The sequence below is a fragment of the Citrus clementina genome, unplaced genomic scaffold (assembly GCF_000493195.1).
Source record: "Citrus clementina cultivar Clemenules unplaced genomic scaffold, Citrus_clementina_v1.0 scaffold_2, whole genome shotgun sequence".
In the NCBI taxonomy this organism is placed as follows: Eukaryota; Viridiplantae; Streptophyta; class Magnoliopsida; order Sapindales; family Rutaceae; genus Citrus; species Citrus x clementina.
Window position 1 is genome coordinate 34,278,426 of NW_006262688.1, and position 122,168 is coordinate 34,400,593.

The window sequence follows — 122,168 nt, forward strand, 5'->3', positions numbered from 1 at the left end:
AACTGCTGAAAGTATTTTCTTGCGAGATCCTCCTTCAACCGCCCCTTAGCAACTTTGTTAAAAAGCTCACCACCTCGTACATACTCCATAACAAAGTAAATCTTCGACTTCGTTGCCATCACTTCAAATAATTGAACGATATTCGGGTGACGAACTCTACGAAGAATAGAGATCTCGCGCTTTATATGAGCGACCAGTCCGCTTTTCAATATCTTTTCTTTATCGATCACTTTAATCGCCACACTTTCACCAGACTTGACGTTACGGGCATGATACACTTTTGCGAAAGTGCCATGGCCGAGAAGCTTCCCGATCTCGTAACGCCCGAGGAGGGGACTCTGGTTTTGGTCTTTGCTGCTGCTGCTGGTGGAGGTGCTGGTGGGGGCGGTGGCGTGCGCCATGGGGCGGAAGTGCCCTCCTGGGCTAAGCCGGGTCTTTTTGTATTATTTTTGGAGTTTTGCTGCTTCTCTTTTCTTCTTTTTCTGGCGTTGCAGGTGGTTAACGATTTGCCATTCGTTAGCTCAAGTTTGTTTTCTTGGGGTTGGGTGTGAGTTTGGTCTCAAGTATAGTATAGACCAATCAAATAATTTTGTTAGGGTTGGAAACAGTAAGACAGGTCCTGCTTTATTAAGGCTTGACGGTATATGCTATATTTATACCCCCAATTAGCTCCTTTTTGGTTTTTTTTTTTTTATAGTTTTTTTGTTGCAATTCAATTAGAATACATAATAGCAACCAGATCCCTAACAATAATAAAATCACAAATTTGAATATCATTTCAACATATTTTCACAAAGATCCTTACTGTCAGACTACGCAACAAAAACTTCTCAATTTTTACGCCTCAAAGCATCTTATTCCGAGGTCCAAGGGAGAAAGACTTTATTCATTTGAAAATGTGTAATAATATAGCCACAAACTTTTGAATAAATTTATTTTATACAAACTGAAAATTTTTGTACAAATTCATTTTATACAAACTGATGTAGCATGATAAAATTGGTTGAATTAAATATCTCTTAGCCCACATGTTCTATTTATATTATTTTGTATTTTTATTCAACTAATAAATTAATGTCAAATCAATTTGTAGAAGAGTTTGTTACTTTATCATCACTCTTTGAAAATTTGTCCAATCCCAAGCTTCTCCCATGCTTAGTAGTTGCCTAGTTGGTAAGGTAATTGGGGTCTCTCATGCCTCATGGGATAATAAGTTTCATAATGTTAATTAATTAATAACTTAAAATTATTATGTAATAATCAGTTAAATTAAATAATTCATTACTAAGTGAAAATATTATAAATTAATGTATTATATAATATAAAATATTTATAAAAATAACAATTCATATTTAATGAGTTTTTTGTGCCAATTGAATTAAATCAATTTTTAAATAACATTCCCATTATTAAATGACGTAAATAATGAAAATAAATATTATAACTCAATCGAAACATGAATTACACCAAATATGAGATAGTACTAAATATTAATTCAATCCAATCTTATTGAATCCAATTTAATCTTATATAGTTCATCCAATGTAAGTACATGTATGAAAAGAAGAAACATATCTGTTCTTTTAGTCGTAAATTTTTTGATACAAGGATGCAAATGTTATTATACCTTATTAAACATAAAGTTGGGAGTAGATAGAACAATTTGAAGAGAACTAATTCTTCTCATTATTTGACTAATTAAGGTTATTGGAAGGATTAGTGCGCATTTTAAATACAGGGAATAATTGGCATTGATGAGGATCCAGGTGGAGAACGGCTGTGGTGAAGACTTCTCCTTTATGACGGAATGACACCGTACTAACGTTTTGGAATTTGGAGACTGATGAAAACGCAACGTAATCGCTCTTATGACGTGGAAGCAAAAGGTCAAAACCTCAAACCCATTTTTGCCGCCACCACGTCCACGTGTAATCGTGCACTACACGTAGGCAATCTCGTGTTTCAGTTACAATCCCCATGTCGCCCGCAACGTCGGATGGTCTTTCTGCTTAATGATGATTAATCAAGCGGCTACGAAATGCGAGTCGATAGATTACGTACAGTTGTAACGTGGGGTTTCTAGATCAGACCTTTTGCTGTAGCCGGTGATGATTTGAAGACGCGTGTGCGTTTCCAAAACTTGCCCACAAATTGCGAAAATTTAAATATTTTGGCCATCCACTTTCCTGCGATTGCACTCCACGTGTCGTGGGGCGGTGTCAATATTTGAAGAATTTTTAAATAAACAAGGGGAAGCGCATAATGCACTGCACGCGACTTGCAATGAAGTTAATAATTGCCGTCGAAATTTAAATAAAGTTTTGTTTATTAGTAATAGTGTTAAGTTATTGCTATTGGTGAATTTATTAGAATAATTATCGAGTAATAAGACAAATTATCCCGGGTTATTTATTGATTTGGCTGTCTTGAATATGTCGTCTCCCAAAGAGCTTGGAATCAAATTTATAATTTTTGAGAAAAAAAAAATCTAAATTTTCACCCGAGGCCAAGAGAATCTTTTGCTCGTTTTGAATATATATATATATATATATTTTTTTTTTTCCTTCTCGTTTTTTAATATTCTCTGAACTTTAAAGATTTTGTACGGTATCCCTTAGCTTTGTCGAGTGGAAATTGGAAAATGGAAGCATGTGATAGGCAACTAACTACAGTTCAAAGGAAAAACCATGATTCAGAAATAGAAAAGAAACGGCCTCCAAGTTCAATGGAGATTTACCGGTCAAATTTGCTTTTGCTGAGTGCATTTGCCAGAACAGAATAAGAGATAGATTCCGTTTGGTATGTTCGTGATTTAAATTAAATCTGAACAAAATCAATTAATCAGTCGGATTCTGATGGTGGGCTGTTTTTGTTATAACCCTCCACATGTGTGAAGCCGGATAACATAAACCAGAAGTGGATTTGGGCTGCTTCAAAAAAAAAAATTCCAACTGTGGCCTAGAATTTGATTGAACACAAAATGGGCTCAGTTTATTCAGAATTTTGACTTGGTTCTGGGTATATCACTATACTATTGCCATAAGCACCGATTTCAACGTTTTACCGCACCCCAACCAAATGTGCCCATTTGCAACCCTTATGAAACAATAACCTCAAGCCGAATTGAAGGGAGGCAACATAAAAGCCATCATAAATGAAAGGAGGCAAAATATTGTATGCATTTGTCATTAACCAAGCAATGATATGTATAAAAACTATCACTCAAATTCTCACATTTTTGATACGTAGTTACCACAACATATCTCACATTTTTGAACTCATGCATTAGTGATACGTAGTTACCACAACATATCTCACATTTTTTAAGCAATAAAATAAAATGAATAAGAAGAGACATGTGTCGACCATGTAGCACTACAACACGAGTTGGATGAATAAAATTCAACACCGACTCTTTAGAAATGTGTGACTGCAAGTTATTAGATACGAAAATACATGTATTTAAATCTTAGTAGTATATCATTGTAAATGCAAGCACAGCATAAATTTATTAAATGACAACCATAAAAAAATCACAAGATAAATTTGATTTTATAAACATATTCTTGTTTTATTATGTAACAAGCAAAGCAAAGGACAAACACTAAAAAGAGTTACGGAGTTAATTAGTCGTTGGTTATAGCCTTGAAATTTCTCAATCAATGACGCCACATCAAAGCGCAAGTCTCTTTAGTTAAACATGCTGAGTGTGTTTTTTTTTTTTTTTTCCTTTTCAAGTCAATCGTATTGAAATTATTATTTTTTCTGAAAATGAAAAAAAAAAATACAGAAGCTGTCTCCAAAATACTACTAATATTATAGGGATTGAAAAAAAAAATTCATCTCATCTTTTATTTGTATTTTTGTATTGCCCTTTTTTTTAAGGTGTTTGTTAAACTAAAAAGAATAAAATTCATAACTATTAAAATTAACAAGGAATACATCACAGTAAATCCACGATAAGATCAAAATAAAAAATAAAAAATAAAAGGGAGGAAGAAGAGTAGAAGATCTTAATTCAATTATTACTACTTTATTATGTGCACTTGTTGATGGTAAAATTTGGGTCATGTGATTAGAGTGCAATACATAGAAGATAGCCACCATGACTTATATGCCTCTACAAAATGTGAGAAAGAAAAATTAAATAACAAGGGTAAAATGGAAAGGTTTCAAAAAAAAAACATAAGCCACCCTATTAACTTAAGAAGCGTAGAAAATATCTCTAAAAATACCTTAAGGTTGCCACATATTGATGGATGACCATTATAATAATGATACGACTTTCATTTAAATTATTATACATCAACATAATAAGGACCCCAAAAGGATCAACAAAATGTTTCCACCGAAAATTAAGTGCACCAGGAGTGAAAGAGGGAATCAAATTAGTTAAATATGAGCCACCAATTAAGGCATTAGCGGCTCTAAAAGCCCAATCAACACATTTGAAATGAGCCAAACAAATATTAATATTAGTTGTCATCAAGGACATTCTTTTAACTAACATGTGTCAAGCCCTAGAGAGGATAAAAAACCTAAGTTGAACAGTCAAATAACCCAAGATCCCCTAGTTGAGGAGAGGAATAACTTCTTACAGTCGGACACGTGTCCAAAAAGATATAAATATGTATTGAGAGCATTCCGTATTTAATGTCAGTCAGTTTCAACAAAAAAAAGTAGAGATTGTTCATAACTCTTAATTTTTCATTGATTTTAGGATTTTCATAAACTTATCACCTTCTACACTACTTACTTGACTTGAATGTCCGGGTGTGTCACCAACAACCGCTAGCATTGCCTCTAACATCAATTTCTCTCTTACTTGTAAGTTCATCCCATAACTAGAGAGATAATCCAACAACAGACAACTTCAAAATTAAGCATCTGATATCTTCTTTCTCAATTCAACTGAACACAATTCATTCCATCGACAAACGCAAACGGGAAAGCTTATAAAAATTAACTAGCTAGCTAGTTCAAATTGATTACCTTTTGATGCTATGAATTACAAGCTGTTTAATTTCGTTATGAAGATGTACCTATTCACCTAACTTCTACGAGGCCGCCTGCCGCCCACTCCCAGCAAAACAAATTAATAGTTTGTTAAGATTTAATAGGTAGATTACTTAAATAATATTATCAAGCACGAGAAGACGTGTATTCAGTAGTACAAAGATAATGAGACCCACATTCTTTTGATCAACTTTTAGGTGGGAATGCAAGGTTTAGACTTGTTTATAATAACAAATCTTGGTTGTCATTCCATTGGAATTTTTGGTTTGGGATTTATGTAGATTAGGCGTTTCTCTCCCATTCAGTTTGAAATATTTATATATGAATTAAGAATTAAATGCAAAAGAAATAGGGCCATAAATCACGTGAGGGAGCAGGTGAACCCTGAAATCGACGTGCATATGGAAGAAATTACCAGAATGTCTGCCAATAGATTTCATCTTCATTATTTATTCTAATCAGAGTAACTTTATGTGACTTGATACTCAATGAGAACGAATTAATTATACAAAGTTGTATAAAAAATATTTTAAAATTTTGGATTATACCACAGAAAGGCCTACTTCGGTGGATGACTTGGGTGTGAGTCAATTCATTGCACAAATGCGTAGATTAAGAGAATTGCATATCAATTTGTTCTTTCACACTTTCTTTTCTTCCCAGACACTGATTTATTATTATTAGAATCTTAGCTAACTCTTATCTCCACGAGGCATCATTTTAAAATGTTCCAAACCAAAGTGACATATGGAACAAAATTAAATCATGTGTTGAAAAATTAAGCTAATCAACTGCTTCATGATTGTTTGCTTGTTATTTCTAGATGCATATATATAAATCTTAATATTGATCATAATTATGGATTGTGCGATAGATATTGAATCACGTCTTCTGAAAGGGAATTGAAGTAATTAACTATTCTCTACAAAGGTTATTATTTTGTTCATACTACTACTCAGCTCTTAATAAGTTATATGACATGATTCTTAGAAAATATTGGAGCACTATCAAAGATTTTTCTAATTTTATTATTTAAATATTTATTTGTTCACCTATACAGTAGAAAGAATAATGAAAAAATAAGCCCTCCTAAAAGACTCTTCAAATAAAAATAATTTTATATTATTTTAATTAATTTTTTCTTCCACAAAGTAATAACAATTATAATACTTTTCTCTCTTCAACAAAAATAAGATAAAAATAATATAATGCTAAATTAAAGATTTCAAAAAACTCTTCAAATAAGATTATTTAAATGAGGCGGTACTTCTCAATCTTTAATATTGAAGAGAGAGAAAGAAAATCTCATTTAAAAAGTCTTTAAGAACCTTTGGTGGTATTATGACTCTTGAAATAAGTAATAAAATCATATTTAAAGAGCTTTTTTATATTGTTCTTACAATAATGTTTTAAAGTTGACAAAAACTAATTGTCACATATAATTCATGGTTTTACTCTCTTAAATCAATTATAATTTCAATATAAAGATAGCTAATAATACAATTGCATGAGAAGAAAAGAATTAAATTTAATCTAACATGTTTCGTTAACCATCATCTAGTAATGAGATAGTAGAACCACATTTGTTTCGCAATGTGGTGGTACTCCAAGAGCATTGAGAGTTTTTTGGACTATTTTCTAGATAGTAAATTTTGGATTATTCTCTTTGTGAATTAACTATCTTCAAATCACCCTCTTACTTTTATTAAACATCAAGTTACCCCTATTTTTATTTAAAAGATAAGGAAAAAAAATAGGATTAGGTTGGTGAATATATGTGTGTATATTACATTAATTCTTAACAAAAATATGGGTAAATTGAGATTTTAAAAAATAAAATTCATTTAAAGATGATCAAATTACGAGGCGGGTAATCCAAAATAAAATCCTTTTCAAGATAATATTAAGAAGTTCATGTCATAAAGTTTGGCCGGTTTTATTATGCTGGGAAAATGAAGTTTGAGTTAGAAAATTTATTTTTATTATTCTATACTATCATTCAACCATTATGTTATGTTGCACAAAGTTTATATAAGAGTTTATTGCAATGGATAAGGATTTAATACTGAATTAAGTTTATGCTGAGTACTAAGTTAATGATTGTTAGACAAGATAAATAAAAAAATAAAAAATTAAAATAATTCTAACCATTGATTTAATACTCACTAAAAACTTAGCTCAGTACTAAATTCTAATCCTATTGCAATAATATTTCTCAAATAGATAAATTTTAATTTATTCTCCACATATAATGGAAGTCTTCAAATTACCATAAAAATTCTAAAAACATCAATATGTTACTATTTCCTTTTCAAGAGCTTTGTGTAAATGGGTGTTGATAAATCCCTTTTTTTAAACAAAAAAATGGTCAATTTATAAGCATATTATTGTTTGTTATGTAAATGATAAACAATAAATAGACTTACGAAGGGAGTTAGTCGTTGATTCCACATAAAACACAAGTCTCTTTAGCTAAACATACTAAGTGTTTTATTTTTTTTTTCTTTCTAGTCAAATGTATTGAAATTATTTTTTTTTCAAAATGAAAAAAAAATGATATTGAAGCTGCCTCCAAAACACTAATAATAATATAGGGATTGAAATTCTTTACTTATCTCATCTTTTGTTTGTTTGTTTGTACTACCATATTTTTTTTTTTTTTAAGGTGTGTGTAAAACTAAAAGAATAAAATTCATTACCATTGAAATTGACAAGGAATACATCACAGTAAATCCACAATAAGACTGGAGAAAAAGGAAGAAAAAGATGAATAGAAGATATTAATCCTATTATTATTACTTTATTATGTGTACATGTGGTGGTAAATTTTAGGTCATGTAATTAGAGTGTGATTGTCACAAGGGGTTGGTGGGAAAAAGGTTTTGGAGAGCTTTGGATGTTTATAGTGGGAACCACGGAAAGGTGGATAAGGGGAATCTTTTCGGCATCCTGGTTTGGATGGTGATGACTTAGGACTTGGCATTTGAGTGGCTTTATCAACTTCGGAGGGTTGGGAGGATGAGCCTGGTTCATTCATGGCAAAATCTTCCAGCTTGCCAAAACCTGTCTTGACAAACTTTGTGAGCAGAAACAATTTTTCAAAGAACTGTTGAAAGATAAAGAACCATTCCGGAGTGCCTGCAAAAAGCCTTACTTGCTCTACAATCTGTCTGAAACCCCCCAGTCCTATCAGAATATTTCCACCAAACTTTTGAGTTTCTGTCCAGAGTCTCATTCTGAGTTCACTCATCCAAACCTATTGTGGAAAAATAAGTCTTTCTTCATTAAGTTATCTTTCAAACTCAATGAAGATATTAACCCAACCAAAGCTATTCACCCAGGAATGAGTCCTTCTAACTTACTCATAGCCTAACAGGAATGTTCCCAATTGTTAGCCCAAGGTCTAATTGAGCCAACGAATTCTCAGTGGGCTTGCCACTGTGCTGACTTGAAGAGCACATTGATCCAAGCGAGAAGAATGGATATATTCTTTGGGGTGAGGCCGTCTAGTAGATATGAGAGTACGGATACTACGAGTAAAGGAACTGGGGCGTTTGTACAACTGATAAGGGCTAATGAGAGGGTAGGATGACTCACTGATTTGGGCGGATTCAGGGATGTAGGAATATTCGACAAGGTTTTCGATCTTATTGGTAGTATGAGAAGTGCAAGATTTGGGCAAAGAAAGAGTAGAAGATAGCCACAATGACTTATATATCCTCATAAAATGTGAAAAATGAATATTAAAGGATAGAGATAAAATGGAAAGATCCGAAAAAATAAAAAATAAAAGAAACCACCTTATTAACTTGAAGTGCGAAAATATGTCTAAAAGCGCCTTAACGATATCATATATTGACGGATGACCACTATAATAATGACATGACTTTCATTTAAATTATTATACATCAACATGATATGGACCACACAAGGATCCCTAAAATGCTCTCACCAACAATCACTGCACCAAGTGCACCAAGAGTGAAAGAGGGAACCGAGTTGGTTAAATTTGACCACCAATAGAGACATTAACTGCTCTAAAAGCTCAATTAACTTATTTGAAATGAGCCGAACAAAGATTAAAACATGGTTTCATCAAAGACATTCTCTTAGCTAACATGTGTCCAACCCTAAAGAAATTAAAGGACTTAAGTTGAACAATTAAATTGCCTAAGAACCCTACTTGAAGAGAGAAACTGCTAATTATAACCTGCCAAGCGTTCAAAAAGATAAAAAGATATCTTAGGTGCACTTTATATATAATGTCAGCCAGATTTTAGTATTAAAATTTATATATTTTTTTATTTTTTTAGTTTTTTAGTGACATTCTCACCGGACAACGATTACCTACTGAAGAAGGAAACATTAGATCATTGACCCCACTGATGATCTTATTTCCCACACAAGAAGGATCTAAAATTTAAAGCAAAAGGTTTCGTTACACCAGTCCAACCGAAACAACAAAATAATTGGCGTTGCTGCTTGGATTGGTTATTTCACAATTCATCACGGGTGAAAACGGTCATTTTGCACGGAATATCTGCAGCAATCACCGCATCCCCAACCCCAACAGCTTAAATTTTATAATTCCTGTAACAAATCAAAGACTCTATGGAATGGAGTCGACGGTCACTGTTTAAAAATCAACCGTCAACGCACCACTCCACTTCCGTTGTTCCCCTTCTTTCGTCAAACTTAAAGCCGTCAACTCCTACTTCACTAAATCCCCTTTCCATAAAAACAAGAACAAGCAAGCTCTCCTTCGTGTCAAATCAAATCCTGTCCTCATTTCTTTCAGGCTCGGCATGGAATAAAGAAAGAAAATGATGAAAATCTTTTTCAGATTGCCGTTTCTGTTCTCGTTGTCGTTGGTTGTTCTTGCACAATCTACATGCAACAGTAAGGATCAAGAACTAGTTTCAAAAGCTTTTAGCTCAGTCTCAACCTTCAACATCTCCTGGCTTAAACCCACAAACCTCAACTGTTCTAATCCTTCAACTCCAATAAGGGAGTTAAATTTATCCTCTAGAAATCTCAGCGGCATCATATCATGGAAGTTTTTGAGGAACATGTCAGAGTTGCATTCAATTGATCTCTCCAACAACTCTCTCAAAGGCTCGGTTCCAGGTTGGTTTTGGTCTACTCAAAGTTTAACGCAAGTCAATCTATCCAAGAATAGATTTGGAGGGACCATTGGTTTCGAACCCACCTCCAGAAATGGTCCTTTTCCATCGGTTCAGGTTCTTAATCTCTCAAGTAATAGGTTCACAAACTTGGTTAAACTTTCTCAATTTTCCAAGCTTATGGTTCTTGATGTTTCTAATAATGATTTGAGAATTTTGCCATCTGGGTTTGCTAATCTCAGCAAGCTACGGCATCTTGACATTTCAAGTTGCAAAATTTCAGGCAATATAAAGCCCGTATCATTTCTTCACTCGTTGAAATATCTAGATGTGTCAAACAACTCGATGAGTGGCACCTTCCCTTCTGATTTCCCCCCACTTAGTGGTGTCAAATTCTTGAATATTTCATTGAACAAGTTCACGGGTTTTGTCGGTCATGATAAGTACCAAAAATTTGGCAAGTCTGCTTTCATTCAGGGGGGAAGCTTCGTTTTCGATACTAAAAAAACCCCCAGGCCGAGCAATAATCACATTTTGCCTCATGGTGATTCTTCAAGAACCCCACCTTACAAAATAGTCCACAAACACAATCCAGCTGTCCAAAAACACAGATCAAAAGCCAAAGCTTTGGTTATTGGTTTGTCATGTGCATCGGCTTTTGTTTTTGTTTTCGGGATTGCTATTATCTTTTGCATGTGTGGAAGGAGGAAAATATTGGCCAGAAGAAACAAATGGGCAATCTCCAAACCGGTTAATCAACAGCTGCCGTTCAAGGTGGAGAAATCAGGGCCGTTCTCTTTCGAGACCGAGTCAGGCACGTCATGGATGGCGGACATCAAAGAGCCAACTTCAGCTGCAGTGATAATGTGCTCTAAGCCGTTGGTGAATTATCTGACCTTCAAGGACCTGATTGCTGCCACGTCGCACTTCGGGAAAGAGTCATTGCTTGCGGAGGGAAGATGTGGGCCCGTCTACAGAGCAGTCCTCCCGGGTGAACTCCACGTGGCAATCAAAGTGTTGGACAATGCCAAAGACATTGATCATGATGACGCTGTGGCTATGTTCGATGAGCTTTCTAGGCTTAAACACCCCAACCTGCTGCCTCTCGCCGGTTACTGCATCGCAGGTACTGTACCCAAACCCAATTGTCCATCTTCTTAACTTGTTCTGTATTTTTTGCAGTGCTTCAACCACCATCATTAATGCATTCACGGGTCGGCTAAAATTCAAAGCTTTAATTTCCGTAGACTCATGCGTCGAAATTGAAATCATTTTACCGATAGAGATATTTCTCGTATTCTGGACTATTGTATGTTTCATTCGTGCATGGTGCATAAATTTGAAATTTTCCGTATTTTCAAAATTAGAAACCCTATATTCGCAAAATTAAAATTAAAATATTTGCATATTTAAGTATTTCGTTCAATTAAAAAATCTTTTTCATAATTTTTTTTTTGAAGAAAAACATATTACTGCCCTTAGCAATTTTTTTAAACGGATTTTATTATTTATTTATTACGTTGTACTCCCTTAGTAAGTATGTTGTTGTTCATGATGATTGGTAATTTCAATCTCAATTAAATTTCGGAATATTAGTTTTATCTTTTAATAAAAAATGCGTATTTAATATTGCTCGGCACTAAAACCTTACTATGTCAATTTGGCCATATTTCCTATTACCGATTAAAAAGAAATTTGTTTTACTTAATGAGTCTAGGGAAGGAGAAGTTAGTACTACTCGAGTTCATGGCGAACGGAGACTTGCACAGGTGGCTACACGAGCTGCCGACGGGGGAGCCCAACGTGGAGGACTGGAGCACTGACACGTGGGATCATCATCTTGGCGCTGGTTCCCACATATCCTCCCCGGAAAAAACAAACTGGGTCACGCGCCACCGCATTGCCATAGGCGTAGCGCGGGGACTGGCCTATCTCCACCATGTGGGTTCCACGCACGGCCACCTTGTCACCTCCAACATTCTTCTCACCGAAAGCTTGGAGCCCAAAATCGCCGGTTTCGGGCTCCGAAATATCGGGGTCAAGAATGCAGGAGAACGAAGTGAAAATGAGACGTGTAGCCCCGAGTCTGACGTGTACTGCTTCGGTGTCATTTTGATGGAGCTGTTGACTGGAAAGCGGGGGACAGATGATTGTGTTATGTGGATTAGAAAGTTGGTTAAGGAGGGAGCTGGAGGTGACGCCCTTGATTTTAGATTGAAGCTCGGTGGTGGTGACTCAGTGGCTGAGATGGTGGAGAGTCTCCGAGTTGGATACTTATGCACGGCTGACTCACCGGGGAAACGACCCACCATGCAGCAGGTTCTGGGTTTATTGAAAGACATACGTCCGTCCGCTGACTTGAGTTAATCTTCGCGTTTAGCTGAGTTAACTCGTTCGTTAACTTAGTTGGTGATTTTGACGGAGTCAAACTTATTGTGGGACCATGTTCTGTTGTATCTCGACTCTCGAGTTTAGAATTTTTAATTAATTATGAATTTTTTTTAACAGCTTTTGTGATGTATAGACAAAAATAAAATAAAATAAAAAAGTGGACAAAAAGAAGTGGGATAATGTAAGCAAAGGTGATGCGCGTGGGAGGGAAATTGTTGTCTTTTATAGGTGGCCAGAGAATCCCACTTATTTTGATCTGTCTCTTCTAGCTAAGAAGCTTCACGGCTTCACCTATCATCACTTACTTTCTCTTTTTTTTTGGCCTTTTCTTTTAAATCTTTATTTGTTTTGTCTTTTTCTTTTATTTTTGTTTCTTTCATTTGCTTTTTTACTGCTTTACTTGTCATCTTTAGTTATGGATAATAAAACTTTGCAAAAGAAAGAGGGAGGGGGATACCCATGCATGTAAATATATATGCTATTAATTAGGGTTTTTGGTAATTAGAGACCACTTTACATATGTGGAAAAAAAATGCGATCTCGTCTAGATTTGGATAGTGTAACATAATATAAACAAGATGAAATGAATTAAGGCTAAGTTCCAACACTTTATAGGCAGTAACGTCACTTATCGTTTTAAGGGCCTTCTTATTGTCAATTGTGTTCAGGATGTTTTGCTTCTCGTACTTTGAAGTTGATATGAAGCTAAAAAGTGGGGTTGGAATTACGTGCGGAAGCAAAGGAAAGCACGTCCAAGTTGATGTGGATATGTGTATAATCAGATTAGATTGTTCCATGCCTATCTAAATAACAGTGAAACATGATATATAGCGATAGAGAGGGACGGACGCATGTATATGGACTGTGTTAGTGGCGCATCACTCGTAGCATTCAGTAACGCTCTTTGCGAAATGATCATGATAAACTTTGTCAAAAGCAAGATACACTATATTTCGTGCATTGATTTTATTTTATTTTATAGTAACGCTAACAAATATATGTAACATAATTAAAAAGAGGCCAAAAAGAATTTTCATCTGCAACGTTTATGCTCCCTTTAAAAAAGAAAAAAAAAATCGAGACAACAACGTTTATGTCCATGGCTTCATGTGTTCTGTTCGAATTCAACATTGTCAAGTACTCTGAAAAGCTTCCTCGGATACTCTAATACTTTAGACACCCCGCCTTGTTTTGGTCTCCCATAAGGTGTTGTGGGAAAAAAGAACGGCTGTTTATAGTAAGAGTTTGATTGGTAATTCCAAAGTGAGAAACACTTTGGAATGAAATACTCATCTGTTTACAAAGAACTGAAGAGAAAACTTTTTAGATTTGTTTTCTCTTCAACCCCAGATTTCTCACACCTAGAACAAAATGAAATTCCTTCAACAGTCTCGTTTATCTATATATCCTCCACGCAAACAAAATTTTTAGGTTATAAATCCCATAATGCTAATCAGTAATTTAAAATAAACATATTTTTGTTTTAGTTTAAAAATAGATTTTAAGTTTAAGAATACCTAATTTTTTTAAAAAAATAATATGAGAATAATGAATCCGTAAAAAGAGGAAATAAATTATTTCAATAAAATAATTGGATAGATGAAGATTGAAGAATCACAAACAAAAGAGACAAATAAAAGACTTTTTGAAATATTCAAAGAGAGATAGTTGAAGAGAAAACAAATAATATATGCATGAGTTTTGAAGAGAAAAAAAATAGTAGATGCGTTTAATTAGAATTATATAATTATCGTTGCATGCAATTAACATATAGGAAGGGTGTTTCGAGTAAAATTGATGGGGGTGTTAATAGCAACACCCAAAACTGATATATATCTAGGGCCCAGCCCGAGTCTTTACTACAAAAACATAAGCCCACTCTTTCAACATTAACCCGATTCATTCCCAAACAGAAACAATAGCGCTGCTTCTCTGCTCTTGATCCTCTGCATACTGAATCAGCTGAAGTGCAGACCCTTCCACTCTAAATCAAACAAAATTTGAATTCAAACGTCAGATATTTCCCCAAAAGAAAAACCATAGATTCGATGTCGTCGAAGAAGAAACAAGCGGAAGGAATTGCACTGCTGTCCATGTACAACGATGACGAAGACGACGAGGAGATGGAAGACCTGGAAGAAGAAGAAGAAGAAGAAGAGCAACGGCGTGAGAATCAAGAAGACGAAGGAAATAGAGAGGCGAAAAATTTGGAAGAAGATTTGAGAATGAACGGCGGTGATGATGCGGTCGCTGGTGACGAGACTTCCACGCCGCTGCAGCCTCATGTTGACGCACCGGCGGCTTCAGGTTCGAGGAGGAGAGGCAGGGGAAGGTTTACTATCGTCGACTACGGTCACGATGAGGTTGCCATGTCACCTGAACCTGAGGTACTATTAATGAATTTTATATTTTTAATTTATTGCGGGAGCAAATATTGAATTTTTCAGATAAGTTTGTTGACGAGGAAATTCGATGGTGCTGTTTAATGGCAGGAAGGGGAAATTGACCTTCGCCGCGCTCATGGTATGTATGGCTTTAATTTGAGCATTATATATATACTTTGTACTCCGTCTATTTGCTTGCAATTCATTCACCGTGCGTAGTTTAGCTTTTGTTGTACATTTTTCTCTAAATTGGATTTGAATTATGATTGTGTTAGTGTTGTGCTTGCATATTTTAATTAATTTTTAGCAGATGATGTTCAAGAAAGGACAGTTTTGGGATATGACCAAGCAAGTGAGCAATTAGAAAAATCAGAACCTGATGCCACGGCTTGGTCGATGATGGAATCGGAAACTGTGATAGTTGAGGAGTCTATTGAGGTTAAAGAGGAAGAAGTTGATCCATTGGATAAGTTTCTTCCTCCACCACCAAAAGTCAAGTGCTCAGAAGAGCTGCAAGTAAGTAGTTTTTAGTATCTCTTATGAACTACTGTATGATGCATATGCTACTCTTTGCATTAAATTCTTGGCACTCTTATGGTGTCTTATAAAACTTGATACTACAGTAAAACCTTTCTACAGTCATATTGTTGGGACCAACTAATTTTATTACTATAAGGAGGTTTCATTTAAACATTATTATTTTAACTTAGTTATCCTTAGTGTAAATAATATAGAGGTGAAGACATTAATAATTAATTAATGACACATGTTAATTCAATGAAGCTGTAAACATGCTTGAAAAGATAGAAATATTTTGGCTTAAAAAAAAGGTGTTTATACTAGCGAGTTATTATGTATCTGCAAGTTCAAAAATGCAGTAACAACTCTAAAGAATAAATCATTGTCTCAAATAACTTTAGAAAAAATTTTCTTCCATGTTAAATGTTTAATGTAATCTACATATTTTTGCAATATACAAATAATAATTATCATGTAGAGGCAAGTTACTTGAGACGGGATCTAGAAAACTTATAATTTATTGCTTTGTGGAGTTTATTTTTATTCATAACTGGCTCAAATTGGGTCATATTTTTTTAATGACAATATGGAGGTTATTTCTATATAGAGTATCACTGTAGAAAGGTTTTTCTGTAGCATAGATTCCTAGTAAATATATTACTAGTTGACAGAAAAGTCAGCATTTGTTAATATTTTTGAGACAAGAATAGGACACATGGCTGCCAGATTCATTCATTTGTCCTTCCTGATTGGGATTCGGGCTTCTTTCTGGTTTTTAGTTGTTATGTTGTCTCTTTGAAGAAGTTTGAGGCAGTCATGGAAAGGAATATGTGAAACGAAGAGTATAAATCTTTTGGCTTAGCAAGGTATCTTTACTGTGGAATTCTTTTGAGGCTTTGTTGATAAATCATAATTTCACTAAAAAAGAATGTTTGAAAGCTTTTTCTTTTGCTAGTTTTTAGATCACAATGATACTTCAAAGCTGAATTCGGGTTTCATGGGGCATGAGTCACTTTTGATGGCACTTTGATTTGTTATTGTCTTTTCATGGTGAGGCTGAAAAGTGAGATAGTTCGTAAGAGGTGTTTGTGCTCCAGTTCTTAAAGCTGGTTACAAGTGTGAGCTGTTGGAATTCTCTTAAGTTGGTCTGTGACATAGGCTATTTGGTCAGTTAAAAGACGCTCAGCAGAGGTGTGTGATCATTTTGACTCGAAATAAGAAATGGTTGGTTTGAAGATTCGCTAATGTGGACAACCAGGGGATACATCCAAAGTATCTTTTCTCTTAAAAATTAACAATTCAGTTTTGATGTATCTATTCTGCTATCAACCTTCCTTTGGTTTTATTTGGGTGAAATTGGTAGTTTGAAAGAAAAAATATTCCTTTACACTGCAGTACTGCAGTGTTGCTTTTGATAATGAATTATGTTTTTGTGCTTGCATGCATTACTTTCTTGGCTTTCTTTCTAGTATCATTGGCAATGGCTGCTTGTTGTATTTTGTGAAAGAATAAATTAATTTGCTACGGAACAGGTTATAAACAATTAAATGAACTATATGTTGATGTTCCATTCTATTCTGTTGCTGCAGAGAAAAATAGACAAATTTCTAGGATTAAAAAGAATTGGAAAGAGCTTCAATGCTGAAGTCCGCAATCGAAAGGATTATAGGAACCCTGACTTTTTGCTGCACGCTGTGAGGTATCAAGATATTGATCAGATAGGGTCTTGCTTCCGTAAAGATGTATTTGACCCACATGGATATGACAAAAGCGACTACTATGATGAAATAGGTTAATAACAGTTCCTTCTACAAAATTTCTCCTTTAATTCTCTCCCTCTCTCTTTTTCCCCATCATCAGCACAAACACACACACTTCTTTGTGGCAATGAAAGATCTGCTCATATCTGAGTCTTATGTTGTACAGTTCATAAGAGTAGTCCTTGTAGTCACATTATTAGCCTTGTCTGTTGAAATTTTTTCATAAACCTAAAATGGTAGTCTTTAACGTGTTTATGCGCTGGGTAAATATTAATTCCTGCCACATACATTATTATGTTTTCTACTGCAGAAGCTGACATGAGGCGTGAAAGGGAAAGAAAAGATCAAGAAAATAAAAAGAATCAGAAGGTTGAATTTATCGCAGGAGGAGTCCAAGCTGGAATAATTGCTGGTGCACAAAAACCTAACATACCTATGCCAGGTGAGTGTAGATTCTTTCGAAGCGAACTGTTTTCAGGGTATGAATAACTTTGTAGTGCTGTTCTTAAATTGAGTTGTCATTTTACATGTGGCTCAGCTGCAGTGGCTAGTGGTTTGCAGTCCGTGCCAATGGCAACGGATGCTGTTGCTAGGGATGGTAGACAAAACAAGAAATCAAAGTGGGATAAGGTTATCGTCTGCACATACAGCTTATATCTGTTCCCGGTAAAATATTAGAGGTGTCAATAAATATCATTTTCATTGGCCAACTTGTTTTCAGGTGGACGGAGATCGTAGAAATCCCCTACCATCTGTGGGGCAAGATTCTTTATCTGCAGTTGGGGCTCATGCAGCAATCTTATCTGCGGCTAATGCTGGCGCCGGATACACTGCTTTTGCGTAAGTCTTAATTAAGACTATTCCTACACATCTTTCTGTATTAATTAGTAGATTTTTTAATAGTGGCCCATGTTTGAATGTTTCATAGTTGTGATGACATTAGGAAGCTCTTTGAGGTGTGTGCATGAGATAAGCACATGTACTGATCATGGAAACTGCCGCTTTCATAATGCAGTGAACTTGATTAAAGTAAACCTTTGGATGGGTGTTATACAATTTGTAGATATTTGTTGTTACACTTTCTACTTCTGTGTTTGAAAATTGACTTAACTTCTTGGAATATTTTGTGTCATGAGCAATGAAATCCTTGCAGCTAAGCTCTTAAAGGATGCTAATTCCTGTTGTTCACTTTTTGTTTTTCTTAAATTGCAGGCAGCAAAGGCGGCGAGAGGCAGAAGAAAGAAGATCTAGTGAAAGGAAGTTGGAGAGAAAATCTTGACTGGTATTTATTATCCTTCCTGGAGAGAATAGATGATCACGATTTTGGAGACATGCAATGGCTTTGCGGCACCAAAGTTCAGATTCATCCCAGTTTCCTGAATCCTACATCACAAAAATTGTACTAAATTGAATTCTTAGCCCATGCTCGATTTTCAGTTTCATGGTCATTGTGATTATAGTAGCCTGCTTTTCTGTCTCTCTGCTCAGACATGGTGTTGACATATATCGTTGTATGTATTTTTAACAGCTGTTTCCCAACTTAATTACCAGCATCGATCCGCAGCATAGAAGAAAATATTAGATCTATGGCTTTTCGATGGAGTTATTGGAGAATAGCTTTGTTGAAAAAGTTTCAAGTTCTTGCTGTCCAGCTTGTACAATGTTGACCTTAAGTCTTCTTGATAAAGTGAAAACTGCCACACAACAAGCATACTTAGCGAGAAAGATTTGGACATCACAAAGTGATATTTTTAGCATTGTTTTATAAAGAATGCATTGATACTTGTTTGTTGTTTCCTCTCTCCCCGCGTCCAAGTCAAGATCCTTTGTAGGGAGTAGGGACATTCCAATTCCTGGCCGAAAGGAATGCAGTTATTCAAGGGAAGGCGAGGGACCCACGTTCTCCCTCTTCTTATCTTGCTGCTTGTAAAATTAATTTCCCTCCTTGGATTAGGTATCTAATCATTGGTCTTTTCCTCATTCCAATTCAGCCTTTGGCCTACCGTCACTCGACGACAAATCAAGGATATTAAAAATCAAGAATTTTTTTAAAAAAAAAAAAATTAATTCACCCGCAATCACTGTTGAGAGTGGGATTTGAACCCACGCCCTTTCGGACCAGAACCTTAATCTGGCGCCTTAGACCAACTCGGCCATCTCAACGCTGGTACCATCAATAGAGACAGAGTAACTTATTTTTTATCTTCTGAAGCCACGCAACTTACCGCTTTAGTTCTGAATGATGATTTTTTTTTTTTTAATATGATTTGAACAAGAAAGGCGCGGGATTCGCTGAATTTATTCCTTCTGTTCATCTCTTTTTAAGCCAACAAAGTGGGCAAAATGTTACAAAAATATTTTAATCTCGGGACAAAATTATCTTGCCCCGTTGTACCTAACTATCACGTCTTCATGTGTTTTTAGCCTTTAGTAGTGGATGATTGATAATTTCTTTTTCTCTGATACGCCAGAACTACTCAACTATATTATATATACTGGCAAATCTACAATACCGTTGCTCAAATCAGGGACGGAGCCAGCATGGGACCAACCGGGGCAGAGGCCCCGGTTGGCTTTTAAATTTTTTTTTATGATTATATTAAAAAATTGTATTTTATTTGTTATTTATGAAAAATTCCCTAGCTGAATTGTAAAATTTAAAAGTGATTCTAGTAATTTTAAAATATTTCATATTATCCCTAATTTAAATGTCTAATTCTAAATAATTTAATTAACTATTAACATTTCATGAAATTCAAGTAAAGACACGAGAACAAATATTAAAACAAAAAACAATCATAACTAAATGTTAGTATAATGGTTAATGGACTAGTCTTTAATTTTTTGTTTTCTATTCGAGCAAAATCATTTGTTTGGTCTTTCAATAGTGACCCATAAGTCGTAAGTCTGCCTAATTCTAATTTTTAATTTTTTTATTAATCTTTTGTCTAGTTTTAAAATCTATAATTTTATCATGCATTCATGTTTGCTCTGTGTCTTGCAATATATGAATATTTTTGTTATTATTAAAAGATTTTAAAATTAAATTAAGTAATAACCTAGTCTTGTATATTAAAAAATATTTTTTTTCTCATATTGATAATTAAACTATCATACATTATATTCAACTCATAAAATTTCATTGAGGGGTTTTTAACTTTAACAATCATAATAAGTAAATTTATTATTAATAAATATTATAATTGTAAAGTTTTATATTGCTATCTAAATTTTTAGAAGTGTATTATACTTCAATTAGATATATGCGGACACACTCTATAAGCACGATTATGCACGTGGCAACCTCTCATTTGGAGTTTGTGGGGTCCACAACACAATTTTCCAAATGAAAACTTACCACACACGTAGTCTCGCATTCAAGTCATGTTTGATTTTAAATGTGCCCCAGCTCGATCAAAATCCTGACTACGTCCCTCACTCAAATGCTTCAGGAAAAGTTAATAACTTCCATCTTTTTATTTAGCTTGACCAAAACTAACATAAAAGCAAAAACATGACCTTGAGCTGAAATAAACTACATTTTTTTTTCTCCCCGGAATCTAACGTGCGGTGACATTGTTTTATGCACTTTTAATCGAAATATAATTTTTTTTTTTTTTTGAAAGTTGGTTTGGAAAATCTATCTGGGCACTGGGCAGTGAGCAGGTGCACAGAGGCGCAGAACCGTCAATAGCGTAAAAATTGCTGCAACTGCACCGAAAAATCACAACTGAGTGGTCACTATAAATATACCTGTAAAATGCAGATAAACCCAAAAAAAAAAAAAAAAAAAAACTAAAATCTTAAAACAAATAAATAAAATCATAAAATTAAAAAGCTCAGATTTCTAAGCTGCTTGTCTTTGCATCAAATTGGAGACGTTAAAAGATCGTACATCGTGTCACTGCTCTTTCACACGTTGTCAGACCTCATGAAAACTACAAATCTTTATTTGAACCACTTGATTTTCGGTTCCCAAATGTTCATTTTGATACCGTACGATAGAGAGGCCTCCGAAGCACTCTTCATAAACTGAGATGGACGGTGGTGATCATAACTTTTAATTTATCGATCCCACGATAATCATAAACCTAAACAAAAAGAAAAGTAAAGGAATAAAGAAATTCATAAAAAATTAAAAATAAAAAAAAAGTCGAGAAAAAGTTTGGTTTGAACCCCCCCCCCCCCCCATCTTGAGATCCCGGGCCATTTGTTCTCAATTAGATGGTCGCGATGATACCCCAAATGTTTGTTAAAAGCATTACTTTAGTGGTCTCCCTGAATCATCCATCATTCACTGACTGTCTTCTCGTTTTGACTGAAAGAAAATGTTTGTTTCATGAATCCGAATAGTTGGTTAAATCAAACATAGCGAATCCAAGATAATTTATACATTTAAATATTTTTCATTGCACTCATTCGTAATCAGACCGAAATCCAGCCCTTTTTTTTCCCATTCTTTTTTTTTTTTTAAAAAAAAGAATTATTTACTTCACTTTTTATTTTTATGTAAGTTTGGTAAGTGAATCTGAGAAGTATCAAATAAAGTCGAGTTGTAAAATTTACTAGCAACGGTAACATAGGGTTTGGAAGTTCCTTGGGGGGCAAATTCGGAAGATCAAAAAAGTTAACGGCAACTTTAGTATAAAATCAAAAGTAGATAGGGATGAAAACTCTACAAAGTGAAGCTTAGTGGGCGGGGCGGCAAGTGCCTAATTTCGCGATTCACATTGCTTTGCTTTGTTGTGCTTTCTCTTCATCGGCGTCAGCAGCAACAGCACTGTCAAATCTTTCCTCCCTTCTTTTCGCTATCTTTGCTTCTTCTTTTTTTTCTCAGTCTTCTTTCGTTTTTTAGCTTTTCATTGTTTACGTAAACGCTTTGAGAGTCTCTCTCTCTCTGCTTCCATTTTTTTTTTCTCTCTCTCTGTTTGGATCTTCATTTGAATCATCTGGTAGATACCGATTTGAATTTAGAAGCTTAAGAGAAGTTGTGAAGCCATGGCAGCTCCAAAACTAGAAGAGATAAGTCATCCTCCAATGGACCAGCTTCAAGGCTTAGAGTACTGTATTGATTCCAACCCGTCATGGGGTATGTCCATTTTTAGCCTTTTACCAAATCTTTAACTGGTCGTTGTCATTCAGTTTGGTTTTGTATGCTTGTAAGCTCTTTTCACTTCTATTAACTGTTTATCCATTTGAATGCAGGGGAGGCTATCGCTTTGGGATTCCAGCATTACATTTTGGCGTTGGGAACTGCAGTGATGATCCCTTCATTTCTTGTTCCTTTGATGGGGGGCTCCGACGTGAGTCAAGTTTCAGATTATGTGATTATTCAGTATAATGCCTGATGCATGATCTAGGAAACAAAATGGATATCTTGAAGAAATTAAAAAATTTGAAGTACATTAACTGTGAGCTTTTTTTACAATTTGTATTGTTGATTTTCGTTTTCTTTTTCTTTTTCTTTTTGTTGATTGTGATGGTTCAGGGAGATAAAGTGAGAGTGGTGCAGACACTACTTTTTGTTGAAGGGATTAATACACTTCTGCAAACGTTGTTTGGAACTAGGCTACCAACAGTGGTTGGAGGTTCTTATGCATTCATGGTTCCAATCATATCAATAATTCACGATCCATCATTGGCGAGTATTGAGGATAATCATGTGGTTAGTCTATACTCAGCTCTGCACTTGCTTTATTATTGAAGCTGGATTCCATTGTGATGCGAAAAAGAGTCCTTCAGTCAATTTTTGTGTGACCCACCTAGTGGCCTTTGCTATTAACTATTGTAAGCGTACCTAGAATACATATTACAGGATTGAGTAGAAATTTAAAAATGCCAGCCAAACCAGTGGTGGAATAAGAGTATTTGACTCGAGTTCAATAATTGTACTGGGGTATGTTTGAATGACTTTTGTTTTGTTTTTGTTTTTCTTCGGTTAAATAGTAACATAAGGATCTTACAACAGATAAGCACAAAGCCACTCACTTATAAGTCAGCTGCCACTATTTACTAAAAGCTAATTTTGGCTCACCCCCATTCACACATACTCTAATCTTGTGGGGGAGTATTAATTTTATTATGCCTTAAAGCAATCGCTAATTGTCTTGTTTGTGTTTATAGAGATTTCTTAACACAATGAGGGCAGTGCAAGGTGCTCTAATAGTGGCATCCAGCATACAGATAATTTTAGGATATAGTCAGCTGTGGGCCATCTGTTCCAGGTGCAACTTTCATCTTAACCGAAGTTTATTTCAATATTATATACTGTTTATTGATGAAATGACTGTTAAACTGAGCATTACAGGTTTTTCAGCCCACTTGGAATGGTCCCAGTTATTTCCTTGGTGGGTTTTGGCCTGTTTGATAGAGGCTTCCCAGTGGTATTGTAACAACTATCAAATGCCATTGACATTTTTGAGTCTTTTGATTTTGACTAGTAATTTCAAAAATTGAGATGAAATATTAGAATTTTTTATGTAGTTCACATTTTTTTTTTCAGGTTGGACGGTGTGTAGAAATTGGCATTCCTATGCTTATTCTATTTATAGCCTTCTCACAGGTGTTTTTATCTTCTTTTTTTTAATTATTAATAAAAATTACTCAAAATTTCAGACTTTTTCATACTGAAGAATTGATATACCAGATTAATAGGAAAATAGAGGTTTTCGAGATTGATTTTAGCTTGCACATTGCATGCTACAATGTAATCTATCATTTCACTTTGTTTCAAGTCAGTGGCTAGATACCTTGAACTTTGCGTGAAGGAAATTCAGAATAATTATTTATTGCAACATTTGATGCACTTAAACCGAAAAAAAAAGGTCTTCTAATTCTGTTTTGTTCTTCTGTTATAGTATCTGAAGAATTTTAAGACAAGACATTTGCCAATAATGGAGAGGTTCGCTCTCCTCATAACCATTACAGTGATTTGGGCATATGCACACCTCTTGACAGCCAGTGGCGCCTATAAACATCGTCCAGATCTTACCCAAATGAATTGCCGAACTGACAAGGCCAACCTCATTTCTTCTGCTCCATGGTTAGTACACTTCCCATGCATAGATAAAGATCAAACTATTCTCCCATTTCTAATTTTCCTTGCAGGAACTTGTATAGTATCTAAATCACAGAGTTCAAGTTATAAACATCTTTTGGGGAAAAGGTGTACTGCTGACGATAAAGAGAACAAGACCCAGAACTGTTCCTAACTTAGAAAACTAGTCTAATGCCATTTCTGAACTGCATGACTATTTTGATACTTATGATGTGCTTCATGTACTTTCGCATCCATTGCAATCTGCGGAAGTCTCCTTGACACTAGTAATGAAATACAAAATATTTCCTATTGAGTCATTGACCTTGAAATTTGCGGCAAACAGGATAAAAATCCCATATCCTCTTCAGTGGGGAGCTCCTACCTTTGATGCTGGTCATGCTTTTGGGATGATGGCTGCTGTTCTGGTCTCATTGATTGAGGTACTACTTGTTGAAATTTAATCAGATTTCAAGTTTTTCTCCGATAATAAGAGTGAAGTTTGCTGCCTTGACAGTCAACTGGAGCATACAAGGCTGCATCACGTCTAGCAAGTGCCACACCACCTCCTGCCCACGTTCTTAGCCGTGGTATTGGCTGGCAGGGAATTGGGATCCTACTGAGTGGACTCTTTGGAACATTGAGCGGTTCTTCTGTCTCGGTGTAAGTTTCTGTTTGGTTTTACTTTCAAATTACTCGCTTTCTTATGCAACTTGATTAAATTTGGAGAAAAAAAAAACAGAGAAAATGTGGGGCTTCTTGGAAGCACTCGTGTTGGGAGCCGGAGGGTCATTCAAATCTCGGCTGGATTTATGATATTCTTCTCAATGCTAGGTTAGTGGCAAAGGCATTGCAAATACTTTTATGTGCAATTTCTTCTAGAAACGGTTTTCCATGTTAACCCATTTCCTTTTGTCCATGTTAACTGAATTTCTTAATTGCCGCAGGAAAATTTGGAGCTTTTTTTGCATCAATCCCCTTCACCATTTTTGCTGCTGTATACTGTGTCCTGTTTGGTCTCGTTGGTAGGTTCCAAGATCTCCATATTGATACTTTTGGTATTAGCCTTATCCTGTCTTCTCTTTTTATCTGACAGTTAAATTCCTTCTTGTTTAAAGCTTCTGTGGGGCTATCATTTTTGCAATTCACAAACATGAACTCAATGAGGAACCTCTTCATCACCGGCGTAGCCCTCTTCTTAGGTTTGTCGGTTCCTGAATACTTCAGAGAATACACTGCCAAGGCTCTTCATGGTCCTGCTCACACCAGGGCTGGATGGGTGAGAGTTTGTCTTCTTGACTTCTTCAATTTTCATGCTTTAATAAATTTTTCTACGTGTGAACAAATTAAAGATAATAAATATATAGACCTTTCTACGTCGCAAAGAATTCTTTCAGCTGATCAAAAATTTGTATGAAGAAAGAAAATTCGGACTCTTTAAAGTTTCTGAGAAACTTTCTGCTACTGCTAAGCTTGTATGTCAAGATTGCCAATTCCAATCATCGCTGCCTTAACTTGGGCTTTTTTATTGGCCAGTTCAATGACTTCCTGAACACCATATTCTTCTCATCTCCAACTGTTGCGTTGATTGTCTCTGTTTTCTTGGACAACACACTCGATTACAAGGACAGTGCCAAAGACAGAGGCATGCCATGGTGGGTTAAATTCCGCACATTTAAAGGAGACACCCGGAATGAGGAATTCTACACCCTCCCTTTCAACCTCAACCGTTTCTTCCCTCCATCATGAAGTAGCGTCATATTAAAAGAGGCTGTCATTTCTAGAAAAGAAATGATAACTCCGAGCTACTGCAGAGAAGACTGAGACAGAGATGGATATGTTTTGCATGGCAGAGAAATGATGACTCTGGTTTCTCTCCCTATTTTCATCTCATATGTAAATTTAACTCGAATTATTTGGGTTTAATGCAATAATTTATTCTTTTGTCCCTTGCAACCAGTTTGATTTACTTAACGACAGCGTTACCATAATGAAGAGGATCTAACTTGTTTTTGTGATGACACTAGAACCATTAACCGACCATCTAAAATTCCTATCGTATCATTGGTTATCATTGTTTCTGATGACTAAATGAACAAAATAAGAGAATCTTATCTTTAATGTCGATCAAAAATGATTTACATTGATCAAAACTTATTGAATCATCGACTAAAAACTGGGAAGTATCAGAGAAAAAAAGGGGACACGTTAGTGGTGGGCATTTCTTGTTCAACATTTGAATTTCATTTTCAATGGAATGCTTCATGGGAGTAGTGGTCGAGTGAAAACAATTTCAGAAGGGTAAAAGAGCCTCAAAATTCACTCAGCTGCAGAATGTCCTAAGTTCTGCACATACATTCTGGGGACCTTGGTTGTCGATAAATGCTTCGTCCAAAACCCCTTACTCGTACCCTTTGACCTTCCTCAATCATCTTTCTTACTCTATCTTCAAAATCATTCCATCTTATGGTGCTATTTTCTGACAAAATTGTTGCAAGCCTCTTCTTGTTAGGCCGCAATGTAGGAGCCTGCCCATTCCCATAGTAAGTTCGAAAACCAGATACAAGGGATGACAATTGGCTCCCAGAGTCGGTCATGGCAAACACATCAGCAGTTGCACAGGCAATAAAATCCAGTGCTGCCAGCTGCATGCAGAGCAATTTAAACAATGTTACTTAACACCAAAGTCAAATGCGGCACACAGAGTGCTTGTTTAAGCATCTTCAAGTCAATTGCCCAAAGAAATGCAGGAAACTTACGGACTATTAGATGATTACAAAAGAATAAGCTAATACTAATTTACCTGAGACGAGAAATTCCTGAAAGGTTCAAGCTCACTTGGTGTGAGGAGCGTTTCCTTTGTTACCAAATTTGGATAGAGGCTGGTAAAAGCCTGCATCCTGGAATTTGCTCCATATATTTGAGAGCCTGCCAGATATATGTAAGTTCCATGTTTAAAACCAAGAGCAGAAAGAAGAAGTGCTGCCTCTTCTGGTGTCAGCGGGCACCTTCCCAATTTTCTCAACTCCTCTGGAGAAATAGGCCTGCAAACATCAATTGAGACAGATTAACAAACTATAATATGTACACTGAATAACAAATGAAAATTAAAACTTGAAAAACCAATCAAATACTTTGAGCTCTTCAAGCGTTCAATCAGCAGAGGGAAATGGATTTCTCTGTATGATTGAAGTTCTTTTCTCTCGCTTTCTCCTCCTCCAAAATCACATTGGGAGTAGGCCACCATGTCCTCTTCAAATCTCAAGTGTAAAGCAAGATATCTATATGAACCTCTTGCAACCTCATGGTGTCTGGAGGGAATGTTAGGCATGTAGTTCCCTAGCAGTTGTTTGTCTAGCATACTGCGAGCAGAATCATGCTTCCTAATCCTTCTGACCAGTAATGAAGCAGCTTCTTGAATTTTTGGCGCAAACTTCAATGCATGGAAGTTACATTTGCACCTTAGTCTCTGTAAGAAGTTCAAGAAGATATATATGAATATGACACCAAGATTAGAATTTCTCAAAATGAACAAAGCACAGATAATAGCTATCTTGCCAAAATTAAACCTAAATGAATGTCCTTAACCTGAAGCTTAGAAGGCAATGGATCAAAGCCTAGTCGATTTCCATATCCAAGGAAATGAACAACTCCGTTCCGCAATAGAATCGGAAGTACTTTTCTAACATAATCAATGGGTTTTGCCTCCTTTGCAATATCTGCATCAGTAATCTGAGAAAAGCTAGGCAAATGATTTAAACAATATTCTTAGAAAGGAGTGTGCATTGTTAATTCGAACTGAGCACAGAAGCTCAGAAGATAACTTACTAGGCTACCAATCGCTTCAATATCTATGGATTTTAGACGAGGAGGAAGCTCTTTGACAATATTTACTTCATGCTTCAACACACTGATAAAATACTCTTCTTGGTAGATGTCACCAAACTGGCTGCAGTTCCGTTAAAAAACAACATGGTGTGAGCATTTTGCTGCTGAAACATTAACTGCTTGAACATTTCCCAATTGGCTGCAACTACAAGTATATTTTGGAAAATACTACAGGCATTTGATCTATTATTCTGAATTCAGCAATTTTTCCCATATTATTTGTCACCCTATGATAGAAATACTAGAAAAATGGAATGGATATTCTCCTACTCAGATAATGACATTAATGAAATGACAAACAACCAAAACTTTTCATTACAATAACAGATATAATAGCAGACCTAGGATCCTTCCATACATTGCTGTAAAGAAATCTTGGAAGAAGGAGAGTCGCGTTAAGCAGAGATGCCACTGCAACGGCGTTGCAGATCTGCAGGAAATGACAATGTGTTACTAAAGTGTGTAACTGCAATTAAGAAAGCAAGAGAGTGCGTGTAGATAAATCTACACTGAGAGTGAGTGTAGATTTTATCTACACTCAAAACACTTACTGCAGGTAATCAATCACAAAATGAGGATTAGATCAAAATCTGCTGGGTATACTTGAATAACTACTAAAAGAAAATAACTCAACAAATGGTGTCTATGATGTAGAAATCAAAATCACTGGTGACATTAGCCACAAAAAGATTGCATAAATGGGTTTCTTTAAATATGGAAGAAATCTTTCTTTTCTCTTGGGTGGTCAAAAGAATATAAAACAAAGCAGCTTAGATACTTACAGCGACACGCTGTTGATTGAGACCACCGTTTGCACTCACCATTATGTAACCATTACTTTTGTCATGTTTCCCTATCTCAATGATACAAAATGAAGGAATTAATCAAATTGTCAGTTACTGTAAATGAAGCAACAATTTGAATACTTACATGAATTAATCTGGAGCCAAGAACTGTTAGTTACCTGGATTTGGAGGTCTTCTGTCAGCACATGGTTTCCATGAAGACGCCTGCTTGTATGGTTCCTTCCACAAATCTGATTTCTTTGGCTTGAACTCTTTCTAAGGCATATTAAAAGCTTCAGATTTTGAGGGGAAAGAAGAGTACCATTCATGCACTGTGAATGTAAATGTACTGCTAACATGGAATCTATGAAGCAAACCTCTGTAAGAGCACTGGAAGCCAAACTTAGAAGTCGACCATACATCTTTACAGGTGGTTTCTCTTTGTTAGTGTGGGCGACCTTGCCATCATCCTTCAAAGACATGCAGTGGAACGTCATAACAATTAATCACTAATGGTAAATCAATTATCAATGGCTGCTTGTCATTTATCTGCAGAACAAAATTTTGGGCTAGATAATTACAAGTCCTACCTTAAGCCCTTTCGAATTTTTTGAGGTTGAACTATGCTGAAGATTTATGGAATCAAAAATTGACACCATAAGAGAATCAAGCAGGAAAAAGAAACCCACCAATACGAAAATATAAGCAATAGATCTAACATTCTTATGAAACCACATGTGCCTTTTCCCCACATGGACTCCCTTACAAGAAGAGCTAAACTTGCCAGAATCACTTTTCAACCCATTAAGCAGAACGAATTTTGAATTCCAATTATGATCTCCTCGTGACATTCTCCTCCCAATAGAAGGATCACTCGCCGGTACATTTTCTGAACGTCTGATCTGACATTCCTTCATCCCAGAATCACCGTAACAAATTTCTTCAGAAAATTCAAGTAACAAGAATTCAACACTACACAACCGCCGTAACAATGTCATACACGATGAGAGATATGTTGAACAAAATAATAAGGAGTTATAACAGCATGAATTCAAACTGAAGCTAAGAAGTAGGTAACAGCGATTTGTATAAGCAGATGAGTGAAACCCAAGAAAGATATGAAAACACAATACAAACTAACCTTGGAAAACAAGATTCCATGTCATTAACAACAACTCACCACCAAACACAACAAACCATCGTTTTCCAGCTATCTGCCCAATTCGGAACCCCAAGTCTTTGAACTAGAATTCTAGAAAAGAAAGAACAAGACATTTGTGAAAAAACTGAAACTGTCATTGAAAAATGAAACTGACGTGGCTTTGTCAATTTGGCGGTAAGACGAGAACACGTCTTAAATTTTGATCATCCTCTTGTTACGTGACATTGACGAAATTTACATTTTCATTGAACAGGAATAATGAAAATTATTAATATAATGAATAAACTCCATTCCTCTTAAATCTCGTTGTGGATTGCATAGGCATGTGAGCGACTTGATTGAGTATTAACCACGGCCGCAGGGCTTCAATAAATCAGGTCGTTATCCATTTTCTTTTTCAGTAAATAATAACAAAAAAATTATTGTTGTTGTGCGGAAACATATGATTGCGGACATTAATTACTTCCATTAATTGCAATTGACTTTTGTATTTTTATTCAATCAGTTTGTACGGATATGGAATAATAATAATTCTCCCAGACTCTACAGTGAAAGCGTTTTCTGTTACATGAATTAACATTTATCATCAACAATAAGAGAAGAAAATTGTTCTAAATCTTTCAGCTTTTATACTATCTTCGGCCGTTTTGGAATTGGCAAGCAATTTGGCTCTTAAATTAACATGTCTGCAGTTTAGTTTTACCAAATTACTTAGTTAACCATTTATAACTCAGCCATAAACTAGTTAAATAATAGTGCCTGAATGAAATAATATCTAAAATTAAGGGAAAGCACAGTAACATAAGGCCATTTGAAAATAAACAAAACGGATTAAAAGTATCATTGTTGAAAATAAAAAAATAATAATAATTTTTGAACTGATAGCATTCAACCTTTGTTTCCCAAAAAGTTTGCCAACTTATCATTACTTCTTCATAAGAAAGCTAATTAGAATAAGGTCAAAGCAGAGATTATATTGTGATTGATATTTTAGTTTATGATTAAAATTATATTATATTTCACTATGGTATGATCGATATTTTGTTTGCACTAGCTGTCTTAAAATAAGAGTAAAAACAAGGCAAGAGCGAGCTAGCACCTAGGTTTGAAGAAGAACCATCTCCCATGAAAGCAGATGCTGCATAGAAATTAGAAAGAAAAGGAATCAAATTGACATTTGACCGCCTTCTGCCGTACCATTACTTATTTGACTCTGATTTTTATCAGTTTCATTCAAGATAAGCAAATAATCATCATTTGACAATCAAAAGAGATCTAACTTGTAACAAAACGTAATTATTTGGAATTAATTAGTTGGTGACGTACAATCAATGGTGGCAAAGGTCTCTGTTTATGTCACAATGGCTTCTTCGGCTAATAACTTTGCAATGCGAAAATCACTCAAACGAGTGACCATGTTCCCGTCCGGTAAAATACTATTGGGCTTCAAGTCATAGTGAACTAAGAAGTTGAATAACCAAAGCGGCAATATTGTAAAGAAGATGTAACATCTATCATGATGTTCAACCTTTGTAATATATCTGAAAAAAAAAAATTATAACCATTTCTCTAAAGCCCCCTTTGGAAAAGTACTCTTGCACCAAGTTTAAATGTTCATTTAAACAACTACTGATGATTTTGACGATGTTTTGATTGATGAATACTTTTTATTACTTCACATTCAACAGCAAAGCTCTTAAATGCTCTTTCAAGGTACAGTGAAACACCTTTACTTCAAGCTCATCCCATTCTAAAATAGAACCAGCACCCTTTCCCGAGTTGTTTATGAGCACTGAACCCATATGTTGCTCTATAGGGTTCTTAAAATTAAGAGATTAAAACAAATGGATCATCTCAACCGTATTATTTAATCTCCTTTTGTTAAGATAGTCAAATTGAGATTAGTCACATGCTGGTTTAAATAGTTAGTTAAACGGAATCTGTTATACATGTTGACGTGGCTGCTTATGTGGCAAATTAGTTCAGTTACTAGCTCAGCTGTTTTGCATGTAAACAGAATGTAGAATATTCCAGATCGTAGTATATAAACATGTGTAACTAATCAAATGACAGTATGAATAATATACAAGTTCTTTCATCTCTGCTTCTCTGATTTTCTTTTTCATTTTCTTAGTAAACAAACAAATCTATCATTCTTAATTTGGTATCAGAGCCAGATCTAATGGCTGCTTTTAACTCAAATCAAAATACAACATCCTCATTTACATTTACCTCGCCAGTTAAACTTGATAGAACAAATTACACAATCTGGAAGTCTCAAATTCTCACTTCAGTTCGTGCTAATGGCCTTGAAGATTTTCTCGACAACTCAAACCTTGTCCAGAACAATTCTCATCTGATGGAGTTATAAATTCTGATTCTGATGCAACTGAGATCACTGCTGCTGAAGGAGTACGAGAGAATCCAGCCTTTGCTATCTGGAAACGAAAAGATCAGATGCTGCTGAGCTGGCTAATGTCTGCTATTAGTCTAGAGATTCTCAGTCTGGTGGTAAATTCTAAAACCTCACTTGAAATTTGGATTAGTCTTGAACAACAGTTTGGATCTAAAACTTTTGCTAAAAAGGTGCATCTGAAAATTATGCTTAACAATCTTAGAAAAGGAGCTATGTCCATGACTGAATTTTTTGGAAAACTAAAGACAGTTACTGATGAACTTGCTGTGGCTGGTAGTCCTGTTAGTTCACTAGATTTTCTTACTCATTTGATCAGTGGATTAGGCCAGCCTTATTATCCAGTGGTAGTATACATTGAGGCAAATCTTGCTAAGATGTCTATAAATGAAGCCTATTCTATGCTCCTGACTCATGAGGCTAGATTAGAGGCTAATAAGTTGAACTCTAGTAAAGAAGCTAAAATGAATTTTGCAGCTAATGTTGCTCAAACTGGACAGAACACTAAATCTGGACAGTATAATGCTAATTGGAACAAAAATCAAAATGGTAATGGTAATGGAGGCAGAGGAGGTTTTGGTAGAGGTTTTTCACAGGGTCAAGTAAGAGGAAATTGGAATGGTAATTGGAATAATGGCTGGAATGGAGCATCACCTGGTAACTATCAAGGCAGAGGTGGTTTTGGTTCTGGAAATGGAAATTTTGCAAAACCTGGTGGTTTTCCTAATAGTAATGGGAGAGGTAGTTCTGATCCTAACTCTGCTGGAGTAATCTGTCAAATCTGTTTCAAACCTAAGCACACTGCAGCTGAGTGTAGAAATAGGTTTAATAGAGAGTTCATACCTTTCAACTCTTCATTTGGATATAACTCATATCAGTATCAAGTACCAAGACCTGCATATGCTAACTCAGCACCTAGAGCTGCTTTTGTGGCTGCCTCTGAAAGTGATTTTGCTGATCAAGGGTGGTACATAGACAGTGGTGCAACTCATCACCTCACCAACAATCTACAGAATCTGAGTCTTGCAAAGGAATACTCAGGTAATCACTTGTTGCATGTTGGCAATGGTCAAGGGCTGCATATATCACATGTTGGTTACACTGATCTTCATACATCATTAGACTCCATCTTACATTTAAAAGATATTTTGTTTGTTCCTCACCTTACCAAAAATCTTATAAGCATCTCAAAGCTACTTGAAAACAACAACTTAACTATTGAATTTGTTGCCAATATGTGTTTCATTAAGGACCAGAAGAAGGGAGTGCATCTTGCTCAAGGGATTGCTAGAGGAGGGCTATATCAGTTACTGTCAAAAAAGGATTTCATTTCCAGTTCTCACAGTCCTTCTCAGATTCCTAGTTCCATGCTTTCTGTTTTGAATAATTCAGCTTGTAATCTCTTAGATGAAACTACAAATAAAACCTGTACAAACAATATTTTGTCTGCAAATTTGTTGCACCAAAGGTTTGGTCATCCAAGCAAACATGTGTTAAAATGTATTCTATCTTCTCTTTCCCTTCCTTGTCCAACATCAATACCTGATTTTTGTGATGCTTGTCAATATGGTAAAATCCATCAGTTCCTTTTTTACTCAACAGGAATAAAAACAAAAGCTCCTTTAGAGCTAGTCCATACTGATCTCTGGGGTCCAGCACCCATGCTTTCACTACAGGGTTATAGATACTACATAAGCTTTGTAGATGATTATAGTAGGTATTGTTGGATTTTTCATTTAACCCTCAAATCTGAAGCCTTAGCTACTTTCAAACACTTCAAAACCCTTGTTGAGAAACAATTTGATCATCCTTTAAAGTCACTACAATCTGATTGGGGAGGTGAATACAGAAATTTTGTACATTTCCTTCAAGAAGAAGGCATAGAGTTTAGACATAGTTGCCTCATACACATCACCAAAATGGTGTGGTAGAGAGGAAGCATCGCCATATTGTAGAAACATGGCTGACTTTACTTGCTCAGGCAAAAATGCCCTTATCTTTTTGGTGGGAATCATTTCATACAGCTTCTTTTCTTATCAATAGGTTGCCAACACCTGTTTTGAATAATACTTCTCCTTATACCAAGCTCTATGGCAGAAAGCCTGATTACCATTTCCTCAAAACCTTTGGCTGTTCATGCTTTCCTTTTCTCAGACCTTACAGTCAGCACAAGTTTAACTTTCATACACGAAAATGTCTCATGATTGGTTATAGCCCTCTTCACAAAGGCTATAAGTGTCTTGATTCTACTGGCAAAACTTATATTGCCAGACATGTTAAGTTTAATGAATCTGAATTTCCATACTCCAATCTTTTTCCTTCATCAGATTCAAATGTGTCCTCAGTTCAGCAAAGTCATTTTTCTAGTCCATTCATTTCTTCCAACATCCTACTCAATGACAGTAACTGTGCACAGCCTTCTCTACATCCTCCAGCTCAGGATGCAGGCCCTGATTCAGGTATCTTACAGACACTCTCTTCATCTCATTCTTCAGACACCTCTTCATGCAATACACCACATCAACCATCTCTTTCTATTCAGTTACCATCAGTATCTACTCTTGCACCTCAACCAACTCAAAATATCCATCCCATGCTCACCAGATCCAAAGCTGGTGTTTTTAAGCCCAAAACTTACTTGGCTGTTACTCAACACCTTGAACCACATTCAGTTAAAGCAGCATTGGCTAATTTCAAGTGGAAACAAGCTATGCAGGCTGAGTTTGATGCCTTGCAGAAAAATAGCACCTGGATTTTAGTTCCTAGAGAAAAAGCTGGAAAAATTGTTGGCAACAAATGGGTTTTCAGGGTGAAGTATAACCCTGATGGTAGTATATCCAAGTATAAAGCAAGGTTGGTGGCCAAAGGCTTCCATCAAACACAAGGAGTAGACTTCTTTGAAACATTTAGTCCAGTTGTAAAGCCTTGCACAATAAGAATCATTCTGAGTCTTGCTGTCATGAATCACTGGCCAATTCGACAGCTGGACATTAATAATGCTTTCCTTAATGGCATTCTTACTGAAGAGGTCTTTATGCATCAGCCTGAAGGTTTCATTCATCCTCAATTTCCATCTCATGTCTGTAAGCTTACCAAAGCTCTCTATGGTCTTAAGCAAGCTCCAAGAGCTTGGTATGACCGATTGAAACTCTCTCTGTTGAATTGGGGTTTCATTGCTTCAAAATCTGACACTTCATTGTTCATTTTTCACAAAGCAGGGGATATAGTTGTTATTTTAGTTTATGTGGATGACATCTTGGTGACTGGTTCTAATGTTCAGCTTGTTGAAAAAGTTATTCAGCATTTAAGCTCAGAGTTTGCTTTGAAGGATCTGGGGGAATTCAACTACTTTCTTGGTCTTGAGGTTACACCTTCAGTTGAAGGTTTACATCTTTGTCAAACAAAATATGTAGGTGATATTCTTAAGAAAGCACAGATGATTGAGAGCAAAGGATGTTCCACTCCAATGAGTTCTACAGAGAAGCTAGTCAAAGACAAGGGTGCTTCTTTTGAAAATCCTTCTCTCTATAGAAGTATAGTTGGCTCATTACAGTATCTTACTCTTACTAGACCTGAGATTGCCTTCACTGTAAATAAGCTAAGTCAGTTTCTTGCCAACCCATCAGTGCTTCATTGGCAAGCATGTAAAAGAGTTCTGAGATATTTGCAATGTACAGCTGATCTTGGTTTACAGTTTTATGCCTCTGGTTCACTCACACTTTCAGCCTTCTCAGATGCTGATTGGGGCTCAGATTTAGATGATAGAAAGTCAGTTGGGGGATATTGCATTTATCTGGGGAATAATCTGATCTCATGGTCATCTAAGAAACAACCTATAGTCTCAAGAAGCACAGCTGAGTCAGAATACAGAGCATTAGCATTGGCTGTCTCTGAAACTTTGTGGATCACTTACTTGCTGCAAGAGTTGAAAGTACCTTTATTACAAACTCCAGTTATCTACTGTGATAACAAGAGTGCAGAAGCTTTAGCAAGTAACCCCAAGTATCACTCCAGAACCAAACATATTGAGTTAGATTTACACTTCATTCGGGATCATATAGCTCAGAAAGAACTGCAGATTAGTCATGTTCCCAGCTATGATCAAGTGGCAGACATTTTTACAAAACCTTTAGCTTTTGATCAATTTAACTATCTCAGGTCCAAGCTCAATGTGCTTACACGACCTTGAGCTTGAGGGAGGCTGTTAAGATAGTCAAATTGAGATTAGTCACATGCTGGTTTAAATAGTTAGTTAAACGGAATCTGTTATACATGTTGACGTGGCTGCTTATGTGGCAAATTAGTTCAGTTACTAGCTCAGCTGTTTTGCATGTAAACAGAATGTAGAATATTCCAGATCGTAGTATATAAACATGTGTAACTAATCAAATGACAGTATGAATAATATACAAGTTCTTTCATCTCTGCTTATCTGATTTTCTTTTTCATTTTCTTAGTAAACAAACAAATCTATCATTCTTAATTCCTTTCGACAAGGCTAATTAAAGCGATGATAATGGATGGAGTTCAATTCAATTATAAGAGGTATAGCTTATGCTTTGTTTGGTATTGAAATAAAAATTGATAATATGTGGTAAATATGGCTTCTAAATAAGAATTTTAACAAAAATATTAAAGATATTATAAATTTTTTAAAAAATATATATGAAATAAATTTGATTAAGCTTCAAAACTACATCAAGCAAATTATAATTTAAAAGTTACAAATGTCCAACCATAATACCAACATGAGCTTATTTAATTGGACTTTTTGTAGTGAAAGTAAGAGGTCTAGCACTACTCTTCTTTCTTCTCTTAAAAATAAAAAATAAAATGAGATCCATGACTGAGGAAAACAGAGATAGCAGCTAGATGTGAAGAATCGTCTCCAATAGAAGCAAGATAAATATATCACGCCCATACTTGTTTGCACGACATTACCGTTGCTTCATTCCTCATTCATGCATGTCCACTGTCGACAGTTTAGTCAGATTAAACAGATAGTTGCTGAAAGCAGATATTAGAATCTAGCGCCATCTGAAAACATGTAATAGAACTGTTGACGATAAGAGTTAAGGTGAAAACAGAGGAAAGAAGAGCTGGAATTGAGATATGCATAAACAAGAACCAGCTCTTATGAAAACAAGATATCTGCTTTACCTCAATACTCTGATGGATCTTCTTCACATGAGATTTTAGTTCACGAGCAATGGAAATACATGAAAATTAACTTTTAATTACAATACCTTTTATCGCTTGAATTCTCAATATTTGTAAGCAACATGTTTCTGATTTTCAGAAGTTTGGTTAAAGCTTCTTTTATGTTGATCCTCTCCTCAGCAGACTAGCTCTCTTGTACATTGCAGAGCCAAACTCAAGACTGATGATACACACTGTTCCTTTGCTGTGAAATACGCATCCTCTTTTTGCAGTAAATTGATGTCCACGACATTGATAATTTTACCATGCAAGGAATCATTAACCCAACTCTTCAAGCTTATTTCCCCGACAAACAATTCATCTGTCGGCTTCTTCTTCGTAAAAGTTTCCATCAGTATGATGCCATAGCTGTAAACATCTCCCTTTCTTGATATTTTTCCTTCTCCTCCGTACTCTGTGTATAATGTGAATTACATCGTTAGATAAATCAATAATCTTTTGAAAGGAAAAGAAAAAAGTCAATAACATGGGAATCTCAAAAGCAAGCAAAAGTTTTGAATTTGAAAAACCTGGTGCCATATAACCAATTGTAGCGAGAGTCTGCGTTTGAGTCATAGATGTTTCGTCACCTAAGAGCTTCGAAATGCCAAAATCACTCAAACAGGCAACCATGCTTTCATTTAGCAATATGTTACTAGGCTTTAAATCACAATGGATAATAGGAGTGGGGTGATCATAATGAAGATATTCCAACGCTGAAGCAACATCAATCACCATGTTCAGTCTTTGTAGAATGTCGAAACTGCGGTTCTTATTGTACATCCATTTCTCCAGGCTGCCATTAGGCATGTATTCTAATACCAATGCTTTCAAATGATCACTTGAACAAGTGCTGATGATTTTGACAAGATTACGATGGCGAATACTTCCTAGAATTTCACATTCAGCATCAAAACTTCTAAGAGTCCCTTCAAGCTCAAGGTTAAATACCTTTACTGCGATCTGCATCCCATCTGCGAGTGTTCCCTTGTAAACCGAACCAAAACTCCCTTTACCAAGTAGATTGTTTTCACTGAACCCATCTGTTGCTCGAAAAAGTGCCTGGTATAAAATTCTTCTCCATGTTACTTCAGGCGACATTTCTTCATCAATTTGCAATCCAGTGTTTCTTTTTCGTCTTCTGATAAGCACAACTGAAAGAGACAGAACGAGTAATATTGATGCAGCAATTGGAAAAACATAAATAAATATATTCTTATCGGTTTTCCTTGCTATCTTATTATTTTTAGCTTTGCAAGCAGGGAATTTCAGCTTGGGGGCACCACATAATCCCTTATTTCCCACGAACGATTGAGATGAGAAATTTGTAAATGGCCCTCCGTGAGGAACTTGTCCTTGCAGTACATTGAAAGACAAATTTAAACTTGAGAAGCGAGAGTGCTTTCAACGAATTCGGGATTTCTCCAGATAGATTATTACTAGACATATCCAAGAAGTTCAGGCTAATCAAGCCGCCTAATGAATCAGGAATTGAGCCTTGAAATTTGTTTTCCGCCAAGGAGAGATGCTGCATATTCTTTAGGTCTCCAATTGAGCTTGGGATTTCACCTGACAAGTCATTTCTTGATAAATCTATTTTTGTCACAACCTTCAAATTCCCAATCTCCACTGGCAGAGTTCCATTAAGAGAATTTGATGACAAGTTGACATTCAGGATATCTCTAAGGCTCCACAAAGATGAGGGAATTACAGAAGTCAGTCTGTTGAATCCCAGTGAAAGGGTTCTCAGAGAAATGAGACTATCTAAGCATTGCGGTAGCGACCCATTTAGCTCATTGCCATCCGAGTAGAATTCACTTAAACTCCGCAAACCACAAAGATCAGTAGTAATTGATCCTTGTAATTTGTTATGCTGAAGATACAAACCTTGGAGCTTTTGCAATCTTCCAATTGCTTTGGGAATGGATCCTGTGAGTTCATTTGTCTCCAGGTGCAATGTTGTCAAGTTGTTTAAGTTGCCAATTTCTGATGGAATGCTTCCCTTAATGTTGCAAGCAGATAAATACAGCACGTCCATAGCATTCGAGAGATTTCTAATAGAAATTGGCAGGACACCGCTGAGGGGATTCTCTGACAGAATTAATTTTCTCAAGTCTTTGCAATTTGTCAAAGAAGTGAGAAAGCCAAGTTCATCAGAGCCAGAAGATACAGCTGTCAAATTATTTGCCCCAAAATTGAGCCATTGGAGGTATCTAACACAGGAGTGTTTGAAATATTTGGTAATCAAGTTATACCAAGTGCAGCTCAAGTTCTTACATTAATCAAGTGAGCAGAATTTCTGTGCAGAAGGGGCATCTTTGGGAATTAAACTATACTGCATGAGATCGAATTAATTTTCGAGCCATACATCATTGGAAAGATATTTCTGTTAGCTTTCCAATGAATTTTACTAATCTAAATTTGGAGTTTTCTACAGTATGTTATGATCAGTTAAGTGCAGACTGTTCAGTTTTGAGTCAAAAAGAATATTTCGGGACTTAGATTTTTTTTTTTTTAATGTTCTTTGTTGTGTTTTAAGCATACCAATGTTTTATTAATGTCTAGCTTTAATGTTGGTCTTTAAAGTCAAGTTATTTGAAGGGTTTCTTCATAGTAAATCTATGCTTGGAGGATTGTTCCAAGAAAGTTATTTAAGCTTATGTAGTTGTAACAAAAAGATAGAGATTAATTTTGGAAATTGAATGAACTTCGAGCTATTATCAAACTCTGTATCTCTTTGGTGGATTCCATTGAGTGGTGAGTGTTTTAAGCTCTGTATCTGTAGCTTAACAACTTTAGGTGGTGAATATTTTTCCGTATCCTTTTGTTGTTTGCTGTGGTGGTTAGCTTGTGATTTCTTGAGTGTGTGACGTTGTGCTTTCTTATCTATTGTGTTCGATGTCAAATTTGGTATCAGAGCATTGGGTTATGAAAATTTATGGCTCAACGACGTCGGCGTAATGCAAGAGTTGCAGAGCCTCCTGTTCGTGAGATGGACTTGGGTGATATAGAAAGGGATGATCTTAGAAGACAAGTAGAACATCTTCAGCAACGATTACAACACCTTGAAGGAACTCGAGAAGCTGCTCCTAATGGTAGTTTGGAAGAAGAAGGCTCAATCAATGACGGGGTAGATTATAATCCCTTCCATCAGGAACAAAGCTCCAATAGTGAATTTTCTTCTCGTTCTCGAATTCATAGGCGTCGCGATTCTTATCAGCCTTTCGACTTCAAGGTCGAAATTCCTGAATTTGAAGGAAGAATGCAACCAGACGAGTTTGTTGATTGGCTTAATACTGTTGAACGCATTTTTTAATACAGAGATGTGCCTGAAGATCGCAAAGTGAAACTCATTGCCATTAAACTTAAAAAGTATGCTTCTTTATGGTGGGAAAATCTTAAGAGGCAAAGGGAACGAGAGGGACGAAGGAAAATTGTTACTTGGGAGAAAATGAAAAAAGAGCTTAAGAGAAAGTTTTTGCCCGATAACTACAGGCAAGATATCTACCTTAAGTTCCACAACTTCAGGCAAAAGGAATTGTCAGTGGAAGACTATACAGCAGAGTTTGACAACCTAATGATGAAGTGTGATTTGGTAGAGGCCGAAGAGCATACGATCGCATGCTATCTGGGTGGTTTGAAACCTGAGATTGGTAATGTGGTCCAGCTCCAACCATATTGGACTTATAGTGATGTATGCAAACTTGCTCTTAAGGTGGAAAAGCAACAAAAAGATGCTCGTGGTGGGGGTATTCAGTTCACAGTTCGTGATGTCAATCGAGGGAGTGGCTCCGTTTCTAAGCATAATTCTGGTTCGAATTCTACTGCAAAGAAAATTACGAGGATTAATGTCGGGGAAAGATCTAAACAGCGAGCAAGTGATTCGAATGTTAGTTCTCGTCAATATTTTAAATGCCATGGTTATGGGCACATTGCTTCTGAGTGTCCTAATCGTAGGGTGGTTGCCCTTGTTGAAGAGGAAAGCGATGACGAGGGTGCGGAAGATCATGAGAATCTTAGTGTCGAAAAGGATGTTGAAGATGGAGAAGTTACACATGCTGATGATGGAAGATCTCTAGTTATTCAAAAGAGTTTGAGTATTGTTTGTGAAGATGGGGAAGATTGGCTGAGAAATAATATCTTTCACACCAGATGCACTTGTCATGGAAAGATATGTAATGTCATTATTGATAGTGGCAGTTTTGAGAATGTAGTAGCAACTGAAATGGTAAAGAAGTTGAAGCTCAAAACGGAGCAGCATCCTCAGCCTTATAAACTTTCTTGGCTTAAAAAGGGAAATGAGATTGAGGTAAACACACGTTGCCTTATTTCATTTTCTATTGGGAATAAATATAAAGATGAAGTTTGGTGCGATGTTGTGCTTATGGATGCATGTCACTTGCTTTTGGGTCGTCCTTGGCAGTACGATAGAAGGGTTGTTCATGATGGTTATAAGAATACTTATACTTTCATTAAAGATGGAAGTAAAGCCATTCTGGGTCCTTTAAAGATAGAGAAAAGTCGCAAACCTATTAAAGGAGTGGAAAATAATTTGCTGAATGTTTCAGATTGTAAAAAAGAATTTGAAATGGGTAGTGAAGTTTACGTGCTGGTGGTGTTTGAGGAAAATGAAGATAGCAATGAGCCGCCTCTGATTATGAAGTATTTGCTTGAAGAATTCTCAGATGTTGTTCCAGAAGAATTACCACATGGCCTTCCTCCCATGAGGGACATTCAACATTACATTGATCTTATTCCGGGTTCTGTACTACCAAATAAAGCGGCTTATCGAATGAATCCAAAGGAGCACGAAGAATTACAGAGGCAAGTTGAAGAGCTTATAGGGAAATAGTTGGTGAGAGATAGCAAAAGTCCTTGTGTTGTTCCTGCCTTATTGGTACCAAAGAAATATGGGTCTTGGCGTATGTGTGTTGACAGGAGAGCAGTGAATAAGATAACGATTGATTATCGTTTCCCTATTCCACGCCTTAACGATCTTCTAGACTAGCTCTATGGTGCTACAATCTTTTCTAAGATCGATCTTCGAAGTGGCTATCATCAAATCAGAATGAGACCTGGTGACGAATGGAAAACGGCCTCCAAAACGAGGGATGAACTTTATGAATGGATGGTTATGCCATTTGGTCTATCTAATGCCCCAAGTACTTTCATGTGGCTGATGAATCACGTTTTTAAGCCTCTGATTAGTAGATTTGTTATTGTGTATTTTGATGACATCATTGTGTACAGCCAAAATGAAAAACAACACTTAGAGCATCTTCGCCAAGTCTTCGAGATTTTGAGAAATCAAAAGCTTTATGTCAACTTGAAAAAGTGCAGGTTCTTCACTGATAGCCTTGTCTTTTTGGGTTATGTTGTATCGAAAGATGGAATTAAAATGGATCTAAGCAAGGTGGAGGCCATTTTGAGCTGGCCAATTCCTAAGTCGCTACATGACATCCGAAGTTTTCATCGTCTTGCTTCTTTTTATCGACGATTTATTAGAGGGTTCAGTACAATTGTTGCTCCAGTAACTGAATGCTTGAAAGGAGAAGGTTTCAAATGGACCAAGGAGGCACAAGAGAGTTTTGACATCATCAAGAGAAAGGTGACTGAAGCGCCTGTTCTTTCACTTCCAGATTTCAGCAAGGTGTTTGAAGTTGAGTGTGATGCCTCTAATACTGAAATTGGTGCTGTACTCAGCCAAGAAAGGAAACCAGTCGCTTTCTTTAGTGAAAAATTGAATGACTCCCGCAGAAAGTACTCAATTTATGACAAAGAATTATATGCTATTTACCGAGCTTTGAACCATTGGAGTCAATATTTGCTTTCAAGGCCATTTATTCTCTTCTCTGACCATGAGGTACTAAAGTTTATCAATAGTCAGCAGAAGCTTAGTAGAAAACATGCCGGATGGGTGGAATTTCTTCAAGCTTACAATTTTACCATCAAACATAAATCGGGTGCTCAGAATGTTTGTGGCTGATGCTTTAAGTCGAAAACATTCATTGTTTTCTTCTATGCAAGTGAAGGTTGTAGGCTTTGAAATTTTGAAAGAGCTATACAAGGATGATTCTTTCTTTGGCAGGATCTGGAGAGAATGTGAGAATGAATCATATGATCAGTACCAATTACATGATGGCTTTCTTTTCAAGGGGAATCGTTTATGTATTCCTCAGTGTTCTTTGCGGGAATCTATTATCATGGAGGCACATGGCAGTGCTGTTGGAGGTCACTTTGGAAGGGATAAGACGTTAGCTTGCTTGCAAGGTAATTTCTATTGGCCAAAGATGGATAAAGATGTTGTGCATCATGTGCAGAGGTGTAAAATCTGTCATATTGCCAAAGCTCATGGTCAAAACACAGGCCTATACAATCCTTTACCAGTCCCTGAAGCTCCTTGGGAAGATGTTAGTCTAGACTTTGTTGTCGGGTTGCCAAGAACTCAAAGAAACAAAGACTCTGTCATGGTGGTGGTTGACCGATTCTCAAAAATGGCTCATTTTGTTCCGTGTAACAAGACATTGGATGCCTCTCATGTGGCTAATTTGTACTTCAAGGAGATTGTGAAGCTACATGGAATTCTGAAAACCATTGTCTCTGATTGAGATTCAAAGTTTTTGAGTCACTTTTGGCGTACTCTTTGGAAGAAGTTGGGAACCACTCTTAAATTCAGCTCTTCTCATCATCCTCAAACTGACGTTCAGATTGAAGTGACGAATCGAAGCTTGGGAAATCTCTTGAGAAGTTATGTGGGCAAGAACATTCGTCAATGGGATCTTATTTTGCCTCAGATTGAATTTGCTTACAATCACTCCATACATCAAACTACTGGTTCAAGTCCCTTTGAAGTAGTTTATGGCAAGAATCCAATCAGTCCTTTGGATTTGGCTCCACTTTTGACTGATCATCAATTTAGTGGAGAGGCTGAAGAACGCTCTAAAAGTATCAAGAAGATGCATGAACAGGTTCGAGATAGAATATTGAAGCAAAATGAGAAGTACAAAAAATATGCAGACAAGCATCGAAGACATGCTAAGTTTTAGGAAGGAGATTTAGTTTGGGTTCATCTTACGAAAGATCGTTTTCCACCTGGGAAATTTGCTAAACTTAGACCAAGGGCTGATGGACCATTTAAAGTGTTGCAACGCTTTGGTGATAATGCTTACAAGATTGAGCTACCAGATGGCTATGGTGTTTCGTCAACGTTCAACATATCAGACTTGTCTCCTTATCATGAAAAAATGATCAAAACTTGAGGTCGAATTTTTTTCAACTAGGGGAGATTAACACAGGAGTGTTTGAAATATTTGGTAATCAAGTTATACCAAGTGCAGCTCAAGTTCTTACATTAATCAAGTGAGCAGAATTTCTGTGCAGAAGGGGCATCTTTGGGAATTAAACTGTACTGTATGAGATTGAATTAATTTTCGAGCCATACATCATTGGAAAGATATTTCTGTTAGCTTTCCAATGAATTTTACTAATCTAAATTTGGAGTTTTCTACAGTATGTTATGAGCAGTTAAGTGCAGACTGTTCAGTTTTGAGTCAAGAAGAATATTTCGGGACTTAGATTTTTTTTTTAATGTTCTTTGTTGTGTTTTAAGCATACCAATGTTTTATTAATGTCTAGCTTTAATGTTGGTCTTTAAAGTCAAGTTATTTGAAGGGTTTCTTCGTAGTAAATCTATGCTTGGAGGATTGTTTCAAGAAAGTTATTTAAGCTTATGTAGTTGTAACAAAAAGACAGAGATTAATTTTGGAAATTGAATGAACTTTGAGCTATTATCAAACTCTGTATTTCTTTGGTGGATTCCATTGAGTGGTGAGTGTTTTAAGCTCTGTATCCGTAGCTTAACAACTTTAGGTGGTGAATATTTTTCTGTATCCTTTTATTGTTTGCTGTGGTGGTGAGCTAGTGATTTCTTGAGTGTGTGACGTTGTGCTTTCTCATCTATTGTGTCCGGTGTCAGTATCTCAAATTACCAAGTGAGTTGGGAATGAAGCCAGAGAATAAGTTATAGGGCATGTCAATGAGAGTAAGCATAGAAGCATTGGAGATAGAGCTAGGGATAGGTCCAGTGAGTCTGTTTCCTCCAAGGATAAGTTGTTGCAGATTTGGAAGCGAATGGCCAATGTTTGACGGGAGATTGCCTAAGAGTTTATTAGCAGTTAGTGAAAGGACAGTTAACGAGGAAATATTGAAGATTTCGGGCGGGATAACACCAGTAAGTCTATTACTTGATAAAGCTAATACTTGCAGACCCTGTAGATTACCAATCTCGCCTGGTATTTCACCTGCCACGTCATGAATAATGATGCATTAATGTAAATGCTCCAAGTCCCTTCTCACAGAAGTGACCAAACAGGGCAGCAGAAAGAACAAAAGCATCCACCAATAAAATCAAACCCAATAAAAGTAAACATATGAATAAGCGGGTATGTATTTGTATAAATATTGCGATTTTTGTAACCATGCATGATTGGCAATTTTTATAACAAAAGTATACATGTATATTAGGATTCTATTAAATTGTCACACGGCTGATGTGATACGCACAATGAACAAATTTAGACTTTCTCATAAAGAGATCAAATTATTAGTCTGTTAATTCAAGTTGATAAGACTGCCCCCCAAATTTTGACTTAAAAAAAAATTATTATATCCATTTCACACACTCATCAGTAATTGAACGATCAATTCTGACAAAATTTGAAAAGGACAATCCTAGGTATAATTTGATCTCATAAAGAGATCAAATTATTGTTTGATATTTTTAAAACACAATCCTAGGTAGAATCTTCCATATACCTCTCTAAAGCATCTAATTGTTGTTTAACTCGATCAGGGCAAAGCTATAAAGAAGGCTAACCCTGGTTGTAGGCGGGGTTAGTTTCTTGAAAAAAAAAATATAATTAATTATAAATTTATTCTTTTTAAGAACTTATAGTAAAATATAAAAACTTACTTAATTTTTGACTAATTGATCTAATTATCCAAAGTTTAAATTCCTTAAAAGTCAGCTGTTCAAGTCATCAAGTTACCACCTCATGAGTGACGGTCAGCTTCTGCTGCACTCGCATGCTCATACTGTTTTTGAATTAGTTATTAGCTTATACTTTTGTCAAATATTTTTGATAAAATAATTAATAATTCTCTAATGTATTATTATTGCACACAATATAATTCAGATACAATAATATATGAGTTTTCTTTTTTGAAGAATTGGATAAAATTTCATTGATAGTGTTTTTTTTTTTTATGTATTGTACTTTTATAATTTTATTATTAGTTTTTTACTTGTCTAGTATATTTTAATAATTTCATTTGTATATAAATTTTTTTTTGAGAAGTAATTGAATTAAAAAAAAATATAGCCCACCTAAAAAAATAGTGATAGCTTCGCCATTGAACTTGATCTAGCGCAGTGGAGACTCATAATTACACCCATAGAAAAACCTAAAACGTACCTGTCAGGTTGGTATAGACGAGATATAGTCCCTTGAGCATGGTTATGTTCCCAATTTCTCTAGGAATGCTTCCTATGAAATTATTGACGGACAACGATAGAATATTTAGCTGTTTGCATTCAAATAAAGTTGATGGGATTTGTCCTGAAAGCTGGTTATACGCGAAATGAAGCTCTTCCAAGTGGGGAAGAAACCTGAACATATTCTCAGGGAGGGCACCGGACAGGCTGTTGTACTGCATATCAATGTTTTGCAATGAAGATGTGTTGTAGATGGAGGGCATGGGACCTGAAAACTGGTTGTTACTGAGATCAATAGCCAACAGTGAAGGTATGTTCAAGATCGAGGATGGCACGTGACCCTGATGCTGGTTAAAGCTGAGATCAAGAGTGAGCAATGAAGATATGTTGCAAATGGAAGGTGGGATTGTTCCTATGAAACTGTTACCATCTAGATACAGGTGTTCAAGTTTAGGGAAAGAATCCAGCCATGGCGGAATTTCTATACTGCTGAAGTTGTTGGATCTAAAGCTGAGATATTTTAACCTGCGCAGATTAGATAACTGAATTGGAAGAGTACCAGAGAAACTATTGTTTGTGACATTTAGCAAACTAAGGAATGACAGGTTTCCAAGCTCCGGAGGGATGGTGCCTAGTAGACCCATATAAGCAAGATTTAAAGCTGTGACTCTGCGGTGACGGGGGCTGCAAGTGACACCAAACCAGTTGCAAACAGAAGTGTTTGTGGACCAGTTGGAGGCCAATACATTGAGAGGATCATTAGTGACGTGAGCTTTCAGGGCAAGAAGAGCTGATTGGTCTCTGCCGACGTTGGTGACTGCATGAGCGATTCCAAAAGTGAAATAGTACACTAAAAATGCTTCAGCAAGAATGGAAAGACAAGCTTTTGCCATCTGGTATTTAGGTAGATGAAACTGGAAACTTGTGGCAAAGAAGGCGGATTGATGTGGATGCATGAAAAATGAAATTTATTGAGATTATTATATACAACGAAGAGGAGAATTCAACGTTTGTATAAAAAATTTGTGAGCGTTATCGGACAATTACAGGATTTGACAAGTGCAACGAAGAGATTAATATAATACGTGAACTTCAACTCTGCCTTTTCCGGAGCAAACGGTTTGGTCAAGCATTAGAGAACTACTGTTGAAATTATTTATACACAGAGACGCCAAATTAGTCAATTATACCAACTCTAGAATAGTTAGATTATCGTTAGCTCCTTAATTAATTAATTTGTTACCATATTGTTTACTGTCTTGCTTCTTTCCAAAAATTAATTCAGTATGCTTGCACATTTGTTTTCCTTTATCTTGTTTCAACTCATTTAATCAAACAACAACAGCTGTTCTTTCTTCCAATCCTCTTTACAGATACTTTCCTTTATTGACTAATTTACGTAATAATGATTTTTTCTGCTGGTGACAAAAAGACATTAATCAGGACGTACGTTTACTTATTGAACTTTGAACAGGATGTATAAATTAATAAATTGGGGGGGTTAGAACGGAACGGATGGACAAACTGATGTGTTATTTTACATTTCCGAATTTTATTCCAATTCTTTTAAAGATACTGTATAGATCATCCACTAAGTGCATGTTTGATACATAAGATTGCGTCGTGGTTTTTGAACTTTCTTTGTGAAATTAAATATAGTTTATGGGTATTTGATAAGGATCATGACTTTCTATTAGAGTTACAAATCAAGTGGAAAAAAAAAATGACTTAATTATAAACAAAGTGAAACAACTATGCAAGAAGTAATATATGAGTTTTTATTTAAAAATGGACGGAATTAAATATAACAAATAAAAAATAAAATACAGCTGTCACAACCCAGCTGTAGCAGCTGGACACTGTCCCAAATGTTACTTTAAAATGTTGAAACTCAAGAACAGATATATTGCCGGCAGCGGGGGTGAGAAATTGACAGCTGATTATTTGAAATATATGTATTTTGATGACCTCTGATATGTCATGGACGATGGACTCATATCTAATATCTTCATATTAGTCATTTTTGCGGTGATGCATCACCAGTCGCCACTAGAAAGTGTTAGACGTAGGTTGGCTTCATTTTACGTCATTAATATAATATTAAGGGGTGACTTTAGGTATAGGCGAACAAGACAGTTCCTTAAGGCCTTATATATTGTGAAGGCATCATTTTTTTTTATTTTTTTTTCTAATAATTCTCATTTTTTTAAATTACATATTTTAGGAAATCAAAAAGCTTATTAACATCTCTCTAATTTATTAATTATCCTACAATTAAGAATTATTTTTTATGAAAAATCTATATTTGATAACATTAAGTTAAAGAGATATAACTAATAATATTATTTAATTATTAATCTTTCCAAAAAAATTAAATTATTAGTCTTTTCAATTTCCTCAAAAAAATAATTATTTAATGTTAGAATCTTTGACTTTTAGTATTTCTTTTACTTTCTATTAAAAACTTTGTAATCTCAAAAATTAGTAAATCAAAAAATTTCTTCATCTCTTCTCTACAAAGAAAATTATTATATTCATTGGCTCATTTAAAAAAAATCAGTTTATAGAAATACAAAGTCAATTTCTATTATTTGATCATTAATTCATCATGTTAACTTTTTATATTCTATCATTCTAAATATCCTATTTGAAAATAATATTATTCTTATTTTTTTTAATTTTGTAATAGTTTTAATGGAATAAAAAAGATATCTTCTTAACTTTTTTTTAGATTTTATTTTTAAAATTCAAGAATGAAAAAATGGAATAAATTTTGAGTTTTTTTTTAATTTCTTTGAGTATTGAAATTGTAAAATAAATAGAGGCCTCATAAAATTTTTTTTACCTAAGGTCCCAAACACTCTAAAGCCGGCCCTGATAATATTCATCCACGGTGACTTTACTCGAGTTATCAAATGATGATTAAAATTTTCCATTATATAACCCGGGCACAAGTTGTGAATCGCAAATGCGTTTATGTAAGCATTAGTTATATGTTACGTATGATTCTCCCGCAGGAGGTTTTCGTTTGTTTTGTCAACTTACATTACAATGAGTCGTGTGTATTCAAAGCAGGAAAAGGTTGATGTCTGCGTTGGCATGGGTTTCAGTTTCACGTTCTCAACTGAGCCCAAACAGAACTTCTAAAATCTGGGCCCGTTAGTAGAACATTGGGTCGGATCAAAACGACCTATTGGTTGACGTTATTGCTTGACAATTGAGCTCCAATTAAATGCTTTGTTGTGCGTACAGTCAGTCAATCATTTCGGATTGCTCCTGATCCTATGAGATTGTTGCAGCAGCTACGGACCCTCGATTGGCGAGCCTTTACTGCAAAAATCTTTGGGTGTTGCTGCAGCTCAACATCAAATCAACTCCCTGTTTGAACACGTATCCTCATCTAATTCTTGGCGGTAATTGTCAAAGTTGCTTTACAATCCAGCAGCGCAAGACCTGGCTACAGAAGCCTATCAGAGGCTCAGAGGCCAGAGCTGCCTCTGTATGAAGACTAGGACCTGCGCAGCTCCTCTAGCGAAAAAAAAAAGAAAAAAGAAAAAAGAAAAAAGGAAAATACAACCCAATTTTGACTCTGACCAAGACACACCGACTCACTCCGCCACCTCGGTCAAACTTACAATAGTGATTTATGAAGAAATAATAGGGTGTAGAAGATTCAAATCATTCAACTCCAAGTGGGCAGAACTCTTTTCACTATGCTTCAGATTTCTTCTCCATAATCAAAAAGGCTTCAGGCTAAAGGTTAATAAAGTGACCGAAAGTTAATTTGAAACCCCAAAAATAGTTTTTAATATTGGCTCAGTTTTAGCTTTTTGAACGGCAAGTTTCTTTTGTCCTTTTTGGAAGAATGAACCTACATGCATCTCTCTATTTAAGAAGTATAATGTATATATATTAATCAATTGTAGGTTGACAAATCAATTGTGGATTGACAAATAATTTCTCTCAAGAATATGAATAGAGTAAATATATTTAATTATAAAAATAAAAATTTAGATTGTGTTATAATGAAATTCATTTAATTTAATAATAATATTAAGAATTTCAACATTTGAGTCTCTACTTAATTTCAATGTCATATGTTTTTTTTTTTAATGATGGATTTGATAGGTTATAAAATTATTAAGAAGCCACTATACAATAAATGAATACTATATTAATTAGAAATCGGATTGAGATTTAAATATTGAGGTGTCTAACATTTGCTTTAAATTTAATCTATTAAATTACAAAATATAAGGATTCAATTTGTTTGTAGAAACATAAAAATAATAATAACTTAAAGGAAACCTAACAATTGGACCCATGAACAAAATATGGGTTGTGAAACAGAATAAATATGAGATTGGATTGAGGTATTTGCACAATGCGAGGATGACGTGCGTGGGAGCTTTCTTCACTAAACAAAATCAAAGAATGGGGAATGCGAATGCGTCCAGGTGCATGAGAAGCTTTCAAGTCGTTAGGCGTTTCCAAATAAGCCATGATGACTGAAACAAAGCATGCCAGACTCAATTTCGCTAATGTTTTTCTCATGCTTCTCGCTCTCATCATATCGGTATCTTAATTAGGTTGCTAATCAGACCACTGTAAAGCAAAAATTTGCCCTTCCGACTCCAGCTACTCATTTTATACCCCGACCCAGTAGATTTTGTTTTCTTTTATTATAGTCCTCCCCTGCCTAGAAGAATGAGAAACCAAAAATTTAGTTTATAACAGGTAATTTAACAATAAATTCAATATAAGTGATCGTAACTTTAACTCATAAGGCGCAGGAGCTTAAATTTTTCAATCTTATTAAATATTTTAAATAATAAATGTAATTTAGAGGATTGGATTTTTTTTTTTAAAAAAAATCAAGTATGGGCAGTTGACCACAGTTATACAATGCCAGCTCCCCATCCTCGCCGACCCGTCCTTTGCTATCGTTTTGGGAAGCCATTGTTCATTAAACTTTCCCAATTCCCAGCGTACGCTTGCCCTTCTAGAACTCAAGTTGAAAAACCAAATTTTTATTCCCCAAGTTATAAAAAATATTATATTAATTAGAAAAGGCCTATAAAATACTATAACTTGCTCCCTAATATAACTAAACGACTCGTTTGCAAATGCAACCATCTACTGCATGGGGTATCATAATGGTAAATAAAGTCGTCTCCAGTTCCAAGCTGGTACTGGACCACACAACGTTTAGTTTGCAGATTGGAATTAGATCATCCCATGCCGTTTCAATTTTGCGATATTGATGAAATTATTCGGCGTTGCTGGATTGATTATCTGGTCTCACGAAACTCGTCATACACAGAATAGGCAAGTTACCATATAAAGTACTTGTACTTAACAATTTGCTGATCTTTTATCTGATTACCAATTTTAATTTGTGTAAAATTCTTAACTATGGTCGATCATCTTAGTATGCTGTAAATGCATGAGTTAAGATTACATATAAGTAAAATAAAAATTTTAAAAAAAAATTATCTTAATAGGATAGAAATCGTCAAATCCAAAACTCTGATCGTTATTTTATCTCAATACTATTACGCCATATAATATAATAATTTTCTCAACCTTTAATTTAATCTAAAATTCTGAAGAAAGTAAGCAGCCTTAGTTGGATATGGTATTATTGGGGTTCGACCGGTCAAAACACTTCAACAAACTTGCCGTTTATTTAATTATTGTTTAACGTATATTATAATATATATATATATTTTTTTTTTTTTATGGTCCAAATTCAAATCCTGTCCTCGTAATTCCATCACCAGAAGAGGGGCACTGTAGGAATTCTAGGAAAAGAGGAAAAAGAAAAAAGCGAATAGAACGGAAAGTAGACAGAGGGGAAGGGGGAAAAAAAAAAGGGTAAAAAGGAAAAGGAAAACAAAAAACAAAAACAAGAGAGGAAAAAGAAGAGCTGGAATCACATGGGCTTGTTGTGTGTCCTTGGGTCCTCCTTTCTCTCATTCTCCATCGCCACACCATGATCATCATCTTCTCCCTCATCCACCGTTGAAATTTCTCCATTTCTCTTCCATCTCTCTCTCTCTCTCTCTCCCTCCCTCTCTTTCTTCACCCCAATTTCTCTCCAAATCTGCCCATGGCCGACGATAAGGTATACTTTTTTTTTTTACTTTTTTTTCCGCTGAAAGAACAACCGATGGAAACAATTTTTTTTTTTTTTATTATCTGAAGCTTGGTTTTTTGTGGAAAAGAAAGTGATTGTGTAGAGTTTAGGTTTTCTTTTTCTTTTTCTTTTATTTTTTAGTGAAGCAAATGTAAATGTAGCACAAACTGTTGTTATTTTTGTATATTTTGAGTTGAGACGGGTGGAATTTTGGAAGATTTACGTTTTTCTTCAGTTTATTATACACTCGTGAAAATTTGGTTTTTTGGGTGAAATTTGTAGCTTCTGCGTTGGCGATCTGGCTTTGTTAGCTTACCGGACAACTTCCTTATTAATTTTTTCTTTTTCTTTTTTCTTTAGTTTGTCTAGATCTCAGATCTTCTTTGTTGTATGGATTTGCAGATAATGTTTTTTTCCCCTTTTCTTGAGTTTAATTATGGTAATTAGTTAATCACTCTGTTTACCCGATCCGTGCTTTGAGCTCCGTTCAACTTGTTTTTCAAATGATTTTTTTTTTGTTTCTGGTGCTTGTATGGATCAAACTTGCCTTACTTGCTTCTATTAAATTACTCTTGGATTTAATATGTTCGATATACCTGTTACTTGTGAATGATCGTCGACTTTCATTTCATCTGCCTTCTAATTTTGGTACTGTAAACTAATATGAGACATCAAAGTAAATGATTTTTATTTCCGACTAGTTGTCTTCTCGTTGAGTACATGATATGAAATTGCCCTTGTAAAATGTTTTGCAGGAGATGTCTGCTGCTGTTGTTGATGGGAGTGACCATGTCACTGGTCACATCATTTCCACCACCATTGGAGGCAAAAATGGAGAGCCAAAGCAGGTATGAGTTTCCTCTTTTAACCTTCTTTGTGATTTTTGTTCCCGTTTAATCTTTTTTTTTTCTTTCTAGTGTGTATATTATTTGAAAAGTAAATATGATTGTTAACCAACTTTGGATTCCTACCGTAACCCTAAAGTAAAATTTTTATTTTCACATTTGAATTTTAATGTATTTGGTGTGTTGCATCTTGCAGACTATTAGCTACATGGCGGAGCGTGTTGTGGGAACTGGGTCATTTGGTATTGTCTTCCAGGTAAGGAAATATTTTGTTTCGAAAATTTTATTGTGTTACCCGCTACTATGCTAACGTTATTGTCTTATCTTAGGCTAAATGCTTGGAAACTGGAGAGACTGTGGCTATCAAGAAGGTTTTGCAGGACAGAAGATATAAGAATCGTGAACTGCAGTTAATGCGGGTGATGGATCATCCAAATGTGATTTCTTTGAAGCATTGTTTCTTTTCAACTACCAGTAAAAACGAACTTTTCCTCAACTTGGTTATGGAATACGTACCGGAGAGCATGTATAGGGTTTTGAAGCATTACAGCAGTGCAAATCAGAGAATGCCCCTCATATATGTGAAACTTTATACGTACCAGGTATGTTGATGCTCTCTGATGAGGTTAATTTGATCCTGCATGTGCTTTCTTTTTATAATTAGGGGATCTGTTGCAGATTTTCAGGGGCCTGGCTTACATCCACACTGTTCCTCGAGTTTGCCATAGGGATTTGAAGCCTCAAAACCTTTTGGTACGCATTTCCCCCTTCTAAGCTGCGACTAGAAGTTGTGGTGGTTTTCTGATCTCATACTTGTCTCTCTGTAGGTTGATCCTCTTACTCACCAGGTTAAGATTTGTGATTTTGGAAGTGCAAAACAGCTGGTATGTTGTCTTGTTTTAGTTGAAATATCCTACTTACCCAAAAAAACAATTCTTGTGTTGCTGTCTGTTGAATGCTTTATGTGTAACTGATAAACTACCTGGACTCAGATTGCTGGAGAAGTAAACATATCATACATATGTTCACGTTTCTATCGGGCTCCAGAACTTATATTCGGAGCTACAGAATATACAACCTCAATTGACATATGGTCAGCTGGTTGTGTGCTTGCCGAGCTTCTTTTGGGCCAGGTTTCAATTTTAATTCCATTTTCTGGTATTTATTTTATGAATTCTAAAAAATAATTAATTCTCAGGCGTAATTATGTTTTGCTGACTGCTGCTAATTTTGAATATTTTTAGCCATTATTTCCTGGAGAAAATGCAGTGGACCAGCTTGTAGAGATTATCAAGGTACAGTTTGCCCACAAATTTTTGAAATGATGCAATTTTCATGATCACTCATCACATGCTGCTTTTGCTTCTGTAGGTTCTCGGTACACCCACTCGTGAAGAAATTCGCTGTATGAATCCAAATTATACCGATTTTAGGTTTCCACAGATTAAAGCACATCCTTGGCACAAGGTATGTATTCTTCATTTTCCTAAACATTGGTTGTTGGAAATATGGAAGCCATATCAATGTTGTTTCTCCTAGGCATTGTGATTAAATTACCCTTACTTTCACTGATACCATGTATCTTGGATGTTTGAGGCTCTTCTAAGGCCAGAAAATGAATCCAATCATTTGAATACAACAATTTTGTTGTTGTTTCCATACATGCTTAAAATAATGTTTCCATTCATGTTTTTCTGTGTTTAGGTTTTCCACAAACGGATGCCTCCTGAGGCTATTGATCTCGCTTCACGCCTGTTGCAGTATTCACCAAGTCTCCGATGTACAGCGGTGAGTTTGATCATTATTCAAATGTATGGGCATGTGGTTTCTGTGTGGTAAATTTATGTTTAGTACACGAGGAATTCATACCTTTAATGCTTAATTAAAAAAAAAAGAATGTATTATGCAACTGTTTTTCTCTTGTTAAGCTTTTTTTACCCAAATATATTGTGCACTCCATTGTTTTATTTCTGATTTAGATTTTACCTTTTCTATTACAGCTAGAAGCATGTGCACATCCTTTCTTTGATGAACTGCGTGAGCCAAATGCTCGCCTACCAAATGGTCGCCCACTGCCACCTCTCTTCAACTTTAAACAGGAAGTATGTCTTCAAAATTTGTGAAGTAGCCTCTATTGATAGAATGATGTTGATTTGGTTATCGAACTAGATACTTGCAATATTTGTTCCTATGCTTTCAAATCTCCAAGAAATTGTGTCCTTTCAGATGCTTTTTCATTTTTTATCTGAACAGTAAATTTTTTAGAACAATGAACTCAGTACTGTATGACATTTCATTACCAACTTCTTGTCAACATTTTATATTGAAGTTTAGGCTAAATTTTTTTTATCTATTTTGTTGTTTTTGTTACAGTTATCGGGGGCTTCACCAGAGCTTGTTAATAAGTTGATACCAGACCATGTGAAACGGCAATTAGGTCTGAATTTCTTGCATCCAGCCGGGACATAGGCCTAGACAAGTAATATAGAAGTGAAATCTACTTGGTGATGTGTAGCACAAAGGGAATTATATCCTTGTTCGTAACTGCCATGCATTGAGGCTTAATCAGCATCAGTTGTTGCTCGATCAGCAAGCCTACATTCTCAGGCTGCTATGCTTTCTTGGTGCCTTCTTTTTCTGCTTTTCCATCCTCCTGTGTCTCCTCCCCACTTCGTCCCACCCCCCCTCCTCTGTTAAAGTTCCCATTTGTTTATGTACATGTTTGATAGTAAAGATAGGTTAAGTTGATAAGGTGGACTGATCAGACCGCTGCTAGTAGAGGAAAAACTGAGGAAAAATGTATTTGTACCTAGGAAGAAAGCCCCAAAGAGAATGGCCCAGAAGATGGGGTGGGCATGATGTTGTCAGGTTTGGTCCTGTTTTTCTTTTCCCTCTTTGCAAGTCTTTCAATTTCTCTATTTTGATGGTCTGTGGTGACTGACTTCAAATTGCAGACAATTGTTGTCACTTGCTGTTTGTGCAAAGTAATGTTATTGCAATTCTCCTCCTCTTGGAAATGCTTGCTTGCCCCCTATTTGTTTCATTCCAAGTTCTTTGCGTATTTCACTTGTTGGATGTGATAAGGTTGGTGAATCTTCGACATTTGTACGTCTCTAGATCTGATGTTGAAATATTACGGTAGTTGACGATCCTACCAGATCGTTCCATCTTGAATTCTGAAAATACAATGGTACAAAGAAAATTGTAGCCGATTTTTGGCGGGGTGCCCTTGACACGCTCAACTGCCAACATGTCTCCGCATAAATTACGCTGAAGAAATGTTTTCGATGTGGGGGATAACCAAAGAAAAAATTTCATGTGGTTGCCAGGTCACAACTTAATATTTCGTTTCGTGCTTTCTTCCTAGTTTCTTATTTAATACTAAAATATGAGCTGAGTGCCATTATTCCGCATTTGTCAAAAGAAGCCACCCAAAAACATAGCCAATTCTCGATGCTTTTTAATCTTTTCCTCTTTCCCTCGAACTTTTACTTTTTGAATAATTGAATGTCGGCATGACATTGATTGAACTTGTCCTAGTTGCCGAGTGCCAGAGTCAAAACAATCATCCAATGTAACTGTACTACGGTCATATTTAGAATCAAAGTTGCACAACGGAAGTTTTTTAAATTGTACTACTGAAGTATTTAGTAATGGTAAATAATTATCGGTTCAGCTACCTTGGCTGCAAGGGAGGGTAGCCTGTAGAGCCATTGGATGTATCCTATCATAATTATTTCATATTTAAGTACAGACATTCAATGATTTCGGTGGCTGTTCGATCTTAGAGTTGGTCTAAGGTAACAGCTGTCATAATTATTATAATTTAAAAATTATATTAATATAATTTTTATTTACATAATAAAAAAATTATTATTATTTTAATAATTTTATTAAATTTATATTTTAAAATTATATATTTTTATCATAATTATATCTTTTAAGCTACATTACGGGAATCCAAAACAGGACACATATTTAACAGCAAAAGGATAAGTGCATGAAATTAAAAGTTGCTGCCAAATTTTTTCTTGTACGTATTTTAATGTTTTGATCATTCGTTGTGTCCAGGCAGCCAAAACTGGCCCATCTATTTGCGGCGGTATACCGCGGGCAGACTTCTGAGAAACCCGAACCGTTGTTTTAAAAAACCAAAAAACCACGTAACCCGAATACGATGTCGTTTGTTTCACACCCTGTAAAATATGCAATCAGGGGTATCTGAACAGTGGGATCGAGGTCAATGGTCAAAGTGGTAAGAAATATCAACGGCGCTTGCACTACCCTCTTTATTATCAAAGTGAGAAAAAAGAACATGTCAGACAAGTCGACAATCGCTGTCACTTTACGAATCTTAAGAACGCTTCCCGCTCATGTAGCCTTTTTTTCCTGGTCTTGCCCTCGAAAAATCATTTTTAAATAAATTTGGTTTTATGACAGATTGCGACTTCCATATTCAATTTTCTGCACTGTCTCTCACTAAAAAAAAGAAAAAAAGCAACCACATCCTTTTGCTTTACTGTTTGTTCACTTTCGGGTTTCCAGTCCAAGTCAATGGGAAATAATCGAATGGCGGTGTCTTTTTTGTTGTTGCTTTTAATTTTAATTTTCGCTTTGTTTTGGGAAGACACCAAAGTGAAAGTATTAGCCTCTGACAGTCTCCTATCTCCCAAGGGCGTTAATTATGAAGGTGAGGTAACGGTGTATATGTCACTGCTGCTTTTTGGGTTCTGTCTTTTTGGGTTGCCTTAATTTATGGGTTCTGTCTTCTGTTGAGGAGCAGTTGCTGCTTTGATGGCTCTGAAGATCAAAATGAGAGATGATTTGCATGTGATGGACGGCTGGGATATTAACTCTGTGGATCCTTGTACTTGGAATATGGTCGCTTGCTCTGCTGAAGGTTTCGTTGTTTCTCTGTAAGCCTAACAACAATGACAATGTACCATTTGTTTCTTTATTCGCTCACTATTAGTAGTGCGGCGAATGTATGTTCCGTTTCTTTAGGTCGTCTGTAATATTTATTCTTTTTTTCCCGTTTAATTTGCTGTTTTAAAGTGAAATGGCAAGCATGGGCTTATCAGGAACGCTGTCCCCAAGTATTGGGAACTTGACCCACCTAAGAACAATGTGAGTTACCTACCCTTCAGAATGCTGTAGGCTTACTTGTTTTGGTTTTTATTAATTTGTTTAAATTTCAGTTATGATTTTAGTTTCCGAATAGTTGCCCTCTGTACATTGACGTTTTGAAATAATCTGTAATGTATTACATATTGGAAAATAGTACTTTTTCGTAAATCTTCAAGGAAATAATGTAAAAAGTAAACCTTTTCTCGTTGATATACGTACTAATTTGTGATTCCACTTTTTTTTTTTCTCCTGCAGGTTATTGCATAACAATCAGTTATCTGGTCCTATCCCAGTTGAATTTGGGATGCTCTCAGAGCTTCAAACTCTTGACCTTTCTAATAATCAACTTGTTGGAGAAATTCCAAGTTCTTTGGGTTTCCTGACTCATCTAACTTACTTGTAAGTGTAGATTGACATTCATTTGGTTAACCAATATGTACGTTAACTAGTTCTGAGTTTGGGGTCTTCTAATTTTTCATGTTCTAAAGCTTTTCTATGACTAGTTTTTCAGGAGGCTTAATAACAACAAGTTATCTGGACAGATTCCTACTCTTGTTGCCAATCTTACAAGTCTTTCATTCTTGTATGTGTTGCATGTCATATAAACTGTGTTTTCTTTTTTGGATTCTTTAAAATGCTTCTGATTTATATTTTATAATACCGTACAGGGATTTATCATTCAATAATCTCAGTGGGCCTACACCTAAAGTACTAGCAAACGGCTACAGGTGAGAATTTTAGAGGAAAGAGATTTTCCCTATCAATAAACCTTACTACTCTTGCTTGTTCATATGTTTTAATTTAAACAGTTGTGTTCTTTTAGCCATCCTCCATTAATTCAATGAATCAAAATTCCTGTACTATTTATGAGTTCATCCTGATATTTGTTTTAGACAACTAAAGGTCAGCATATTTCATTCTAGTTTTACAGGGAACAGCTTTCTTTGTACTACATTGGAACATTCTTGCACTGGTGTTTCTAAACCAGAAAATGGTAATCTAGATGCAACATGTCTTACCTTTTCTTATGTAATGTGCTTCAGTGATGTGAATCCAAATTAATTACAATACAAACTGAAGAGACAGGTCTATCTCCAAAAGCCAGTGGTCACCGTCGATTGGTGCTTTCTCTTGCTGTTGGCATCACTTGCACATTTGTTGTTTCAGTGGCGTTGCTTGTTTGTTGGGTGCATTGGTACAGATCGCGTCTTCTTTTTACATCATATGGTACTTTCCGAACAATATGTAATTTTACTAACCATGTACTTGTTTATAGAGGGTGAGAAAAATTAAAATGATTTGCGATTTGCAGTTCAGCAAGATTATGAATTTGATGTTGGTCATCTGAAGAGGTTTTCATTTCGTGAATTACAAATTGCAACTGGAAATTTTAGTCCCAAAAACATTCTAGGGCAGGGAGGATACGGAGTAGTATATAAAGGATGTCTTCCAAATAGGACGGTGGTGGCAGTTAAAAGGCTAAAAGACCCGAATTTCACTGGAGAGGTGCAGTTTCAAACTGAAGTTGAGATGATTGGCTTAGCTTTGCATAGAAACCTCTTGCGATTATATGGCTTCTGTATGACACCTGAAGAAAGGTTGCTTGTTTATCCTTATATGCCGAATGGGAGTGTTGCTGACTGCTTGAGAGGTTAGTTTCATTTCCTTGAGCCAGTCCAGATTGCTAATGTGAGCAACTGCTGTTTGAGGCTTTGCATTGAAGCTCACACTTTTCTGTTTGTTAAACATCTGTTCCTTAGCTCACTAATTCAGTTAGGGAAATCTAGTTGTGTATTCATTTCTGCCCAAAATGATATTGTGACCCGAAATGTTTACTCGTCATATTAAGAACACATTTAAATATTTTCACAATTTGCCCTCCAAGAGAAATTCTGGGGCACTTCTTGATGAGTTCTCATTTATATTCTTATAGTCGGAAGAATCATAATTCCTATAGGAAACTTTTTGTTTGGTCAATAGAAAAACAACCGTGTTATGCAGCTATGCATCTGAATTCATTTTGAATAGCTACTGGATTTAATCAGTCACACTGAGTTTGAAATACATTCAATCTCTGCATTCTTAATCTACCTTTACTTTTTCTCTGTCTTTTCACTATTTCTTTGTTGGCTTCTTTTATTTGGTAGACACTCGTCAGGCAAAGCCACCTCTTGACTGGAATAGACGGATGCATATTGCCCTTGGAACTGCCCGTGGACTTCTTTACTTACACGAACAGTGTAATCCAAAAATAATTCATAGGGATGTTAAAGCGGCAAACATTTTGCTTGATGAAAGTTTTGAAGCTGTGGTTGGGGATTTTGGCCTTGCTAAGTTGTTAGATCGGAGAGATTCACATGTCACTACTGCAGTGCGGGGAACTGTGGGTCATATTGCTCCTGAGTATCTTTCAACTGGGCAGTCCTCTGAAAAAACTGATGTCTTTGGATTTGGGGTACTACTTTTGGAACTCATTACAGGGCAAAAGGCCTTGGATGTTGGAAATGGTCAGGTTCAGAAGGGAATGATCCTTGATTGTGTAAGTACCTACGGCTCTCTTGTAAATTAAGTCGTTGGCAGTGCCAGCACATTGCAAATGCCTGGAAATGTTTTTTCTAATACTGTATCTGTATCTCGATTCTGCATTTTGCATCTCTGGAAACAACTTTTGTGTTCCCCTACTTACTAAATATTACACCAATTATGCAGGTTAGAACCTTACATGAAGAGAGGAGGTTGGATGTGCTCATAGATAGGGATCTAAAGGGAAGTTTTGATCCAATGGAATTAGAAAAAATGGTACAGCTCGCTTTGCAGTGTACTCAATCACATCCTAACCTCCGACCAAAGATGTCGGAAGTCTTGAAGGTCTTGGAAGTTCTTGTAGAGCCAGTAACAGAAGAATCACAAGGTGGAACCCACTTTTGTGAGGCAAGGGATTGTAGCTTCTCTGTGAATAATAGTGATCTTCAGGACGAGTCATCATTTATCATTGAAGCCATTGAACTTTCTGGACCTAGGTAATAGAAACTACTAGATGCAGTGTCCAAAATTCAGCTGTAAATGAGGTTTGCTTCTTATTAGGCACATTATTCACTGAATTGTAGTCTAACGTTTTTTGGGTTAGTGCCTGAGGTTGCATCAGGGCTTCCAGGCAGTTAACTGTAAATGTTACTACTCTAAAGCCTTTTCCTGGGAGCGTCTAAATATGCTTCAGGAATATATTATTCTTATAATCATGATTCATTGACAATAATTTATTTTCCCCGAAGCTACGCCACACATTACTGGAATTAGTTGGCGTGACACATGCCAGCTGTCTCCAAATTATGATTTATTTCCTTTTCAGTTAATGGTTTAAATTGTAATTTGAAGATAATAACGTGTACAGTCTGCTGGCACTTACCCAGCGGGTGGCGGCTAAACCTTTTGTATCTCTGTGCACTTTCAATGCATATCCATTTTCAGCAGACGAAGATTCATGAATTGAATATGCACTAAAATGTAAATTCCCTTATAGCCACTTGCATTGGTTGATAGTGCGACGAGTGATTAAAAGATTGTGACTACTAAACTCTCCACCCGTCCCACTTGATTAAATTTTGTCCATAACTCCCCTGTTTTGGTCTCTCCCAGTGCCTGGTGAATGTGCTTCAATTTTGCATTCCATTATAAAAAATATATATATATATCCCATCTCAGTTTTTACCTCCGCGGTTTTGCTTAAGTTGCGGCGCCAACAGAGGCAGCAGCCTTTACCTATTCAAAACGTTACCTAAAAAAAACAAAATATTAAATATTCCATGCCAAAAAGATAAGCCAAACATAACAAGATAAGCATGTTAACTCTACGTGTATGTAATGCAATTCTCTGCTTGCTCCTAGGGTCCTTCCAAATACATACTTTATTTGGTTACTTATATTCCAAATCACGAATAAATCCAAATCACGAATATTAACCATTAAAATATAAATTCATTCCCACTCAAACTCTTACCTCTTCTGGTATTGTTTGTTGGTTCGTTTCTTCTCACCTGATCTCGTCTTTCATAATCGTTTTATAAATATATATATATCAAGAAGAATATAAGGTACTTGGTTGACACTTGGTGGAGTTATCTTTGAGACAACGTTAGATCTCTGTTACGAGTCTAAAACTCTGTCTCTTACTTCTTTCTTTCTTTTTTTAAGTTTATTTTCAAAAAAAGTATGAGCTTGTTTTATCCCTTTTTTTTTTTTTTTAAGTTAGGGGGGTTTTAATATTTGAAGTAAACGCTTTTTTCGGTGGATGATTGGAGGGGCTCTCGTTTGCGTGTGTATGAAGTGAACAAATAGAGTAGGTGACGATCTGGTCTCTGGGTTTGTTGTAAAGAAGCAAAAGGTTCGTTTTATGTTGGAGTTAATTAGCTGTTAATTGTCATTATTTTTTCCCAATAACCGAATACTTTTGTCTGTAAATACTGCATATTATTTTATTCCAATTTTCCATTATTGATTCTGGTTTTTAATCTGTGAATGATTGTTTTATAAGGATTGGCGAGAACGAGTATTTCAGTAGTAGAGATAATGTCATTGGCCATATGTCCATGATCTCATTCTATGCATATTTGTTCTCTTTTTCTTGAAAATTATTGGGGGGAGAATTATTTAATTTTCTTATATAAGATTAAATGGACCAAGAGACACAGAAGCGTAATAGGAACGATGACAATTTGAGTCAAGTAAATTGTGTTATAAGTGAGAATTCCAGATATTCGGTTAATAGGGTTGCCTTGGACACTGTGGCTGCGGCAAATTCAGTTGAAGCTGTGAGTATTGGCAGAGGAATTGATGATTTTGGATCAAAAACTGACGATCCTGGCTCAAGCAGAGCATTAGTAGAAGCGCAAGAGGTGGTAATAAACCATGATACATGTACTAGCAGAGTAATTGGGGAAAATTCAAGCAATCCTGTTGATGGGGTGTCGTTAGAAACTGTGGCTGTTAGAAATTTTGAACAGGATACTGGTTTTACTGAAGAAAATGGGCGCCTTGGATTTAAAATTGATAAAATGGTGTCAGGTGGTGCAGTAGTTAATGCACCTGAGACATGTAATGGACAAGGAACTGATGAGAGAGGTCAAACTGATCCAGAGAGCAGTGGGAATTCTAGTCATGTGGGTGATGTGGTTGTGCCTGTCATTGTGATAAATTCGAATCAGACAGCATGCTCTGGAGGAGAAAATAGGGACTTAGAAGTGAAAAGTAATGATTTGGGTTCAGGTAAGGTGCTGGTGGAAAACGGCATCAGAAAAATGTCTAAACCAGAAACCGAGAAGGAATCCTGTGTGATTGATATGAAATGTAGTGCTGGAGGTGGAAAAGGGTTTAGGGAGAACCCAGATGGGGAAAGAGTTTGTAGGATTTGTCACTTGGGTTCTGAGCAATTGTTGGAAACTACGGCTACTGCCTCTACCACTGTCAATCTAATTCAGCTTGGTTGTGGTTGTAAAGATGAGCTTGGCGTTGCTCATAGTGATTGTGCTGAAGCATGGTTTAAGCTAAAAGGAAACAGGTAAATGTTTCTTGTTTCTGTGAAAAATTGCATCTTTTTAGTGTATGCCACAGAGTTTATGGGTAAATGTGTTTTTGGGTAGATTTATCATCAGAATGTACTGAGAATTACAAGGGCTTTGCAAATTTTGTGTTTCCCCAGAAGCCGAACTTTCCAAATACATACCTGATTCTCTTGAGGTTTTGAAATATCAGCCCGATAACCACAGGAAAAGAAATATTAATTTCAATTATTAGATGATGTTGCTTAAGTTATATGGTTTTATTTCTTTTAACTTGGACATATTACCGAATAAAAATAACATTTTGTTCAAAAGAGTAACTTGGATTTCTACTTCTTTTGTTCATGTTGTATTTTTTTTATATTTAATTTTCCTCTCTTTTCCAATGTAACATGGATTTCTACTTCCCTGATTTTAGGAAGTTCTAGTCTCCATTAAATTTCAGTGCTCTGAACCTAATTTCAAGTGGACTCTTGGTCTCATTTTAAGCTCAAACCAACTACTGAGCGTCCAGTTCAGGCAGCTCCTTCACAGAGCAAAAAATGGTCTAGGGGCTTTAGGTCCATAAGCTTTCAGCTTGGAATATAGATCTTGATTCATTGTAAGTAAGTTTGATGAATATCCATTTAGGGAATTAGATGTTTATGGTGCTGTCATCATTCTTCTCAGTAATATGGATGAAATATTAAGTGATAGCAAAAAACTTTATGGTTCATAGTGAGGAAATGTCTTATGGATACCGGATAGACATGTAGGCTGGAAACATCTCATTCATTACGTGTTGCTTTAGCAATTGTGTGAATATTTCCAGATATGTGTAAAGTGTAGTAAACATGTGATATAATGAAAATATGATTACGAATGTGGTGAAAATAAACTGTATCCTGCATTATCTCTGTCAACATTTCTCTATTATTGCCTCTCTTTTTGGTGGTTTTGGATTTTCTGACAATTTAGGAATTAGATGATCTGGTGCTTCACAGACATGCTTTCTGTCCCTTTAACGTGATTACGATAATTCTTTTACAAGGAAAAAAAGTGATATCTTTTGGTTTTTTAATGTGAATCAACAAATTGTTTCAAATTGATTCTGTAATAATAAGGTTTCATATTCTGAGTGTGTAATTTTAGTCTCAAAACAATAAGTGAATGCTTCCAGAAATCTTTGAACCATTAGTTGTTAGCAAATTAATAATGACATAGAGTATCTTTCTTGTCTGTACAGATTATGTGAAATTTGCGGCCAGAGTGCAAAGAATATTACTGGTGTTGGGGATTACAGATTTATGGAAGAGTGGAATGAGCGGAGATTTATTGGCAGCAGTAGCTCATCAGAAAGGGGTGGTTGTTGGCGGGGGCAGCCATTTTGTAACTTCCTTATGGCATGCTTGGTAATAGCTTTTGTACTACCATGGTTTTTTCGCGTAAATATGTTTTAGGAGAAGGTGAATAAAACTTAAAAAAGGATTCTCTTTCCTTGTGTCATTTGGATTCTGGGCAAGGTAGGCTAGTTCCACATTATACAGTGATTTGCTGCTTCTGTGATTGAAGGCTGGATAGAATTGATTAATGATTAGCCTGCCCTATTCATTACTCTTATGGTTCCCATTGATTTTTTTTAATTTAAATTAAATTTTTTATGATAAACTATTTTTCTTAATCATTATACTTTCGATCCATTCCATTGTTATCCAAGGTGTTGGTCATTGTAAATACTGTAGAGAAAATTGGTTGCTGCTTATATTCGATTACATGGAGAATTCTAGTCTTTTGGCCTTGTATCTTTATCTTCTTGTTCTGTCGTCTAATTTAATCAAATGTTACTGCTTGTGCTAGTAGGAAACCATGGACGAGATGCATAGCATATTCAGAGAACCACGTGCATTATGCAATGCAGGCAGAGTTTTGCAAAGACCAAAACCATTTCTAATGCATCCACCTTCCAGGCGCTTTTGAAATATATTATTTGGTAAATGAATAAATAAAAATCATCTATTATCAAAACGGCTTCTATCTAAGTCTAGGATTTACACCAAACTATAATTGTGGTTGGATGATTTTTACATGGCTCACTCCACTAATTACACTAAATTTTATATCTTCACATGATGCACTTTGTTCATGACCGTATGGTGCATGGCCGAGAAATATTGATAACTTGGATTTGCGCCAAAATATATCAAGAACAGTGAATTGCAGAGTTGGCCGCAGATAGTGAAAGGCCATCCCATAAAGGATAATAGAATATGCCAACATGGCGGTCTTTATTTATTTATTTATTTTTTAATAATTGATTTTACACCATCCCACCATTCTGTATCCACCATGCCATGGTTCCACCTAGTGAAATGTTCCTAAGTAATAATAGTAAAACTAATTATGTTAGAATGCAAATGAAAATTATTTTTGCACTTCAAACTTAAATTTCATTTACTTCCTTTCAACTTCGACTCTTTGTTTTACTATAGATAAAACGGCATGCACTACACGGACATGATATGCGTTTGTACAATACCATACGCACACGGACCTTAAAAGGTACAGTATGATTAGCGACGTATTAAAACACAACACGTAAAAAGACTCATAATAAGCATGTTTCACTTTTTAATGGAATTAAACTTAAAATTTCACGATTTTACAAATAACTTGAAATTGAATTTTTTAATATATTTTATTGGCGCAAGTTTTTTAAATTCATTTAGTTCTTAGTTAAAAAAAAAAAAGAACTCTAATTGATTTATGTTTATAATTTATTAAATGCACAATTGATGTCATGATTTTAGTAAATAAAATTATAAATATCATGATTTTAGTAAATAAAATGATAAATGAATATGTACTAATGTTATTATGGACAATAATATATAGCTCTAAATAAGTTTAAGTTAATAACTAAATTAGCCCTTAAGAAAAATTTGGTATTAAAAAAGAATTATAATACCATAGAGTTTAACTTACTAATCAGTATTATACTTTCTTATTATTATTAGTATTATACTTTCTTATTATTATTGAATACTGACTTGAATTTTGAATTTTAAACTCTGTAGATATATGAATCCAAAAAGTATATAGATTAAAAAAAAATATGCTAACAATTTGGCATACTTTCTTTAAAAAAAAGTTTATTATTATTATTATTATTATTATTTAGGCATGGCATATGTCCTAGGTCGAACCTAAATAAAAAAATTAGATACAGAATGGCTAACACGAGTACGAGCACAAACACGTAAGTCTTCCTTGGATGTTCGTTGGCGATATCTATTCATGAGTAAGTTTCATGCAACCAAGTAAAATTTTCAAATTCCAATGTTGAGTAGTGAATACAATTCTGTCAACAAGTATTATATTCAGACCTCATCAGCAATCCGTTGTAGTCTAGGTGGTCAGGATATTCGGCTCTCACCCGAAAGACCCGGGTTCAAGTCCCGGCAACGGAATTCTTTTTCGCATAATTTTCGCTTTTGTGAAGGGGGTATTTTCGTCAATGTACGAATCAACCCTTACAAAAGCCCTAAATCGCTCACCGAGTCTATCTTAGCTGCTGCCTCTGTTCTTGTCATCAGCCCCTCCGCGCTCAGCAAGCAGCAATGGTTGTTTTCTTACTCGATGAATTTGATTTTGATTTGATTCGGTTCGTTTCAAACTTGTTGTCTGTTTTATTAATTGTGATGGTTTGGTTGTTTGTGGTCAATCAGGCGTCAGACAAGAAGCTGTCGAATCCAATGAGAGAAATAAAAGTGCAAAAGCTGGTCCTCAACATCTCCGTCGGTGAAAGTGGCGATCGTCTCACACGTGCGGCCAAGGTCCTCGAGCAACTCAGTGGACAAACCCCCGTCTTCTCCAAGGGTAACTTACTTACTTGCACTTCACAATAATTTTCTTAGGCATTTCTTTCTTTACTTACTATTTTTTTAAAAAAAGAAAATAATAATTTTCTTTATCATTGCTATTTAAAAAAAAAAAAATGTTAATAGCGAGATACACTGTGAGGTCATTCGGAATCAGGCGTAACGAGAAGATTGCCTGTTACGTTACGGTTAGAGGAGACAAGGCAATGCAGCTTCTGGAGAGCGGTTTGAAGGTCAAGGAGTACGAGCTCCTGCGGCGTAACTTCAGCGATACCGGCTGCTTCGGCTTCGGTATTCAGGAGCACATCGATCTCGGAATCAAGTTTGTTTCTCGACTCAATGACCGTTGACATTTTATTGCAATCTTATTATTATCGTTATTACATCAACTCTGTGAGTGTGTGTGTGTGAGAGAGAGAGAAACAGAGATTATGTTTCATGTTAGTATTTTAGTTATGAGCCTTTTTAAAAAAAAAATTGAACTCATTGGTAGCTTGAGAAGTCAAGCCTAGGTTAATTGAATAGTTACTTTACTTTCATGCGTTCCTAGCATGCTGTTGTACACACAACATTGGCTGCCTAAATCTTGATACGAGTCAACCAAATGTTGGATTGGCTTTCAGTATGCTAGTGTGGAGTGAGTCTAAGAATTGGTATTTGAAATTGATGCCTCTGTTTGAGAAGCAAAAGTTATTCGCTCAGTGTGGGGTTGATGCCAACTTGCTTTATTTAAGGGTCATATCTGAGTAAATTTTTTTTTTCCGGAATTAATAGCAAGCACTAGGTTCATACCAGAGTTACCTATGGAACAAAAAGATACTTTCTTTCCTATATGTATTATACACCAAATTTTATTAATGCAGTCTGTCTCTGTTTCTTCCTTTATATTTTATTTAATTATGTATTTTCTTGTGAGAAGGGTGATTTTAGAAGTAATATTTTTTTTAATTAATCTATCCAGTAAATGAGTTTATGCTGAGCTAACTGTTGGTGGTTATTTTCCCTTATCAGGTACGACCCCTCCACAGGTATTTATGGCATGGACTTCTTTGTTGTCCTTGAACGCCCTGGATACCGTGTTGGTCGTCGCCGCAGATGCAAGTCTCGCGTTGGCATCCAACATAGAGTTACAAAGGAGGATGCCATGAAATGGTTTCAAGTGAAATATGAAGGAGTTATCCTTAACAAGTCCCAAAACATTGGTGCTTAAGGCGATCTTTGAAACCTGTTGAGTTTTTTTTTCCCCCTTAAGTTTTGGGCGGCTGCCCGATTTTTGTTTATTAGAATCTATATTTTCCTTTAGAGTTTTGAGTTGGTGGATTTTTTAAGTACAAATTGCCGTGGTTGCCCTGTTCTTTTATTAGAATAATGGTAAAGGCAATGATTTTTCTTTTGAAAATTTCATTTAAGTTCTTTTACCCAGTACAATGACCTGTTATTGCAAATGGCTTGTTTGTCATCAGCGGTAGCATTCTAGCAGTTGTTGCTAAAATCCTTAACAATAAAACTCTTTGCACTAATAAATTTTCATGTTCTGTCATTTAAATATAAAGACAAGTAGACAACATGGACAATTGTATACGCTACTGCTTGGTAGGGTGAAGCTCAAAGTCACTGGAATCTACATAGATACAAACCAGCTGAAACAACATAAAAGACCGCCTACAAGACCGTTCAATCGTGGCAATCAGTGGGAATACATCTCTTGTATAAAACACATTTTTTAAGCACGTTTCAGTGTCGTGAGTTTGTTGATAATTCAGGTATACTTAGAAACATGCAAGTATGTTGATGATTCGGGTATGTTCAATGGTCTTTCAAGATCTTAACTTATTAATGAGCTCACTTTTTTTCATCCTTGAGTAACCTTTGATCCCTCTAGCCTTTGCTAGTTCTTTAAGCTGGGGAAGCTTCAATTCCTCTACCCTTGGCAACTCTAGGTGCTTTGTGCTTTCTTTGCTTGCCGATGGTTCATAGTTCAAAACTCTTTTATCTCTAGGGGCTGATGGAGATGGTATGGGAGACCTCTTAACAAAATTCGATGGCAACCGACTTAACTTGATGTCTGCGACTGGTTCGTTATCCTGTATTTTCTGCTCTTCCTTGGGCACATCCTTAATTGAGCGTGTGTCTATCACTGCAAGTATTTTGAATTAGACATGTTGATAGTGCAAAATAAGGTAACTTTAATTACATACCAAATCAAACTGAACATTGCAATAAACAATTGAAACTCAACTCATTTTGCCTAGAAAGTTAATAGTTTTGGAATTCGTGTTGTCTAGAATGAAAGTGGTACTAGATGTGTGATGATGTTGCCATGGTCACAAAGTGAGTGGAAGTTGTACTGGTGATACTGCTTATTCATTTTCTCATTCTTTTCAAACTGATGTCTTTTAAATATCCAAGAGTAGCAAATTCAAGATAGATTTTCTAAGAACCATGTCTAATCTTTTTTTTTTTTAATTGTTCTGTTTACAAAAAAAGCAACGAGTCACATGTTTTTTTCCTATGGCAACTGCAGCAAACCAAAGAGTTGGACAACTAAGGAGATTCCAAAATCCTAGTAAGAATACTACCTGAAGTTAAATTTATGCTAGTCTTTTCCATAACTAAAAATGTAACACAAGACTGCATTACCTTTTACTTCCTTTCGTGGCTGGAAAAGAACATCTGAAACTGATTGAACTTTGGGCTTGTCAGATGAGCTGGGATTTCTTTTCTTTGTGCGTACAGCCTCTCTCTTTGAGATTGAAGATTTAATCCGTCCGACAAGAGAAATTATCGCTTCGTTGTTAGATGAACTCGATACCTTACCATCAGATGATTGAGATGATTCATTTCCGTCCCCATTCTTGGTTCTTCCAGCAGCATAACCATTCAGGGGTGTTCGGTTTCCTCTACTTCCGTCAGCTCTTATGCTTAAATAAGTAAATTTACATGGGTTCTTTTGGATGCCAAAAGGGGAAGGCCAATATGCGATCTCTGTCAAATTCAAGAAGCTGCATCAAAGAATGACCTCTCAGTTGTAGTTTAATTCAACACATCTACAAGCGGTTACCAGACTACAACCCAAGGCAATAAGTAATAGGAACAACATTATTACAGAAACCACTAATTATTGACATACATCAACAACCAAGTGATTAAGCCAACAGTTCTAGTGAAAATGCAAAACATCCCAAATAAATACTTAAACATTGACCACTAAGAAAATTCCTCGCAATTCAAAGTGATACACGTTTTCATAATCAGAAAAGGGATGATTTAATACCTCTTAGGGACAAAACGGGAGTTCCTGGCTTCAGCTGCTTGTTGAGAAACAACAAAGGTTGAGGATAAAAAGAATTTGCACCCATCTAAGTCTCCTGGAAAATCGGAGATGATTCAGATAGGTATAATTAGCTTAGCAGTTTTCAGGAAACGAGAGGGATTTTGACAATTTCATAACAGCGAAAATATCTTACTCTACAAACAAAGAAAAACACAAACAAATAGTTGTTGAAAAGCTCGAGCGCGACACGTGACATACTCTTGCGAGAATTATCAAACTATTCCCTGTAATCTTAACAAATAGTGAAATATACACATACATATATATAATAGAGTTACGGCCCACGCCCATGCCCATGTATGCATTAATGTGTGGGAAAGGACTGGAAGTCTGAAAGAATCAAACTATCGAAGTAAAAATCTCTATAGTTTGCATTTTCGTCCCACCACCTCGAAATGTTTTTGTCCGTTGTGTACCACGTCTATGTTTAACCAAATTCCTGCAGAGTAAAAGAAAATGCAGATTTTAATGGCCAAAATCACTACGAACTTCTTCTATTTCTCTCCAACTAATCAAAGTTATGGACAAAAATTTTCCAGCTATAAGCCATCTACATTATCAATCATCGTATCATCAAATTCGCACAGTTCTTGCACAATAAACCCCATTTCTGCCTCGATTTCCAAAACCCTCGTTTGCAAAACTAAAAATTACAATGCTGAAATCAGCAGGTTTTGTGAAGTGGGTAATCTTGAAAAGGCCATGGAAGTACTTTACAGCTCTGAAAAATCTAAAATTGACACAAAAACTTACTGTTCCATTTTACAGCTTTGTGCTGAGCTCAAGTCATTAGAAGATGGTAAAAAGGTTCACTCAATTATTTGTGAAAGTGGCATTGTAATTGACGATGGTGTTTTGGGTTCAAAACTTGTGTTTATGTATGTTACTTGTGGGCATTTAAAAGAAGGGAGAAGGGTTTTCAATAAGATTGATAATGGAAAGGTTTTCATTTGGAATCTATTGATGCACGAGTATTCAAAAACTGGAAATTTTAAAGAAAGTTTATATTTGTTCAAGAAGATGCAAAGTTTGGGAATAGCAGCGGATTCTTACACATTTTCTTGTGTTTTGAAGTGTCTTGCAGTTGTAGGAAATGTAAAAGAAGGTGAATCGGTTCATGGATTTATGTTAAAATTAGGTTTTGGATGTAATAACACAGTTTTGAATTCGTTGATTACTTATTATTTCAAGAGTGGAAGAGTTAAGGACGCACATAAATTGTTCGATGAATTGAGTGATCGAGATGTTGTATCATGGAATTGTATGATAAGTGGGTATATAGCCAACGGTGTGGCTGAGAAGGGACTTGAGGTTTTCAAAGCGATGTTAAATTTGGGTTTCAATGTGGATTTGGCTACAATGGTTACTGTTCTTTCAGGTAGTGCCAATTGTGGCGCTCTTATGTTCGGTCGAGCAGTTCATGCTTTTGCATTGAAAGCATGTTTTTCTAAAGAAATCAGCTTTGATAATACTTTGTTGGATATGTATTCGAAATGTGGAGATTTAGATGGTGCAATTCGGGTTTTTGAGAAAATGGGAGAGAGAAGTGTTGTGTCATGGACTTCCATGATAGCAGGTTATGCTCGCGAAGGAGTATTTGATGGAGCTATCAGATTGTTTCGTGGAATGGTAAGGGAGGGTGTTGAGCCAGATGTTTATGCTATAACAAGCATTCTTCATGCTTGTGCTTGTGATGGCCTATTGGAAATTGGTAAGGATGTGCATGATTACGTAAAGGAAAATGATATGCAATCAAGTTTGTATGTGTCTAATGCTCTTATGGACATGTATGCCAAATGTGGAAGCATGGCAGATGCTGAATCAGTTTTTAACCAGATGCCTGTGAAGGATATTGTCTCATGGAATACCATGATTGGGGGTTACTCAAAAAATAGTTGTCCTAATGAAGCTCTGGATTTGTTTGTTGCAATGCTTCAAAAATTTGAACCTGATGGTGTAACGATGGCATGCATTCTTCCTGCTTGTGCCAGTCTGGCTGCTTTAGAGAGAGGCCGAGAGATTCATGGTTACATTGTAAGACATGGAATTTCAGCGGATAGAAATGTTGCCAATGCAATTGTAGACATGTATGTGAAGTGTGGGGTATTAGTTCTTGCACATTCACTCTTTGATATGATTCCTGCAAAGGATCTTATCTCGTGGACAATTATGATTGCTGGGTATGGTATGCATGGGTTTGGTTGTGACGCTATTGCTACCTTTAATGATATGAGACAGGCAGGTATTGAGCCTGATGAGGTTTCCTTCATTTCTGTATTGTATGCTTGCAGTCATTCTGGATTAGTTGATGAAGGATGGAGATTCTTTAATATGATGCGATATGAATGCAACATCGAGCCCAAGTTGGAACATTATGCTTGTATGGTTGATCTTCTTTCCAGGACTGGCAACCTTTCAGAGGCATATAGATTCATTGAAATGATGCCTGTTGCACCTGATGCCACAATCTGGGGATCTTTACTCTGTGGGTGCAGAATTCACCATGAGGTTCAATTAGCAGAGAAAGTTGCAGAACATGTTTTTGAGCTGGAGCCAGACAACACAGGGTACTATGTACTTTTAGCCAATGTCTATGCAGAGGCTGAAAAGTGGGAAGAAGTGAAAAAGTTGAGGGAGAAAATTAGCCGACGGGGCTTGAAAAAGAACCCGGGCTGTAGTTGGATAGAGATCAAGGGCAAAGTAAATATCTTTGTTGCAGGAGGTAGTTCTCATCCGCATGCCAAAAAAATAGAGTCTCTTTTGAAGAGGTTAAGACTAGAGATGAAGAGGGAAGGTTATTTTCCTAAAACTCGCTATGCTTTGATTAATGCAGATGAAATGGAAAAGGAGGTGGCTCTCTGTGGGCACAGTGAGAAATTAGCCATGGCTTTCGGGATCCTGAGCTTGCCAGCAGGCCAAACCATTAGAGTCACCAAGAATCTGAGAGTATGCGGGGACTGTCATGAGATGGCCAAGTTTATGTCGAAGACTGCTCGGAGGGAGATTGTCTTGAGGGATTCTAATCGTTTTCACCATTTTAAGGATGGGCGTTGTTCTTGCAGAGGCTTCTGGTGAATCAGATGGGTCCATATGAAGGAACTCATTAGATATATTTGAGGATTTCTACCCGTTCATAAGTTGGTCTTCAGAAACCATTTAGTTAGATTATTGTATACTACGATTCTTTGACCAATTAGCTTATCAGGGATAAAAGTTTGAAGAGTTAGGACTCACGTAGTCACGTGGTACGGTAGGGAAGCATATACTAATTTACAGTCTCAAACTGTTCTGTAATCCAACTATGTAGCTCAAAGGCCGTCGTTAATATCTCATTGCCAATTTAAGGTAGCATTTACTTCTTGTATTGAATTAAAAATCCTTAGAAGTTAGAATTCTGAGATTAGGAGCGTGGAGTAGGAGTGTGAATAAGTTGCTTACTCACACTGAAATGAGAGTTTGGAATAAGAATTAGAATCCTATTTTTGTGTTTACATTGTCTTGAATTGAAAGTGAATTGTCTCAAATTACAATTTTAATATTATTTAAAGAATTATAGTTTTTAATTATAAAGTAAATAAAATATATATATATATATGTAAAATGAATTATTTATTTTATTATAAATTTATAAGTTAATAATTATTACTAATATTCTTAATTATGTAAATCATAATTTTTTATTAATTTTAATTTTAATAAATTAAAAATTATTGATAAGAGCAACATAAATGAAACATAATTATTAATAATATAGTATAAAATTAATATTTTTCAGAGTAAACTATTTATTATTATTAATTATTAATATTAAATAAATACAATACTATTAATATTAAATAAATATAATAATATTATATTTAAATAATATAATAATATTAAATAAATAAATACAGTATTATTATTTTAAAGTAAATGTATATTTTAATAAATATAAATTATATCATATTTAATAAAAGAAGAGTTAAAAAAGAAGTGGTGAGAGTTTGAATGGAAATGGAAATTTTAATTCTCACTTTAAAAATGAGTGAAACACATAGAGTGAGACTACCACGCTTCTTTTAAAATGAGCAAATAAATACTGCACTGGAAGGAGTCGCACTCCCTCGATCCCGCTCTAAATAAACACTACGTAAAAGTAGCTTTTTGTAACAGAAGTTACTCGGCTTTATGGCCGTTGATTTAGATCTGGGTATTCTTGTTGTACTTTCTAATCATTCTTGAGACCAGTAGAAGTCAATTATTTTTCTTTCAGGTGGCTTCCTAAGGCATCCTTATATAACATTTTCTTTCTTTTTCCGCCAGTCCCCATCTCTTTGTAAGGCCAGCCATTGTAGAGAGTTCGAGTGAATAATGATATATATGTACCTTATTTTAGTACAAAAGTCGCAAAATATGAAAAATTCTTACGTTGTAGTTAATTTCTTTTTCTAGTAATAATATGCTATTTTTTGTGCACTCATCATTATTTGGTTTGGTCACTCCTAGCATGAAGTACCGCACGATCTTGTATCTTTTATAAGGTAAAAGCATGGTTGTGGCAAGATTATAAAAATGTTATCTCAGCACCCAGCATTCTTTCTTCTCCATTTTCTTTATTTACTCTCATGATAACGACCCCTTTATTCCTAAATGTATTAAGCTCAGTCGGTGCTATTTCTGAAGCATCAAGGAGATGGCAATGATTATCATCACTTATTTATCTGTTTATTGTAAATATCTTTATTATTTTAATATGGATCCAATGGCAATTCACTTTCCCTCCTCTGAAAATGCTTTTGGGCTTGTCTATCTAAAAGCTGGCATGGACTAAGCTAAGGGATTCAGGGTGCATCTGTCATTTATGGTTTCCGCTTTATTTCCGTCGTCCAATTGTGGGCGACAGACAGTAATAAATAAACCATGTGCAAGGTGCAATTACCCAATAAACAATAGCATTACGATAGTACAGTGTGAAAGGAAGTGGTTGGTCTCAAATCTCAATAGCACCACAGAGCTTGTATAATTCTTAGAAGAGTAGTGCTACACATCTTAAATTATTTATCTCAAAAATTTATCATAAATTATGTGTTATTCATCAATTGTTTAGTAAAAATAATATAATTAATTCACTTAGAACCTATAAAAAATTACTTAATAAATAACATATTATTTGAGATTAAAAAAAAAATTAAGATGTCAATATCATTAATCTTCTTAGAAACTTGTGTGCAATAAGATTGAGGTAAATAGGGAAGAAAAAAGATTATGAAATTGGAAATTCATCGACATGGGGGTGGTCCATTTTGGGAACGAAAGGCCCACAGAACCTCAACATCCAATTTCTATAGCGAAGTGGCAGCTGGATCCAACCATCCAAGGATTTGTCCTACAACATCAATTTCATTTTTTCGTAAAAACAATTCCCAATTACAGATTCATCAAACATCACCGACTTGGCTTCCATTTTCATCCCTACATAATTAGATCATAATTACACAACTAATCCATCACTGATGTCCCTAACTATTTGTGTAACCAAACATGACTTCAGAACTGATTACATTACATTTTTTTTTAATTGAGTGTATTACATTATGATGTATTATATTATGTTGTACTGTAATTCGGTGTAGTATAGATTATATTATATAAAGTAATATTATTTTATATTAATATTAAAATTTAATTAATATTATTTAAATTTATTAGTACTTAAGGTTTTAATTATTAAATAATTATTTTATAATATAAGAATTAATAATCTACTATTATTAAACAATAAAATGCTATAACATTATTAATAAATTATATTTTTACATAATTTATTTCAATATATTAGTTATCATAATATAGTGTAATTTAATATTATATGGTCAAAATATACTATTATATAAGAATATAATATAATATTAAATTACAATTTATTTTTATTTATTAACATCGAACATAGTTGTTTAATTTAAATTTAGTATTTTAGTAAATAATAAATGATTAAATAAAATTAAATACTTTATACATATTTAAAGTAAAATGATTCTATCTAATGAAAGCAAAATAATGTATTATTATTTATTAGATATTCAGGTTTATTAATATTTTATTTTATTATTTAAATTAAATTTTTATTTAAATATAAATATAAATTAATATTAAATAAATATAGATTTACTATATATGTGCCTAGCCTCAAATCATTTGTTATAATTTACGAGTAATAAACGTTAAATGATTATGTTTACAATACGAATATTATCTAAACATAATACAACCTAAACTCTACTCCCTCGTACGTTTATTTTATACACCTTTCGTTACGTTAACCATCTTTTTAAATACTACTAAAAATTACAGCAATATTCTAACACCAAACAATACGGCATAATGCAAGCTGCCAAATGCATCCATAATGACTTTCAAACAATTTTCAGCCATAAATGATAAATCATCAAGAGACAATTCAATTCGAGATATAGTCCTCGCAGCAGATTTTGGTAGAAATTAGAAAAGCAATAGATGGATAGCAGCAAACATGTTCTGTACTACGATGAGGATTAACAAATTCCATCTGTTCAGATATGTGGTGTTCAATAGAGAGAGCTCAGAAGAGTTTGGTCAAGTGGCAATATCAACTATTTTACCCCCACAACAGTCTGCAATCAATTCAGTCCACCAAACCTACTAAATATTTGTTCTCTTTGTAATCCCCGTCATATGAAAGAATAGTATTGAAAGAGAAATGCGGGGAAAATGAATCCCTGTGTGAGCTTTTTTGTTTTATGTTTTACTACTACTTGGACAGAGATGAATAACAAACCGCATCTAAGTAAAAGCAAACAGGATGAGAAGAAAGTGTTTCCAAAGTTGGCTTTATTATTATTATAGCAAACAAATTAACCTCAAGTAAAGCACATAAGATGGACAGGGAGGGCTGAATAAATGAAAAGCGCGAACAACTGAATGCTTGTACCTCAAGAAAAATGCACAATTATCTTATGCTGTAAGGGAAAACACTTTTACCCCTCTTTAGCTTCTAACAATACAAACAATAGTGACAAAAATCAACAGCAAAAGGACGAAACCGCCCGATCCTTCCTCATATCGTGATCAAAGCATAAAAAGTTTGAACACACTAATTCAATGATTCCTGGGTCTCTTTTCTACTTTCCCAAATTCCCCTCTACGATCCTTAATAATTCAATGAATACAATAATAAATCATTAGGAATCTCACTTCTAATCACCAATATTTCCTAATCTAAAATCTAACCAATCAATCAAAGATATATCTCCATCGTTCCTTTAGCCACACCATTTCGAGAGAAGAACAACAAAAACAATGAGAAAGACAATAGAGGAAAGCCCAATTGCAAGACCAAGAACAACCTTATTTGGCCCGTGATGGTGCTCCTTCTGGCTAGAATCATCATCACTATCGTCATCATCCGACGAATCATTTTCACTATCATCTGAAGAGTTATCCTTAGCTGGTGGCGGGGACATTGGCAGTCCATGCTTATCGCAAGGAGCAATCCCAAGCTTCAATTTTGACGACAAAACCGTATGATTGTAACACAAATTGGTATTCCCACCAACCTTAAACACTTGCAATTTCTCTAAAATAGAAGCATTAAACGGCAAAACACCATGAAAATTGTTGTTCTGAAGATTCAAGTACCTTAGCTTCTTCAAATCAGAAAAGAACCTGGGTAACGTCCCATTCAACTGATTTGAACTCAGATCAAGATGAACCATGTCTGTGAGTGATGCCATTGACTCAGGAACCGACCCAGATAACGAATTGGAAGCCAAAGACACATTTTTTAACGCAATCAAGTCGCCAATGGAAGAGGGTATCTCTCCATTCAGCCCATTTGAAGAAAGATTCAAGTGTTGAAGATTCTCAAGAAGAGTAATTGAAGTGGGTATCTTTCCTTTGAGCTGATTACCTGAAAAATCAACATGGGTGAGGTTCGAATGCAGATGCTTTGGAATATAACCAGTGACGTTGGCATTAGAAATGGTGACTGATCTCAGCTTGTGCATGTTACCAATTATGACATAGAGGCCACTAGCATTTACAGGCACATTAGTAACAGTAAGATCTGTAAGGTTGACAAAGCGAGAAAGAAAGACACCGGAGAGGTGGTGAAGCGAGTGAATGCAAGAAAAGGAAAGAAGTGAAAGAGAAAGGTCATTTGGAAAATGAATGGGAGCGATAGGGCAGTTTAAAAAGGTCAGATTTTGGAGAGTAGAGAGAGATTTGAGAGCTGTGGAGGAAAGTGAGATGTCATCTGAACAGTTGGAGAGACGGAGAGAGAGGAGGTGGCTGAAGGGTTTTGAGGAGTCGCATTTGTAAAGAGAGCAAGCGTTTTTTGAGGGAATGTTGAGAGATTGGAGAGCTCTTATTTGTTTTGGGTCTAAAGGAGAAGGATGTGAGGAAGCTACTGGTGTGGGCGTGGGTGTGGGTGTGCGTGGGCGTGGGGTTGGAGAAGAGGTGGGGGCTGAAGCGGGAGGGAGAGTTTTGGTTGGTTTAGTGGTGCCTGAGGAGGTTACGGTGGTTATGGTGGCGGTGGTGAGGAGGAGAAGGAGGAGGACGAGGAATGGCAGGGGTGGGCTCATGGTTCTGAGAGATAAAGTGGAGTGTGTCACTGTGAGTTTTGTAAGAAGTGAGCAAGAGCAAGTGAGGAGGAGGATTTGATTTACGAATTCAAGTGACAGTCTGTGCTTCTATTTATGGTCTCGTGCTTGTTTAATGAGTTTCATTTTCATTACGCAAGGGGTAATAACGTCTCTATATGACTCTTTTTTTTATGAAAAAAATAATAAAATTGGTTCTATTTTTTTTCTAAATTGTCTTAGAAATAGAGATGCAATTTTAATAAATTTTCAATATTTGAATCATAATTGACGCAGCAGTCATTTATAAATTATAAAATCATATTCTTTTATTTAAATTTCCATTTTTTTTATATCACTCGTGTGAACCGAATTTCCAAGCTACAAGCGTCAAGGTGCGATTGAACTTTTAACAGGTGATTTAGAAAGTAATTAAAAAATTAAAGAACAGATTTTACAAATAAAAAAAAATCATTTTTAATTTTTAAATGTGGCCACCGTAAGCAAGCTTAATCTCTTCCCCCCCACCCAAAAGTAGAGACTAGAGAGTAGTAATTAGTAAAACCCAAATTATATTTTCAGCTGAACTTGCGTGGCAGGCTAATGGCTTCCACTAGGACCGGGCCCAAAAAAAACCGATCTAACACTGGGTTCGGATCGGTCGAATTCATTACAAAATCCAATTCAATGGATTTTTGGCTTTAAAATAAAAAAATAAATTAATGAAAATTAAAAAATGAAGCTAGTGAAATACAAATAGTCACACATGTATTTGGCATTTCTCTCTTGAAGAAACTTAGAAACACACGAAGCCTCATTCTCAACTTTTCAAGAAGATAAAAAAAATGGGTAATTTTTAAAAACCTCCCCTGAGGTTCAAGACTGTTGCAAGTAGATGGCCAAAATCGTTTTATTTGTAAAAGACCCCTTACGTTTTTGTTCTGTTTGGTTGCCGTTTGGCTAATTAAGGGCGTTATTGACATTTTGTAATGTTATCAGAGACTTTTTTTTTTATTGCCTTTAGCACAGTGACTTGTCATAACTAGCGAGGTCAGGAATGACTTTGTAACCAAACACCTATTGCTCACTCATTAGCATAGAAAGTGATAAAAAATGAACAGGCTATAAGTGATTCCTGAATGTGGAACATCAATGTTGAACCTGAGGGCGAGGCAGAAAAATGCGAGCTCTTGTACCGTATCAATTACCAATCATTGTACATTCATAAGAAACATGCAGCATACTTCGAATTAGCAACTGATAATTGTTCAAGTTTGCAGAACAAGAAAAAGAAAAAGAAAAATTGTATTGAAACTAATGATACTGAATCTCTCATCTACTTTTACATTGCAAGATCAGTCCCAACTTTCAATACCTTGCAGATGAGCGCAGCAGTTGGACAAAGATCATGTACCCATCTCTCTTTCTATAATTGTTTTGTTGATTCAGCAGCCTCAGTTATTTTGAATTCTCTCGGGCACTGAGATTCTTTTGTCTTCAGGCATTTTACAGAATCCTTTCCTCAAGAATTAAAGATGAACTAGTAAAAGAGTTTGCACAGTCTTTTGCGAAGCATTTCTCCCTCTCTGTAACGAAAAACAGGGAACCAACATACCACGCGTGAACAGACACATACATCTTGGCAACTTTTTAAAACAACAATGGGGATTCATAAACGTTTTGAAATTCTTATAGGCTGGGGATTCTTATAGCATAGTGACTTGCATTTCCATACCAATAGCACCGCACCAGAAACAATAGACAGAGTAAGCACGGCCAAACATATTATTTTTCATCTGAACAGTGAGAACAAAATCATCGGAAAAGGCAGAGACATGAAATGTGGAGCCGGCAATCTCGAGTTGAGCTCTTGTTCAGCCTTTCATTTAGTTTTCATGTTGCGGCTGATCTCCACAGCACCAAACGCTGTCTCGTAGAACTGAACAGAGCCAGTAGCCTTCGATGCTTCCACAAGCAACTGTGGCTTCATCCCCATGAAGTTGGTCGAGGTAGCAGGAGCAACTATTTTCACTAGTGTAGTTCAGAACACCAGCCATTGAGAGAGTTTGGGGGTCTAGACAAAGGGAAAGAACTTGAACTTAGGAGAGAGAAGAAATAAAACGAGATCAAAAAGGAACTTGACCCATTCAAAATGACAAGTCACTGTGTTAAAGGCAATAAAACGAGAAGTCTCTGATAACATTGCAAAATGTCAATAACGCCCCTAACTAGTCAAACGGCAACCAAACGGAACAAAAACGTAGGGGGTCTTTTACAAATAAAACGATTTTGGCTATCTACTTGCAACAGCCTCGAACCTCAGGGGAGCTTTTTAAAAATTACCCTAAAAAAAATACTCAAAACACAGAGTCTTTACTCTTTACAGTTTCATACACACACAGACACATCAGAAAAGTAAGTGGCAGTCGCCCACCAATCCACTGTCCAACAACGCAGACGTAAACGCAGCCAGTGATGCAGCCCACAATCACCGCTAACATCAACCAATCGTCTGTGACCAAATCTATTGCTCCATGCCTCAACCATCACCAAGTTCCTCTAGCTCCACTAGGACCCAGCAACCCGAATTTTCTCTTTTGAAGTTTTGATTGTATATAGTAATAATATATTATGATATGTTAAATTTTTAGTTGTTAATTGTTATAATAATTGACTTTTTTAATTTTTTCCTTTTTTTTGAAGAATTTAATTAGGTTTGTACATGAGGTAATCTTAAATTACATGCTAGAATTTGAATGAAAAAGATAAAAACATTTTGTCTTTCTATAAATTAGCCCAAATCATATTTAATCCGAACATGATCCAACCCAAATTCAATCTGATTTTTCAAATCGGGTTATAGGTTCGAGTTGAGTTTGAATAATTTTTTATCCAATTCAATCAATCCGAAATCTAATCGTGTTGATCTGAACATGATTTTGCCCAACCTTAACCACCATGCACCATGACCTCTCTTTTTTCAAATTTCGGAAACTAATGACCACATTTATTAGCTAGATTCCATACTCAATTAACTTGTTTTAATCCCCTTTTTGTTTCGTAAATAATAAATTCAGTTGTAAAATTTTACCATCTATTATTGCATTGATTAATTTTTATCATGTATATATATTAAGTGTATTTTTAAAGTTCTTGTCTTTCAGAAACAAACAAACAAATAAATAAATAAATAAATAGATAAAAGTCTTGACAATAGGATTAGGAACCTGCCGATCTAGTTGCTATCAAAGGCAAGTGACCATTTGCTCTTTGTTTACGCAATCAAATATAAAAAGATATAACTTCTCGGACATACACACATCATTTAACTTTTATAGTTTCCTCTCTGTTACGTTTTCCTTCCCTTTTTCCCAATGAACTGAATAATGATAATTTTAAAAAATGCAAGGAAGCCAAAACAATTTGCCGAGGACTTTTGCTAATTTATTATTATTATTATTTCTTTGACAAATATATCTTCAACTTCAAGGCGTTTGCTATCATGCTTTATATTATATGCGAAAAAGGGATGTGGGGGGTGTTTTGTTGAGTCTTTTTGGTAGATGAGTTCAATTACAATTAAATTGGCTCTTTTTTTTTTTTTTCCCCTTCATTTGCAATTAAAAGAAAAAATAATTGAATGCAATTGAGAGCCAGACACTTTGGATGTAGTGAAATGAAATAAAATGCAAAAATATGATTTGAATGCAACCGAATGTAAAAAAAGGGTGCCATGAAATCAATGCCGCTTTATCATTGTGGATGCTGATTTGATTAACTATAACTAAATTCTCAACCAATTATTTATCTAACCGCTCCAATAAAATTTTTTTTTCCAAAAAAATAAAAAGTGGATTTAGATTTTAGAATGCATACTTGGTAATTATTTATCTTCTCTAATAGTTTCGTTAGCATTAATTATTAGAGTGAGCGTACAGTATATGTAAAATTCCAGTGTTTGACTTTTTTTCTAAGCAAAAATTGGTAGGACCAAATTTATATCTTTTCATTTTTGAGTGGGAAACAAACGGTCAAATATAATGGATTTGTGGTCGTGTGACCGTTGGAGAGGCAATTTCTTTTGCTCACATGAAGAAGGCAAGGCAGCCAACCAAAATCTAGTGTCGCTAAATCAAGCTCCTTTTCAGAAATAAAATAAAAATGATAAATTCAAGAAATTCCCAAGAAATTAATTCAACAGAAGGCTCATCTCATTCATTCTCTCTACTGCTTTTGTTTTCATAGAAGGGAAGTTACAACCAATCTTTAGCAACTTGAATCTAACACACTGTATTTGCATCAGTCAATAAAGAAAATAATATCAATACAAAATGTGATCTTGAATTCCCCCAAAAAATGGTGAGGTTCTTCGTAGTAACTCACTCAGCAATCTATGGAGATGCAGGTTTGGCCAAGGGTAGCGCTGTTGGTTTTCTCGACGAAGGGATCGATCTTGACCCAGACAAGAGAGAAGACCGAAGCCAACAGCACTGACCATAAAACAACAATGGTTGGAGTTCTGTTTTGGCGACCCATGAGACCCTTGAGGAATGGATATAGATGAACAATCACCCAAAAGGCAAAGAACACTTTGCCGAAAAGCGGTCCCCATGCTTCATATCCTTTGTTCAATGCATCAGAGAATCCAGCAACAACGCCTACCATGTTGACAATGATAAGAGATGTTGGAGGAATTAGAAGTGTTGTCCACTTGATGATGTAGAGTTCTCCGAATTCCAAATCATCTGCTGCTTTTGAAGTGACTGTGAAGTTGGTGTCAAGGCCTGCCAGCATCTTTAGAAATCCTTGGAAGACAGCAAACAGATGAGCCGAAACGCCTCCAATCACCCAAAACTGCTCGTTACGCCATAGGTCCTCAATAGTGACCCCACTCCATCGTAGTTCAAGCACACTGGTCGCAATGATGGAGAGGAAGAGCCCAAGAAACAGAACGCTTGCCAGGTTTGAGAGCTGGAACCAAGTGTAGAAAAAGTTATCAAGTTAGTTCTCTACTTAAAAGCTAACTAACTATGCAAAAGTGTAAACGAATATGGCAGGAATTTACCGTTGGTATAATGAATTTTCCCGTGAGAAGGCAAATTGCAGGCAATGAGCAATAGGCAATGAGAGGGAGTGAAGTAAATGGGTAGACAATGGTGTTTATGTATGCCAGCCTTTGCAACAATTTGAGGCGGCCTCCTCCAAAACCATACCAGAGGGGACAGTGTCTACTCAGGAAAATCTCTACAGACCCGAGTGCCCACCGAAGAACCTGGTGAAGCCGATCAGAAAGGTTGATGGGTGCAGATCCTTTGAAAGCAGGCCTTAAGGGCATGCAGTATAATGACCTCCATCCTCGGCAATGCATCTTGAAACCTGTTAAGATATCCTCAGTAACCGATCCATAAATCCAACCAATCTGAGAAAAAGAAGATTGAAACCAAACATCTGAATTAGTAGTCCATTAAGTGGGTGAAATGCCTGAGTACTGTTGAAGAAAATTGCAGTAAAGTGAACGAGTGCCACTAGAGCAAGAATAAATGCTCCACCTCTTTTCCCCATTCGGTCTTCTCTTCGTAGCCACAGCTTATGACATGAATTGCTTCCTTGATAAGGGTTGAAGGATTGGCGGAATCAGGAACTCCTCCATTTTCCATTAGTGTGGACTCGATGAAGACAGAAGATAAGCCAAAAGTCTTCTCAAAACTCATCTGCGAGATCAGCATTGACCTCTCATAGTCATCATAATCTGCAGGAGAAACCCAAACATAAAATATTAATTGAGAACTCTGTTGATTATTAGCGTAACTTTAATAGCTTAGAAATTCGAACTTACTATCAATCTCCTTGAGGTTAAAGATAGCAGCATCTAGTTCTTCACGTTTTGCATCTCGGTAAGCCTCCGAGAGATCTTTACTGGGCTTCTTAGAGGGGCAGCAGCAGGAGCAGCAGCCACACCATGTGCAAGATGAGGAAGTCTTGGGTAAGGTGGGCATTGTAGGAGGTCCATAGCCATAAAGTGCTTGTCTGTTGAACATACAACCTGTACCCACATACATAGGTCCTTGGATTCCATCCAGTCCTTTCATGTTAACCTGAGATTAAAATCCAAAAATAGTTGGGAATGAGAATGCTCGAAATTCAGGTATTCGCACAGTTATTAAGATATTATTTTGCTGCTGAATTCTCAAAAATTGAACTTATACATAGAATGATGCAATTTATACTCAGCATGACAATTAGTCAACATTTGCTGAGGAGATTGAACTTATGAACTAGATTAAGCTTACGTCGAAGAAAACTATGTTGCGATTGGCATATCTATCACTCTTATCAATGCCATCAAATCTCTGAGGGAACTGCACATAGCATACGTCTCGACCAACTTGAGGGTCCATCATGAAGCACATGGCCTCTCGAACTGCCTTGCTATTGTTAACATAGTGGTCACAATCGAGATTGAGGATGTAAGGAGCATTAGTGAGAACTGCAGATACCCTCACCTGTACGAACCCATTCATTGCAGTCTTAATATGACATTAAATCGTGTTCTGTACACTAGTAATCTTAAACCGTGTGCACATACCAGAGCATTTTCTGCACCAGCTTTTTTGTGGTGTTGGTAGCCAGGCCTTTTCTCTCTGGAAACATATACCAGTCGAGGAAGTTCATTTCCCTCAATGTCGCAGGCACCGCTGTGTCCAAGGAAAACCTGAAAAGGGCAAAACAGCACTTGTGTCAGAATTTAACCTAAGTGATGTACATATGAATGCACAGAGACCGATATCTGATGCACGCTTAAGTGATCTATTGAAAGGATGCAAGAAACAGTTTAGGCCCTACATAGAGTTACCAAGCTTTCTGAAAATACCCAGAACTTTACAGATTCGAATATTTCTAAAACAAATCTACAACATGTTTCCATTGTTTCTAGAACCAGCGCCTAAATAACCACCAGTCGATTGTCTTAAACTTCAAGTCTATAATAGAGGCATTAAAATATCTAATTGAGGCAGTTTCCTACTGTTCTGTAGTTAGTCGTAAATGTTTTGATTCTGATTTGTAGGGGTTGGTTGCTGACCTGTAGGGATAGACTATTCTCCCAAGATAAGTAGTTAGGCTGCGTATATATAAGAATGTATTGATCGGTTGTTTATACAGAAACATAAAAAATATTTTTCTACAGCTTAAATTACACATAGTGGCAGCAGTCAAACTTGGTGATTTCTTTGTCTACCCTTCCAAGTAATCAGATATCAGGATTGCTCAAAATTACAAAATTCTTATTTGATTAATAGTATATATAATAAACAGATAACTAAAGCAAAAGATAGATGGTTTAACCTGAATCATGCCAGGATGGTCACGTGTGTTATTTCCTGGCCAAGATGTTCCATCTTGCATTGTCCATCCTTCTTCAGGTGTTTTTTGAGCCTTTGCTACCAAAGCATTAATTCTGACTTTGTACTCTTCATAATCTCTCTGTAACAAAAAGAAAACATAAGATATAATAAGGCTGCTGTGCAAATTTTTAACACATTACTTATTCACAAGCATTCAACACTTTGTGTCTAGATTTAGCCTCAAATACTTACTTTCATGGCCCTGCGCTCTTTTACAAAAGAAGGTTGAATTTTGTCCTTCAAGTAATCAATCTTCTGTGAGAAGTAGAACTCAGGTGCCCGGGGTTCAATTGAGAACTTCTTGCAGAATGGAACCCATTTCCTAGCAAAGTCAGCTGTTTGTACTAGAGTTTCAAATGTAAGCATGGCAGCACCATCATCAGATACATAGCAGGAGACTTTGTCCACAGGGTAGTCCAAAGCAAGGATGGAAAGCACCGTATTGGCAGTGATCAATGGAGGTTCCTTCAACGGGTCAACTGTACTCACAAAGAAATCCACGGCAGCAAGCTCGGAGGGTTCACCCTCTCTTTCAAACCTGGCGTGCCAAACAAATGGAACCATTTTATCTACGCACTAAGCATGAAAACAGACAGGTATATACAGAGGTAATATTTGCTTTATTACTAAGTATTGATAGCTCCAATATTCGCTTTACTACTAACAACTGATAGCTCTCTCACTGTCCGCTGAAAGCAATGTGCGGAAGTTTTGGATTCAAGAGAGATGTACCTTGCAGAAAGCCTGTCGATGTATGTTTCCCTATCAACGGGAGACCATTTGGGGAACTGATCCAACACCCAAGAAAAAGCAAACCAGATCTCACAAATGACCGAAGTGAGCCATAGACCGAGAGCACTGTCTACAGGATGTGTCACTCGGTAATGGAAGAAAAGCCCCAGAATGATTAGTCGCACTATAATCACAGTTCTGTAAGGTCCAAGTTTGCTTCTTGGAACCGGAATAAGAGTAGAAAGTGGCAGTGCAGCCTCCGGGGACCTGCAAAAGCAAACATGAATCTAAGTGATATATGCTTTATTATAAAACCATAGCAAGTCAGATTGCAGTAGAAGATGATGAGAACGTAGAAAAACAGGTATTAACACTAATTTGATTCCAGTTGGCATTGCAGCCATATACTCACTGCTGATTCTCTTCCATCTGCTGCGCAGGTGGAACTTCAGCCTCTTTTTCAGCCTTTGCCGCAGTCTTTTTCTTCTTGTTCTTTTTGTCCTTCCAACTCTCTACTCTATTTTTCCAAATTGGATTCCCCGATTCGTCATTGTATTCTTCATGAAAAACACCAGATTAGACAATAATCGATAATGATTTATTAAAGCTTGTAGAAGTGTGACAAATATGATGCAACATGTCGGAGAAACTTACCGCTGTCCACCGTAGATACATTACTTACGTGTCTTGCATGAATTCCAGTGTTCTGTATAAACCAAGATACATGGTGGAATTAATGCCGTCAACATGATTATATCATGAGACTTTGCACATAAACAGCTAGCAAGAATTAGGGAGTCAATATGAAGACAGTCATACCTCGGAATTACTGAGTTGAGCTGCCACCGTGGATCGATTGCCAGATTCTTTAGTTCCAACATCATCCAACAAGTTCTCTGGTGATTTTAAAGCAATGCAATTAGCATATTGAACGACAAAGGGCCACAAATTAACTGGAAAAAGAAAATCATATTACAGGAAACTGAGATCAACCCTGTCAAAATGGAAGGACCGTCGCTAACTGTGTTCAGGACTCACTATCAATTCCAAGGTGTATTAGCATTCTCTTGCTTTTCTCTCATTATTCACAAGATTCACTTGAGCAGTGAGAAAATTGAGAATAAAAATCTTAGACAATGATCCCTACTAAGTGCTTAAGAAATTCTTCTTTCTCTATTGCCAATCATCCAAATTCCAAGACGTTCATAAGTTAGTCTACAACTTCACCAATTTATCTTTAACAAAGCATCGTTGAATACTACAGTGAAAAAGAATGAATCTACTAATAAAACAAGTAACATCAGCAATAAGCAAATGAGTAACTCACATTCTAGTACGCAAAAATCAAACCTTGTAAAGCCGAAACTGAAACGTTTGCAAACTAGAGAGACTTACCATCATAAGGAGAGGCACAGCGCAAGCAAGCTTTGCGGCCTTCCTTGATCTCATCATCGAAACAAGACTTGCAAATGGGGAAATTACACTCACTGCAAGCTACAAACACTTCCCCGTTAGCAGTAAACCCCACTTGATCACCGCAAGTGTTGCATACAGGAGCCCCAGATTGCATCATCCTGAATACACTTCTCCAAACAACCCACCCAATACAAGAACCCCTGTTTGGGTGTCGTTTTTATAAGAATGACACTAACCAAAGCTAGGGCGTTTTGGAGTTTGTTGTGAAAACAAGGCGATGTCATTTTTTTTTTAATGCTAATAAGAGGGCGGTGGTTGGAGAGTTGAGGTGTTGGTGTCAATGCTTTGCAGGCAAGGAGAGGTGAGAAGCAATGTCTCTGTTGCATTCTCTTCTGAAAAGATTTGAAATTTTTGCGGGAAGTTGAAGGAAGGTTTCGGTTGAGCAGGGTACATCTTTAACTGACATTTCTTCTCTATCAAGTCCCCTGTACAGAGGGATAGCAATTTTGCCCACAAATCTGTAGTTACCCGCCTTACAAACCTCTCTACTAAACGGTAATTTTACGGATAATGGATGGTTTTAGTAATATAAATTAAAATGATGCAGATAGCAGACGAATTTAATTTTTTTAAAAATATATATATCTTGCTAACCCACATAACATTTCTTTATCTTTTAAATTGTGTAATTTTTGACATTTTAATCAAGAAAATATAAGGTAAAATTAACAATAGTTAGACCTAACTAAAAGTTTGATAACGAGCTGATCAGTTAATCAATTGGGCGTGGAAAAGTACTAAACTTTTTTTTTTTTTTCTGTTTTTACGGTATTGATTAAAATGTCAGTGTCGCTGATTGTCCAAGCATTGCATATTGATACTGTTTTGTACAGGTTGCTGTAAAGCTTAGCAGGTACCTAAGTTAATTACTAGCTATTTGCTTTTGGTTTCGTTTGTTTATTATAAGGAGGGATAGTATACTATTGAAAAGGAACTGGATTTTGTGCTAATGTTTAATCTCAATCTAAAATATCGGTAATTTTGTCTCAATCTAATTAAAGTTAAATTAATTCACTTGTGTGTGTATCCAATAATTTATATTTTTAAGTTGGGCACCCGCAATAAATTTATTGGATGCCAGTGCAGATTTGATAATTATTCAAATTCGTAATATACGGGTTTTTCAAAGAAAATGAAAAATTGAATCCTGCTGTGTCCGCAGTGAAGGTTTGGTAATTTAAATTTTTTTGACGGTGCAAGCCGCACCTTACCCTACCCATTGCATCTCTACTCAGATACGTATGTACGCGGTTGGGTCACGGCCGTTGAAACCGGCATGAGGTGCGCTTTGTTGGTCCTACTAGACCGAATAAAACTGTGCAACACAGCACAAAACGAAAAAAAAAAAAAAGACAAAAATAAGTAAAGATAGGGCCTTATTAAAAAATAATAATTAACAGTTTATTACATTTCCTGTGAAAATATCATTGTTTTGTCAAGGAAGTGTCTCTATTTCAGTTTTACCTTGTCTCTAGTAACATTTTATCAAAATTTTCTGAATAAATATCATTGTTCAAACAAAATCTGACAAAAAGATTGTTGTCTTGCTTTCGGTGTTCGTCAATTAAATCGCTAGATGCCTAAATGAGGAATAGGGATATCCGAATAGAATTTGCATAATTCACCAAAAAAAAAAAAAGGACTGTATCTTTTTAGCTCTCTTTCAAGTAATTACTTGAGGCTGTTTCACTAATAAATTGACACAGAACTTGCAAAACATTCCAAAATTTGTTAGAGATCAGACACAGATCCGGCGAATCACTAGCTAAGTGATTCGATTATATTAATAATTTCAAGAAACAAAAGATATTCATGCACGTTAATAGACCGAATCATGTTACATGGCAAAGATATATTACTGGACCAACAACAGCGAGGCTATCTAACACAGTTGGTCAGGGACACCTATGTGCAGCCACCTTAAGATCATCGAGGTGTATTTCTCAATAACAGTAAAACTCCAATAAAAGCAATACAGGTTTCTGGGCCATGCTCGCCAGGAATACGAATTTTTCAGTCAGATAACGGCGGCTTCGATCTATGAAATTGAATAGACCTTCACTACTTTGGAAGTGTCACAGACAACAAGGTTTTCAGATTCAGTAGGGGTTGTGCAGAGCCAATTAACCTGCCGTAGTGAGAGACAGAAATAAAAACTTAAAATAATAATAATAATAATAAAGAAAAATTGACAAGTACAAAACCCGACCACAAGACTTCCACCAAAGCTTACCTTTTTGTTCAAATTGATGTTCTTAATTAGAAGATCATTGTTGATACTAGTCTGCACCCCCTGAAATCTGGAGCAATCCCAGACCTTTACCAACTTATCATTACCACCTGAGATTAAATACTTTCCCCTCTCCCCAAACATTGAAAATGCCACACAAGAAGCAGCAGCAGTATGGCCACCAACAGAATAATCTAGATGCAGCCTCTTTCCACCACTATGATCTAGAATTTCCATTTCTGCATCCCGAATATTAACTTTTGATGTGGATTGAGAGCCCTTCAGCGGTTTTGTGGTACTTTTTGACCTACTTATATTAAGTTCTGATTCAATATTGATCACATCAACAACACCATCACCCTTAGCAACGACACATATTTTTTTTGTTTTGTCTAACATATCAGCATCTGGAATTGCTATTGCATGCACAAAAGCAGGGTTATAGCATTGCCCAGAATTACCATTGTTTTCAGGTAAGCCTGCGACAAACAAAGCATGTGAATAAAATCTAAAAGACCAGTAGAAACATAAGACCAATGTAAACTCCCTTTTAGTTTTTAGGGCCATCAGGATTGACTTCATGTTAGCACTCCTTACGGTTTAAGATGTATGTTTTTCAAAAACCTACCAAGGGAGAGGCAACACCAACCATAACTTTTAAAAGACATAAAACTTGTGTACATATATCATGAAATATTACAAGGCAAACAAAATTAAGACTCGTATCGTACCAAAATTCACAATCTTGTTTGGACGCCCTTTGGAGAAGTCCCACATGACAAGCTTCGAATCCAGACCTCCAGAAATGACTGTCAGGATTGCCCAAAAAGGGGACAAAAAGAAGAAGAAAAAAAACAGACACCAGAGTATTTAAGATGCATGTTTGATTGATTATGCTGAAGTAAAAGATGAAAAGTCATCTTCTTCGTGACTTGGTCTAACAGACCCAACTTATAGCAGAATTGTACAAATTTCACACTTAAGCAATACAGTTCCAAACATCAACCAGAACCATAAACTTGAAAAATATTACCTTCCCAAGGTTTCCAGGGTATGAATTGCACACTGCTACAGATCTATGATGCATAGTTAAGGTGACAGAATTATGATTAAAAGCCTCCAAGTAAGAGAAATTAAGTAAATAACCCCCCCCCCCCCCCCAAAAAAAAAAGAAAAAAAAAAGGCTCTAAACTAATTTCTAGATAGTTTCATACAACATTTATATGAATTTTTCTAGAAGAAAGAAAACTGTCATTGCATCAGATACACAGCAGAGATATTTATGAGAAACCAAGCCCATGTTTCATGCTTACAAGGTGCATGTTAAAGGACAACAATAAGGTAAGCTTGTAACATATGAGGTAGGATACACTTGAATGGCCAGCTCTCAGTGTTTTATAAAGGCAATGCTGGCGAATATCAATGATCTGCCAGATGAATGATTATAAGCAATTATTCAGAAACAAAAGCGTCACTGAAAAAATAGATACATTTTTTTCCCTAGTTTCAGGCAACAGGAAATAAAAGATGCTGTTAAGCATTACAATGTTGAATTCTTTGTAAAAGCCAGTGAGATAGAGAAAAAGAGACATCCAAACCAAAACTAGAAATAACATAACAAACAATATTTGCAATTATGAATTATCAATAATATGACTGCGAGAAATCTCAATACCTTAACATCACCACCATCATCTGCGCAAGCAAGAAAAGATGACTTAGGATTGCACACGATCTGCACTTGTGAAACAAGCTTCACTTTAGACAGCTTGCGATGTATCATCACTATTAGATACAACCATCAAGATCTCACAATTTGGGCATATGCTAGAACAATAAGCCAATCAACTCCAATAAAAAGGCAGATAAACACAAAGAGTAACACAGTTCAAAAATCTAACTATATATTATCCACGTTACCTGATTTATCTCCTCTTTGTTATAGTTGTAGCTCTCTAATGGCCTCCACGATGCAGGCTTGAAATGCATGGAGAATGATAGGTTAGTGCAGAAGAGAAACAGGGATTATCGTTGAGGAATTATGCTTAGAACAAAAGAGGGTTACCATATGCACATCAAAAGATTTGACTTCCTTTCCCGAGGAAACGTAGATAATGTCTTCATTCCCTGCATTCGACAATGATCATTAACAAGAAATATGAGTCAGCAGCTTTCAGAAGTTGCATACAATCATTCAAGTCTAAACATTTGCAACTAGCTCTTTTATGCTCGTTAGAGATTCAAGTGCTAACTAACTAGGTGCCTTTCTAGGAAGTAGTCTCAAGTGCTTTTCAAAAAGAAAGGTGCTTTTACTCAAACAAACACACACACACACAATACAGAAACACTCGCAAGGTACAGTAAGATACAAAAGTCGCTAACAGAGCAAAGACAAGTATTGAAGAAAATCACCTGACTTGAAACAAAGTGAAGTAACAGGTCCATTTCCAACATCAGTGACAAGCTGCACGTCTTTGCTTCTCAAATCAAACCAGCAAACGCAACCATCCTATTTTTCATTAATTAATGAACCGATTAATATGAGTTCATTATTATAGTAAATAGAAATCGAAACCAGAAAGTTCGATGAATATAAACTAGTACCTCCCCAGAAGTGGCAACAAAGCCAGGGCGGTCACGTGAGGCTATGCAGCACGTGGCAGTGGCCTTGTGACCTCTCAACCGTCGTGGCTTCGCCTCTGCCTCCGTCATACTCGTGCCGACCCGTCGGCCCTCCCAAAGGCTTGTCGGTCGGGGCAGTGTTGTTCTTCTATTTTCTTATTGGGTTTGGGCCTCGTTTCCTCAGCCTCTGTAGCCCGAGTGTTGATGATTCAGGCCGTAAGCCCATAACTAAAACTTGCTTCGGTTCAAAAGAATCATTAAAGCAACGTCGCCCCACTGATGGTGTTGATTGAGTTTCATAGGATCTAGTAGGAATCACAAAATCTTTCATGGGTAATTTCGATTAACAATAACTATAATATTTATGGATATTGGGTTTGGGTTGGATGAGGAGGGGAGTACAAAATCAAGCCACATCTCAACTAACATTTAGAGTTTGGAATTATGTCTTAGTATGTACTAGGAAATTGGGGAATAGGATGAGAATAGGTAAATTGGTCCTGACCTGAGGATTTTACATACTAAATTTATTAAAAAATTGAATGGGGAATGGGGGCTAAATTTTTAATTAGGTGAATAATGGAGGAGAATTTAGTCCGCTCCAACGTCGTCCCTATATCAATCTTATAAGAAATAAGTACACATGTATTTTATAATAAAAATTAGGGTAATTACTCAAAGTGGTCATTTTTAAACTCAAAGTGGTCTCCAAATACGAGAAATACCTAGGGTTTCCCTTAATGATCGATAGAAATAAGATGAGTTTCTTTAACGATGTTAAACTTAAGGTGCTGCATAAAATTTCAAGCTGGAATCATAAGATGTTTTCAAGTGGGGGTAGAAAAGTCTTTATCAAAGCAGCAGCTCAAGCAATCACACCTTATGCAATGAGCGTTTTTAAGCTTCCAAGGGGTTTGTGTGATGGCATTCAAAGGGCTATAGCGAGATTTTGGTAGGGATAAAAAGAGGATAAGCAGGGCATTCATTGGACAAGGTGGGAAAAGCTCAGCCATGCAAAAAGTAGGGGTGGGATGGGGTTTAGAGATTTTACTTGTTTTAATCAAGCTCTCGTGGCCAAACAAGGGTGGAGGCTTCTTTAGTGTCCTAGTTCTCTAGTCTCAAAGGTTTTACAGGCTCGGTATTACAGAAGCTTCAGCTTCCTAAGTGTAAGTGTAGGCTCCAATCCGTCATTCATCTGGAGGAGTATCTTATGGGGCAGAAAAGTAATTAAAAGAGGCTTTAGATGGCGTGTAGGCAATGGCAGAAGGATCTCAGTGTATAAAAATAACTGGCTACCAAGGCCAGATACCTTCAAGTCGTTTTCTCCTCCAATTTTGCTTAAGGACTTAGTTGTGGCAGACTTGATAAATGAGGAAAAACAGTGGGATAAAGGAAAGCTGAACTATCACTTCATGCAAGAAGATATAGCCGTGATCCTTAAGATTCCATTACCAAAAGATCAGGTTAAGGATGAACCTATGTGTCACTTTGACAAAAGTAGGGAATACTCAGTAAAAAGTGGGTATAAGCTTGCACTCAAAATCAAGTTTCCAGAAGCTTCCAGTAGCTAGCAGATCAACATAAACCACTGGAATTGTTCTTTGGACTCTTGAGCTGCCTGAAAAACTCAAAATCTTCATGTGGAGAGCTGTAAAAGATCGTAAAAGATCTCTTGCCCACTGTAGAAAAACTATGGAAACTGAAAATTCTATAGGAACCAATATGTCAAAGGTGCAAGAGGAGTGCTGAAACTATCATTCATGCTCTTTTGGACTGTAAAGCAACTAAAAAAGTAGGTCCCAAGGCCTATCCCCCCTATATCCCTAAAGTTTTAATGTTCAATCTTGGGACATGCTCAGTATATTCCAAGATTTGGCTAGAAGACTAATCAAAACTGAGCTTGAACTTTGGGTAGCTTATTGCTGGGTAGTGTGGTTCTCAAGAAACAAGTTCATTTTTTAAGATAAAATGGTGGAACCATAGGTTGCAGCAGCAAAAGCTGAATCAATCTTGGCTGCTTACCAGAGAGTAAGGGCACCAGACAACTCTCACATTGATAATTTCATAAAGGAGAAGCTGCAACAGTGGTCCTCTCCTCTTGAAAATTGCCTTAAGGTCAATGTGGATGCAGTCATAAATAGCAACGATCAAATGGTAAGGTTGGGAGCTGTAATAAGAAATTCAGAGGCCAAGGTGGTTGTTGCTAGGGTTTAGCAGACCTACATAAAAGAATGTGTTAGTTATATAGAGGCTGAGGCTGTTCAATGGGGTATCCAGGTGGTAAGAAAAGCAAACATAACCTCGTTGATTGTAAAAACTGACTACTTGAAAGTGGTAGAGTTGATAAACAACACAAAGGGTAGCAAAACATAAATCTTTTAGGTAATTGCTGAGATTAAAAAACAGAGCAAAGAATTTCATAAATGTACAATCCAGTATGTTCTCAGGACCTATAATGCTCATGCCCATAATTTAGCCAAATTTGGCTTAGGGGGAAAAACTAGTGCTGTCTGGTTAGACTCAATACCAGCAAAAATTCAATCTGTATTTGATGTGTTGTGAAGCAATGAAAGGTTTATTTTCCATTCAAAAAATAAGGATAATTACTCTTTTGCTACTTTAAGTTATTGGGAAATAACAACTAGGGTCCAGCTATGGTACTATAGTGGTACCATACCACAGCTGAATCCAACCATTAGATCTAGCTATGGTGAAAACTGTGAGTTGGATCCAATGGCTGGATCCAGCTGTGGTATAGTACCATTGTGGTACCATAGTTTTACCCTAACAACTATGTGCAATAAGTATAGTACCCTAACACTTTACAGCTAAAGAATTATAAAATATTAAGTTTTACTACCTTTTTTTTTTTTGTTAAGACTATTGGTTGACAGTTTGTTGACCTTTAAAATACTAATTTTACCCTTACTTTGAAAAATACAAATCATATTAATGAGTTTACAAAATATCAATACAAGGACACTTTTGCCCCTATTATATCAGCATGGTGTCAGCAGTTAACTAACAATAATAATGGAAAGTAATAAAATGTAAGGTTTTGTAATTATTTAGTATTAAAGTTTTAGAGATGATACTTGTTGTACTCAGATGTTATTTTTCAATAAGTTAATTTGTAAAAAGATTGTAACCTTAAAAATAAGTATATAAGTATTATATAATAAAAATAAGTATATATGTTTATAAGAAATAAACATAAAGTTCTTTTTTTTTTTTTTGGGTGAAACTAGATGAAAAGAGATAAATTTACTTAACTTAAAAGTACACTAGTTCGGGGAATGTAATGAATCTTACTTCTCAATAGACAAAGCACTGACTGAAAAATCCTATGAAAAAGGGTCAAAAAGAGAAAAAAAAAATGCATGACAAGAACACTAATTGAAGTAATACAAGGCACATTCAAATTAAAGATTCTACAACAGAAATATCGAATAAAATTCTTAAGAAACCACTTTCTTTTTCACCGGGAACTGGTTTCTTAATTCATACGCATGCAGTTGCTTGTGAATATTGCTGATGAAGTATTGTCAATTTATTTTATTCCCTTTACGAAAATGAAAATCAATTTCGTTGGCATAAGGATCAATTAACATATGGATTCGTCTTTCAAAAAGAAAGTAAACACATAGATTCCAAAGTAGGAAACACATCAATAAAGCATATATACTAGACGCCAAAAATCTTGACTTGATCGTCCCTCTTTTCAACTAATATAGATCGTATAATATAATGTAACATAATATCTACCCAGAGCTTTTAGAACCAAGAAGGTCAAAAAGTAGAAATTACAGTGCTTGCATGTGAACCAAGATTTTGGACTAACATAAGTTGGCAGGACATGTAAAAGCTTGTTTTGAGTAGTGACAATTAATAGTGTCGTATCTTTTGAACTCTAGCAACAATTTTTCTCCAAATTAGAAGAGCATTGCAGCAGTTGATGCCTGATGCAGAGAGCTCTTGCAGTTAACAATGGCATATGATAAATTTTGGCACCTCTCTGTCCGAGGAAATTAAAAAGTGGATGAGATCTCTGATAAAAGTTGAAATTACCCACGTAAGTAAAAGTAAATTTCTCAATGGTGTGTGTGTGAAAAGTTCATATTTTGGGACCGTAGCGATCGAAGACAGAACTGTCTTGAAAGAGATGCAGCAAATGAATTTCAAAGTGAATCCGTGAATGGGAATGGGGTTGATAACCAGCTTGTACAAAAAAGGCCAAAAGTTAACTCTGTAAGAGTACAATAAAGCTTTTTATCAAGGTTTGATCAGAATTCTGGTTTAATTTAAGTGGCTTGCTGTTGTTAATCAGTTATGTGACTGAGATGCTTGCTGAGAAATAATCAAAATTCTTATGATTTACTTAATTGTCACGTTAATTAATAGTTGAATGTACGTGAAAAGCATATTTATTGTATATATATTAGACTACTAGCTATTTGATACTTTGTCTAATTACCTCGTCGAGAAGCTCCTTTGATGAGCAAGCAAATAGTTTGCACTAATAATTCAAGAAGTTTAAAATGTGTATGTACTGGCATGATTAAGAAACTTCTAGGCAGTTTCGAGAACATTGTCAGCCAGAATTCTAGTGAGAAATGATACAAAACTGCAGAAGGATTCAAAGTTAAAAATTAATTATTCTTAAAACAAAGAACATCGATCTGGGCCTCTTGAAAAATTCATTCTTGTGTAGAAAGAAAATACAATAAGCATAAGGCCTTGAATAGAGTAGAACAGATTTGCTAGCTTATGACCGAGCTCTCAAAATGCAATAATGCGAGAAATGTATAAAATAATTGTTTATTTTCCCGAATTCAACTAGCTTGGCTTTCTGGGCATAATTTCCAAGTACCAATATTTTATCCTTGACATCAAGATCAAGCTAAAATTTTTAGATTTTTAAAGCCTTCGTTGTCTCCATTATTTCAGAACACTAGTTTTCGTTATCGTAACCATTACAGCACGACAGCACGGCATCAAAATATTTCAAATTCTAGAGAAAAACAATAGAGGAGGTGAAAGAAAGTTAACGAAGTTGATTAATCATTCGTAATTCATTAGAGTTGATTAAAGCCTACTACATATCATGATTAATGTCATGGCATCTCACCAAAACTAAACCCAGCTAAAGAGACAACATTTAGACGACAAATTAGAGTTAATTCTTGGAAAACTTCCTATAGCTAATTAAGCTTATTAGTTGATCATGGGGACCCGCATCACAACGTATGCATCGAATCGATCATCTATCTGACTGTAGAGGCAACAGCATAAGCCCATGACTTGAGATGTTCTTTCATGGCCATGTTATCATCCAGTGGAGGCATCTTCATGTTCATGCAAAGATGATATTCACTTGCAAGGACTTGGTTATGCTGCCGGCTCGTCGTCTCCTCGTCATCATCAAAAAACCCAAAATCTAACTCCGAATGATGATCAAGCTCTCCAAGAATCTTTTTTAAGCTTCTTCTTCTTCTTCTTCTTCTTCTTCTTCTTCTGCTTCTACCACTGGCACTGGTACTAGAACTAGTACTAGTCTTCCTCCTCTCTTCTGCTGGCTTTGCAAATTCCTCCATCTCCTTGCCGACGAATTCTCCGTATCTTGGAACCAAATTCTCTGCACTTGGAGACTCCTTTTCCTCTTCAACTTGGTTCGCAGGCTTTGATGCTGCTTCTTTGACTGCATCCTCACTAACCGCATGAGAAGATTGCTCAGTTCTTGAGGAAGAAACAACAATATTAGAGTAGAACCAAAGAGAGTCTAAGCTGTCTATGATATCTGAACAATCCATGGGAGATTAAAACCGGACAGATGCATGAGTAGAAAAACAGACACAAACTACTCCATAGTCTAGATTGGAGTGTGTAAGAATTACGTTATTTATAAAATAAGAAGAGAGACAAAGAGAAAAGGCTTTGTATTTTGCAACAGTTTTTTTTTGTGGACGGACTCTATTTCTATTGACAGGAGAAATATTAGCACAATTTTCTCCTCCTTTTGTTTTCCAATTGACCAAAGTTAACCTCTTTATTTTGTTAGATTCCGAATTGCATCGGAGGGTATTTTGGTCTCCATGAAAAAGCTAGGAGCATAGTCATTAGTCAGGGGGCGGCGTGAGAAGCCTGAGAACTGGCCACTGAAGCCGTAATTAGTAATGAATTACTTTGGGGAGAGAAATAACAGGTTACCCAACGGTCGACAAAAACGTGGAAAGTGATAATAATTCTGTGTCTTTTATTTTTGAATTCTGCGGGCGGGGCTCCGATGATTATAGAAAACAAGAAAATCATGGGTTTCAAGCGCAAACGAACTTCACGAGGGAAATTGTTAATAGCCATTAGCTAGCTTTAATTACTATGTTTGTTTCAACCTATGCATATGTATTAATCATTGGTGAGTTCAGAGGCATTTATTCATAACCAATCTATGACAGTCAAAAAAATTGGCTTGAATTTCGTTTCCATGCATACATAGTTTATGCTATATGGTATAAAAAAGTATAAACTTCAAGTGCAGTGGTCGACCTTTCTCGAGTGTCGGCAAAGAATGTCCCTGTATTCTCTTTGTATAAATTTAATTGACTTCGTTTATAATAACATAATTCTTTCGTTACTTCTGCTCCCCATTTACAATGTGATAGGTCAATACGTTTTATATCCACACACACTGTTGTCTTATTAATATTGATCATTGAATATTTCTGTAGTTAACAGTAAAACAATTTATTTCCATGACCACCTATTTTCATAGCTTAACTGTTCATAGTTCACATATCCATGTGAGCCAGCCATTGTGTGTTTTCTTTTGTCTATGTTTTACCCTGTGCTTTCATTCCACCGGTTAAAAGTATGGGTCCAGCTATCCTGCCTACGTGGTTACTACTAACCACACTATTTTGTCATTTTCTGAATTTTGCCGCTAGATTGGAAGCACCACAATCCAACAGATGTAAATGCACAGGGGTACCGCACCCGAATCTGCGTCTCGTCTGCAAAGCGCATCGCACACGCCCCATCACCAATGCCAATGAGATCGATAGAGCATGCCACGCCCTCCGCCATACCACGAGTTATATTACTCCTCTCAAAAAAATTGTTTGGTGTCTCCTTTCGCTCATATGTGTGAATGAGAAAGAAAATTTGAGAGTAAACCTCTATTAAAGAATTTTTTTTTTATTTAGCGTATTAAATCATCTAATATCCGAAAATTACATTGGACCCCGACTAATTCATATTCGAGTTAGGTATGACTACTAGGGCGGCAAAATCAAGCTTTCTCAATAAATATTTAATGCAACTACATTCCCAAGTCTCGAACTGAGGAACTTCGTTAAATTAAAACAGTCACATACCAGCTGATCTATGCACTTGTTGGTTAACCGAGGACCTTGTCATTTTCTCCCTTTTTTATTCTAATACGTTAAACATTTATATTAGCGAGATTTTTGGAAGGACACGTAATTAATTTTCCTCAATGAACCATCTTATTGCAACAAATTACCTCGTTCTATTTTTCATAAATTTATAAACATTTCCAACATTTTCTTTACCCTTTAGTTGTTTCCAATGGTTTGCAGTAATCCACACAATTGTCGCATCAATTTTCCTTCTAGTTGTTACCAAGAATTAACCTTTTAGTAGTACATATTCTATTATTCTCACAACTGTTTGTCTAGAGAGTTCACCCGCTAATTACCGATTTGCAGGTCAGAAAGTGGCTACTTATGGCTTTTTGTTGGAAATAACGTTTCGACAGATCTCGAGGGAATAATTCTACTTTAACTAAAGAACACAGCCTTGATTTACTTTATCATTAACAATTCAGATTCTTAGATTTGTGAATTAATTGCAACGAAACCAAGCTAGATGATTCAGTTTACTTTTATTTATGATTACAAAGGATGAAATTTTTTACAAAAACATCTTGTCAAAAAAATCAAAACTGTAAATTACGAAACTTCATCATCTAACTGCAGACAATGCAACAGTATGAGCCCACCATCTGAGATTATCTTTAATGTCCATTTCATTATTCAAAGCAGAAATTTCCCAATTAATCAATAATGAATTATCTTTCCTTGTGGTATCCATAATCTCCCAAGCTTCAGAGAGATAAGGCCTCGAAACAGGAGAATTATCAACTGTGTCATCTTTCTTCCCCAGTCTCTGCAAGCCAGGAACAATCTCAACCAATCTTGAATTTTTATTATCTTCCTCTGTGAAAACAAATCCAAGATCCATAAACCCTTTTAGCTCTTCAAATTCCAAGTCTGACAAGCTCTTGCTCTCACTATTCTTCGTCCTTCTCCTTGTTGAAGCAACATGCACCCCTTTTTTCTTGGAAACAAATTCTTGAACATGATAATGAGCTTGAGCTTGTTTTGTCTCTTTAACTTCTTCCGTAACTGTAACTTCTTTGCCTGACAAAATTGTTTGAAGCTTTTGTGGTGAAAGAACCGAGTCTGGAGAGAAAGAAAAAGAATTATTGAAGCTTGTTTCAGAGCTCAATTGCGCACTCATGGACCTTTTATGGCTTGTAGGGACCCGCAAGAACTCTGCTTTTGATGGCTTTTCTTCATTTTGGTTATCTCGGCTTGCTTCAATTTTTGAACAAATTGATGATCTTGATTGCTTTTTCAAGATTTCCATCTCAAACCAGCATGTATCAAATAGCTTCAGTATTCTGTCGGAGCCCATGTCAATGGCGGCTTTGCAGAGAAAACTAGAATCTGTAATTTGTGTATGAGATGACCTCTGAACATTCAGGCTTAATATATAAGACTAGACTAATGACAAAATACCCCTCAGGTTGCGAGTTTATTCCCCCCCACCACCAAAAAAAAAAAAAAAACAACTCACGTTTTCCATAGGTTCAGTTTGTAATTAATTAAACATTGATTTGGTCTTTGTTTTACTTTTATTCCCCCACGACTCCGAGTAAGTTTGCTTTTCCTGGAAAGTAAAGTGATTGGAACGTGTGTGGGTGTGTAAGTATATGATGTGTCGTCCAAAAACGAAAAAGTATGATGTGGCTTTAAGTAGAAGCAAAGAGATATATTATTGCGCATTTGCGTGTGGTGAAACATGGAGGAGCACTACTGTTGATGTCACTGGAAAAATCCAACCCACATGAATATTATGATGATGATGATCATACGGGATGATGATTGATGATTGCACATCTTGTCTGAAAAAAGTTTACATATGTTGGCGGTCACATCGTCATCTCTCGATCAAATTGCTGTTAGATGAGTGCCCATTAATTCAACAATCATTCACCAATAAACATTGCAATAATTGTTTTCTTGCTTAAAGTTTACACTTGAGTCACTATTAATATAAAATGCATATATAACCATTGTTCACACGTCGCTGTGCTTTTGTTGCATTCACTTTCTCAGCGAAGGAAAAATTATGGAATATCATAGTTTTTTTCTTAAATAAATAAATAAGAAAATTAAACATAATTTTAATATATTTCAGTCGATACTCATAGAGTTTCCATTCGACAAAAACATTCTCTTTGCATGTCTATGAAACAGTTTTGATTCTAATGCCCATTGTAAAAATACGTTTTCATAGAATAAAATTGTAACAATGTTTTTTTTTTTTAATTTACCAGAAAAAAGGTATGAAATAATTCATCCATTATGATAGATTTATATTTTGGTCTGATTTTGGTTCAATTTAAAAAATTTATGTGAGCTTCACTTTGAGAAGTGATTTTGTGAATGATGGTCGGCTGTCTCTCTTTAGGACAGTTTTTTTAGTGACGAACTAAGATGAGACAATACTGAAAGTAAAGAAAATAATTGTTAGAGGTGACACCGATGATGGCGGGTAACGATGCTCCGATGGTCAAGTCAGGTACGAGTTGGAGAAGATGATGAGTTTCAAAGAAACACTTGAACAAGAGAAAATTTAAGTGTCGTGGGAGTGAAAAATCTTACTTTTCTTGTGGGACTAAATGGAACTTATAAAAGGAGTTTCCTTGAAGACATCTTTGTGTCTTTTGGATACATGGTGAACAATATTTGGCTTTTTCCTCCTTAGTCGGGGGTTGGAGAGTAATTAAATTGTTCATATTAAGCAACAAGCGCGTAGATCAACTGGCATGGTGTTGTTCTATCTTAATCAAGATCTTCGGTTCGAGGCTTGGGAATGCAGCTGCGTTAAATACTTGTTGGGAAAATTTTACTGCCCTAATGGTCCTACCTGACTCGAATCTAGATTAGTAGGGACCCAATATGGTCTTCGGATACCAGATAATTTAATACACCGAAAAAAAATTGTTCATATTGAGTCATTTCTCTTTTAGGCTCTTTGAAGTGGACATTTATCCTGCACATTGTCTTTGCTGATAGTATATCTCTAAGTCCGTTGGTTTATTTCAAATGAGTCAATTGGGTTGAGAATACTGCTGATTTCATAAATAATTATTCAAGTTGCTGATCAATTAGTTCCCTTTCTTATTTTCAGTGCACGTGACTCTTAAGAGAGATATTTTGCACTAATCCTAATAGGGACCGTACAGTACTGATGCATAGTAATTTTGTGAAAGGATTTGTCTCTGTCATAATGGTCCTCTGTTGAAATGTGATAACTTTAAATTATTTTGAGAAATATTTTCTGCACATCTTGTTAACGTATGTAGCTCATATTGTTTTCTTATGGTCTTCTCATTTCACCCTTATCCTTTCAATTTCTTCTTCACACTTTGCAAGGACATATTGGGTATGAAAATTACTGTACGCGTGTCACAATCCAATTATATGACCCAAATTTTGCCTCCAACCATGCGAACAGGGAAATCTTATTATTTGCTACTAGAAATTGAAACAAGTAATTTTTTATTACATGTCATTTCAGAGTCAACTGTCAAAACAATAATTTTCAAATTGTAGGGGTATTATGGTGAAAAAAGTCACTAAATTGAGTTAATATGCCGATTCAGATTCTAAATTCGAATCATTTGATGGCAAATTATGGGTTAGGTATAAGAGCTGAAGTCAAACCCATAATAAAACGTTGAATTGAAAACGTCCATATCTGCTGAACTTAGTCATCACGCGTTTTATTGGCTCCCCACGTGGGAAGATACACTACCAATAGCTACTCGCCACATCGAAAGAAAAACATTAGCCTTCTTCAAGCAGCTGCAGTGAGTTCACACAAGACTTTCACTTTCTTTTACTGCTGTTGGGGTCATTGATATCTTATCTTTAATAAGGATCCAACTACGGTACCACCGTGGTACCCGTACCACTGGTTTTGTCTTTTGTGCCAATTGTGTTGTAAATTTTCATTGAACCCCTTTCATTCATTTTTATTTAAACTTTACCTCATAAATATTAAATTAATTTCTATTGCATCCATATAAACATTATAATTAGCACCTTATACTATTTGTTATTTATACATTTTTCTTCTATATTACACATTTATCACAATACCCCTCTTTTTATCACAAATACCGGCGAACCCGACCCGAATTTCGTTTCCATTTCCGTCCATGCCACCGGCCAAGGTTGGTACCGATCGGAAGATCGTGCGACGCCGGTCATCTCCATGCCATCCTTGTCACAAAAATAACTGGGTCAACCCGACCCGCGAACCCGACCCGGATTTTGTTTCCGTTTCCGGCAACTCCACCGGCCAAGGTTGGTACCGATCGGAAGCTTGTGCGATGCTGGTCATCTTCATGTCATCCTTGTCGCCGTAAAGCATTCGGAAAGTTGCCGATCGAAGCCGTGAAAAGTCACAGAATCCCCGCTTCAATTCGCCGTTGTTTCTCCAGTTTCCGGTGATGCCACCACTTGAGTTTTGTTCTCCACAATTCTCTATGTCTTTTCTGACCAACCACAGCCACCGGAGGAGCCGATTTGCCGTTGATCGGCCGTTGAAGGATTCACGGGTTTGGGAGAAATGAACTTAATATTTTTGAAGCAAAGTTCAAATAAGAATAAGTGAAAGGGATTCATGAAATTTTACACATAAAAGACAAAAGCAGTGGCATGGTGCAACTGTTGCACGATAGGCGAGTCCCTTTAATAAATGTGCAACGACAAAATTTAAAAAGAAAAAAAGTGATCAATGTGGAAAATGGCAAAAATAATAAAGAAGACGAAAGTAATATTACATGTCGTTTGCTCTTGATCTCATTAAAGTCGTTCACTCCAACGACAATTTGGTTTGGACAGGAGAATATGTAATTTGAATATTTGGTCGTACAATAATATCATGATACTCTTCTTGCGAGTGCATTTGTATGTCAGAGGAACCAGAACTAGATTTTGGTTTGGTAGGGGCCTGGGCATGATTTGAAATTTACAAACTTAAGAGAGTCATTGTACAAAACGGCAAATCTTTTATGATGCGTTTACTTTTAAAATTATAAAATTAAAAAAATTTATATTTACTTGTTGAAATAAAAAAAGAAATTGGATTCATTTGCGCAGGCCCCGCACCAGATTGGGAAACAACAATGGGAGTCCGATTCTAAGGAGGGTTATGAAGCAGACTCTCATTTCCAAAACTATTCAATTTATTCGTTTTAAATTTTTATAATTCTCAAATTACTCTTAATTATATTTTATTATTTTTATATTTTGGTCCCTATAAAATTTATGAAAATACCTAAAAGCTTTTAGTTTTGTATTATTTGCAAATAAGTCCTCCATTGTTTATTATTATATTGTCATCATTATTATATTAATATTGTTATTATTAAAATTTATTAATTTTATTATTTAATTAATATTGTTGTCATTATCTTCAGTTTTATTTATTATAATACATACAAATAATATTAAGTACAACACTTAATAATGGACATTTTAGTAACTTGTAACAATTCATTTTAATGTCAAGATAAAGTAAGCACATTAATAAAAATACGGCTCATTCTAATTTCGATTCAAATAACTTGAGTAAACAATTTATTCTGATTCCTATTCTTTACTCTGATTTCAGCCTATTCTAATTACCGATTAGTAAACGCAGTATAAGAAGACTCAAATAATTAGTTTTACCAAATAATGCACTCAATTTTAGTTACCTCACAATATTTTCTGTATTTTTTAGGCCTCAACATAGTTTATAGTTCCGTTCCTGTTTAGGATGATAATGATTATTTAAATATTTGTCAGTTCCTTTTATTGAGGATGACAATGATTATTTAAATATATATTTATTTATTCTTCTGTAGGGATGGAAAATGCCAGTTGCCACATGTGTTTCATGTCTCAATTAATAAAACAGTTTATGCTTTTAGAATTTTACAATTTAGGTGGGACTAATGCTTTCCTTACTTGAACATTAATTGAGTCTTAAAAAATAAACTAATATGTTTAATCTTATATTTATTATTTTACTGAACTCAAGTATCTGTTAATATTCAAAAAAAAAAAACTCAAATATTTCTTAGAATAAATATAGTGTGGATGCTTATTGTTCAACCGACAAAACTCTTTTAGATGGTAAATTACATTTGAACTTTGAATTAGTTTCGGAGATAGCAAATGAATTGGATTTTCATCATATGCAATATTTATTTGAAGCAAAGATGAAGGAGTGGTGGGACAGAGGAGGGGAGGAAAACTGAAGCCCAACGATAGTCCATATAAGGAAAACACGAACTAAGAACTTTCATAGTAGTTCTGAACAGATATGTCCCTTTGGGATGTTTGATCTTTAATATCAATAAATTCATAAATTAGGAAAAAAAGGGTAACTTGTGTCTTTGGATCCATGTTAATTTATATAATGAAAATTATCAACCATGTTTGTGGGGGAATTGTTACTCTTTCATGGAGGGATACCATTGATAATTATTAGATTACTTTGGCTCCTGGTTATCTTTTTCTTTGATTTTTTTTTTGGCTCTTTCTTTTTTAGGATATTTTATAAGACTTTTTTTTTTTAACTTATGGATTTTAAAGCCTTTAGATTTAAATCCAAAGGCCACTAGCATTTGTCCCAATCCCGTATTGCAACATTTTCCTCTATATATATATATATAGTCCTTCTCTAGGGGGCATCCTCATTTTTTTTTTCACACATACATGCTTTTATGCCATGGAGTTTAAATCATACAGCTTTATAGTTCGTTTAAATATAATTAAATCATACACTTAAGAATGTGTCTGGATTTGAAAAAAATGAGAGCGTCCGCACTCTGTTGCAAAAGAAAAGTGATTAAGGAACTAAAGCCTGGTAAAAGGCTGACAAAACACATCCAAAACAATGTTGCCAGTGCTATGGACTTTTGCTTGAGTAGATCCAAAATGATGAATGGGATTGTGGCACTACACTCACCGCCAAAGCGAAAGGATGCCACCGAAAAGAATGGAATGCTACTTCGCTCTTCTAGATGCGTCGTTTTGGGTGTGTTTTAAAAAAAAAGATTTAAACTCACCCAAAACGACATTGTTTTAGGTGTTTTTTTATCAGCCATTTCACATATTAGTGCTCAATGCAAAAATGTATTCTAATCCTTCTCTATAAAACAGTAAGTCAAAAACACGAACCAGCGAATAAATACAATATTATTTGCAATGAAATTTTGGAATATGTACCACTGCTTAAGAAATAAAAGTTGGACGCTACTACTAAGGCGAAAAATTATGGTATTATGCTAGATTGTTGGTTGAAGTTGATCTCCCGAGAACTACGCCTGAAAAAATAAAAATGTAACGTTATATTTTGATGAAAATAGTAAATGTTGACGCAGATGTGTGTACGAGCATATATTGCACAAACTAGCTATATCTAGGGCATAATTTTATTTGTTACCTTTTAATTTGTTGATGGCTAGCTAGAAATATTAGGATGATTGCACAGATGAATTGCCGGGCAAATCTCCTTTGGCAGTGAGCTAGGTTGCTTCTCCCTGCAGCCAACTGCCAATAGAGAATTGCCCAGTAATGCATGTAAACACTTGATTCATTTGATGCACTTAAACTCAAATTTTTCTCTCTCGATGAAGAGTGTTAAATCTCCAGACGTATATATAGGCGAAGAGAAAACTCTGGTATTTTTCATGCAAACAGGATATCCAAAGCACATACTCTCTACGTATTTCAGCATTTGGTAAGTAGCTTAGAAAAAAAGGCTAAAGCTATAGTGGTCCATAATTTAGCTTTGATTCGCATAGCGTCAGCTTCAGCCTCAGCTACTTGATCCACGTACTAGGTTAATTAAGGGTTCCCAGCATTCCCTTCTCACAGAAAAAATATAACGGCATCATCGTTCTATCCCAGGAATTATTCTCTGCAACACGTCCTTATCTGGGGTTGAAAGAATTTCTGCACTCAAACCTTGTAGGTATTATAGTTGCTTCATTATTAAATGCAAAAATTGTACATTAAATACGCCTCATATATGAGTTAAAATTTACCTTAAGTACTACTGTTGGGTCATTACTTGTAAACTTAAGTTTTTGGGTTAAACTAGTTTCACTAACATGGTATCAGAGACAAGTTCTCAAGTTTTGATCACCTTATAACATACAAACTATTTCGATTGTATCTTCAATGTTCTTAGTTCACTTTTAGACTCTTTTCTTTTAGTTCATTTATGAATTTTTGTCTTAAGTCTTAATTCATATTTTAGGTGAACAGAAGTACTAAGACTTGTTTTAAATTTCATTTTTAGGCTCGTCTTTTGGTCCATTTATGAATTTTTGTCTTCAATCTTAATTCATATTTTAGGTGAACAGAACTATTAAGACTTGTTTTAAATATTATTATTGAACTCTCACCTATGAATTTAAGTTTTTTTTTTAATCAAACAATTTCTCTAACAATAAGGCGCGTAACATATTCGAAAGAATCATATGTGATTGATTACTTGTCAGCTGGACGTAAAAAAGTCTCCTTTGCAGTCCCTATTTCGAATTTCAATAATCAGATCAATTACTCTATTAGGGGGAACAAAAAGAAAACGAAAATTTCCAAACAGCGAGAGACAATATTTAAAATATGTATGCGGCCATTCGCGGACAAGGGTACTTAATTTTAATGGCCTTAAAAGATATATAAGTAAGAGTGGGTTGACTTGGGTGTTTATAAAAAATGCAACAGGGGAATGGACAGGATACAATATTCGACTTCTTTGTAGGCATAATAAACTTGATAGTCGATAAAATGTTCATATATTTTCGCTGCATAAATGAAGATGTTAACTGATCAGAATTCGGTGATTGAGTAAAGGACTGCTGATGATGAAGTTTTGGGTTGGGACCATAAACCCTTAAGAAAAAGAACATGGGAGTTATCTACAGGAATTGTACTGGCATATCCTATCACTTTGTTCATGGCATATCCAAGTGCAGGTGCGAATATTGTCGTATAAAAAGGCTTAACTGTGAATGCTGTGAGGACTCAGGTGGCTTGGCTGGTAGATCGAAGAATTTGTTCCATCAATACAAAGTGACAATGTGGTTGAGGAATAACAGTGCAGTCCTCCTTTGGCGTGCAGATTGCAAAGAGATAATGCATATTATTTCATTCATTTGCATCCTTCTGTTTGCCAAAGGAGAATTGCCCTGCCATTCACTCTCGCAGTTAGCTGTAATTGTTGCAAGATTCCAGCAGCCTCGTTCAATTTGTTTGCCCAATTAATGTAACAAACGATTTCATCATTTACCATTCTGAGTTCAGTATGCATTTTGAATGTCTCAAAATTCTCTTGCTATATACACACGCACGCGCGCGCGCATGGTAACAGCTTATTTGCGCTCAACTCAGGGGCCGGGCACCCGGGTCCCAGGAAAGATATCTAGATAAGCTAATTTCTATCAATAGTTGACGTTACGTTGTTGCTCCTTTTAGTTTGTATTTTTTTTTTTTTTTAGTTTTGACCACGAGGTATTCTGAGAAGGGTCCCAACTGTGGGAGGCACCTTTAAACCCGTACCACAACCCAAACTAGAAGTCTCTGCTCGAACCGAGAGGCACAGGTTCTCCCAACAAAGGCGACTTCCCTGCGACTCAAACTGGAGAGCAAACTCAATCAAGCCACTTAAGGGGACTCTATTGCCAGTAGAACCAACACTTTATTGGTTTTAGTTTGTACTTTTAATGTTATGGCTTCTCAGGTCTTTTAATTTGTTTCTCCATTACGGCCCTTTACTCCAAAATGGTGGCTTGGTTCCGCCAAACAAGAGTGTCAATCGAAAATGCCATCGTGGAAGCTGCTAGTTCAAGACGATTGCCAAATCAGAGACATGTATATTGTACCTGTTGGCAAATGATAATGATTGGCTGTATACAGTTATATTTTCCAATTTAAATATTGCATCCGTTTCTCAGTTTTTTACAATCTCAGTCTTTGTTTTTCCGATTATAATTGAATTAATTAGAAGCCGAATTAATTTGAAACTTTCATGCATTCATCTTGTCTGGTTCTAAAAGGTTGGAATGCACTAGAGTAACAGCTTCGTCATGTGTATTTGTCATGCACCGCTTGGAAAAAAAAAAGAAAAAAAAAAGAGAGAGCCAAATGTGGCTGATTTCAAAAGCAACAGCCAGCTGCCTGCTTCACCACTTCTCCACATGCCAAGTTTACTCCTTGCTTGCCACATGCATATTTGACCTGCATGCTTCACTTGTGAGTCGGTGGTCATGTATATATAATTGAAAGCAGCTCTCATTTATGCTTCCATTTCCGAAGTGAAATCAAAACCGAGAGAAGAAAAGAAGAAAAACCGAGAGAAAAGAGAAGAGAAAAGAGAAGGAAAAAGAAAAGAAAAGAAATAGAAAGAAGCTGAGTGTGAGAAATAAAGTGGAATTAAGAGGAAATAATACGAAAATTAGAATTGGATAGTTAGATTAAATCCAATTGAATCAGTGGGTAATAAATTTATGAAATTTGAGCAATTATGTTACAGTTTGCATGATACGTATAAGTTATTATATCAGTTCTAACAGTTAATTTTCGAACCCTATATTTTAGGAGGAACTCGAGAATTCAGGAACCTATAAGAGCCCCAACGAATCCTAGAGTGAAATAGGATCTATGAGTGGATGCTATTATTACTATTATGTATTCCATGAAGCATTTATGTTTGATAATATGATTTAATATCATGCTATGATTACATGTACGCATATTATATATTTGATTGAGTCATGAGATGTGATTACCAGTCGCCATATATGTACCCTTCCCTGTAAAATCTACACATCCGTATTGAGAGTTAGGTTACTCTATCCGACCGATGTAGCTAAATTCCGCCGGGTATTGAGAGGTTTTTTCTCCGCTCTACTCGTGCAATGATAATCCCGATGAGTATTGAGAGTTATTTCCCCTGGGTACTATTTAGTGCAGTTTGTAATGTATGTATGTATGTATGAATTCCATGTTTGTTGATGTATGATATTCAATGTGGAGTTATGTCACATAATTATGCATAAGTACTAGTACACTATATTATTATTATTTTAATATATATAATTACATCCACTCATTGAGCGCAAGCTCACTATTTTCTATTTACCCATTTCCTTCTAGGATTCCGCATGATTTCGTGCAGATAAGTTCTAGTTAATTGAGGTTGAGTCACGAGACGCATTATTGCATGTCTTGCATTTTGAGCACGTTTATGTTGCTTATGTTTTATATGTCAGTATGTACAATGAAACATAAGCTATGCAAGATTTGAATTCATATATGGTTTCAGAAAAGGCACAGAGGTGGTTATGTGTTTATAGGAAAAGCCATATTTTATACATATTTTCATGAATTAAATCTGTGCCACAAGTTTTAGTTATTAGTCTGCACGATTTGCCTCAAATCAGACATGTCGGTCGGGGCAGGTCGTGTCAGTATTTCTATGATAGATTTTATTTTCATTTTGTAATTAAATCTATATTATCATCGTAACTAGACACACATATATAAAATCTTTCTTAGGTGTGAATGTCTGCATTTTTCTTAATGTGGACACATATTTAAACTGTGCGATTTAAACGAGTTAAGAGTTAGTTATTGAATGAACTATAAAATCATGATTTAAAAGAGTTTTTTAAAAAAAGCTCACTTTTCCTCCCCATTCCTCAGCATTCTGTAATTGTGGTCCGAATTTTCTTTTTTTTTTTTCGTTTGAATTTTTTTATTAACTATTTATTCTAACTGAAATAATCAATTGGTCAACAGCAGTTGATTATTTGATAAATTGGGTTCTTAAAATTATTGAGTTTCAAAAGCAGAATATTCAAGTGTTGTTTCATTGTATTTATAATTACTAAATAAACATGAATTTAAGTTGTCTAGATATGTCTTTATTATTTTTCAAAGACAAATTTATGCTGATGTGATAATATGCAAACAATATTATGATAGATATTTCAACCTAGTGATGAAATATCAATTATAATGTTTGTTGTTTAAAACTCCGTACTAAACTATTTAAGATTAAAGTAATATATGAGAATAAATTAGTCTACAGGATAAAAGAATTCTGATACTGATAAACAAGTAATTGATGGAAATAGCAGAAGTGTAATATAGTATAGGATTATGCATTAGGATTACAATAAGAACTCTAAAAAATCTTATTAATATTACGTGATGGATTATTTTATAAGGTGGTTTTATAAACGACCCCATTCTTACTTCTAAAAGTTGTTGCTATGGAGAAAATTATGAAAGAATTTTTTTTAAAAATATATACCAATAATTAGCCATAAATTAGGAAGTAAGTTGTCTGTGACATTTCAACAAATGCCAGACGTATCGTCAAAGTGTAAGGGTTCATCTCTCACATCGTCTTGGCACGATCATGGCATAACTTTGCCACATTTGGACGTACATGTTTCTCCGTTAACTAACCAAAGCTAGTAACTCGTCTGAATAACGTTTCATTAATTGAATTGACCAAAACAAAAAATTAAACATTAAACTCGCATATATCTTTTTTGAGCTTCTGCAAGTGCTACAACATGTGAAAATGCATGCAGTGTGGCACTAAGTTGAGGTCTCTGAGAGCAAAAAAAGAGAGCTGTAATTAACATTTAACTGATCAATTTTATGTAAATATTATGTGTTTCCTTTCTAATTTACTCTTTTTATATTATGGCCGCCTCAAATTAATTTGTTGCTCATTCATTATGGCCCATCAAACTAAAATGTTGATTCTGCCACTGCACGCTTGAAACGAATAACTTGGATATCTTTAATTGGCAAAAGTATATTTTTGAAAGAAAATACAAATAGCTGCCCGTTGGTGCAGAGCAATATTCATCTGCTTTTTGAATGAGTTATAAACTTCCACAGAAAGAATTTCCCAGTAATATAGCAGGAGACATACTCTTTTAAGCCTTTCACCAATGAGCAGTTTCAAGGTTCCATAATCATTTGTAGTTAGGCCTTTTTTCCCCAGAAAATTGCGTTCCTAAGTACATCCGTTATATCGTGAGGGCAATTAAGTTGCAGATCTGCTAGCAAATATTGAATTAAGTTGTCCTCAATTTTCTTGCTTTCATTCTCCTCCTCCTCAAGTTCAAAAAGCTCTTTTCAAGGATATATAGATTAAAGGTTTTCCTAACTATAGGTTCTTTTAACCTTTCTCTTATTGTTTTTTCAATTTGATCTAGGAGGTAGATCCCTTCATAATTTTGTATTAACTTTCTTTTTCTTTACATCTTATTGACGAGCTTTATTTAAAAAAAAAAAACCGTTATTTTGCCCCCAGCTGATCAGAGATTTGTACTATTCCTTAAAAGTTATCAATTATATCGGAATGCACTTTCTTTCTTTTTTAATCTTAATCAATTACCTTGCCGCGGCAAGGTTGACAAATTGGGGGGAGAAAAAAATGGTACATCAATAATTGGAATGCTGTAAATATATATGGTCAAATAGGTACGCTAGTTGTTCGAATCATATAGACTTAGTGTGTGTGTGTGTGTGTGTGTGTGTGTGTGTGTGTGTGGGGTTACGGTCTCTCAATTCAGAAATTGCGATTATAAAACGTGGTTCTTGCTTAACTTAGGGCAATAACTAGACCTCCTCAATCTCTGAAGGGCCAAAATATACGTGGTAGCCAGCTAGGGAGTCTAGAGACTTTCTTGAAAAGGGGGAGCATCAAAAGAGAAAAATCGAAAGAGAGCATGGAGAGAGCGAGAGGAAGATCCAGTGCCAGTGGGCATGTTCTCATTCTTCATTCTCTCTGATCTGGATGTGTCACATTTGTACATAAAAACATGAACGAAGTAGAATGAGCATTTATTGGTGATATGTTTGTTGTGATTAAAGCTGAATAAATACCGAGATGTCATGGAAATGATGAGATATATGGTGATCAAATTGGGACCACGACACCAGGCCATGATTGAGAAAGGATCCTTCACAGCAGGTTTTGAATTTGACTCTAGCTGCTGGCAATGGCATATGCCATGGAAAGTCCTCGTAGGGAAGAAATCATCAACATACTATTCGTATTATGAAATTAATATTAAAGTCATGAAATGATCAGATGGCTATTCATCCTAGATATGATTAATTAATAGTCTGAAGAGAACTGAAATAGGCGGTGTGCTTTTTTGTGATGATTAATCATATATGAACGCAAATTGAGACAAGATGCATGTAACTTAAGATGCTGCTGCAATAATTCCTATTAACTAAAATTCTGTATACTAAATTGACTCAAAAAACCTAGTTATAATTTCTAATATATTATACCCCGCACATACTTCCTACATCAAATATCAAATGTGACAATATATGCTTCTTTAAAGTTATATCATATAATTAGAAGGAAACTAGAGTTTATCTTGGATTTCAAACACGTATCCAGAAGCATCATGTATACATATATATGCTTGCAAATATATATGCCTTAAGGTGTAAGAAAAAGATGTTGCATGAGGCCCTTTTCGAAGGGAAGGGGGACCATAACTGCAACAAAGAAGTGAAGAGAAAGCTCAATTGGAATGATCCCTAGCATATACCAGTACTTTCATCGAATATCCAGATTATTATGCCAATTGTGCAGCAATAAAACTGGAAAGTCCTCCAAATTCCTGCAACACGCACACACACAAGCGATCAGCAAGATTAATGTTGTTCTGCGGGCCGCGGGTAGAGGAGAATTCCAGGGCAATTCTCCTTTGGCAGAAAATATTGCGCTTGTACGTACACGCACGGTGTAGTACTTGCACAGGCGCTATAATATATAATATTTGCCGCCAAAGGAGAATTGCCCTGCCATTCAACTACTACCATATGTATGCATACTCACAATGGAGCTGCTGCATTAATTGTTTTCTTCATTAACATGTCTATGTTAGTTAAGTTCTGTCTTAATTTGAATTTTCTCGCAGGTGATAAAAGTGATGAAGCGGCAATGTTGACCTAGCTTCTTGACTTGATGCATGAGAGTCAATTTGTAAAGATATCTTAGGCCCTCTTTGGTATTGAGGCTCGGCACTTAAAAGGTAGAATATTAAAATGTTTGATAAATAATAATGTCTGTGGTTTAAAAGTTAAGTTGATTGCATAACGAAAAACTTATAATATTTTTAGTATTTTTGTTAAAATTATTATTTAAAAGTACTATTACTTCACATTATTAACTTTTATTTTATATTTACAAATTTTTTACAATAGCTATGCGTTAAAAGACATATTACCTCAATACCAAACATGACTTAATTTACACATATCACCAAATAGTCATTGAGGCCGCTGGAAGGAGCTTAGCTATTGTTTTGCATTGGAAAAACCCTTTAAATCGGCAGAACTCGTAACTTTTTCATAAATAATAGGATTACCACTATTAACACCAAATATATTGAATAATTGACTCTTGGGGAGAGGCCCAATTTCGTTTCCCTTAGTTTTTATTGATGCCCTTTGTGCTTCTCTTGTACTCACCTTTTACCTATCTTCTTATAAATAAAATCTCTCTCAAGGATTTTCGCTGTAGATTGATGCCCAAATAAACTAATAAATCTAATTTAAAAAATAATTATTTTAATCATCTTACCCTAGTCTGCTATGATCTTGGCGATCCTCAATTTTTTTTTTGATTCCTTAAATTTAATAAAGAACTCCTTTTAATAGAAACATTTTACATATATTCTTGGAGTTTTGATTCCTGAATCAGCTCTTCATTCAAGTGTGCATTGTCAATAGTCTTCCTAGATATATATAATTTCTACCGGCAAAGTCCTGGGAGCAGTCAAATAGTGAATTAGACCCCCCCCAATTGCCCAAAAAGTAAGTGGCAAAAAATGGAAGGGGCCAGGTTGCAAATTAAAAGCAATTTGCTATTTTCGGTGGCTGTTTCGTTGTTGTTCTTGTTCTTTGTTAGTGTTAGAGGAGTACAAATCTAAGGGGCCACCAGGCGATGAGGGAGTTCATGTGATGCCTCAGCCTCAGTAACCAGCTTAATTCATCGAAAAAGGAATGCCATTAGTTTCACAGAAATTTCTAGATTCAACGTATTCCAACTTTAACATAAAGGAGATAAATAAGATTACATCAAGTTTTCTAAATAAATTCCTGTAAAAAAAAGGAAAAAAAAGTTTTCTAAATAAATTAATGCCTCAGTATTTCGTAGAGTAATCCACGGTTCGGGAACTAATTTCATTTGTGATGTAATACCTACAAGAAATAGCAGCTAATTTTTTTTTTATCAAATATATTTATACCCAAAAAAAAAAATCTCCTCTAGCAGTGGGCACACATATGCATATCAAAGAAAAATCAGCAGTGCCACCTCAAATCTGAGAGGTAATGCTGAACAACAATTAATATCCCAAAAGAATCGAAGCATATACGATGGATAATCCCTTGTGTGGTAGAAGGCTGTTTCCATATATCCTCGTACCAATATATGCTTCACTTAGAAATAATTCAATTGAAGACTTGACAATATTAATCAGACGTTAATGGTTCAGAAATCAGAGTCGAGCTAGATTTTAGAATATATGTTATTATGATTTATGTGATGATGATAGCATATACGCAGTAAGCAAATAAATATAACTTATGCAGTGGAATCAAGAAAATCATAACCAGATACATAATATATCATTGCAGCCCAAATTCAAGTAATGTCAGTTTCGACAGTCCTCAAAGAGTTGACTGCCTTTAATTGTCAATTATGTTAATTCCCTTCCATTTGTAATTGTGCGTAGCCAGCTAGAAAGAAGTAATAGTAGTAGGAATAATAGAGTGTAATTTTCAGATAGAGCATCCACTCACGCTGTCCAATAATTAATTTCTTGAATTTAGATGATCATCAGAAGGAACTGAGAAATTCTGCAAAGACATGAAAGGGCACAGCGATCGGATTGTTGCTTTCATGGCTGTTTACAGCTGCATAACGGATCCAACAGTTGATTATCTCGAAGCAGAATTTCGACATGGGATCTATTCTTGTAATATGTATGATATTTATTCGTTTCTTGTAATTACTGCATGCTCTAATCAGAATGCTTATCATGTAGTGTTAAATAATAAACAAAAATTCTCCAAAATACTCACAAGGATTGAGCCTTTCCAGCAACGGATGTCCGAGGGCGTCATGTATGTATACACTCATATCATATCTAATTACATATTAATTAGTCAATTAATTAAGTTCTTAAATTTCCATGCTCGTATTTATTAAGTGACTTAGGCTCCGTTTGGTACAGCTTATTAAATAGAGCTTATAACAGTAGAGCTTATAGCAGTAGAGCTTATACCAATAGAGCTTTTGGACAAAAAGTCATTGGGTGTTTGGTTGTCAATAAAAAATGCACTTTTGAACCATTAAACTGTGTGATATTTTTTATATTATATATTTTTAGAAAAGCTTTATAACCTCTACTCCCAAAAGCTCAAATTTTGGGCTTTTGCTAGTAGAGATAAATTAGCTTATTTAAGCTAAAAAAACTCTACTAAAAAAATAACCAAACACTATAAAAAATTTTAAAAAGTACTTATACGATTAAATAAGCCCTTATGACTCTTAAATAAGCCATACCAAACAGGCACTTAGAAGATTGCACGCTTGAAGGACATCTACAAGTACATATTTGTCATGTACCATTCCTATCGCAACTTCTATTTTAAATAAAAAGTGTTCTATACAAAACAGTAAGTTTTTTGTATAACTATGTCACTTCTCCAGTTTCATGGTTATATCAGCAGTCAGTTTAATTGGGTTGTGTGTGTGTCTGTGTGTATATATATATACTAAGCTTAATTATGATTTTTTTCCCCCTTTGTTTTATTATATTGTATGGTATACCTTCTGTTGGATCAAATTTTGGTAGGATTATCAAATTTAATTAAAAGTTAATTAAATATATAAATGCATAAAAATAAAGTGGTTTGAAGTCCAAATCCTTATTTTCAAAGAGTCATGTTTTAAATACCAAATAATTCACTGAGGTTCAAGAGATTACAAATTATTAAAACCTTACACAATATGAGACTCTCCTTAGTGATTGCTGCCGCCTTGTTATAATCTCATCAAGTAAACATTCTGGGTGCAATATATGTCTTGTTATAATCTCATCAAAGATGCTCTTAAGTACTCTCTCTTTTGCGTTAAGGCTTCTACCAAAATATGTGAATGATTCTCCTTTATATAATGCTAGGTAAATCACGTGTAATAAAGAGCCCAATCTTCTCAAATCATCGTCATTTAAGCCTTTAAATATATAAGGAACTCTTCATAATAATAGAAGAATATTATCTTCAATATCTCTTTATAATGTTGATAAATCGCTTCAATTACATTTTGATCTTCAATAACCACACCAACATTATTATGATATCCCTAGGACATTGTTTGCTTGATCTTGAATAATAACTTTCATGGAGGGATTGATTTATCTTCATTTACTCTGATCTTATGGTCCCCACGTGAAGTAAAACGTATTCTATTTCTTATATAGTTCACGCCAATTTCATCACATAAACTTGCCGTGTATGTTCTGCTCATGTTAAAATATCTCTCTACAAATCTATGTGGACCCCATATACATATACTATGTAAACCCCTAATTTTGTCTGTACCTGCTGCCATTCTAGGGCAAAGTTGTAGCACTTGACATAATATAGCTACATGAGTACTACAATATTAAAAAAGAGTCGATGATATATCCAACGAGGATGCTCACATACAAATATATAATATGGTGTTGTTATAGAAATACCAACATCCATTCCTAAACATCCATTCCTAAACCTTCTCTCTTATTTATTCACTAATTCTAGAGACATTCAATTTGGACATTAACCATCCGCACATTGCTTAGTTCAGTTTGATTTCATTAATTATTTGAACGGAAACTTAATTGATTAAACATTATTATCAAGCATTTCGTATCTCTGACGCATTTGGTTTCTGAAACTCAATGGATATCCATCTGACGAAGCAGAAACATTAAAAGGAAAAAGCTTTTAAAATGATAATGATTATCGATAAAAATTTGTGATAAATTGGGGGGTTTTATTCTTTTTTTTTTTTGTATATAGAAAGTGAAATTACCAAAGGTGCAATACAAATCATTTAATAAAATTCTAAGAATGAAATAAAAAGAATTAATAAAAGGCATGTCATTCTGATGCTTAGAAATGAAAATTAAAAAACCATAAAGAAGTCTAAAAATTAGACAGAAATCTTTAAATAATAATTTCAGTGCTGAAAGAAATTTCATTTCTGAAAAATCCACTAAACATAGTGGTAAACGCATGCCTTGATCTTTCTGTAAATTTGGAAACGGTATACGAACACCCGAAACTGTAGCTCCAATTTCAACCAGAAAAATACAAAAATCTTGTCCTACATCACCGTCAACCTAATTAATGCGGCGACACGATTAATCAATTAAAAGCATAAAATATCTCCAACCTACAGGATCTTGCATGGAGGAAAGTTAAAAGCACAACAATTTAATTAAGGTAAATGCTAAGTTATAATAATTATATCATATATTTTTTATGTGAATCACATAAATTATGAGTTTTATAATTTTATGTGATTCACATAAAAAATGTATGTTACAATTATTATAACTTGGAGGCTCTCTTTAATCAATATATTAGTTGAAACAAAAAGC

The 122,168-nt window shown here is 35.5% G+C and overlaps 18 protein-coding genes and 2 non-coding genes across 25 annotated transcripts in view; 10 read left to right on the forward strand and 10 right to left on the reverse strand.

Moving 5' to 3' along the window:
* The window catches only part of LOC18051243 (CBL-interacting serine/threonine-protein kinase 12), a 3,049-nt gene extending 2,429 nt beyond the window's left edge, over positions 1–620 (reverse strand). The window contains exon 1 of the mRNA XM_006449454.2: positions 1–620. This exon is cut by the window's left edge and continues 1,073 nt beyond it. Coding sequence (XP_006449517.1) covers positions 1–401 — 401 coding nt within the window. The 5' untranslated portion in view covers positions 402–620.
* Positions 621–9,450: 8,830 nt separating this feature from the next.
* LOC18051244 (calmodulin-binding receptor kinase CaMRLK) lies at positions 9,451–12,846 on the forward strand. The gene is made up of 2 exons (XM_006449455.2): positions 9,451–11,265; positions 11,857–12,846. The coding sequence occupies exons 1-2, from the start codon at positions 9,840–9,842 to the stop codon at positions 12,504–12,506; spliced, it is 2,076 nt and encodes a 691-aa protein (XP_006449518.1). The 5' UTR covers positions 9,451–9,839; the 3' UTR covers positions 12,507–12,846.
* A 1,566-nt stretch (positions 12,847–14,412) lies between these two features.
* On the forward strand, positions 14,413–18,997 carry LOC18051245 (SAP30-binding protein). Of its 4 annotated transcripts, XR_002907265.1 has the most exons (9): positions 14,413–14,917; positions 15,023–15,053; positions 15,222–15,430; positions 17,023–17,224; positions 17,504–17,635; positions 17,732–17,823; positions 17,915–18,033; positions 18,406–18,592; positions 18,722–18,997. XR_002907265.1 is itself a non-coding variant. In XM_024191750.1 (8 exons), the coding sequence occupies exons 1-8, from the start codon at positions 14,579–14,581 to the stop codon at positions 18,470–18,472; spliced, it is 1,185 nt and encodes a 394-aa protein (XP_024047518.1). In that variant the 5' UTR covers positions 14,413–14,578; the 3' UTR covers positions 18,473–18,995. The 4 variants fall into 4 exon arrangements, 3 of the variants coding, with proteins under 3 accessions (XP_024047518.1, XP_006449520.1, XP_006449521.1); XM_024191750.1 differs by having other exon boundaries at positions 17,738–17,823; positions 18,406–18,995; XM_006449457.2 differs by having other exon boundaries at positions 18,406–18,993.
* Positions 18,998–19,275: 278 nt separating this feature from the next.
* On the reverse strand, positions 19,276–19,356 carry TRNAL-AAG. Its single transcript has one exon. It is a non-coding gene; the product is annotated as a tRNA-Leu (tRNA).
* A 2,530-nt stretch (positions 19,357–21,886) lies between these two features.
* Positions 21,887–26,206, forward strand: LOC18051246 (nucleobase-ascorbate transporter 2). Its single transcript, XM_006449459.2, has 13 exons — positions 21,887–22,282; positions 22,399–22,496; positions 22,682–22,858; positions 23,317–23,417; positions 23,501–23,576; positions 23,696–23,755; positions 24,051–24,235; positions 24,576–24,672; positions 24,747–24,892; positions 24,972–25,063; positions 25,177–25,254; positions 25,348–25,508; positions 25,766–26,206. The coding sequence occupies exons 1-13, from the start codon at positions 22,192–22,194 to the stop codon at positions 25,976–25,978; spliced, it is 1,575 nt and encodes a 524-aa protein (XP_006449522.1). The 5' UTR covers positions 21,887–22,191; the 3' UTR covers positions 25,979–26,206.
* A 205-nt stretch (positions 26,207–26,411) lies between these two features.
* Positions 26,412–29,337, reverse strand: LOC18051247 (O-fucosyltransferase 8). Its single transcript, XM_024191456.1, has 9 exons — positions 29,280–29,337; positions 29,082–29,174; positions 28,900–28,970; positions 28,459–28,547; positions 28,058–28,178; positions 27,818–27,961; positions 27,364–27,698; positions 27,033–27,273; positions 26,412–26,874 (listed from the first exon to the last, which is right to left on the reverse strand). The coding sequence occupies exons 3-9, from the start codon at positions 28,939–28,941 to the stop codon at positions 26,569–26,571; spliced, it is 1,278 nt and encodes a 425-aa protein (XP_024047224.1). The 5' UTR covers positions 28,942–28,970; positions 29,082–29,174; positions 29,280–29,337; the 3' UTR covers positions 26,412–26,568.
* Positions 29,338–37,813: 8,476 nt separating this feature from the next.
* LOC18051248 (receptor kinase-like protein Xa21) lies at positions 37,814–39,714 on the reverse strand. Its single transcript, XM_006449461.2, has 3 exons — positions 39,042–39,714; positions 38,207–38,830; positions 37,814–38,091 (listed from the first exon to the last, which is right to left on the reverse strand). The coding sequence occupies exons 1-3, from the start codon at positions 39,712–39,714 to the stop codon at positions 37,814–37,816; spliced, it is 1,575 nt and encodes a 524-aa protein (XP_006449524.2).
* Positions 39,715–40,614: 900 nt separating this feature from the next.
* On the forward strand, positions 40,615–42,528 carry LOC112101071. The gene is made up of 2 exons (XM_024190990.1): positions 40,615–40,952; positions 40,998–42,528. Exons 1-2 carry the CDS (start codon positions 40,615–40,617, stop codon positions 42,526–42,528), a joined length of 1,869 nt encoding a protein of 622 aa, XP_024046758.1.
* Positions 42,529–45,647: 3,119 nt separating this feature from the next.
* Positions 45,648–48,062, reverse strand: LOC18051250 (LRR receptor-like serine/threonine-protein kinase FLS2). Its single transcript, XM_006449463.1, has 2 exons — positions 47,150–48,062; positions 45,648–45,976 (listed from the first exon to the last, which is right to left on the reverse strand). The coding sequence occupies exons 1-2, from the start codon at positions 48,060–48,062 to the stop codon at positions 45,648–45,650; spliced, it is 1,242 nt and encodes a 413-aa protein (XP_006449526.1).
* A 4,986-nt stretch (positions 48,063–53,048) lies between these two features.
* On the forward strand, positions 53,049–57,171 carry LOC18051251 (shaggy-related protein kinase eta). The gene is made up of 12 exons (XM_006449464.2): positions 53,049–53,296; positions 54,064–54,156; positions 54,350–54,409; positions 54,483–54,755; positions 54,832–54,906; positions 54,981–55,037; positions 55,146–55,286; positions 55,398–55,448; positions 55,525–55,620; positions 55,858–55,941; positions 56,154–56,255; positions 56,527–57,171. Exons 1-12 carry the CDS (start codon positions 53,282–53,284, stop codon positions 56,620–56,622), a joined length of 1,143 nt encoding a protein of 380 aa, XP_006449527.1. The 5' UTR covers positions 53,049–53,281; the 3' UTR covers positions 56,623–57,171.
* A 1,211-nt stretch (positions 57,172–58,382) lies between these two features.
* Positions 58,383–62,546, forward strand: LOC18051252 (probable LRR receptor-like serine/threonine-protein kinase At5g45780). Of its 2 annotated transcripts, none has more exons than XM_006449467.2 (11): positions 58,383–58,843; positions 58,937–59,069; positions 59,209–59,280; positions 59,536–59,679; positions 59,792–59,863; positions 59,949–60,008; positions 60,204–60,274; positions 60,361–60,507; positions 60,593–60,931; positions 61,428–61,819; positions 61,990–62,546. In XM_006449467.2, the coding sequence occupies exons 1-11, from the start codon at positions 58,708–58,710 to the stop codon at positions 62,302–62,304; spliced, it is 1,881 nt and encodes a 626-aa protein (XP_006449530.1). In that variant the 5' UTR covers positions 58,383–58,707; the 3' UTR covers positions 62,305–62,546. The 2 variants fall into 2 exon arrangements, with proteins under 2 accessions (XP_006449530.1, XP_024047530.1); XM_024191762.1 differs by having other exon boundaries at positions 60,367–60,507.
* Positions 62,547–63,044: 498 nt separating this feature from the next.
* Positions 63,045–66,928, forward strand: LOC18051253. Of its 2 annotated transcripts, none has more exons than XM_024191187.1 (3): positions 63,045–64,834; positions 66,061–66,226; positions 66,675–66,928. In XM_024191187.1, the coding sequence occupies exons 1-3, from the start codon at positions 63,951–63,953 to the stop codon at positions 66,789–66,791; spliced, it is 1,167 nt and encodes a 388-aa protein (XP_024046955.1). In that variant the 5' UTR covers positions 63,045–63,950; the 3' UTR covers positions 66,792–66,928. The 2 variants fall into 2 exon arrangements, with proteins under 2 accessions (XP_024046955.1, XP_006449532.2); XM_006449469.2 differs by having other exon boundaries at positions 63,050–64,834; positions 66,672–66,697.
* Positions 66,929–68,208: 1,280 nt separating this feature from the next.
* Positions 68,209–68,281, forward strand: TRNAE-CUC. The gene has a single exon. It is a non-coding gene; the product is annotated as a tRNA-Glu (tRNA).
* A 49-nt stretch (positions 68,282–68,330) lies between these two features.
* LOC18051254 (60S ribosomal protein L11) lies at positions 68,331–70,257 on the forward strand. The gene is made up of 4 exons (XM_006449470.2): positions 68,331–68,434; positions 68,540–68,690; positions 68,819–69,014; positions 69,704–70,257. Exons 1-4 carry the CDS (start codon positions 68,432–68,434, stop codon positions 69,900–69,902), a joined length of 549 nt encoding a protein of 182 aa, XP_006449533.1. The 5' UTR covers positions 68,331–68,431; the 3' UTR covers positions 69,903–70,257.
* A 220-nt stretch (positions 70,258–70,477) lies between these two features.
* LOC18051255 (SAP-like protein BP-73) lies at positions 70,478–72,145 on the reverse strand. The gene is made up of 3 exons (XM_006449471.2): positions 71,967–72,145; positions 71,333–71,677; positions 70,478–70,829 (listed from the first exon to the last, which is right to left on the reverse strand). The coding sequence occupies exons 1-3, from the start codon at positions 72,049–72,051 to the stop codon at positions 70,510–70,512; spliced, it is 750 nt and encodes a 249-aa protein (XP_006449534.1). The 5' UTR covers positions 72,052–72,145; the 3' UTR covers positions 70,478–70,509.
* Positions 72,146–72,481: 336 nt separating this feature from the next.
* Positions 72,482–75,390, forward strand: LOC18053213 (pentatricopeptide repeat-containing protein DOT4, chloroplastic). Its single transcript, XM_024191357.1, has one exon. The coding sequence runs from the start codon at positions 72,483–72,485 to the stop codon at positions 75,099–75,101; it is 2,619 nt and encodes an 872-aa protein (XP_024047125.1). The 5' UTR covers position 72,482; the 3' UTR covers positions 75,102–75,390.
* Positions 75,391–78,916: 3,526 nt separating this feature from the next.
* Positions 78,917–80,719, reverse strand: LOC18053214 (receptor-like protein 51). Its single transcript, XM_006449473.2, has one exon. It carries the CDS (start codon positions 80,621–80,623, stop codon positions 79,304–79,306), a length of 1,320 nt encoding a protein of 439 aa, XP_006449536.1. The 5' UTR covers positions 80,624–80,719; the 3' UTR covers positions 78,917–79,303.
* A 4,107-nt stretch (positions 80,720–84,826) lies between these two features.
* On the reverse strand, positions 84,827–90,420 carry LOC18053215 (cellulose synthase A catalytic subunit 8 [UDP-forming]). The gene is made up of 13 exons (XM_006449474.2): positions 90,151–90,420; positions 89,575–89,651; positions 89,410–89,461; positions 89,168–89,312; positions 88,756–89,022; positions 88,216–88,561; positions 87,965–88,102; positions 87,207–87,332; positions 86,911–87,123; positions 86,457–86,715; positions 86,170–86,369; positions 85,686–86,039; positions 84,827–85,591 (listed from the first exon to the last, which is right to left on the reverse strand). The coding sequence occupies exons 1-13, from the start codon at positions 90,326–90,328 to the stop codon at positions 85,004–85,006; spliced, it is 2,943 nt and encodes a 980-aa protein (XP_006449537.1). The 5' UTR covers positions 90,329–90,420; the 3' UTR covers positions 84,827–85,003.
* A 1,496-nt stretch (positions 90,421–91,916) lies between these two features.
* Positions 91,917–95,187, reverse strand: LOC18053216 (WD repeat-containing protein 53). Its single transcript, XM_006449475.2, has 10 exons — positions 95,066–95,187; positions 94,874–94,970; positions 94,527–94,588; positions 94,382–94,438; positions 94,137–94,196; positions 93,832–93,888; positions 93,495–93,537; positions 93,193–93,270; positions 92,465–92,940; positions 91,917–92,359 (listed from the first exon to the last, which is right to left on the reverse strand). The coding sequence occupies exons 1-10, from the start codon at positions 95,171–95,173 to the stop codon at positions 92,270–92,272; spliced, it is 1,128 nt and encodes a 375-aa protein (XP_006449538.1). The 5' UTR covers positions 95,174–95,187; the 3' UTR covers positions 91,917–92,269.
* Positions 95,188–103,063: 7,876 nt separating this feature from the next.
* LOC18053218 lies at positions 103,064–103,798 on the reverse strand. Its single transcript, XM_006449477.2, has one exon. It carries the CDS (start codon positions 103,796–103,798, stop codon positions 103,064–103,066), a length of 735 nt encoding a protein of 244 aa, XP_006449540.1.
* Between the last annotated feature and the right edge of the window lie 18,370 nt (positions 103,799–122,168).

What these genes read in the sequence shown, in the direction of transcription:
- LOC18051244 (XM_006449455.2), top strand. Translation starts at nt 9,840, where the DNA reads ATGATGAAAATCTTTTTCAGATTGCCGTTTCTGTTCTCGTTGTCGTTG. An exon ending in CGCCGGTTACTGCATCGCAG is followed by an intron (nt 11,266 to 11,856) that starts GTACTGTACCCA and finishes TAATGAGTCTAG; the next exon opens with GGAAGGAGAAGTTAGTACTA.
- LOC18051245 (XM_006449457.2), top strand. Translation starts at nt 14,579, where the DNA reads ATGTCGTCGAAGAAGAAACAAGCGGAAGGAATTGCACTGCTGTCCATG. An exon ending in AGAAATCAAAGTGGGATAAG is followed by an intron (nt 17,824 to 17,914) that starts GTTATCGTCTGC and finishes ACTTGTTTTCAG; the next exon opens with GTGGACGGAGATCGTAGAAA. An exon ending in GCCGGATACACTGCTTTTGC is followed by an intron (nt 18,034 to 18,405) that starts GTAAGTCTTAAT and finishes CTTAAATTGCAG; the next exon opens with GCAGCAAAGGCGGCGAGAGG.
- LOC18051246 (XM_006449459.2), top strand. Translation starts at nt 22,192, where the DNA reads ATGGCAGCTCCAAAACTAGAAGAGATAAGTCATCCTCCAATGGACCAG. An exon ending in TGATTCCAACCCGTCATGGG is followed by an intron (nt 22,283 to 22,398) that starts GTATGTCCATTT and finishes ATTTGAATGCAG; the next exon opens with GGGAGGCTATCGCTTTGGGA. An exon ending in GATATTCTTCTCAATGCTAG is followed by an intron (nt 25,064 to 25,176) that starts GTTAGTGGCAAA and finishes TAATTGCCGCAG; the next exon opens with GAAAATTTGGAGCTTTTTTT.
- LOC18051247 (XM_024191456.1), bottom strand. Translation starts at nt 28,941, where the DNA reads ATGGTGAGTGCAAACGGTGGTCTCAATCAACAGCGTGTCGCT. An exon ending in CATTGCCTTCTAAGCTTCAG is followed by an intron (nt 27,699 to 27,817) that starts GTTAAGGACATT and finishes AACTTCTTACAG; the next exon opens with AGACTAAGGTGCAAATGTAA. An exon ending in TCAGGAATTTCTCGTCTCAG is followed by an intron (nt 26,875 to 27,032) that starts GTAAATTAGTAT and finishes CTCTGCATGCAG; the next exon opens with CTGGCAGCACTGGATTTTAT.
- LOC18051248 (XM_006449461.2), bottom strand. Translation starts at nt 39,714, where the DNA reads ATGGACGTGCTGTATTTATCTGCTTGCAACATTAAGGGAAGCATTCCA. An exon ending in GTTTAAATTTGTCTTTCAAT is followed by an intron (nt 38,831 to 39,041) that starts GTACTGCAAGGA and finishes TGTCTCTTTCAG; the next exon opens with TTGTGCTTATCAGAAGACGA. An exon ending in AATTGGTTATATGGCACCAG is followed by an intron (nt 38,092 to 38,206) that starts GTTTTTCAAATT and finishes CATTATACACAG; the next exon opens with AGTACGGAGGAGAAGGAAAA.
- LOC112101071 (XM_024190990.1), top strand. Translation starts at nt 40,615, where the DNA reads ATGGCTCAACGACGTCGGCGTAATGCAAGAGTTGCAGAGCCTCCTGTT. An exon ending in GGAAGAATGCAACCAGACGA is followed by an intron (nt 40,953 to 40,997) that starts GTTTGTTGATTG and finishes TTTTTAATACAG; the next exon opens with AGATGTGCCTGAAGATCGCA.
- LOC18051250 (XM_006449463.1), bottom strand. Translation starts at nt 48,062, where the DNA reads ATGGCAAAAGCTTGTCTTTCCATTCTTGCTGAAGCATTTTTAGTGTAC. An exon ending in CGTCTATACCAACCTGACAG is followed by an intron (nt 45,977 to 47,149) that starts GTACGTTTTAGG and finishes ATGACGTGGCAG; the next exon opens with GTGAAATACCAGGCGAGATT.
- LOC18051251 (XM_006449464.2), top strand. An exon ending in TGAAGCCTCAAAACCTTTTG is followed by an intron (nt 54,907 to 54,980) that starts GTACGCATTTCC and finishes GTCTCTCTGTAG; the next exon opens with GTTGATCCTCTTACTCACCA. An exon ending in CAAGTCTCCGATGTACAGCG is followed by an intron (nt 55,942 to 56,153) that starts GTGAGTTTGATC and finishes TTTCTATTACAG; the next exon opens with CTAGAAGCATGTGCACATCC.
- LOC18051252 (XM_006449467.2), top strand. Translation starts at nt 58,708, where the DNA reads ATGGGAAATAATCGAATGGCGGTGTCTTTTTTGTTGTTGCTTTTAATT. An exon ending in CAAGGGCGTTAATTATGAAG is followed by an intron (nt 58,844 to 58,936) that starts GTGAGGTAACGG and finishes GTTGAGGAGCAG; the next exon opens with TTGCTGCTTTGATGGCTCTG. An exon ending in GAAGGTTTCGTTGTTTCTCT is followed by an intron (nt 59,070 to 59,208) that starts GTAAGCCTAACA and finishes GCTGTTTTAAAG; the next exon opens with TGAAATGGCAAGCATGGGCT.
- LOC18051253 (XM_024191187.1), top strand. Translation starts at nt 63,951, where the DNA reads ATGGACCAAGAGACACAGAAGCGTAATAGGAACGATGACAATTTGAGT. An exon ending in TTTAAGCTAAAAGGAAACAG is followed by an intron (nt 64,835 to 66,060) that starts GTAAATGTTTCT and finishes TTGTCTGTACAG; the next exon opens with ATTATGTGAAATTTGCGGCC. An exon ending in ACTTCCTTATGGCATGCTTG is followed by an intron (nt 66,227 to 66,674) that starts GTAATAGCTTTT and finishes TTGTGCTAGTAG; the next exon opens with GAAACCATGGACGAGATGCA.
- LOC18051254 (XM_006449470.2), top strand. An exon ending in AACCCCCGTCTTCTCCAAGG is followed by an intron (nt 68,691 to 68,818) that starts GTAACTTACTTA and finishes AAATGTTAATAG; the next exon opens with CGAGATACACTGTGAGGTCA. An exon ending in CACATCGATCTCGGAATCAA is followed by an intron (nt 69,015 to 69,703) that starts GTTTGTTTCTCG and finishes TTCCCTTATCAG; the next exon opens with GTACGACCCCTCCACAGGTA.
- LOC18051255 (XM_006449471.2), bottom strand. Translation starts at nt 72,051, where the DNA reads ATGGGTGCAAATTCTTTTTATCCTCAACCTTTGTTGTTTCTCAACAAG. An exon ending in TCCCGTTTTGTCCCTAAGAG is followed by an intron (nt 71,678 to 71,966) that starts GTATTAAATCAT and finishes TGAATTTGACAG; the next exon opens with AGATCGCATATTGGCCTTCC. An exon ending in GCCACGAAAGGAAGTAAAAG is followed by an intron (nt 70,830 to 71,332) that starts GTAATGCAGTCT and finishes AAATACTTGCAG; the next exon opens with TGATAGACACACGCTCAATT.
- LOC18053213 (XM_024191357.1), top strand. Translation starts at nt 72,483, where the DNA reads ATGCAGATTTTAATGGCCAAAATCACTACGAACTTCTTCTATTTCTCT.
- LOC18053214 (XM_006449473.2), bottom strand. Translation starts at nt 80,623, where the DNA reads ATGAGCCCACCCCTGCCATTCCTCGTCCTCCTCCTTCTCCTCCTCACC.
- LOC18053215 (XM_006449474.2), bottom strand. Translation starts at nt 90,328, where the DNA reads ATGATGCAATCTGGGGCTCCTGTATGCAACACTTGCGGTGATCAAGTG. An exon ending in AAGAGCGCAGGGCCATGAAA is followed by an intron (nt 88,103 to 88,215) that starts GTAAGTATTTGA and finishes TTTTTGTTACAG; the next exon opens with AGAGATTATGAAGAGTACAA. An exon ending in GCAACATAGTTTTCTTCGAC is followed by an intron (nt 86,716 to 86,910) that starts GTAAGCTTAATC and finishes TTTTAATCTCAG; the next exon opens with GTTAACATGAAAGGACTGGA.
- LOC18053216 (XM_006449475.2), bottom strand. Translation starts at nt 95,173, where the DNA reads ATGACGGAGGCAGAGGCGAAGCCACGACGGTTGAGAGGTCACAAGGCC. An exon ending in TGAGAGCTGGCCATTCAAGT is followed by an intron (nt 93,538 to 93,831) that starts GTATCCTACCTC and finishes TATGCATCATAG; the next exon opens with ATCTGTAGCAGTGTGCAATT. An exon ending in ACATCAATTTGAACAAAAAG is followed by an intron (nt 92,360 to 92,464) that starts GTAAGCTTTGGT and finishes TCACTACGGCAG; the next exon opens with GTTAATTGGCTCTGCACAAC.
- LOC18053218 (XM_006449477.2), bottom strand. Translation starts at nt 103,798, where the DNA reads ATGGGCTCCGACAGAATACTGAAGCTATTTGATACATGCTGGTTTGAG.